The 144,179-nt window shown below is 45.1% G+C and overlaps 2 protein-coding genes across 4 annotated transcripts; both read left to right on the top strand.

Annotated features, from left to right (window-relative positions):
* Positions 1-35,107: 35,107 nt before the first annotated feature.
* On the top strand, positions 35,108-58,344 carry ARGLU1 (arginine and glutamate rich 1; the record flags this gene model as incomplete). Its single annotated transcript, XM_080689258.1, has 4 exons — positions 35,108-35,454; positions 43,816-44,041; positions 46,322-46,405; positions 58,180-58,344. The coding sequence occupies 4 exons, from the start codon at positions 35,108-35,110 to the stop codon at positions 58,342-58,344; spliced, it is 822 nt and encodes a 273-aa protein (XP_080545384.1).
* A 7,973-nt stretch (positions 58,345-66,317) lies between these two features.
* Positions 66,318-107,196, top strand: EFNB2 (ephrin B2; the record flags this gene model as incomplete). 3 transcript variants are annotated; one of them, XM_080719906.1, is made up of 5 exons in its annotated part: positions 66,318-66,439; positions 89,679-89,962; positions 104,524-104,616; positions 105,334-105,447; positions 106,808-107,196. In XM_080719906.1, 5 exons carry the CDS (start codon positions 66,318-66,320, stop codon positions 107,194-107,196), a joined length of 1,002 nt encoding a protein of 333 aa, XP_080576032.1. The 3 variants fall into 3 exon arrangements, with proteins under 3 accessions (XP_080576032.1, XP_080576033.1, XP_080576034.1); XM_080719907.1 differs by lacking the exon at positions 104,524-104,616; XM_080719908.1 differs by lacking the exon at positions 105,334-105,447.
* Between the last annotated feature and the right edge of the window lie 36,983 nt (positions 107,197-144,179).

The following is a 144,179-nucleotide window of genomic DNA, read 5'->3' as shown; positions in this document are numbered from 1 at the left end:
CTCATGAATTGTTCCAACCCCACTTATTGTCTGCCTACAAAGGGAGTCTGGATTTCAGTCATGGATTCTTGTTTCTTCACCAATTTGTTTGGCTTGACAGGCTGCAAGCTGAGTCAATGCCACCAGGCCCAAGTTCTCCTCTCCCCGCTGGCATGAGAATGTTGATGGCTTTTCCATACTTTTATCGGTGCATTATAGTCACACATCATAACGTGTTGGTAGCAAGCGTGATACACATGTACAGAGCACATGGCCGGCTTCCCCAGCTCCCTCTGCACTCCCCCTTCCCCATACACAACACTGAGGTTGGCCTTGGTATTATCACATACAGACATACATGATGTCAATGGAAGTGATTCCTTCATTAATAAAACACTTAAACACTCAAAAGAGCTTTCCTACAGAAAGCTTCCTGCCTTGGTTTTACAGACATTAGCAAAATGAGCATTCATTAAGAAATCAAAGAGTGTGTAATCTCTGCCAAGTGAACCCAGACAATCCTGGCCACTGGGCTCACTGGGGCAGAGCTGAGCTGAGCCTCGTGAAGGCTAAGATTTGAGTGTGCAGCTACTTCAACTTCTGGTACAATAAAGCCCTCACTCTAACCTAGATGCACTGATAACCACTCAGGGCTGCGTAAGATCACAGTAGACCCATGGTAGCAAGGCAGTTATCTGCGTAACATCCCGCAGCCAGAGAAAAGGGTGCTTCTGGACCCCAGGACTCAATCTTCTGTCTGGAAGGCCAGCAGGGAGCGTGTGCTGGCCAGATCGCCAGTGGAATCTTCTTGTTCTGGGCAGGATTCTCAACCTCTTGGTTGAGAGTGACTACCATACCAGCACCTACCTCAGGGGCCTGTGGGAAGACTTAACAAGCTACTCTTTACAGTGCAAGTGAAGAACGAACGCCCTGCAGACCCAGACCTGTTCTACTGCCATTCTCTGAAGAAGAATGTTCTTAAGGACTCACAAAATAGAAACATTAAGCAGCGATGCCAGAGAAGAGCTGGAGCGAAAGCTGCGCCCAGTTTGTAGCCCTCTCCCCTCCTCCTCTGCTCATTCCGTTCTCTCGCTTCCTGGTATCATGGAAATTAGCCCAGTCTATGCAGCTTGGTTTCCACCCTCTTTAGCAGACTCAGAGTTCAGCTTGCAGAGGTTTATTGAGAAAAGGAGAAGGAGCTGGTAATTGGCTCTAATGGCATCCGCCGCTCAGTGTGAAGGACTATAACCCAAGGTCACGTGGCACAGGGGAAGACACCCAGCCACATCCCTCTTCCTATCGCCACAGCTCACCCTTCCAAAGACCACCAGCACTCTCAAAAAATACAAGCATAACGCTAACATCACGCGTTTTTTTGTTTTTTAGTAAAGCCTGTTGTTGATTTGTCTACAAAGGGCAATCAGTGTGACCGATACTAATCTTACGGTATCCGCTTCATTTCCAATGCAATCAGATACAACAGGAATTGTTTCTGGCTTTCATCAATTTTATTTCTGGGTAGAAAAACGGGGGAAATACCTGCAAGGTTCTATGGCACACGTTATGAAATCCAATTTATATAGTTGTGATTTTTTCCTGTGTTTGCTATAATCAAAAGGACAACATCTCACAATTTCTGCCTGGACTATCTGTTGTGGTTGAAATAAAAGCTTAACATCCTCTGGGTAACACGTCCCTGTGTATACTATCTTTGCTGTTCCAGGAAGAGCTATTGCAACCCCACACCAATGGGCAATATGCCTGAGTCACCGCCAGGGGGAGCTAATGCCAACCTCAGTGACCCAGGGCTGCGGCGGGGGGGGGGGGGGGGGGGGGGGGTGAGAGAAGACACTGGACAAGGACCAGCAAGGAGAGGGGTCCTGTGGGACACTGGGGACATCTAGGGACTCAGCCATCAGTTTCTTCAGCTATATGATCACGTGGTCTGCTAAAGAAGCAATGGCCACCTGGTCAGGGTGATTACTCCTCAGAAATCCCCATTGTTGGGCTGAGGGTCTAGCTCAGTGGTAGGGCAGCTTTTAGCATGGTGAGGCCCTGGGTTCCAGGCCCAGCACTGAAAAGAAAGAAAAATCTCATCAGGCACCTGTGGCTTAGGGAAGGCGGAAGCAGACATTTTCCCTCAACTTTGCTATGTAACTTACTGATAACATCTTACATTTTGTTTTCCTAGTTAATATAGTCTCCTACAATAGCCTCACCAAGATGAAACAGGGGCCATGGCGGGGGTGGGGGCTTCTGGGCTGGTAGGAGGCAGGCCACACACAGTGCCAGCTGACCTAGCCCCAGTGGGCATCAGTATTGAGCCTCTTGGCTCAAACACTCACCAGCAGGTCTCCTCTTCTCTTGGAAGGCATGCCCCTGTCCACATTTCCCAAAAATTGTGGCAAAAGCCTCCATTGGTTTCAGAGCTGGTAAGAAAGAACCTGCTCAAACCGGCTGGGCTTTGTCACTCTGGCTCTGGAAGCAGTGTTGTTCCAGCACTTGGGGACACCATGAGCCCAGAGGAAGGAAGAGGGTGACACAGAAGGCCTGGCCCTCTGGGAATAGCCAGCCGCCCAGAAGAGGTGGGACATTGTGCAAAGTGTGAGTCCAGCGCAGCATAAAGCACGAGAGAAGCTGACACCACGCGTACTGGACTTCTCTCGTGCTGGGTAGCCTCCTCCGAGGCTAGGAGGGCAGGGCCCTTCTTTTAAGGTATGCATCTCGGGGGATGTGGTTTACTCATGGGAACAAGCTTTTCTCCCGAGATACTGCCTCCAGGGTTCTGCTCCCACTGCCTGCGCAGAGAGGACCTCGACTTATCACATTGCAATCACACCCTAAATCCTTCTGCATGAATTAAAGAGTTGTCTTTTAGAAAGCCTCCTCTTGAGGAGGTAAGAGGTATTGTGTTGCCCATGACACTCTGTCCAGACTCAGGGGAGGAGGGCAGTGTGGAAAGAGAACACAGCAGGAAGCCAGGGTCATGTGTGGCGTGTCCACAAGGAGACAGCTTGTGAGGCCGGGACTGGGGAGCGAAAGGGAGAGCCCGGGGTCCACGGCGTGTGAGAAGGAGGCAGGTGTGCACAAGTCAGCAGTGATGCACACAGGTGGAGAGTCCCGAGAGGGTACGCATACGTGCACAGGAGTATAAACCGGCGTGCCCCGTTGTGTCTCAGGGGTGGGGGCGGGGATTCTGCAGCTCAGGGGACAGGGATAATTAAAGCCTAGAGATGTGCTTCATTCTCCACCCACCACACAAGCCCAAAGCAACGTGTGGCAAAGAAGAAAACGCCCGAGAAGGCACACCCAGGGAGGTCGCCACAGAGCGAGAGGAGTGTAATGGGTGGCTCTGTCTGCGGTGGCGCCCTGCCAGACCCGCCCTCGTCCCCCCAGCTGCTGGCACTGTTGTGGCTCCGGATCTCTGCTGAGTCCCTCTCTGGGAACTGGGCTCAGCTGAAGAAAGCCACACTGCCACAGGTATGAAGTCTCCCTCGCGGGCACCCAGTCCAGGGACTGGCGGGGGAGGTGGATAAAGCAGCTCTGCCCCGTGCGTTCTGGAGGGACAGTTCTGAAAGGTAGCCCCAACCCTAACTCCCGATGAGATTGGCTGCGACAGAGATCAACCCCTCCTTCTGACCTTCTGACCATCACTCTTTGCTCTTTTGTGGGTTTAGGTGCCAGGGTCACGTTCCAGAAACTTCCTCATGCAAGTTTTAACTCCCAGTCTGGTCTCCAAAGAACCAGACCTAACACAGCTGGTCCCAGAGTGATTAGAGGAAAAGGATTCTTAAACTTAGTAGGGCTGCCTCTTCCCCTGACAGCTGGAAATGAAGAGCCATCGCGGGTCACCCTCACCCCTGCTGGGCAAGCGCTTCGTCAAAACTTTCACTGGTATCAGCCAGTCACAAAGTGAAGGGTCATATGTGGAAGCTAGGAGTAGCTGAGATAGCAGGGGGACTCCTGGTAATGGAGAACAAACTCCAGTGGAGCAGGGTGGTGGTCAAGGGGAAGGGAGCCAGGGGGGAGGATCACTGAAGGAATTATGTCCATTGACATTACATACACATGTGAGAAGACCGATGTAATCTCAATACCCTATATGAGGAAGGGGGAGGGGCGGGGAAGGGGGAGGAAAGCCCCCCAAGTACCGTGTGCATGGATGTCACTATCACTATGATTTACATTAAGGTGTGAGACTATAAAGAACCAGTAAGCCGGGCATGGTGGCGCACGCTTGAAATCCCCACGCTTGGGAGGCAGAGACAGGAGGATCACGCCAGTTCAAAGCCAGCCGCGCTGGCTTAGGAGACCCTGTTTCCAAAAATAAAATAGGTCTGGGAGTGTAGCCCGGAGGTAGAAGGGCTTCCAGGAACCCCAGTACCACAAAAAAAAAAAAAAAAAGGACCAGTAAACAGTAAAAGTATTTTTAAAATTTTTTTTCACTGGTGACCAAAATCAGGGGGATAGGTGGGAGACAATGCCCTGGTGCGTGCAATATCCCAGGCTTTTGAGAGATTTCAGAAAGGTACCAGTTATGAGAACAATGGGATTCGATGGCTCTTGCTGAGTCATTGATGCATTAGAGAAATACAATGTGAGGCTCAGGGCCATGAATCACCCATTGAAAGCAAAGTGTGAAGGGTAGAGAGCCTCTTTGCAGGTATCTAAAGAGACTCTTATCTCGCTTAGAGCAGGAAGTATCTAAGAGCTGGGGCCAGGGTTCAGGGCTTAATAATAATAGAACCCTCCAGAGAAACCTGGCTGCTCAGCCCTAGCAAATCTGCTCAAACAATGTCGACGAATGGGATCCTACAAACTTGATGAATGGGACCTTACAAACTGGACGTGGACAAAACACCAGAATCAATGCTCTCAACACTCTAAGATCCCATTTTGGGCCCTTGGACTCCAGAGGTGGCCTTGGTTCTCGAAGTGAGAGACATTGATCTCCAGTTGCTTGAACACAATGTTAAGATCTCTGCAATTGCGAGATAACGCCAGGTCCCCAAGGATCTCCGATACACCTCCTGCTCCCTCCTACCAGACCAGTAACTAGAGCTAGGTGAGGACAGCAGATGTCAAGGAAGGGTTGGATACACTGAGGAAAGAAATGGAGGCTACATCTATGGGGCGCAGAGCCAGCCCAAATGTACCAGCCAAGCCCAGACCACTGATGGGACTGTGTCCTGAGGGAGATGGGTCAAGGGGCCAAAATCCAAAGGTGGGTAGAGGTGAGTTTATTTATCTCAGAACAGTTTGCTGTAAGAGATGATCTGCTGCTTTCACAAAGACTCTGGAAGATGGTTTTATCACGTTGCTAAGATGACTCTTGGAACTTTGGAGAAAATTGTGGCCCACCCTAAGTAAGGTTCAAGTCCCATAACCGTTGTGATAGGTGATAGAAAGAGAGATAAAGTAAATATTGCCTGAGCCAGTTTTCCAGCCCAGAGCCCACTAATTAAAGGAGCAATCAGATCCCAACTAAGTAGATACAGTAGTGATTCTGAAAGTCTTTTGCCAAAAGGATCTGTGGTCATTTATTTAGGCAACCATACACTGGTAAAGCAGAACTCAAGGACTCAAGACTCGCAAGGGTCCCCTGTTGGAGAGACCAGGTAGTACATGGGGAGTTCAGGTCTGAATTACAGTGATGGACGGGGTTCATAAACCCACCCAGTGATCATTTTCCCATTTCCCAAATGTGCAATTGGAATGGGTGCACTTGGGAGTTGGCAGAGCACCCACGTTGGTGTGCAAGCCTCTAGGCTGAGAGCTATCGAATCGGAGAAAGCCAGGGGAAAAGTTTTGCAGCTGCTCCTTCCCGGCCAAGACAGTAAACTAAAAATATTACACCCCCATGGAAGTGGCTAAGATCGGTACCATCCTTAACTCCTAACGGTGTGTGGTAGCTGGGCCCAATTCCATTCTACTTCATATACCACTTTGGACACTACAAAAGTCAGACAGATGCTGGAGTATGACCAGGCACCATCCCCGTTTCAATCAAGTGATAACCCCAAATGTAAACACTGTACCGGAGATGGCATCTTTACAAAATCAGATTGAGGAGGACCAGAAACGGCTCCTATTTACGTGGAACGCGAAGCTACCTGCCCACAATCGTACCCAGGAGGGACCTGCACCATCTGAAAACACCGCAAAGCATCGCGCTGGCCCATACATCAGCGACATCATGTCAACCAGGGCAGAGCAAGAAGGACAAAGTACCTTCGAGACTCTCCAAAGAACCTGCACTTCAGAGCATTTGCCGTAAACTCACGAATCAGAGATCTTTCATGGTGGTGAAACTCTTGGAGAATCAGCAGCCTGGAGCAGCTGGGACATTTTTTTTTCCAGTGTTAAGGACAAATTTTTACTTCCTGCACTACCACAAAGAAGGAAGTATGGTGAGAGCCTCTTAATTGCTAAAGATGGTATAATCCACACCTGGGAAGTGTGTTCCCACCCACTTACTGAGTGGCATCAAAGGCTCCTGCTGCAGTGAAGTTCAGTTCAGAACACAGATGGACCACATCTGGTATGCGGTGTAATCGGTTCTGTGGTTATAAGCTGGCAGCTCTGCGGTGCTTGCCATCTCTATCGGGGGAGAAGACGCCATGGGGAGTTTATGACAAGCCTCAGTAGAACCGGGAGTGTGTCCTGAGAGTCCTGGACAGAGAGACTGTCCTAGCTGCAACGGGAATTTCATTCCATTTATAAAGCTGCTCTTAATGGGCCCAGGGCTTCTCCAGCACCCTGGGATGAATTGCTTATTATGAGCTGCATTCGCCTTCACCAAGTCGTAGGTCAGATCTCCCCGACTTTACTTCAAAGTAAGACGGGAGTGGTACATTTGGGGACAGTCAGGGGCAGGGCTAAAGGACATGGCCAGCTACAGAAAGAGGCGGCCCAGGCTCTGTGTTGTCAGTCGTAGTCGCGCTCTCCTTGTGTAGTGTCTCTTCCTTGGCTGACAGAGGAGGTCACCCGGTGACAGAGAAGAAAAGTCAAGCTCGGCGCATGCATGTGTTGCTCGGTACGGCGTACGAGCTACAGATGGGCTGCGCTGAATGCAGGTCCACTCAGGTAGACGCAAGAGAAACCATTAAAGGCGAATTCTCCCAATGGGCGGAGCTTGAATGTGCACCTCTTCATCTGTTCTGACTTTCTGGTGGAGGAAGTGATTCATGGAAGAATATCTGTGGGCTCATGGGGCAGTGCAAGGAGCTCAGCAGGTTGGTTCAAGACCTAGAAGAGAGGCTTAAAGACCAGAGACACATGAAAATCATCTGGATGACATATGGGCGTGTAGACAAAGTGAGAAGCTTTCCACTTCACACTTGAGACCCACAGGGTTGCTACCACTCAGAGAGACACTTGGCCTGGTGCTGAAATGACTGAGGGCTGACCTCAGCCATCCTCCCCTAGTGAGGGCTGACCTCAGCCGTCCTCCCCTAGTGAGGGCTGACCTCAGCCGTCCTCCCCTAGTGAGGGCTGACCTCAGCCGTCCTCCCCTAGTGAAGGCTGACCTCAGCCGTCCTCCCCTAGTGGCTACTCCAACTCTGGCACATCTGGGCATGGCCAGGGTGGCCATGGTGGCAGGGATAGAGACCGTACGTCGGTTCAAAGCACAGGTTCCCACTGTCTAGTATTCATACAGCCTCTGCTGCTGATTGTCCAACATCTAGAACCAAGCCTGAGCGCCAGGGTTTCACCATCCTCTAGAAGACCAATTAGCCCCCCTCCCCAAACACTGTAAGAGACAGGGCTGTGATTAGCGTCTCCATGGGGCCTCAGCACCACCATGCACAGGCTAACACAGGCTTTGGCCCACTCGCACTGACTTCTCACATGTACTGCCTCACACCAGGGTACTGCATCGCCTCAGGGAGGTGTGCAGCGGGCACTCAGCCGTGGTTTCTGTTGGTTCTTCACAAACAGAAGAGGACAGTCAGTTAAAAAGGCCTTTCGGAGTTGCAACTGCGATTCCAGCCAGAGATACTAGTCTGTGAGTGTCAGGTGCCACTCTAAGGGGGACAGGGTACACTGAAAGGCCACAGACACCTGGGCACCGGAACCCAGAGGCAGAGCGGTAGTTCCACTTATTGTCATTGTGAACTAAGCCCTTGAGAGCACCGCACTTCAAGAACTCTGCAGGTTTAGAGGCCTGGTTCCCCGAGGAGGGACACTTCCAACAGGGTCTTTGAAAAAGAGGCATTAAATTTAGACTATGGCTCCTGAATGGACACTTGGGTTTTCCTGTGCCATAAGCCGTTAGGCCAGGAAGTGAGTGGTTGTCTTGGCAGGAGAGTTGATCCCAACCATCAGGAGAGGGCATACCTGCTTTTACACAAGGGGGCAAAGAAGAAACCGCGTGGTACCCAAGTAATCCATTGGGATTACTGATGCTGCTCACATGAGCCATATGGAACGTTTATAAGTAGGTAAATACAGCAGCCACAACTTAAACATGCCATAAAGAGGGAGAAAGTTTAAGACATCAAATTACTGAAGATATTTGTTATATATACATTTATTACATTTATTATATATATCATTAGTTTTATAGGCTATAAAGAACTGCTATCTTTCTTTCAATAAGAAAAGACTAAGTACCAAAAATATGTAACTTGAATTTTACATAGATAAATAACCTAAATGGTCAGTGAACACATAAAATATATTTAACCAGCTCGGTGTGGTGGCCCACACCTGAAATCACAGTACTTAGGAGGCTTAAACAGGAGGTTCACAGTTTTAAGGCCAAACTTAGCAACTTAGCAAGGCCCTGTCTTATAATGAAAAATAAAATTAAAAGGCTGGGGGGTGTAGCTCAAAGATAGAATGACCCTGGGTTCAGTTTCTGGCATGAAAGGAAGGAAAAAAGGAAAGAGGGAAGGAAGGAAGAAAGGAAGGAAGGAAGGAAGGAAGGAAGGAAGGAAGGAAGGAAGGGAGAGGGAAAGATTTAATCTGATTAGCAGTATAGGAAATGCTACTTAAAACCACAATGAACTAGCATTTTATATTCAACAGTTGGAAAATTTTAAATGCCCAATGATATATGGTTGTTAAGTGTATGGGGCTGAATTGTGTTTAATATATATTAAATTATTTGAATCCACCCAGATTATTTATGCTTTTCTATAGTTAAAGAATCTTTGTGTTGATTTCTAGAGTTTTTTTCTTTTTTACTCAACATAAATAATGCCTCTGTGAATATTATTATACATATTTAATGTGCAAGAAATTCTCTAGGAGTTGAATTGTTGGATAAAAAGATCCTACATTTTACTCTAATTAGATATTATCCAGATCTACTTTAAAGTAATTCTGCACATTTACACTGTTGGAAGCTTTCTTTGGGTATGTTTATTGCTCCATACACTTAACAACCTTAATATTGTGTCTGGGGGTGTAGCTCAGAGGTAGAATGCCACCTGGGTTCAATCCCAAGCACCACGTGTGTACGCGCACACACACACACACACACACACACACACACACACATACACACATGTTGAAAAGTAATAAATACCTCAAAAATAGAGCAGACTCACAAGGGGTGCTCCGAGTGCTTCTCTGGTTTGTGCTCATGCATCTTGGCTGAAACCCTCTCACCTGGCGTCCAGCGGACCCAGGTCACTTTAACTGCTAATGAGGGGGAAAGCTGGACAGTTGGGTACTTGGGTGAGTCAGCACTGGAATACGGATGTAAACAGAGATTTCTCATAATTTACTATGGAGAGAAGAGGAACTGAAAGTTAAGGATGTTGGCAAAGGAGAAAAGAATTTAAATTTCAGAGTGATGACTAAGAGAGCGGCAGGATCAAAGACCTGGAGTCCTGGGGCAACCCAAGAATCGCTAATGCGAGGAATGTTGGCGCGTGCTCGAGCCTGCCAGCTAGACTGACTGGTGGTACAGGGACCCGGATGGAATGAACTCATTGCCCATGCTTGCTTGGTTTGTGCGGAGCTAGGAAGAGGTCGAGGGGAGCCGCCCTGGAGGAAGCACTCAGGGATCACGTGTCTAACACCCCCAGGGAGGCCGGAGAAGCTTGGCAGAAGGGTTTCCAAGAAGGCCAAGTCCAAACGTGGGCCTCGGGAGCAACCGTGGGGCTCATAGGGGAAGTGTGGAGAGCTACGGGCACCGGAAAGTCAATTCTAAACAGGAGTTGTGCTGAGATTGCCAGCAGGCATGTCCCGGCACTGGAATGGACTCGGAGGTGGAGCCTAAGAGACCCGGGCTGGGTAAACAAAGAGGAAGTGCACTCTGAGCAAGATGGGAATGGGGCTCGAGCCTGGAGTGCTCCGTGAACCTTAGCAGATGCCTGTCACCAAAAGTGCTGTCCTACATCAAGGTGCCGTGAAGGAACCTGTATCCACTTCAGGATCCTAACCCAGAAGAGGCAGGTTTGCCTAGAATGGATGATGGAGCTTCCATTCAGACTTGTGCACAAGGGAAGCATCCCAGTGAGTTGCTTAGTGAAAGGTCAGTGAGAAGAAAGGTCAGTGAGAACTTATAGCAACCCCCCCCCCCAAACATCCCAGGAACAGGAGACAATTCCTGATGAATCAAAATTCCCAGCACTGAGGAAAAGATGATCATACTTCATCCCCGTAAAGCCTTCAAATAATATAATTTGCATCTGGAAATGTTGAAATCTAGAAGCGATCGCAGGATCGCAGCTGTCTTACACATCTGACTGTGTGCCACATCTTGTCAGAGATGTTGGAGTCTTGTGTTGCTTCTGCTGAACAAGGGTTGCATGAGCTCTAGACACTGTTGATTGCTGGGCCCTGATCCAGTTGCTCTTTGAGGGATCTGTGCTGAAGTTGAGTGTGGACTCAGTGGCATCGGATTCTGCACGCTTCTGTGTTCTTCATGGGTAGGTAATTCTTCCCTAGCTCCTACTCACAAAATTACCCAGACTTTTACAAATAAAATTATAAAATTATAAAATTTTTTTTGATATGGGGGAGAGCAAATATAGAAAAACAAATTTATTTTCTACAAGGTTATCTCTACCTCTTCCTTTCAAAAAAAAAAAAAAAAAAAAACCCACCATCCACCATTCAGAGTTGTTTCTGTGTGTGTATGTGGTACAGAAACTCAGAGGCAGTCTACCTCTGAAATACACCCCCAGCCCATTTTATTATTTTTTTAAATTTTGCAACAGGATCTCACTAAGTTGCAGAGGGCCTCAGTAACTTGTCGAGATTGGTCTTGAACCTGCAACCTTCCTGTCTCAGCCTCCCAAATATACTGGGATTGCAAACATGTGCCAACACACTTGGCCCTTAGAGTTTGAAGAACATTTTCTCAGATATCTTTTTCTGTTTAGGTATACATAAATGATTTTTATCTAAAGTAAAATTTCTCTTCAAATATTACATATTTATTACATATATTGTCTTGCCACCTTTGTATTTGTTTTATCATATTTGTTTGCTTTGTTTTTAATTTATTTGCATATATGGTGCTGGGTATTGACCCAGGGGCACTCTAGCTCTAAGACACACACAGCTTTTTGTTGTTGTTGTGAAACAAGGTCTTGCTAAGTTGCTGAGGCTGGTTTCGAACTTGTGATCCACCTCATCCTCCCAAGTACTGGGATAACAGAGTATGCTGCCACATCTGTTTTATCCTTTCTTTGTATTTAAAAACACATGCAGGTATTATTTGTGTTGGTAAATATACAAGTGGTGGGATTACAGGAGTGAGCCACCACATCTGCTCAACGTTTTTGTCTATTTAAACATACATATGGGTGTTGTTTGTGTTGGTAAATACACACCTACATAATCATTCTTAATGGATGCCAAAAACATTGCAAATGTAAGATAATGTATTGAGCAAATCCCTGCTTTAGTCTGCTTAGGCATTGGTGATATTTATAATGCTTTACTATTTACAAAAGCATATGAGACCAAAATGTAAATGCCTATATATTTGTCGGCCTGCTTCCTTGTGGTGAATTTCCAGAAGTGTGGTTTCTGAGTTTCAAGGAATGCATTTTAAAAACTTTTGTGCCCTTTTCCAGATGCCAGGCAGGACTTTTTGTCTTTCTCCAAGCTGTGTGTGAAAGTGCTCATTTCCTTTGACCCTTGACCACGTTGGGTATTACCCTTTGCATGGTTTCCAACTTTTTTTCTCTCTCTTGATTTGTATGTTTTCGGTTGCTAGTGAGATGAAACATTTTTTCTAGAGCTTGAAAACATCAGATACTAAATAAGTAAAATGGATAAGGGTGGATAAGTAACGGGAGGTTGAATGTGGAAAGAAACAGGCTGAGTGTCGGGGGCTGGGGAAGTGGGGTTTTGGTCATCAAGAATCAGTAATAAATCACATGTGAGCAGGTCGGGAAGACACTGGAAATGAAGATGCTCTTTTGGACCAGGGCAAGACCAAGATGCTCAGAGGGCACTTGATGGAGATGCTCACAGTCAGCTCAACAGACAAGAGCTGGTATAATCCTAGCACTTGGGAGGATGAGACAAAGATCACAGGTTTGTAGCCAGTCTCAGCTACTTAGTGAAACCCTGTTTCAAAAATAAAAGACTAAAATATAGAGATGGGAGTGTAGCTGGGAGGTAGAATGTCTCTGGCTTCAATCCCCAGTACCACAAAAAGAAAAAAAGAGGAAAAGTTGAAATTCAGGAGTGAACTCGATTTCAGAGTCCTGAGCACACAAGCATGGGTAAAAATCATAGTTCAAGAGGAACACCAAGGAGGGGCAGGAGGAGAGGAGCAGCGAGCTGAGGAGATCAACAGTTAGCACGGAGAAGAAAGGTAAGACAATAGGTTGGCCTTCGAAGTCATTCAAACAGCAGACATGGGGCATAGGTGGGATTCAACAGTCTGCCCAGTGTATGGAGGATATGGACGCGGGCTGCTGGTACAACTTACTCCAAAAGTTTGGACTACTGTATATCAACTTCAGAGGCAAAAAAGAAAAAATAACATTTCATTGCTTAAGGATTCCTCATTTTTAGATGTTAACTTTGCTCACATCTTATTGAGATGAGTGGCAAAACTCTGAGGAGAGGGCATGAGGGGCACAGCAGCCTCGCCAGCCTGCAGCCTGGGGGCACTTAGTCCTCTTTACTAATTTATTTTGGCATTTATGGTGTGATAAAATAATAAAGCAGGTAAGGCAAACGTATGCCACCAAGAGAAAACAGGAAACTTCAGGAGAATATTAAATAGATGTATATTCCAAATGATGTATATCTTCTTTTCATTCTATCACACTGTCTCCTAGGTAAAATGTATTCAAAAAATAGTTGATGCACTTTATTAATTTTTCATTGCTGCCTTACCATGTCCCTCACCCTGGGAAACCCAGACACAACATGCATTTTTTTTTTTTTTTTTGCAATACTAGGGATGGAACCCAGGGACATTCTACCTCCAAACCACAACCACAACCCTATTTTTTATTTTAAAAAAGGGTCTCACTGAGTCACAAAAGGCCTCATTAAGTAGCTGAGGCTGTCCTCGAACTACGATCCTCCTGTCTCAACCTCCCAAATGCTGGTATTACAAGTGTACACCATCATCCCCGGCTAGCAGTACGTTTCTTCATAATGCTGGAGATTAAAAGTCTAAGATCAGAATGTCAGCAGATTTGGTTTCTTCGGGGTCCTGTCTCCTTGGCTCACAGACGGTCAGCCACCTGCTCCGTGTTTTCCCAGGCTCGTCTGTGTGTGTGTCTGAGCCCCAATCTCTTCTGTGAGGGACAGCAGTCATCTGGGAGCAGGGTTTAACCCTGGGATTCAACCTTTCTTCTTCAAAGACCTTGTCCCTAAGTGCAGTTCCATTCACAGACACTGGGGACTTAGACATAGGGGAAGTCAGGGCAGCCCCAAAACATATGCTGTGAGTTCCAAGAAACACTCTCAAGAAATTGGAACTAGAATGCTTCCACAGTACCAGCTAGAGAGCTTCACTGAGCCTTGGCAGTCAGCAGGGCATCCAAGGGCCAGAATCCCAGCAGGAAAGGTGGCACCCATAAGTGACAGCTGCAGAGTCTAATGAAGAGGCCATGAGAGGTGAGGTCAGAATTCACAGGCAGGAGCAGAGCCGCTATGCTCTGTGAAGGGGCGAGAAGCAAGTGGCTGTAGGGATCAGTGATCTTGCACCATGTTTGGGAGCTGCCTGGCCCAGCTCTGGTCTGTGGGAGGGAATCAAAGGAGGAACCCCCAGCCGGAAGGCAGCTAGCAAACAGGGAACCCTGAGGATGGACCCACACAGTCACCCTGTGTGGCTGGTCAGGTGGACAGGCAGGGTCAAGTCCCTAGGAGAGGCACGGTGGTGGAGGCTGGACTCCTGTGCATCTAGAGTTCCCTTGGAGGAACACGCCCAGGGACTGCAGCGCCCATGGTGGCTGAGTCTGGAGCCAGAGGACAGCCACCCAAGAGACTGCCTGAAGGGGCGTTTGGATCTCAGCAAAGCATGTTTGTGTGAAGTGGACCCTTGGGGCTCGGGTGCTGAGTAGAGTACCTGGGACAGTTAAGGACTCCCCAGGGAGCCTGTCTGAGTCTGGTGGCTGCTAAAGCAAACACTAAGGAGGGAGCTTGAAGCAAGAGCAAGGTATCCTCTGGCAGTTCTTGAGGCAGGAGTTCTGAAATCAAGGCACTGCGAGGGGCTCACAGCCTCTGAGGCGCTGGGGAAGGCTCCCTCCGGTCTCTTTTAGCATCCGCTAGCTCCAGGTGATCCTAGGCTGTGGACACAGTCTCCCCGTCTCTGCAACCACACCAGGTGGCCTCCTTCCTCCATCTGTCCACTCCCTCTGCCTCTCTCACACTGGCGAGCTGTTGAGGGTCCACCAGGATGATCCGGGAGGAACTTCTTTTTGCCCATAAGCAAATATTTACAGGTTCTGGGCATTAGAACATGGACATGTCTTTTAGGCTGACACCATTCAGCTCTGTGCAGAGACCCTCTGAAAATCCAGAGAGCATGCCAGAGAGAGAGAAAAAAAAGCTAAGTGCTGGCAAAGCCCAGCAAACACTAAGCTGGGATTCCAAAGCCAGTGAGAAATACCCAGCACCGTCCCCACTCCCTGCTCAGCCTCCCTAGAGAACGAAAGAGGAGGGGTAAAGGCTGTGCAGGTTGAGGAGCCCAGTGTCCATCTCACGACGACAGGGAGGTGGAGAGTCACAGACTGAAGGGGATGGGAGGCGTGTGGGATCCTGGAAGAGAGGACAAACACTGATTGAAAACCTGGAGAAATCCAAATAAAATCTGTGTTGTAGCTAACAGCGTGGCACATCGCTATCAGTACGGTTCCAGGGTGTTGGTTTTAGGGGAAATGAAGGAGGTGCCTGAACTCTGCATTCCATTCTGAAAGCTTCTCATAAATGTAAACTTACTTCAAAATAAAACTAGTAGAAGAAAAAAAGTCCACAGAGGTAAAGGGGAGACAAGGGGGAATGAAACTGACCAAATTATGTTATGTTTGTGTACAAATGTGTAGCAACGAATCCCCCAGATATGTGTAATCCTGAAACACCAATAAAAATATGATAAAAATTCACTGAGGACTGATGCATAAGAAAAAGAAAAGACCTATGAGTCCAGGTGTGGTGGTGCACGCTTGTAATCCCAGTGCTTGGGGGGCCGAGACGGGAGGATCGCATGTTCACCAGCCTCAGCTTCTTAGTGAGGCCCTCTGCAACTCAGTGAGACGCTTTTTCAAAACAAAGAATAAAAAAATAGAGCTGGGGGTGCAGCTCAGAGGTAGAACGCCCGTGGCTTCAAAGCTCAGTATTGCAAATAAATAAATAAATAAATAAATAAATAAATAAATAAATTCAATGAACAAGATGAGTTCTACTTGGACAGAAGGTCCATTTAGTTAGCATGGAACCTCCGAGGCCATAATGCTCCCTGCCAGTGGCGTGCAGGCTCGCCAGCCAGCAGAGATGTGGTGAGAGGCAGGGGAGAGTTCAGCTTGTGCTGCCAGCGAGAGCGCGGCAATGGTAATGTGCTCCACCTGGGCCCAGAGGAAGTCAACGGAGGAGGGAAAGAGCTCAAATAACATGAGACCCACATAGAAGGCTTCACCCCCAACCTGGCTAACACGTGCAGGGGCACGGGATGGGGTGGGAGGGAAACACGGCAAGTGATGAGCACGTGTACATCCGTATCACGTTGACCCTCACTATCCTGGATAATTACAATGCACTACCGAAAGTACAAAAAGAAAAAAAAAAGTAAAATTGTGGATAGCATATTTACATACAGTCCCAAGGTGAACTCCTTGCTCCCCTCAACTATTGAGTGCAGATCCCCGCCCCCACCTTCCTGACTCAACCAGCTTCCATTTTGCTTCCCTTTTCCGACGTCTAAGACTGCTCAGAACTCAGCTCCACATTTTCCCTTCTATTACTTCTGGTTTTGTGTTTATTGTTTACACCTTTTTGTTAAAATTACTTTTCCATCATTCTGTGTGTTTGGGGGAGGGTATGGAAATTGTTAATTACATGTTTGGATCCTCTGTGTTTAAATGAAAGTCCCTATAATAAGTTTTAATTGTGGAAAAATGGGAAAGGGAGTTGGATAACAGTCTTGATTAAATTTTGTTCCCTGTCATCTCCAAAAAAAAAGTTTTGCTTTTAATCCAATCCCTAAGTTTTTCAAAATAAATGCATGCGAGAGCATGCAGGACCACATTCGAATCCACAGGCACACTCGTGCACACACACCACAGAGATCCAGGGACCAACAAAGGAGGACAGCATAACATAAAGGATCTCATATTTTTGGCAGTGGGAGCCCCCAGTATGATACAGAACCAGTTTAAGCAAAAATGCTAATAACTTTCCCAGCAAATATAAGTGGACTCTCTATGCCTGGCGTTGCATCTCCAGCCAGTCACTCTCAGGAGGGACCACCTTTTACAAAGCAAGCCTAAGCAATGGACGGTCAGCTCCTTCAAAACGAGCTAGAGTCTTGCTCTAAATTCCAGAGAGTATCTGGTTTAGCTCTAGATTTCAGGCATTGTGCAGGTGAATCTCTAAAAGCAATATTCCCCATCACCGCCAGGCTCTCAGTGGACGAGAGGATGAACAAGAGGTTTCCAAAAGCTGCAGGTGCACCTGCTGCTGTTGGGATGCATGGTGCCTCTCTCCCTTACCACAAGCTCCATCCTGCTCTCCCCCTGCGGACCCACACCCATTCTTCAGTAGTAGAAACTGAGGGCCTGCCTGGGGTTGGTCTGAGTTGTGCTGCATGGAACTGACCTTAGCATTCTAAAAATATTTTTATGTGATATGAGTGAAGCAGAATTATATTGTTTATTTGTGTGTGTGTGTGTGTGTGTGTGTGTGTGTGTGTGTGTGTGTCTGTATGGTACTGGGGATTGAATCCAGGGGCATTCTACCGCTGAGCTACACCCCCCAGCCCTATACTTTATTTTCATCTTGAAACAAGGTTTCGCTAGATTAGTGAGAGTCTCACTACTGAGACTGTCCTCAAACCTGTGATCCTCCTGTCTTAGTCTCCCAAGTAGTGGGATTACAGGCATGCCTACCACACCTGGCTCAGAATCATAGTGTTTTAATGAATCCGTGCTTAGTTATAAGGTGAACATAAATTAATATTTATCTTCACTTCTTAGTGAAATGTCTGTTTTCACCTTTTGCCTACTGGGATGTTCACTCTTCTTACTGATTTATAATCTCTTTTTATTCAAAATCTGATAAGAAAAGGGCCTTTATAAGAAAAGGCCACATAAGAAAAATATGTGAGCTCAGGTAAGAAATGGCAGGACAAACAAAACATAACAAAAGAGAAAACCCCAGAGGAAGGAAGATACATTAGAAGGGGAACCAGGGCCAAGAGATGCTGTTGAAAAGATAGTAAGAATGCCAGGGGTAGAAATAAGATAATACGAGAAGCAGAAAGTAGAAATGAGAAGAACAGACAATTGAAATGATAATCAAGAGTTTACGAGGATTAGAGACAAGATGCAAAGTCCCAAAGAACGTAAGGGAAAACAATGGTTAGATCCTCCCACCTATACACTAACAGTAATAGCAGTAATGATGGAATAAAGGGCTATTTAAAACATCATGATGATGATGATGATGGTGATGATGATGATGATGGTGATGATGATGATGGTGGTGATGATGATGATGGTGGTGATGATGATGATGGTGATGATGATGATGATGATGGTGATGATGATGATGATGATGATGATGATGATGGTGGTGGTGGTGGTGATGATGATGGTGGTGATGATGATGATGGTGATGATGATGGTGGTGATGGTGGTGGTGGTGGTGATGATGATGGTGGTGATGAGCTCTCCCAAATGCTATGGTTGACCTGCATCCCCTGAGGTTCATGTGTTGCAAATGTATCAACATTGAGAGATGGGACTCAGAGCTCTCACAAATGAATGAATGTTTTATCTAAAAGATGCTTTGTAATTGAGGGAGTGGGATTCCGATAAAAAAGTAATAACTCTGGCATCCACCCTTTCTTAGTTCCCGTCTTTCTCCACTCTCTGTCTTGGACTTTCTAGCTTCCAGAACTGTAAGAAATAAATATCTGTTCTTTATTAATTACTCAGTCTCAGGTATTCTATTATAGCAGCACCAGGCAGACTAAGACACTGACAAAAACAGTACAAGATTTAAATGAAAAACATCATCTACTATGCCTGCGAAACTTCATTACTGACACACATCCTGGTAAAGTTACTGATTTACAACTTTAAGAAAGACTCCTTCGAGCACCTGGTAGGCAACCAAATCCACTGGCTTCAGTTTTCTTCACAGCCATATGCAAACCCAGATGAAGATGGAGCAGGAAGTCCAAGCTTATAACAAGGAGCAGCAGCAGCAATGAAACCTATGGCCCAAGACTTCATAGCCAGCCATGCTTTCAAACACAAAGGCTCCAGAGAGTGTGAGAATTTAGGCGCTCTAGGACTGGATGCCCAGGACATCTTCCAGGGGACTCGGAGTGCGTGAGCTCTAGCCACCAAAACCACAACAGGAGCGCTGGCTCTACCGTTAATGGAGACGGAGATCAAATGGAAGAATGAAAATGTCCCTTGTGCTGAGGAGGTAAAAACTGACAAACCTGGGGAGGGAGAGGGTGGCGCCGCCGGCTAAGCACTGCGGCCAGGGGATGATGTGCTAGGGGGCTGGGGCCAAGGAACAGGTGCATCTGACTACATTGCTTAGATGTCAATACTGAGAAATGCAGCACTATTGATTAAGATACGATTATACAAGAATTCGAGGGGGGAGATTCTGATGTCATCATCACCACCTTAAAAAACAGTGTAAGTATGTAATACTATATTTATAAAAGTAGCCAATAAAACTAAAATATACACTTCAAATATAAGGGCTGTATACAAAAAGCAAGGCAAAATAATAGAATGAAAGACTTTTTAAAATACCCTAAAAACGAAAATACAACATAAAATTATATGGTAATCACTAAATGGAAATAGGATTAAGTCATCTATTAAGAGAAAATGATCTTCATATCTGATTTTTGCAAAGCAAAATATAACTCTGGAGTATGCATAAGAAACACTCCCCAGAAAAATGATGTGGTTGGGTTGGAGATTTAAAAATGAGCAAAGTACAGGTAAGCAAACTGGTCATGAGGAAGCTATCCTGGTGGTGAAATGGGACTGAGTAGAATTCTGCCCAGAGCATCCCGTGTGACAGCATGACATGCTGACCCCGGCAGCCACGTTCACAAAGACAGTCCAGGAGACACAAGAAGACACAAACACAACCTCTAATTTGGTGGTGGTTGTTGTTGTTGTTTGTTGTTGTTGTTGTTGCAGTACCAGGAATGAAACCCAGGGGCATTCTACCTCCAAGTTACAACCCAGCCCTTTTTTTATTCTTTATTTTGAAACAGGGTATCACAGAGTTGCATAGGGCATCACTAAGTAGTAGCTGAGGCTGTCTGAGAACCGCACTCCTCCTGTCTCAGCCTCCCGAATGCTGGGATTACAAGGATGTGCCACGATGCCAGGCTGAGGAGAGATTTTAATTCACAAGAGGCCAATCTTGATATGAAAGAGCTCTTAGTAACTGAAAGAAAATAGAAATTAATTAAGAAGAACAGAAAGCACAGGCAAAGGGTAGAGACTGTTCATGGAAAAACCAAGGAGGATAGTGCTTAAACATATTTAAAAATAGACCAATGGGCTGAGAATGTGGCTCCGTGGTAGAGGGCTTGCCTAGCATACACAAGGCCCTGTGTTGGATTCCCAGCAGCCTTGCTCATAATAAGAAAAATAATTACTAACACATGCAAATGCCTTACTCATGAATGAGCTTAGCAAAAAAAAAAAAAACAAAAAAAACCAAAACAAACAAACAAAAAAAACCCAAGGTGGAAAGAATAGTGGGCAGGTGGGCTTCAGAGGAAGCCACACCATCTCATGGCTGGCAGGAGGGTGGAACGGTGCTCCAAAAGGAAGAGGCCAGGTCTGCCCATCCAGCTGCTATGCAAGGTTGTTGGTGAAGTATGATTCGCAGGTCCCAGCAGCTTAGACACACAGAAAGAACTTCCTTGACAAGATAAAAACAGATATGTACAGTTCACCTTGCAAAATTTAGTAAATAAAAAGCACATGTTTTTCTTTGCATAAGTATAAGCGTGCACCACCATGCCCAGCTTCTGCAAGTGATTTTTTAAATTCCTCCCACTGTGAGGTGGAGTTTAAGTCACCTCAAATCTGGGCCAGCTTTAGTGACATCACTGGTGACCAATGAAATGGAGCACAGCTTTAGTGACATCACTGGTGACCAATGGAATGGAACACAGCTTTAGTGACATCACTGGTGACCAACAGAATGGAGTGCTGCTTCTGAACTATGGGAAAGGAGCTTCTGCCTCATCCTCTGGGGTCGCTCACTTCTAGAGCCTGGAGTTACCACCAGGCCACCATGCTGCGGGGAAGCTGGGGCTCAAGAAGAAGCTACATGTCGGTGATACAAATGGCCACAGCTGAGGTTCATGCGGCAACCAGCATTGAGTGCCAGATGGGAGAAGGCACCTCCAGGAAATGCCAGGCACTGTGTCCCACTCACCTTTCTCCTTGACCGTCCTCAGCTGACCCCCAGGCACACCGTGAAGCTGTGATGAGCCATTTCCACTGTGACCAGTCTGAATCCTGGCCCCACAGCATGTGCCCGTGGAACTAAATGGCTGTTATGCCACTAAGTTTTAGGGTGACTTCTCATGTAGCAGCAGACACAGAAATGACATTTTTTCCCTCCTTCTGCTATAGGCTTCTAGATAGAGAGTAAAGAAGAAAAATTCCTCCCCAGTCTATTTCCTCTTTGCTCAAGGCCAACTAAAGCCAAAAGACTGTATTTGATTTGAAAAGAAAAGCAAAAGCAAACCTGGTTCTGAATTTTAAATTTCTCTAGCACAGACTCCTTGAGGAACAGATATAGGCCAAACTCAAGAGGAATTTTTTTTAAAATGTCATAGATTTCCAGAGGATAATCAACACTTGCTTAGCAGAATATTTCCCAAGCAAATAGCTAGGCAATTAATCACACATACTCAACATTCTTTTCTGTGGAGAATATTTTTTGTAAAAAAAAATACAAATATGAAAAATACTTTATGTACACACGATACACACACTTCCACAAGTATTTGAAAATGACAGTGAACGAGGTGATCCCTGCTCTAAAGGACAAGACAGCTGACTGACTTTCATCTTGTGAATGTTGCAGTTTCCAATCCTGAATGTTCCCAGGGGCCTATCTGTGAAAGTCTTGGCTTCCAGTTGACGCTATGTAGAGGTTGTGGAACCTATAAGAGGTGGTGTCCGGTCACCACTCTTACAGCCAGAATCTAAAGACCTGGCCACACACCTTAGAGGAAAGAAGATATCTTTCTCATGGCTCTGCATTCAGTCCATGTGAGGCCGGGGGATGCAGAACTCAGGGCATGAGGGTGAATGGAGAGAGGGAGAGCACATGGGTTGTGCTCCTCACAACATGGAGGCCAGAAGAAAGAGAAAGAGCAGGGGAGGGGAACTGTATATAACCCAAGGCCACACCCTGGGGACCCAGCCCAACCACACCCTACTGGCCCAGGCCACAACCCAGTTAAACCCATTACAATGATGTACCCACTGTGGGAATACAACCCTCCTGACTCAATCACTTCAGCTCCAAGTATTAACAATGAGCTCTTTAAGGGACATTTTATATCTAACTACAACATTCCATCCATGGCCCCCAAAGAGCCCATGCCTAGCTCAGAAAATGAAAACTGCATTTAGTCCTTTCTGAGAGTTCCCAGCATCACTCAAAAGTCCCAAAGTCCAAAGTCTGATCTCAGACTCAAGGTGAACTCTTGTGAGCTGCTGTAAAAGAAAATGAGGATCAAAATAAAAACCAGCTACATGCATCCAATATACAATGGTAAAGAGTGAACATCTGCATTCTCAAAGGGAAGAATGGGGCCATGAAAAGGAGGGATGGATCCAAAACCACACTGAAAGCTGGCAGGGCCAGCATTTGATCTTACAGCTCCACTCCTGGCAGCCCGGGCACATGGTGGTGCGATGGGCTCTCCAAGGGGCCGTGGCAGCCCTGCCCCTGAGCCTGGCTGCGTGCAGTGGGTGGTTTACTACCTCTTCCAGCCCAGCTCCATGGCTCACAGCCAGCAGCCTTTCCTGGTGATCACTCCTCATTGCTGGCATTTCTAAATATTGGGGGGGAGTGGATGTTGAACCCTTGGCTTCACCCTCACAGCTTCACAAACTGCCCCATCTGCACCTGCTTGCAAGGATTGTGACCCTGAAATACATTGCATGGCCCACCGGGCCTCCTTTGAAATCTGGAAAGAAGCCTCCATGGCCCAACATTTTTAGCAAAACCAGCATTTTGTAGGCTCTCAGATGGGCTGCCAACAGAACAGAAAAGGTAGTCATGCCCTCATCAATCATTGCTGCTGGGGCTTTTTAAATCACAGACCCTGAGCCCAATCCACCCAGGTGGTCCCTGACCTCAAGTCCATCCGGGCTGCCCCTGGCCTCAACTCCATTTACTACCTCCACCGTGGCCATTCTGGCCCCGCCTCCACCATGGCCACGACTTCCTCTCCCTTCAGCCATCTTCCTTCCTTCCTTCCGTGACATCAACTCTCTGGGCCCCGGCTTTACACATGCCTTTTCAGCCAAACCGCAAATCTGTAGTCTTCCAGCTTTACTTTCTGCTCCTGAGATTGGGTATATAGTTCCCTGAACGTGATTATCTATATTTATAATTCAGTTTAAAATTTTTACTGTTTAGATATTTTCTCCAACAGTTTATTCAGCACGTCATTTTTCAATTTGGCCTCACACAAAGTTTCAGAACATGGGCAAAATGTGGATAAGTTCTTTGCCAAAGTGGAACACATGCGGCCTCGACCCCATTTGCCTATGGAGTCCCCTTTGCCACCCACACTCTGCTGAGCACAGTCCCTACCATCCACCTTTCTAGCCACATTCTGGCCCTTCCAATTTCTTCTCACAAACAGTTCCAGAAGGTCACAATCCACATGGTCAGACTTAGATATACAGCAACCCCACCTCCTGTACCATTTTTTGTTCTGATCAGCATTCTCACCACCATAATCTCAAGACCTGATCAGATAACTTAGAGGAAAGAAAATTCTGAAACTGTAGTTTCAGAATCAGTCCATGTGAGGCTAGGAACTTCAGCTCTCAGGGCTTTGTGGCAGGAGGTATAAAGATGCAAGGCACATGGGCTGTGTTCCTCACTTTATGAAAGCCCGAAGCAAGAGAGATCAAGCAGGGGGAGGAAAAACCATACACAATCCCAAAGGCTGCACCCCTAGCGATCCACTCCCTCGAGCCACGCCCTTCGGTGGCCCAGGGCACAACCCAGATAAATTCATTACAATGGATTTACCCACTGCCGGGATTACAGTCTTTAAGACTCAACTACATCAGCTCCAAACACTAACAAATGAGCTCTTTAGGGGACATTTTATATCTCACTATAACAGGTGGAGACTCGTCAGAGGTCTCTAGGTCACTGGAACATGTCTGCCAAGGGGTTTTCTGGAACTCTGCCTCTTCCTCTTCCTCGTGTTGCTTCCTGACCATGAGGTGAGTTTGTGCTCTACTATGATGTGCTATTCACCTGGAGCAATGGAATCAACTGAAGAGGAACCACAACCTCTAAATTATGAGCCCCAAACAAACTTTTTCTCTGTATAAGTTGATTATCTCAAGTATTCATCATAGTAGCAGAAACTAACACAGTGCATGTTATTATTTTTCTTCTAATCACTCATAAGCAAGGTGAGATGAGGGCTTGCATTTCTTTGAAGTGTTTTGAGCTGCCCACAAAGCTTGCCTGATGACAATTTCTGTATGCATCTTTGTGCATATAGAAACAGAGGACCAGGGCATTGTGTTAAGTGGTTTTATTAGTTTCCTAGGGCTGCTATAACACATTACCTAAAACTTGGAGTCCTTAGACAGCAGAATTTTATTGTCTCAGTCACAGAGGCTAGAAATACTAAATCCAGATGTTGGCAGGGTCATGCTGTCTCTGGAGGCTCCAGGGGAAGCTCTTTCCTTGCTGTTCCCAGCTCTGGTGGTTGTCAACAGGCTTTACCATTCTAGGCTGCAGCTGCAGAACTTAAATTGTGGCCACCATCTTCACATGAACTATTTCATGTGTTTGTCTCTGTCTCCTTTCCTTTTTGTGGAAGGATACCCGTCACGTTGGAGAAGAACTCCCTGTGCCAAATAGCATGTTCACTGCTATGATCCAAAAGAGCCTGACCACACAACTTACAGGAAGAAAGATTTATTTGCTCATAGTTTTTGGAGATTTCTGAGTTTTAGTCCATTGTTAGGACAGGTCTGTGGAGCTCAGAGAATTGTGGTGAGAAGATAAAAGGAGAGTGCAAGGACTTCCTCTCACATCACAGAGGCTGAAAGCAAGAGAGAGCAGGGAGCCTGGCGTGGTGGTGGCACATGCCTGTAATCCCAGCATGTGGGACGCTGAGACAGGAGGACTGCAGGTAGGCAGCCAGCATTAGCAACCCTTCACAACTTAGCGAAACTGTTTCAAAATAAAAAAAATTAAAACAGGGCTGGGGGTGTAGGTCTTGGGGAACATTATAAATCCAAACTGTTACACTCCTCTGCTTCAGTATGACCTCATCTCGATTATATCAGAAAAGACCTTATTTCCATATAAAAGTGGTCACATGCAGGTAACAGGGGTTAGGAGTTCAATATCTCTTTTTGAGAGACAAAACTCAACTGTAGCAGTGTCCTAAACAAAGGCCTAAATTAAAACTTGCAGCCATGAGGAGACCATAATTATTCACAAGGCATTTCTTCTCTATGTCATGTGTAGCCTTAAAAGGTTAAATTTAAATACCAACTAGCTATGGTGTGTACAAAAGTCACTCTGGACTCCAGTCCAAGAGGACTTCTCTACAGTGTGGACTGATAGAGACAAGACCCTGGGGCAAGCAGCCCAAGCACCAAGCACCACCTGGTGAGAAATGGGACCCCTGAGCCAGAATTTGCATTTTAGTAGATCTCTAGACAATTTGGTGCACGTTAAAGTTTGAGCAGCACTTAGCATGACCCTTGGGGCATAATAATTTGCCAATAAATGTTAATCCTCTCTACTCATAAACACTATGAATTCACTTAAATAAAATGGCCAACTTCACTTTTAATTGAATAACTATGAACTGAAATGAAAATAAGAAGGAAGGAAAATACACCGTTCTAAAACTAACTTCCTCCTCCAAAAAGAAATTGACTAATCAACAACAGACAAGTAGCAAGACTCAAACTTCAGTTTTATTTAAGGAAAGATTGCTCAGATCATGTAAGGCAAAGAAATCCAGAGAGGCTATAACTTGGGTACATTTTATTTTTAAAGGGTTGTCTTACCTGAAAGAAATGGGTGAGTTCAGAGGTTATGAGTGTATAATTCTTTTAGGGAGTTAAATATATATAATACATATTTTTATGTGAAAAAAACAAAAAACAAAAGCAAGGCCTAAAAAATTATCTCTCCTCAGAACAAGAAAAACAAGTTGAGTAATCTGAAAATCAATGATTTTTTTCTAGATCTATCATAGTGTTGAAGTCAATGAATAAACTATCACCCTGAAAACCACAGAAACAGGAACAGGGAGAAGACCCTCCTTTCCACAAGGGACGCATTCCGTGGCCAGTGGATTCCTGAAACCGTGGACACTACTGAACCCTGAGTACACTGAGTCTTTTTTCCCATTCATACATACTTATGATAAGGTTTAATCTATAAATTAGGCACAATAACAGGTTAACAATAATAGCTAATAATAAGATAGAACAGTTATAATAACATACTGTACTAAAATTAGCAGCATCACTATTGAGCCTATTATGGGTTGGGTCTAGAATGTTTCCCCAAGGCCCATGTGTTGAAGGCAGGGTCCCGGCTGCTGCAAGGTTCAGAGTTAGAGCATGGCTTTAGGGGATGTGGCCTCGGGAACTCTATCTGTCCCTGGTCTCCTTCTCTCTCCCCTTCTGTTTCTGGCCACTGTGATGGGAGAGTGGCATCGCCCCACAAGCCTTGCTGCTGTGCCTTCTGCCTCGGAGTTGGCCAACTGTGGACTAAACCGCCACGCAGGGCAGTTCAGGCCACTCACAAAAGTGTGCACTTAAGAACTTTTTATTCTGGAATTTTCCATTTAATATTTTTGGATCGTGGGTGACCATGAGTAATGGAGAGTGCAGGAAGTGAAACCACAGGTGAGGAGGGACCACCATGTGGAGAAGACAGATGAGCTTCCGTGAGGCAGGAGCCATAGGAGCAAGCCACAGGTCAGAAGACTCAAATGAAACTTGTGATGAACCCCCAGAGGCTGAGGGCAGGTTAATTGAAAGTTAGGAGCTCCTAAGGGTCCAATTTAGGAGGGAAGCCACATGTGTGCCAGGACACCCCATGTCTGTGTCTTTATGGTGTGGAGGAAAGGAAAAAAAACTGCTGCTTTGCTAGGGTAAGGGGAAAGGTAGCCATTTTGAGATCCACCCAAGAGAACTCCCTACCACAAACAACCCAGCAAGAGAAAGAGCCACTGAGCCTCATCCCACTTGGGAGAAAGGAAATTACCCAACTCCAGCTCATCTAGCCTATTTGTCTTTCCTCAAGGGAGAAAAATAAATCCAAGAAACACCATGGAGGACACAGCCCAGTGGGAGAGGATCAATAAAGCACAAGGGCTGATTATGGGATTGTAGATGGATTCCCCACCTGCTACACCTCACCACAAAAGCAACAGGGATTACAGGTAAAAGAACTATGGACCAGACTCCATTCAAGAAAGAGCTTCTCGGCCACACACAGCAAGGCAGACCAAAACAGGGATTCAGAAGGATGCTGACGCTTGTGACACCATCGGCCACGGCACATTGTATACGCAGCCTACCTTCTAGCTTGGGAAGCATGAAATCGCACATCAGAGACCTAACTACCTCAGGTCCTGTTGCCCCGTACATCATGTTTGGCTTTTAACAAGAAATTGTAAGAGATCTCATAAAGGCAAAAAAAAAAAAAAAAAAAAAAAAAAAAATTAAAGACAAAGCAAGCATCAGAACCAGAGGTTTTAGAATCACCAAGAACTTCAAGTAACTGTGAATAAAACACTAAGGGCTCTAATAAAAAATGTGAACATGATGCATGACAGATGGGCAATGTATGCAGAGGATAGTGTATCCTAAGAAAAATAAAAACTCAAAAACAAGGGGAACCTTAGAAGTAAAAAAAAGTTCTTGCAATATTTCTGTAATTGAAGAAGGCCTTTGACATAGACTGAAAATGAGTTAACAGAAACTTTCCCAAACTGAAATGCAAAGGAGAAAAGAAATTTAAAAAGAAAGAAACAATATCCAACAACCGTGGAACAACTACAAAAGGCATAACACATGCTAATGGAATACCAGAAAGAGTATAGAGAGGAGGGAGCAAGAGAAACATTTAAAGTAATAATGGCTGATTTTTGAAAAAAATCAATAAAGTCAAACCACAGATTAAAGATATGCCAAGAATACCAAGCAGGATAATACCAAACCATCTACACCTAGGCCTGTACTCAAACGTCAGAAAATCCAAGACAAAGAGAAAAGCTTGTAGAAGCTGCTGAGGAGAGGCGCTTTCCATGTAAAGGAACAACAACAAAAAAGAATCACACTTGATTTCTAGTGAGTGGCCGGGGTAGCGAGAGGGTGGAGAGAAACAATCAAAGTTTTGAAAGAAAAAATGTACTAACAAAATTACCCAGCAAAATTTGCCATCAAAACTGATGGAGAAATACAGATTTTTCTCGGATAATACATCAGCGAGGTGATTTCTTACCGGTGGACCTGCCTTGTTAGAAATGTTGGGAGATGTTCTTCAAGAAGAAGGAAAAGGACATCTGTCAAAAGCTCAGATTTACATAAAGAAAAGAGAAACCCAGAGAAGGAATGAATGAGGACTGTCTTTAGAAGCCCATCCTGTTGATGGAGTTGAATGCCACCTGAGCCAGGTGTCCCTGGGAGCTGGGGGTGGGGGAGGAAAGCTCACTGAATATTGTGTGTATGCGTGTCTCTATTACGCTGGACTTCATCATGATCTATGATTATTATTAGTATTTGTGTATGTCAGAGGAATCCAGGGGCATTCTACCTCTGACCTACATCCCCAGCCCTATTTTTTAATATTAATTTTGATAGAGTCTCACTAAATTGCAGAGGGCCTCTAATTGAAGAGGGCCACTAATTGCTGAGGCTGTCTGAGAACCTGTGCTTCTCTTATCTCAACCTCCCAAATGCTGGGATTACAAGTATCTGCCGCCATTCCCCACATGGTGTATGATTATTATACAGCAAAAAGGATGGAAAATTTAAAAAGCAAGCCTCTTTTCCTAACTCTTTGAAATGTCACAGCCAGACGTCTCCTTATAGAACTAGTCTCTTCCCACACCCCATCCTTGGCCAAACCCTGAAATGATCAATTGGAAAAAGAGTCTCTTGCTGGGTGTGGTGGCGCACGCTTGTAATCCCAGCATTTGGGAGGCTGAAAATGGAGGATCCGGGTGCGCGGACAGCCTCAGCTACTTAGTGAGACGCTTTGCAACTCAGTGAGACCCTGTTTCAAAATAAAGAATTAAAAAATGGGCTGGGGGTGTAGCTCAGAGGTGGAATGCCTCTGGGTGCCATCCCCAGTACTGCAAAAAAGAAAAGAAAAGAAAGAATAGAGTCTCTCTAGCTGGGTGTGATGGTACACACCTATAATCCTATAATCCTAGGACTTAGGATCTGTAGGATCACAGATTTTAGGACAGCTTTAGCAAGTAGTGAGACTCTCATCAACTTAGCAAGATGTTGTTTCCAAATAAAAGTAGGGCTGGAGTGTAGAATGCTCCTAGGCTCAATCCCCAGTACCAAAAAAAAAAAAAAAAAAAGAAAAAAGAAAAAAGGAAGGAAGGAGAGGAAGAAAGAACAGAAAAAAATAGAGTAAAAAGAAAGAAAAGAACAGAAAAAGGGGAAAAGAGGAGAAGAGAGAAGAGTCTCTTACTAAATCCTCGTTTTGTCTTATGGACTGGGTCGCTATGAGGGCCCGCCAGCCTCACATGCCCCATCTTCCTGAGGTCAAGATCAGTCCTGGACATGTCCTGCCCAGTCTGACAAGTTTCTGGAAAGGACATCTTTTGCTTTTCGAAACACAGCAGCACCAGGATTTCTGCTGCCTTGTGTTGGAGACGTTCAAGAGAAACGACAGATCTCTGCATTAGTTGGGGCTGGGACTGCCCATAGGGCTTTTCTAGGTTAGGAGGTATTTCTGCTCCCTGAAGAAAGGATTTCCTTTTCGTCTATTAAGGGTCACTGGATTCTTTTTTCATAGAGGCATACGTTTATCTTAGCCTAGTGCAGCACAGGGTGTCCTGATTATTAGCTGCAGATGGAGTATCAGAGGATCATTTAGGGGTCATTTCTTAGGGGAAAAAGACTGGATGCTTGGTGCACAGCTGAACATTTTGAATGAAGCTGAAAGAGAGCTCTTGGAAGCTGGAGTTTTCCAGATTTTGTTGCCAGAACTGTGCTGCAAGCAGTTTACTCTGGCTGAATTTATATAATATTCTGCGATTTTGAATTCTGTATAAAACTGTCTTAAAAGAATCTGTGTTTTAAGGTTGCTAGGGGAAGCCAGACAACACATCCCACATTTATTTACTCACTCAGAATGTTCTGTTGAATGCTTCCCATGTGCCAGGTGCCAGGCTGACATGGGATGACAGCACTGAACAGATCAGGTGCCACCCCTCCCTCAGGGAGCTGGGTTCTTAGCAAGAGAGGGGTTTTTAAATAACTAGTTAACATTTCTTAGAAAAGTGCTGCCAAATAGACCAAGCTTCCTGTGGGCTAGGAGTCAGGTGAGGGTGGGAGACTGGAATGAACAGGGTCTCAGGAATGGAGAAAAGGAATGCTCAGGAAAAACGAAGGAGATGATGTTCTAAGAAACAATTAAAGGACTGATGGGCTAGAACAATTAAAAGACTTTTCTAAGAAACAAAAGACTGATGGGCTAGAACAATTAAAAGACTTTTCTAAGAAACAAAAGACTGATGGGTTAGAAACTCAGCTATGGAAGGACAGGGATCCTTTAGCCCACAGAGTTTGCCTACTCACTAGGTGTCGATATAAATTTCGAGGAATCAGCACCGCGTTTTCTATAAACTAGGTAGTCAGTATTTATGAATCGAAGAAATGACACTTCATGGACATGTTACCAGATACAACTCAAATTTTGAAAAGTGGGCAAAAAGGCTTTAGGATTCAAGAGTGAGTAAAAAGGATATATTCAGACATCCCCCTGGTATTTCTTACATTTGAGGATTGTTCTTTAGAATGGCATGGTCTTAAATGACCTGTTATTTATATTGTAATTATTAAAGGTGAATTTTCTTTGTAATAGTGTGGTCTTGAATTACCTTTTATTTATATTTGGTTATTGTAATTATTTAAAGATGAACACAGGAAACTTTCATTGGGAGAAGGGAAAGGAGGAAAAATGGCAACTGAAATCTCAAGAGTCTAAACACAAAACAAAGCAAATAAACCCCAAAGTGTGATAGGCTTTCATCAGTGTGACTAAAATGCCTGACATAAACAACTTAAATGGGGAAAGACTTATTTGAGTTCATGGTTTCAGTTTATGGTTGACTGGTTGCGTTGTTCGGGGCGTGAATTGAGGCAGAAGGAGATGGCAGAGGAAAGTTGCTCAGCTCATGGCAACTGGGAAGTAGGGAGAAGAGAGGCTGGGGACAAAGAATGGCCTTCTAGGACATGCCCCCGCAATCTATGCCCTCCTCCTAGGCCTCACCTATAGTTTCCATCCTTCTCCCAGTAATGTCATCAGCTCTGAAAAATGAATGGATTAATCCACCCAGGAGGACAAAGTCCTCATGATTCCAGCACTTCCCAAGAGCCCTGCTTCCAGACATTGCTGTACTGGGGACCAAACTATCAACACACGAGCCCTTGGAGAGACATTCCTGATTCAAACCATAAGAAAAACAAAACAAAAAACCCTCACCCTCAAAGTAAAAGTCACTCAAATCTTATTCATTCAGGTACATTCACTGTACATTCATTAAAGTTGGATGGTAACTCATAGAGTTACAGTGAATGCAAAACAGTTAAGATGCCTGGGATTTTGTTTGGGCAGCAAAAGAAAGTCAATATATAACTAAATATATAAGAAAACAAGAGAAGCTTGAAAGAAGGAGTATGAAATGTCAGGACTTTAATAATGACACTAGGAAATGCAGATTTGAAACACATATGCCACCCATTCCCTCCACAACATTCACAGAAATAATCCCTAGAAGTTTGAGGGTCTTGATCTTTTTTCTCCACCGGCAGCAAAAAGACATGGTCTGAGTCTAAGGCTCCATCAATTATCTTAAATCCAACCCCAGTGTATATGCAGCCTGCATAAAATAGTTCACAGCAACTTCAGAATGACTCTCAGCCTACGCCTCTTCTTGCAAAGTCCTCACATGGTTGCACAGGTGGACGGGATCCCCGCGGTCTCTTTCATGAGGGCACGGCTGTGCTTACAGCATACATGTCCCTTCAACATTCATGTGTTAGAACCTAATGCCCATATGTTGGCATTGAGAGGTGAAATGCGATGATTAAGTCAGAGGTGCTCTCTCCTCATGAATGGAGAGGTTAGTGCTCTCATGAAGGGTGAAGAGAGCATGCTAGTGGATCTGTGTTTGTCTTTTTCTCCCACTGTGCCTCCTACCATAGGATGACACAGTATTCAGTCCTCTCCTGAGACTGCATCAGAAAGACACATCATCTTGGAAGCAGAAAGAGAATGCTTAACACACATTATCTGCTGGCGACTTAATCTTGGACTTCACAGCCTCTGGCACTGTATAAAATGAAATTCTGTTGGTTATAAGCTACCTACGTTTTAGGGATTCTGACACAGCAGCTTCATTCGTCAGCTTTGGGTCACTGTGACCCAAACAACTTAAAAAAAAAAACAACACAGGTTTTCGGCTTGAGGTTTCAGTCCAGGATCTTTATCTTTGTGGTGTCTGGGCCGGTGGTAAGATGGAACATCATGGCAGGGGACACACAGCAGAGCAGAGGTGCTCACCAAGCAGAGTGAGAGAAAAGGGCTGGGGTACAGTATATCCTTCAAGGACGCCCTCACCCCATGACCTACTTTCTCCAACTCAACCCTACTTTCTGAGGTTTCCACTACCTTCCAACAGCCCATTAGGTTATGAATCCACAAATGGATTAATTCAATGCTGAGTCCAGAGCTCTCAGGATCCAATCGCCTCTCCAAAGCCCCCTCTCAACACTGGCTGTTATAATTAGAAATAAAATATCCTCTATAGAGCTCGGTGATTAATTTCAGGTTTGATAAGAGTGGAGTCTTAAGGTTTGTAATCCCAGAAGTGGATACATCTCTTGTAATGGATTTATCTGGGTGGAGATCCAGGCCAATAGGGTGTAGCTGGAGGTGGGTCCCTGGGGGTGTGGCCTTGGGAATTTTATGAAGGATCCACTTCTTGCTTCTGGCTTCCATGAAGTGAACTCAGCCTCCTCCAGTACTTTCCTTCTCCACTCCCTGAGATCCACAGTCCCCAGTTTCACATGGACTGAGCCCAAACTCATAAGAAATCTGTCAGATATTTAGATTACAGGTGATGGATACAATGGTGCATTGGAGACCTTCAATACATGGGCTTTTGAGGAACATATACATTTCAAACCATAACACGACCCAAACAGACTAAAGTGTTAGTTGCCTTTATGTTTTCTCCATTATCCACAATCATATGGTGTTCTTCTGTATAAAACACAAACTTATTTAAACAGTTTTAACATGAATATCCCCAAGTGAACTTGGGACTCTCATGGGAATTGCACTAGTTTTGTAATTTGAGGCGGGAAGAATGGCATATTTATGATATTGACTACTCACCCAAGAAAATAGATTGTGTTTTCCATTTACTCAGCCTTATTCTGCCTTTTAGGCAAGGTTTGCTATAAAGATTTTGTAATTTGATAAAGTTTATTCCTATTGTATGCATTTTGTTGCCATTGTGTAGAATATCTTATATTATTTCACTTTTACTAGGTTATTCCTTATTCAAAAGGTTTCTGATTTTCCTTCTGCTTTCCTGTCTCGGGTGGAGTCTTTTACTGAATTAGGTTTTAACATGGAGTCCCCAGATTTTCAGTTTCCTATCATCTGCAAATAATGATGCCTCTTGTTTGGGGGAGGGGCAGACAGTGACACAGCATGTTGTGTGTCACACACAGCCCACTGAGCCCACACACAGCCCACAGAGGGGCTGGGGTTTTCTTGGCCAGGACACAGTGGGGCTTACTAGTTATGTGCAGGGTCTGTGCACCACCTACCCAGGTACACATCCCTGCCGGGTCATTTACTAGCTTTGTGATTATAGGCAACGTGTTTAACCTCTCTGGACTCCAGGGTCCTCGTCTATAAATGGGGACAACAATATTACCTAATCCTAGTATGTTGTGAGTGTAAGATTAAATGAAAGCGGGTGTGCCCCATTAGCATAGAGACACGCCGATAAGTTACGAGAGGCTTTATTCGTGGGGGGTCAACCCCCAGCCCCCGCGTGGCCGTGGGGCCGGTGGCCGGCGGGAGAGTGCCTCCCTCCCTCTCCCGGTCCTCTCTGAACTCTCTCCTCCGGGGTGGGAGGCCTGGTCCCGGAATCGCAGGCTCCACCTCCTAGCTCTCGGCCCTGCCCCCACTTTACAGTGAGAATTACGAATTAGTTAATAAAGAAAATAATGCCGGGCAGATTGATATTTCCCTAAAACCAAATTGTATCTAATTTGGGAGGGGGGGCACAAACTTGAAGAGGGAAACACCTCAACGGTCATTCTTGTACATACCCACACTTACCAAGGCCAACGAGTGTCCAGCACAGGAGGCTGGAGAGGGAGTGGGGTGTGTGTGTGTCCCTATCAAACCTGAACGACCTCAAGACGTACAAATAGAATGCAGCAGTAAAATAAAACTGCATTAAATTCCTTCTCTCTGGCGTAGGCATTTTGCTTGAAAACAAAAAACTACACTCAAGAAAAGATAGCTCTCTCTTTCGGGTCTCTGGCTACCATCGGGCGCAGCCGAAGGAGCCGAGCGCAGAGCAGGAGACGGCGGAAGGAGCCGAGCGCGGGGCGGGGGCCGGCGGAAGGAGCCGAGCGCAGAGCAGGAGCCGGCGGAAGTAGCCCGCGGCCGTCGCTCCTCCGCCGGGGGCGGGGCTCACGCTCGGCACGCTCCGCGCAGGGCATTGTGGGAAGGGCGGCCGGTGCAGCCGCAGCTGCCATCTTTGGGCCTCCGTGCGCTGCGGCCTTCTGGTCGGAGGCGGCCTTCGCGGCGGCTGAGGACCTCGGCGAGCGGCAGCAGGGCCGCCGGCGGCCAGCGTCCCGTCCTCGGGCCTCCGCGGGAGGGCCAGGCGGCGTCCCCGGGCCGAGGCGCCGGCGCGTGCGGGCCGAGTCGAGCGGGAGCCCGAGCGCCGCCCGCCAGGATGGGCCGGTCCCGGAGCCGGAGCTCGTCCCGCTCCAAGCACACCAAGAGCAGCAAGCACAACAAGAAGCGCAGCCGGTCGCGCTCGCGCTCGCGGGACAAGGAGCGCGTGCGCAAACGCTCCAAGTCCCGGGAGAGTAAACGCAACCGGCGGCGGGAGTCGCGGTCCCGCTCGCGCTCCACCAACACGGCGGTGTCCCGGCGCGAGCGGGACCGGGAGCGCGCCTCGTCCCCGCCCGACCGCATCGACATCTTCGGGCGCACGGTGAGCAAGCGCAGCAGCCTGGACGAGAAGCAGAAGCGCGAGGAGGAGGAGAAGAAAGCCGAGTTCGAGCGGCAGCGAAAGATGTGAGCGCCGGGGGGATGGAGAGGGGTGCGGGGATGGGGGATGTGTGCCGCAGCGTGGGCTCGGGGGGTGGGAGTCCTATGGGGGAGGATGGGATGGGGAGATGGGTGAGGGAGAGTGGGCTTGCGGGGATGGGGAGATGCGGGACGGGGAGTGGGGGCTCGAAGAGGAGGAAGCTGGGTGCGGGAGAGCGCGGCGATCCCGGAGATGGCGGGAGAAGAACTCCAGAACCAGCCCGAGAGGTGTGGCGCGAAAGACCCACGAGGTGGCTGCGGAGGAAGACCGCGGGGCTCCAGCAGGAAAGGCTTAGCGATTTTGGCGCGAGACCGGGGAGAGTCCCGGAAGTAGGGGTGGCGAGCGAGCGAGCGAGGTCGGAGCGCTGCGCCGGCGCGAGAGGCGGGACTGAGCTGGCCCCGAAGCGTGGATGCTGCGCGCGCGCTAGCCCACTTGCAGAAGCAGGGAGAGGAATTAGCCCCTGGGATTCGGATTGCAGCTGGCCAGAAGCCGCCTTCCGTTGAAGTTTAAATTGAAAACTGGCCTCAAAGACACTTTCGGTGGGCCACCAAAAGAAGATAGTTTTACTTTAGTCTGCCTCTGTTGTTAAAGATGTGGCTGACTCTTTCCTTTCTTAGGGCCTTTATCCCCGCCCCCTCCCTTTGAGATGTAAAGACAAAAGAAAATTACAAATCTTTAGGGTACTCTAGAATGCCTTTGGCCCCTGAATTCACGTGTGTACCCAGCTTTCCAAATACTGCCTGCCCCTTTTATATTTTACTCTTGCTTTATATTCTAGCAATTATGTGCGAGCCTGTCATTTTCCCCCACTGTAGTGTGCGTGTTTAGAAAGCGTTAGAATATTTGGTATGTACGTAGGAAAAATCAGTTTACAGTAAGACCCTCATTTGGAATTCTGTTTGTGTACAGTCAAAGTCACCTCTCAGGTGTCCTTGGATATGAGAGTAGATGTGAACAACCCAAATTGAATGAACTTTTGGTTTTGAAATGTAGAGCCTTGAGCCGGGCGTGGTGGCGCATGCTTGTAATCCCAGCGCTTGGGAGGCTGAGACAGGAGGATCGCAGGTTCGAAGCCAGCCTCAGCTACTTAGTGAGACCCTGTTTCCAGATAAAGTATAAAATAGGTCTAGAAGTATAGCCCGGAGGTAGAAAGCCTCTTCCACCCCCAGTACCATAAAAATAAATAAATAAATAATAATAATAATAATAATAATAATAAAAACAAAGAAATGTAGAGCTTTGCCTGGCAGAAAGGTGCACACCTGTAATCCCAGCCACTAAGGAGGCTGGAGCAAAAGGATCTGGAAGTTGATGGCAGCCCAGCAACATTTCAAACCCCCCCCCCCAACAACAACAAAAGGATAGAACGTTAATATTATTTTCTTAAAAGATTATGGTATTTTGGGGGGGACATTCAATTCTCAAAAGCACATGGAAAAGTAGAATTAAGAGATAATGCTAACTCGTTTATTTGTACGTCCTTCAGTGAATATCAAGAAAGTGCTCTTGAGGCAGGATCATTGATGAAATTATGATTTCCTTGAAAGGACTTTATGTGTATGGAATTGTCCAAGGTATATTTTACTCTGCCTGGGTGTGTAGTTTGTAGATTTTCTAGCAGACCTTGTTTTCAGAAGCAAAATTACTAAAAGTAGGGGACTAAAGCATAGCTACTGTTTTGCTGTCAGCATTCCTTTAAAACAAGTGCAGCTCTTAAACATTTTCTCCCCTTTGAACTGTCATACCCAAGCAAGGGTCTTTGTAGACCCTTAGCTGCAAAGATACAGTTCTCAACTATCAATAGGAAATGTGAAAAATTAGCTGAAACATCTCTGAGATGAGTTTTTTTTTCCCATGTGAAAACAAAGGAGACTTCTAAAGAGTTAATTTGCCTTTCACTGAAAAGTCAAGACTTGGAAAAGTGAAAGGAAACTTGATGTGCAGAGAATAATTAGACGCATTTAGCAGTCTATAGTGGATGACAGAGGAGAAATCCAGGGTTGAAATGATGGCAGAGAGCAGCTGTGCGGTTCTAGGTTGAAACAGACTGCCTTTAGTGTGTAGGAGGGGAAAGGGGGAACGGGTAATGGCCACCTAAACACAATTCCTGTGTGCCACAGACACTGCTTAATACCGTCTAATGCCTGGCCTTAGAATAATGCATTAGAAAGCACTGGAAAGACGCGCTTGTTAGGAATGGGCGTGGAGCAGTTGTCTACAAATCCCTGTTGGTTAGTGTGGTCATGTAACTAGTATTTTATTGATCATTTAGCAAGAGTCAGACATTGTGCTAGATGCTGCTAACAAAGGTGATTGGCTTCTTCTGAGAGCTTGATCTAGCTTAAAGACAGACAACAGATGGATGACAACATAGTTCACTGATAATTATGTGACTGCTAAAGAATATGCTGGGTAGGTTTAGATGTCCTGAAGAACGAGTGGATATTTTTGAACTACAAAAGAGCCTCCTTCTCCCACCATTGCCAAAATAAAAAGTATGAAAGGAAATGGTCTCGAAGTGAGATAATGAGATGTTGTTGGCTCAACATGAAGTTTATAACTACTAAAGTGATAGAAGGATGAAAGGTAATAGAGGCTGGAAATCATTGGAGGGTTCTTGTGTGTCCTAATGTAGAGCTTTGATTTCATCCTAGAAATAGGAAAGATTTTGAGCAGCTAAATGGCATCGTACCCTCACTCCTTTGTGTGTGGGGGAGCTACTGGGAATTGCGCTCAGGGGCACTCTACCTCGAGCTGCAACCCCAGCCCTGTTTCATATATATTGTTTTGAAACATGGTCTCACCAGGTCGCTAAGAGTCTCACTACTTGTTGAGGTTGTCCTAGAACCTGTGATCCTCCTGTCTTAGTCTCCCAAGTTCTAGAATTCCAGCTGTGCACCTCCAAGCCTGGCTTCCCACCCTTTTTAAGATCTTTGACTGAGTCTGGTGTGATGGTACACACCTATAATACCAGTACTTGGAGATTGAGAGGAAGATCACAAGTTTGAGGTCAGCCTCAGCAACTTAGTGAGACCCTTGGTAACTTAGACTCTATTTCAGAGTAAAGAAGAGAAAGGGCTGGGGATGAAAGTCAAAGGTAGAATGCTTCTGGGCTCAATCTCCAACCCCAAAATAAAGAAAACAACAAAAAGATCACTGATAGTTGGATAGGATGCAAATGAAGTCAAGAGATAGATACGGGAAGTTGAGGCGAGAATAGTAAAGGCAGTTGTTACTTGTTTAAGTAACATTTGGAGCTTGTCAAATTGTTTATACCACATAAGGGCAAGGAAGCATTAATGTTGGCTCTCATGTTTAAAATGTGACTATTACAAATCACCCAGCAAATGCTTACTGTGGTGTGTCTGCTGAGGGCTGAAAAGTCAGAAACGTGAGTACTGATGAAGGAAGGTGGGTGCTACTTTTGGGTGTTCTGAGCTTATCTAAGTTGCTTCTGTGGGACTGAAACCTAGGGAGATGGGGTTTTCATGTGAAACCCTGAGGATGCCTGGAATAACCCAGGGAGAGCCTGAAGAGGGAAAAGCACGTGGTTTCAGGGACTGAACGGACCTTAGGGAATGTATTTGCGGTGTTTTTTTTTTTTTTTTTTTTTTTTTTTATTTGCCATGGTGGAAGCAGAGGAGAAACTAGAAGAATATTTAGTGTCGAGAAACAGTAAAGTTAGAGCCATTTTTTGGGTTTAAGCATTCAGGAAGTCTGGTACCATTGGAGACAAGATTGCTTTGCCATTTGTAATTCAGAGTGAGGCCTTCAATAAATTGCCTCTGAACTTGTTTTCTTGTCTCTGTGGCGGAGATACTTGTCTTGCTTATTGTGAAGATTGGAGAAGTTGTATTTCATACATAATGCTTGGCATATAAGGGTCTTTATAATATTATTAACAAACCTACATGCCATCAGAGAGCCTGCTGAGTTTAAGATGTGAATTTATGAGTTACAGTCTTGATTCAATAAAAGGTAGACCTTTAGGTTGTTTTTTTGATAGCTAATTCAAGATTAAAATTAAATTTGGAGCTGTCTCCAGTCTGTGTGTCCAGCCATTCTCTGCGATTCCCTCTCTTGACTACAGGTATTAACATTTATTTTCTTGCCCTGTTTCTGAGATGACTATTTGCATGTTATATTAACTGGAAAAACTGAACAGCTAAGAATTACTTGGAGCAAATCAGGAAAATATTAATGGTCTAGTAACTTTATCTTTTCCTATATAGGCTTGAATATTGTTAGTATTTAACTGTGTGACAAATTAATAGCCTTCTAAATTAAGAGAGAAACTTCTCTGAGATGTACTTAGTGATTTTTAGAAGACTTTGTGAAGAGCTCATTGTAAGGGCAAAGAACTTGTAATCAGATTTAGTATGTGGAATTATACATTTTGGGAGGCTAGTGCTTTGAGACAGCACAAAGGCCTAGCTATTGATAAGAACTTTTATAGGTTTTTTTATTTCTAACTAGTCATTTTGGTAGTTACTTGTGAATATCTTTGCCAGTCACGATTGTCCTGGAGAAACAGTGTAGGGCAGTACAGTACTTCTAAGATCATTAGCTGTGAAGTGTTCCAAGGTTCCTAGTCACACATTGACTGTGTTGAATCCAGAAACTCAAACTCCTCAGATTCAGCTTCCTCATTAAAAATTAGGGCATCAGTGCCCACCTCTTAGGAATACATGTGCCACTGAAATGCTTTCACGGTGTATAAAGCTCTTGGAATGGTATTTAGTACCTATTAGTACTAAGTACTGTTGGCTAATAACTGTACGTCACTTCCTAGAAGTGAGCCCTTGGGATTGGGTTCCCACAATTTAAAGACGTCTTAAAATAATAGTGTCACTTGCTCTATATTAAGTCACACTCTGATTTAATAGTTCTGAAGTGCTGTGTCTTTCACATTTTAATACTTAATGTTTTTAAGTTGATTATGAGTAGTCTTAAAATCCTGAAGAATGAAAGACATGACGCTACCATTTCCATTGAATAACACTTGAAGATTTTTATTGAACCCTGTTAACAGTAGCACAGATTTTTGGTAACAAGAATTGAGTGGAAAAGTCTGAGAAAGGATGACAGCCTGGTGTGTTGTTGCACGCCTGTAATACCAGTACTTGAGATGGGAGGGTCACAAGTTCAAGGCCAGCCTCACCAACTCAGAGTACAAAGGACTGGGGATGAAGCTTGGAGGTAGAAAGCCCCCAATTCACCAATCACTAGTGCCCCCAAAAAGGTGGTGGGTGAGGTGACAGTGCCCATATCAAGTGTTTCAGGGACCAGACACTAAAGTGTTTTGGTTGCCCTCCCCTTCAAGAAAGTTCTAATGCCTCATGGGAGTAAGCCTATAACAGTGGTTCTGTCATTGATTATGGTGATCAAATTGTGGTGATAATAAAGTAAAGGTGAACTTATGCTTAATTCATATATATATAATATATATATCATATATATATATATATATATATATATATATATATATATATATGTATCTATGTATGCCTGTTGGTTTTCTGGATTAAGTGTGTGGGATAAGGTGGTATTGTGCTTTAAATGTTTAAACACTGGTTCTAAAAATAGATGGTAATTTTTTTTCCTGAATTCTGAAGTAGTATATTTAGTTCTACCAAAAATAACAGCAAAAAAAGTACCTTCTTGAAGTACTCGTTTGGGAACAGTTTGGCTGGGTGCCCTTACCTTGCTGTCCTTTGCTTAGGGACCCATCAGCCAGGCTTCATTTAAGGCAGTCAGGGTGGGATGCCCTGCAGGCCCTCCAGGAACAAAGGGAGATAAGCAGCCTGTGAGAAACTGCAGGGGTCCCTTTCACACCCTCCCTCCCTGCCTGGGACTTCCCCTTGCCCTCCCTTTGGGCTATAAAACCCTGTGCTGTGGTTCAGTTTGACTCCGGGTCAGCGTAGCAGCTCCACGTCTGCTCCCCTGTCCTCTGGCCCTGAGAGTGGTGGGATCAGGTGGGAGTGGAAGTGCAGGGAGCAGGCATCATTGCTGATTTGGGGTTTGCTGTAAGTAATAAACTGAAATTTCTTGGTGTGTTTTCTAATGGATTTACTATATGGAAATGCCCGGTTAGTGTCTGTGCTATTGCTCAGAGATGGTGTGACTGCCTGACCAAAACCCTGAATGTATCTCAGGCCTCTCCCACTTTTAATAAATGCCTAGTTGGAAGCTTTTCTACTGGTGAGCTAACCTAGAGCCTTATATTTTCCTTCCTTTCCACTTTGCATAGAAAGTTTTAATTGAACTTTTACATTGCCTTTCTTTTGAGTAATACTGTTTCCCTTAACATTGGTAATTAAGAGTTGCCGCATACTGTGCTTTAAAGTTTCTTTTTAGCTTCTCTACATTTACTGGTTTCATAAGAATCAACTAGCAAAAGTATGTGGGTATATGTGCATATTTTTAAATATGCCAAGATTGTACACTCGGAAGTAGACTATTATTGCGCTTCTGTACCCATTGTTATGTTCAGCATTTGGCGTCTTTGGTCATTTCATATATTTCTTCCTTCTCTTTGTATAAAATAGGGAGGCATTTCATATTGAGTATCATTTAATTTCCATTGAATTGAAGTCACTTTTTAAAATGCTTCTTGTGATTCGTCTTTAACACAGTGGAGAGCATTGGCTCTTTATTGTAGCTACCCTAATCCTGTAGTTAGTTGGAAGCTAAGAAAAGTAGCATGGTAAGTCTAGGACTTTCATATGCATTTTTTGAAATTTAGTTCTGGGAAGTTTTTTTTTTTTTTAAGCAAATAAAAGAATCTTCAGAGTTGACTTTTCAAATATACAGGACCTTAAGAGAAAGTAAACTCTCTAGAACCTGCTGTCTTTTTGATAGATGTAGAGGATAAATGTAGAAAGTAAAAATGAATCAGAAATTTGAATATACATTGGTATTAGGGTGGCATCACTATGAATGAGTAACTAGTTGATGTAAACTCTTGGGTGGGAATTGAATCACCCTTAAGAATAGAATTGAGTCGAAGTGGATTGAGGTATTTAAAGGTCACAAAGAAACTAGAAAGTCTGTACTAAACGTATGAATTGAACGGCTGTCTCATACATATGTATGTCAAATGAGTCGTCAGTAGGTATAAAAGTTGCTGGTTTTATTTAGTTTGGTGGGTTGTGAGACAGTTGAAGCATTAGTGAGTTGTCTTTTTAGTATTTAGATGTATTTCAAGACCCTCAGAATTTATCCATTCAGCACAAATATTCTCTCAGTATGCTGTTCAATAGAAATATGTGAGCAAAATAATTCAGTATAAAATGTTCCAGCATCTGGTTATAAAGAAACCAGTAGAATGAATTTCAGTTTAGTCTCAATTAAAAATACTTGCGATCTTATGTTTTTCTTAGAACTAATATTTGGTTCAGACTAGCCACGTGACTAGTGGATATCATTAGTATAAAATGTATAGGATTTCCAAGATAGTGCCTTGATAAACATCGGTATGTTTAAGACAGGATTTTGAGTGACTAAGTTGCTTTATAGTATTAAAATTATTAACACAGTATTATGCTTTATTAGGCTTTGATAAGAAAGTATATTTCCACCTTTTTACTTTCCTATCTCCAAAAGAGCTTTTAACTGAAAATTAGTTAGCAAAAGAAAGAAATGCTCAGTTAGAAGATAGAAAGTTCAGAACCTAATTTGGTCAGTATTTTGCATTACAGTTACATAGTGTTCACAATGCTATTACTTCATTCTTCCAGTCTTTTTATTCCATCTTATGTTTAAGGGGAAAGGACAAATGAATTTAACTAGTGTGAATTGCCAGGCACTTAGTGAATTCTCCTGAGTTTCTGTAGATTAACCCTTAGACTGAGTTGATTGGCCAGTGAGCAAATACATGTATCTTAACAGCTTGTCTTTGTTATAAAGTTGGTAACAAAAGTAGAATTCCTATTTCAGGTTTACAGTTCCTAAATGGAAACCTGTGAGTTAGGCTCTTTGTATATACCCTTGTTTCTGTATTTAAAATGTTAAGGGGGCCGGGCGTGGTGGCGCATGCTTGTAATCCCAGTGCTTGGGAGGTGGAGACAGGAGGATCATGCAGATTCGAAGCCAGCCGCGCTGGCTTAAGAGACCCTGTTTCCAAAAATATAAAGTATAAAATAGGTCTGGCAGTGTAGCCCAGAGGTAGAAGGGCTTCTAGGAACGCCAGTGTGAGGAGGTTTTATATTTATTTGAATTTCTGTATTAACACCAGGATATAATATTTAAAACCAGGCTCAGTGATTTAGTGTACTTGATGCTAGTGTTTTAATTTTTAGGTTTTAAAAATATTTTCAAAGTAAATTTTTTTCTACTTTGTTTGCCAGTCGACAGCAGGAAATAGAAGAAAAGCTCATCGAGGAAGAAACGGCACGAAGAGTAGAAGAGTTGGTGGCCAAAAGGGTAGAGGAAGAATTGGAGAAAAGGAAGGATGAGATTGAGCGCGAAGTTCTCCGGAGGGTGGAAGAGGCCAAGCGCATCATGGAAAAGCAGTTGCTCGAAGAACTCGAGCGACAGAGACAAGCTGAGCTTGCCGCACAGAAGGCTAGAGAGGTAACGCTCGGTCGTTTGGAAAGTAGAGACAGTCCATGGCAAAACTTTCAGTCGGTGTGCCTCCTGCTCAGTTCAGAAAGAGATGGAATACAGACTATCTAATTCCTTTCTCATCTAAACTTACATTGCTGCTAATTTTTTTAGCCTATTCAGAAGCGCTTGACTGATACTTAAAGTTACTTTCATAAAACTCATTCAAGGATACTTTTTAATTTACCAGAACTGGCTTACATATTTGAGAAGTGTTTGAAACTTTTGCCATGGCTGCAGGACTTAATTCTTTCTGGGAGGGTGGGAGAGCCAGGGAGTGGTAAAGGGAAAAGGTTCAAAATCCACCTGTGGTCGTATATTCTTTTCTGTTTATCACTCTTATCAACCAGACTGTGAGAGGCTTTTGCCTGCAGTCAGATTACAAAGAGCAGGGCCTAACTGAGCGACAGCACCTGCTTTTGATAAATAGGATTTCTTACTCATCTCTTTTCCTCTCTCATCCCCCACCTTCTCCCCCAAATCCTGCTTCAACACAGTGGACTAATTCTAGCATTCTGATCATAAGGCCCTCCATTTTCCTAATGTGTTTCAAGGAATCTTTTTAGGAAAAATGTCCAGAATATTCATCCACTTTTTTTAGAAACTACTAACAACTCCTTTTTTTCTCTAGAGAGTTATGAAGGAACAGGTTGTCCTTGTCTGGAGTCAAGCTAAACACATGATTTGTTTTATCAGCAGCTGGAGCAGAAGTTGAAAATGTCTTTCTGTGAGACAGTAATTTGCTACTGAAGCTTTATGGCTTGTTTGCATGATTACTCCAGGATTCCAAAACTCGGTGAAAGTCACTGGGACTCTCAAGGCCAATTATTTGAGAGCACTGAGTGTCCATCAACGTAGTTTGTGTATTGGCTATGAATCCTATCGGTGTGATATAGAAAATCTTAGAGTCAATTCTTGAACCTGAAATATTTTACTTAAAATACTTGACTTATGGTAATTTTTCATGCTGGCATTATTGTGGACAAGTTGACTTAGTGTTAAATCTCTTTGCTTTCCAGTAAGCTTAGCTGGTAAAATGCATTTTCCCTTGTCCTGTTTTTAACTAGATAAACCTGTCTATATTTACAGTGGATTTCCCAGTCTATGGAATTGAATGTATGCAATTTTTATTTATGTTGGTGCTTTTGAATAATGAAGATATGTTGGAGTAATTGTGCTGTCTTGTAGCGAGTTATTAATCATAGTAAGATTTTTTTCTCTTCATTTGCTTTTTGTTTCATATTAACAATTTTTTTTTTAACACGGACACAACCCTTGACAAGTCTTTTCAAATTTTAAAATTATTTGACTATGTATGCTGTGATCTGAACACTGCCCAAATCATCCAGCAGTCTTCATACAGTTTGCATTATAAAATTTCATTAAATTCTCCAAGCAAAAGTAAACTACAGAATTTTACTTCCTAACCATGCATCCCCTGGATTCCTGAATTTGAGTTCAGACTGTAGATGACAGTATAAGCTGCCTTTAGAAATTGTCGACATCTGAATGTTAAGTCCATTTTCCCCATGGAAGAAGCCCTTAGTTCCATGAAGTATGGATTACCATTTGTATTTTTCACTAACAGTAAATGTATTTTTCTTATTAATTGTTTGCCTTAGGAATGATGAATTACATTTTTTTGTTCCTTCTTACCATAAACATCTGCATTCCTCAGCTCAGCCTTCCTTGTATGTTGTTTCTTTATAAATGGTTGAGCTGCTGATGCAGGTATTGCCAAGCTAACAGTACAAATCATTTTAAAGAGGAAGCTGGCGCGTATGGCAGCCGAGGAGCACACTCTGCAGGACACTGGACAAGACAGTAAATATTCAACTTTTAATGCTGATTAAAGGAGTATAGGTAAAGAATACGTAGGTATACATAATTGGTGAGACAAATATTCACTTTATTTATATTTTATATATTATTTTTTTAATTTGGTAAATACTATCCAGTTTTGTAGTTGTCCTTGTTGATTTGTGTGATATTAAAATGTTAGTAATAATTGCCAGGAAACTATCATTAGGGAGGGTTTAGTCGGTTGCTGTTTGGACTGGGAGGGATGATTTAAATTTAGTGCTAGAAACCAATTTTAGTGGCTGCACAGTTTATCATTTGTCAGACAGAAGGTAGCTATAAAGCTACCTTGTAAATAGATCAAAAAAAGTTCAGAGGAAGATTAGTAAATATTATACATAAAAATAAACATTTTGTTTTTCTAATATCTTAACATGTCCTCCCCTTTAGGAGGAAGAACGTGCAAAACGTGAGGAGCTAGAACGAATACTGGAAGAGAATAACCGAAAAATCGCAGAAGCACAAGCCAAACTGGTACGGAGAGGGCGCGTGCAGGGGTGGTCGTGGCTTGGGGTTTCTTTCAGGTTATGTGAGTAATTTTGCATTTTATAAATTGATTTTGGGGCGTGGCTATTTTCAGGGCTACTTTAAAGACATTGGGTTCAAGGCAAAAATAGGGCTAGTTGAATGGGTTTTTACTTCTGATTCAATTCAGAGAGGTTTTTTTTTGTGTGTGTGTGGTGGTACTGGGGATTGAACCCAGGGGCATTATACTTCCCAGCTATACCTCCAGCCCTATTTTTTATTTTAAAACAAGGTCTCACTAAGTTGCAGAGGCCCTACTAAGTATCTGAGGCTGGCTGTGAAGCTGTGATTCCCCCAGTCTCAGCCTACCAAGTACTGGGATTACAAGTGTGCGCCACAATGCCCAGCGAGAATAAGCCTAAGCTTATTCACAGTTCTCTATACCTAAAAAATTAACAGCAAAATTGTGGAGTTATTTACACTCATTTGTGTATAGCACTTTACTTTGCATTAATTGCCTGGGGGACACTTTCAGTCCAAACCATAAGAGATAATATATTTGAGCAAGTATACTGGAGTAATAAATTCTATTTTCTATTCCTAGTCTACAGATACAGAGACTTAAGTAATTACATGTTAGAAATGTAAAGGTCATAAAGAACAAGTTTTAAAGTGTAATAAACCGAGCTGGGTTTGGTGGTGCACATTTGTATTCCCAGCATTCAGGAGGCTGAGGCAGGAACCCAGGTTCTAAGCTGGCCTCAGCTACTTAGTGAGGCCCTCTGCAAATTAGTAAGACCCTGTTTCAAAAATAAATAATAGCTGGGCATAGTGGCGCACACTTGTAATCCCCACACTTGGGAGGCTGAGACAGGAGGACCGCACAGGTTCGAAGCTAGCCTCAGCTACTTAGTGAAGATCTCAATAACTTAGTGAGACCCTGTTTCCAAATATAATATAAAATAGGTCTGGGAGTATTTCCTGGAGGTAGAAAGCCTCTGGGCTCTACCCCCAGTACCACGAAAAAAAACCCCAAAAAACAAAACAACCATATTAAATAAATAATAAAAAGCTGAGTGTGGGTGGCGCATGCTTGTAATCCTAGGATTTGGAAGACAGATGGGATTGCAATTTGCAGACAGCCTCAGTTACTTAGGCCCTTTGCTACTCAGTGAGACCCTGTTTCAAAATAAAGAATAAAGACTAGGGCTCAGGGTATAGCTCGAAGGTAGAATGCCCCTGGGTTCCATGTCCAGTACTGCAAAATAAATACATAAATAAATAATAAAAAATAGGGATGGGGGTGTAGCTCATAGGTAGAATGGCCCTGGATTATTCTTGTTTTCTACTTGTATGTTGGGTATGGCTTGCACACTGTTGCTAGCCTGTGGGTCACACTTAGCACTAGCACTGTTGTGTAGTGTCTGGATTTAGGTGTGACCCGATAGAGACTAGGGAGTGACGCTGTTGCTGATAATTCTCTAAAATGCAGTGAAAGGCGGCACTAGGGGAAAGAGGCTTGAACTTAAGAAAGTTGGTTAGAACTTGACAGCGCATTTAACTGTTTTGAGTGAAGTTAGAGACACGGAATTGTTTTTGGTGAAGGAGCTTTTCCTTTGGTTCTGTTGCTTGTCATGCTGGCAGGGTAAATAGACTGTCTTTTGTGTAAGACGAGACACAAATTGTTAATATAAAAAGGTGATGGCAAGGTATTCATTTAACTTTTCTGATTATATTTTTCCTTTTCCATTTTGAGTGCTGCTCTCTAATCTTATACAAGCTTATTAGGAAATATGACGTAAAATACATTGAGAATCCCATCAGCATTTGGTGTTGGTGAAAGGAATATAATCGTACGCTGTGTACATTAAAGGACTTCACTGGGTAGCTCAGTGGCTGTGTGTTACCTGGTGGGACTGAGTTGTGCTTGCTTCGTGACTTGGTGAATACACCAGCGTGGGCAGTCCATTGTTCTGTGTGCTTCCATAAATCAAAGGGAAGCAAGAGTCGGGACTCTAGAAAGTGATGGAGGAGGAAGAGTGGCCGGTGGTAACTGCTCACTGAAGTCTATATTGAGAAATGCAATTTGATGAGAAGTAAACAACATTAGTTTTTTTTTTTTTTAATAAGTTATTGTATGTATTGTGGCAGGAAAGCCAACTTCATGAAAAATTAGCTAAAAATAGGGGATGTTTGCTAAGTGTTCTAGGTGATGGGAGGTAATTGAACTGCTTGCTCTGGGGTGGCCTGGACACCTTCCTAGAAGAGATGCCCCTGGAGCTGGGCCTTGTGGACAGTTAGATCAAGTTAGGAGGCAGACAAGAGGGGGCATGAAGCAGGACGAGGCCATTCAGAGAGAATGAAAAAAATCAAGAGTGGATGGAATGGGATCTCTTGGGAGAGTGGTACAAGTGGTAATGGTGTGGTAGATCGTGGATGTAGTGGCGCACCAAACTGAATGTGCTAAGAAGTTTGTCTCTAAAGCAGTGTGAAATGAGATTTTGAAAACAGATTAGAGAAAGGGCCCTACAAGGGTAGAGACTAATTACCTGTCAACACTGGCAACCAGTTTCTAATTAAAATGCAGGTAGACATAAAGAGGTTTCATACATAAGTACTGTGAAAAGTAGCTACTCTAATTCCTGAAAGTATTCCTAATCTGGATTAGGAAACAGATCTCTCCCACTTTTTGTTTTTTTCTAATATCAGATTCCAAATTGAAAAAGCTTTTGGGTTTCTTGAAGTACTCTGTGTTGATCAGGGCATAAAGAAAGCCCTTGACACGATAACCCTAGGAATTAAAATAGGAATAACAATTTTAGAAAGTAACAACAAATGGGTAAAAACCAAAATCTTAAAATTGATTCTACTTTTAAGAATTCATTTCATGAATTTAAATCTCATAAAAACAAGTTTATACACAATGATTTTTCCCAGACTATTTAAAATAGTTAAAATTTTCTCTGTTCAACATAAATTACAGTAATGCAGTGGATTTTTCTGTATTTAAAAAGTATTTGATAATACAAAGGAAATACAAAATAGAAAATGGCCAGATACAAACTTATATCTATAATATCCTAATATTTTGGAAACCGTATATTTATATATTTTAAGACAGAAGCCAAAGTGCCAAGAATAGTTATTCTTATTGTAGTCCTGAGTGTAACTTTATACTTGTATCTAGTTTCTATATATTCTACAAGTAATGTAAATCATTTTTATGATCACATAAAAATAATTAGTCAGAAGAGTAAATTTAAGTTCTGAAAAGTTTTTGGTTGGCTCATGTGAAAAAAGTTTTAAAATTGGACCAAATAATGACTGTAATGTTTAGTCATATGGGCTCATTCATGTATGAAAATCATCAGCAAGAGCTCTGTAGTCCACAGGTAGTTTTTACTCATTTTAATTCCACACTGTGTATCAAGATACTTGTCTCGGCATGGTGGCGCACATTTGTAATCCCAGCAATTAGGAGGCTTGGGTTCGCTGACAGCCCTCAGCTACTTAGGCCCTTTGCAACTCAGTAAGACCCTGTTTCAAAATAAAGAATAAAGCCGGGCTTGGCGGCGCACGCTTGCAATCCCTGAGCTTGGGAGGCGGAGACAGGAGGATCGTGCAGGTTTGAAGCCAGCCGCGCTGGCTTAAGAGACCCTGTTTCCAAATAAAAAAATATAAAATTGGTCTGGGAGTGTAGCCCGGAGGTAGAAGGGCCTCCAGGAACCCAGTACCACCAAAAATAATAAAATAAAATAAATAAAGAATAAAAAAATATGACTGTGGGTATAGCTCAGAGGTAGAATGCCCCTGGGTTTCATCCCCAGTACCTCAGAAAAATAAAAGTACTTGTCTCTGCATAAGAAACTATAAAGTACTGAGTAGTACACAGTTGATTTGTAAAACCAAGTAATAATACCAATGCGGCTGGCTTGCAGGCTGGCTTCTAGTACTTGATTATATTGGGAACGCACAGCTATCTTGCTGGAAAGTAGGTAATACGATAGACAATTGAAGTTGTTTTAAAGTAGCATTTACAATTTTTTGAAGTCTCTCATGATATGCTTGGGGAAAACTCAAATATTTTGAAATGTATGTGAATCTTCTACTTCAAAGGGGAAACAGACTTTTAAGAAGATGGTTGATGTTCCTGTGGAATAAAATGCTGTTGTGAGAGATTGTATCAGAACAACCTAAAACTACCCCTGGAGGTAGAACATTAAAGTATGGACCCTGGCTACTTAATCTGCATGTAAACACCTAAACTAAGAGTCAGACTGGCAGGTTTAGTTATAAGTAGCATGCTGGTTAGTGCAAGGATAAATGAATTGTGATAGGTGGGCATTCTTTGAAGTTTTAAAATAAATGCAAATTACAGGTCTTCGATTTATAGATAGCTTTAATAGCAAGTTTGCTTTCTTCTGACCCCTTGCCAAGTTCATTGTGCTCACCACTTTGTACCTCCCCTGTTTAAGAGGGGGACACATAATGTTTGAAAGGTGATGATACATCCACATACTTAAGTATTAAATAAACCAAAGTGGATATTGCAGTTGACAGACAGCTGAGAAGGGTTCTTAGAAAAGTAGAAGCAAAGAGTTTTTTAATTCATGTGCGCTGTAGGCTGGAAAATGCCCCTTCTCTAAAGAACGATACATACCGTAATTTCTAGAATTGGTGAAGGTTTACCTTACAAGTTGTGGGGATGGGAATTCTTTCCTGTGATTGAATATCTTGAGATGGGGGTTTCTCACGGATTAGTTGGTGGATCCTCAATGCCATCACATGTCTTGTAGAGCGAGGCAGAGGGGGATTTGACCACAGCACAGTCAGGGAAGTACGAACAGGGGGACTTGGAGATGGGGTGAGGTGGACTGAGGCCAAGGATCCTGGCACCAGCAGAAGCTGGCGAGGCAAGCAGGAGACTCACTCGGCCTGTGGACACATTAACCCGAGTCTAGCAATACTGACTTCAGACTTCCGGCCTCCAGAACAAATGTGCGCTGAAAATGTAGGTGTGGTTTTGGAATTACATAGAAGCTGGAAGGATTCTGGGCAGAGGATGGAAAGCACACACATCGCTTTAAAAAGACTTGGCAGGAGTATGGGCTTCAAAGGCACTCCTCGGAGGGACATGGAAGCCTGTGAGGAGCTGCCATTGGAAACCAAGGGAAAGAAGTTTTTTTTTTTTTTTTTTGTAGTGATAGAAAACTTGTTGAACTGTGTCTTGTTGTGAGTAGATGACGGCTATTATTTTATATTAATATGCAGCACTGAGGATCAAACCCGGACGTCCTTCTGTTGTTGCCCTTATCCCTTATTTCCCCTTAATTTTACTTTGATACAGGTTCTTGCCAAATTAATTGCCCAGGCTAGCCTCAGATTTGTGATTCTCCTGTCTTAGCCTCCCAGTTGCTGAGATTACGTGTGTGTGCACTTAGCTGGCAGAATTTATAAGGATGATTCTAAGTGTTGAAGGTTCTGCCTGGCTTCTTGCTGCTCATAGTGAAGTAAGTAGCAAGAGGAGATTGAAGAGCAAACTAAGTTTAAAAGAAACCAGAACTTAATGTTTGGGGAAACCCTAGTCTATCAAGATTGTGAGCACTTGCTGGAAAGGAGGTCAAGGCTGTGCTAGACTAGCTCTTGCTGGTGCTGAAGACACCACTTCTGTGACTTGCAAGTTTCCTCACCAGAAGTCAGGCATGGATGAGATCCCCCAGGACAATTGGAGGCCCTATGCCTAAAGGTGTGGCGTACAATGGAGACTGCTCTGCTTTGAATGTCTGCTCTCAAGGCGAAATTGAGAGCTCATTGCCCTGGGGTAGGTGGGACCTCTAGGTCACAGCACCATTCTTATGAATGGATTAGTGCTGATTATGGAAAGGCTTGAGCCAGTGACTTTTATCTCTTGATCTCCCCTGTGTTACACCAATGTTCTCTGGCTGCATGATTCCTTTCACCATGTTATGATACAGCAAAAAGGACCTCACCAGATGCTAGGTGATAGACATCCTGGACCCTAGAACTGAGAATGATTCCTCTTACAGTTTGCCCAGTCTATAGTATTCTGATTTAACAATAGGAAATGGATGAAGACACCACAAAGTTTCTGAGGATACTGTTAGGACCACTATCAACTAGGACTTGAAAGAAACAGAAGGAAGAGACATCAGGAAGGAATGCTGTCAGACTTCCAAAATAATCCACACATTCAGAAAATGGTGATGGGAAGATTGGAGGATATTGGCCTTGAAGGTTGGAGAGATGTGTCCATAAGCCAAGAGGCCCTGGCAGCCATCAGAACCTGGAAGAAACAGGAAACAGATTCTGGCCTTTGCAGGGAGCATGTCCCTGCCAATAGCTTAGTTTTGCTCCCAGGATATAGCTTTTGGACTTTTGGCTCCACCATACATTTCTGTTTCAAGCCATCCAGTTTGTGATTTTTTTTTTTTTTATAGCAGCCTCAGGAAATGAACATGGTTGTAAAGAGAACAGAACATTTTATAGTAGAATGAGCATATATGAGTTGAAACAGCACAGTACTTAGGATCGCTAATAGTAGTATATTTTAAGAGATGGAAAAATATGACACCAGATATGTTTCATTTTTAATTGAGTTTGAAATAAAGTGGTAAGAAAGTGTCAGGTAAGGATTTTCCGTCAGTATGACGGGCTTGTTCCTTGATTATTAAGATAAAAAGGTGATTTATGACTTTATGCTAATTTTAAGTAGCAATAAGGTATTAGTGTGTTGACATTTTAGGACAAACTGGAAACAAGAAACCACTTTGAATCAAACTAGTCAGAAGATGAGGGCTTGTATCCATAACTAGTACTTAGAAACCTTAGAAGAATCGATGGACTTGGTGAGTGATTGGGTATATAGACAGCAAAAATGGGTTAGAAAGACTGTTGTAGGAAGGAGAGAAGACCCTCATGCTAAATATATATATCGATTCCCAATGAGCTAACATCAAGGGATCGCTTGGAATTTAAGTAAAACTTAAGCATACAAAATGAAGTGAACAACCAAGGCAAAAATCTGGACCCCACGGAAGCAGAATTTAGGATACTGACGTTAAAAGAGCCACATCTTCAAAGTACTGCTTTTTGTGGAACCTTAGAACATGAAGTAGAAAGAAGACTGAAGGCGCACATTTCTTTTGGCAGCACTATAGCACAGTGTTTGGAGTCCCGAGGCAGTGTCCTGTGCTCAGTGCCCCAGTGCTCAGTGCCCCTCTGCGCAGTGCTCCTGTGCTCAGTGTCCTGTGCTCAGTGCTAAGTGCCCCCTGTGCAGTGCCCTTGTGCTCAGCGTCCTGTGCTCAGTGCCCCAGTGCTAAGTGCCCCCTGTGCAGTGCCCTTGTGCTCAGCGTCCTGTGCTCAGTGCCCCAGTGTTAAGTGCCCCCTGTGCAGTGCCCTTGTGCTCAGCATCCTGTGCTCAGTGCCCCTGTGCAGTGTCTCGTGCTCAATGCTCCTGAGTTCAGTGTCCTGTGCTCAGTGTTCCTGTGCTCAGTGTCCTGTGTGCAGTGCCCTTGTGCTCAGTGTCCTGTGCTCAGTGCCTCTGTGCGCAGTGTCTCATGCTCAGTGCTCCTGTGCTCAGTGCCCCTGTGCGCAGTGTCTCGTGCTCAGTGCTCCTGTGTTCGGTGTCCTGTGCTCAGTGTTCCTGTGCTCAGTGTCCTGTGTGCAGTGCCCCTGTGCTCAGTGTCGCGTGCTCAGTGCTCCTGTGCTTAGTACCCTGTGTTCAGTGCCCCACACCCCTCTGTACTCAGCATTTTCATGAAGTCATTGCCATTACTTTAAATGGCATCTCTGATGACATTATCCAAAGTTTGTATTTCAAATGCAGTTTAAGATTGTGAAAGTAACAAAAAGGGAATTAAAATGGATTGGGAACAAAGGGATAGAAGGAGTGTGTGGTATGAACTTTTAAAAATACGGTAGCAAATGATATCCCATAAGGATAAATTTGGAATATTGTGTAACCTAAGGAGGTCTACTATTAGCATTATTAAATTGCCACAGAGGTGAAAGGGACCCTTGTGCCTTACTTTTCTGGGTTAATATTTTTTTTAACTTCATGGATGATGAGTGACTTGGAAAAATTTATTCACGCGAATTTCTAAGGGTAGGAACTAATCACATCTAATTTTTAACATTTTTTATTCATTGTTTATCTAAAGTACATTGATATAAATTATCAAGGAATCAAAATGACAAATGGCTGAGATCAGGATTTGTGTTTTAGAAGGTTTAAAATGCCACAAGCTCACTTTTTTTTTTTTTTTTTTTTTTTTTTTTTTTGCGGTACTGGGGATTGAACCCAGGGGCATTGTACCTTCAAGCTATCCCCCCAGCCCTATTTGTTATTCTTTATTTTGAAATACCGTCTCACTGAGTAGCTGAGGCCAGCTGTGATCTGCGGTCCTTGCTCTGAGGTCTCAGCCTCCCAAGCTCGGGTTCCTAGTGTGGGGCGCCACCGCCGGCTGGGTGAACTGGTGAACAGTGAGGGTCCTGTCCTGGCTTGCTGCTGCCTCCGTCACGGCATACCATAATCACTCCCGATAACAAGTACTTTCATCTTTGAATTTTTTGCATTTTATAATTTTTTTGTATAATTTTCAAGCAGTGACTAGAGTTTGGTATCTTTGTCTGCTAAAGGGACATGCTAAAGGACCATTTTGATTAAATATAGGCAGTATAAGATAGAAAATGCTAAAGAAGTTTACTAATATAAGTAGACTTTGGGTAAAGGCGATGTGGGGAGGGATAGCTGGAAGGAGTTCTGTGGCTGTGATGGTCCACCCTCTTGTGCGTGTTCTTCCTGGTCACTCTCAGAGGTGAGTGGCCCGCGGAGGCCAGGCATAATGTCCAGGACAACCGTGACAGTGTAGTGGGTACGTGTGCGCTTGCGCCTCGATCTCTAAGAGAGCCGCCATGATCCTTGGGCACACTGACTAAGTACCGTTCCTCCCCCATGTGAGTACTGATTTCTGTATGAGCGAAACCAAAGAAGGGAGAAGGTTAGTGGAGATTTTCTGACAAGTAAAATAAATCAGAATGGACCAAGTTAGAGGGAGGCTAGGGTTTGGAAAAGTACATAGTGAGTAAGGTGTGGAGTTATATTAGATTTACAGAGGGATGGACAGGAAACCACAGGAAGTAAGTATGTATGCATGTGTGTATTATGGTACTCAGGATGGAGCCCCGGGACATTCTACCTTTGAGCCACACTCCCCAGCCTGCCTATGTACGTATGTATGTATGCATGTATGTATGTACTGGGAATTGAACCCAGGAACATTTACCTTCAATCTACATCCCCAGCCTTAATTTTTTTAATTTCCATTTTTATTTTGAAACAGGGTCTTGCTAATTTGATGAGTCTCACTGCTTGCTGAGACTGTCTTTGAACCTGCTGTCCTCCTGTCCCAGTCCCCCAAGGACTGAGATGTTAAGTGTGTGCTACCACACCTGGCTAGGAGACCAATTTTTAACATGGTGGATAACCACCATGTTTAAATGAGATGACTTAGTCTTCTGTGTGATGAGTCTTATTTGTTAAGGAGTGTAATGCTGTAATGTAACAGAATGCAAATATTTTTATGTAAAGGCAGAATATTGCCGGCTGGATTTTTAAAAAGCATTACATTATTAAGTACATCTAATTAGTGCTATATTATGAGCACCGGGGATTAACTCTTGTCAAGCTGTATGGTCCCAGAGAAATTAAAGCTGTCCCTTGACATTATTCATAACTGTCTCTTGTTTGTGGACCTACATGTAAAGAGACCTGGTTCTTCAAAGTCTAAAGGTAACTTCAGTGCAGTGTAATTTGTATTTTCTGTTTATGAAGGAAGTTACTTTACTTTAGAATTTTTGTTTTTAATCTTTTGATTAGGTAATATCTCATAGTTTAGGATTTTTTAGGGGGAAAATAACCAGTTTCTCTACATTTTCCCCCATCTTCCCACTTCCCATCGGCATTCCCAAAAGGTGTATTCAGTTATGGTTTTATGTTTCCAGTGTTCTTAAAATGCATGTTCAGGCAGATATAAACATATAATACTTTTATTCTCCTCTTATTGCACAGAGGTAGCACACTGCCCACAAGCTGTTTGGTAGTTTGCTTTTACCCTTCAATGGCATATCTTAGAGACTTCAAAGTATTGGGACTTAAAACATTGTTTTTAAGGAAAATATTTGGTGACTAATTTTATCAGAGGAAGAAGGAAGAGGCAAAGAGAAAGCTGTAGAATTTTGGTTAGCAAGGTTGACTTATTTTAAGAATGGGATACAGGAATTTAAATCTGGAGCATGTTGAATTTTGAGAATATATTGGATTCCCAAGGGGGATGTCCATTAGCCAGCTGTAAATATAGCTAGGAAAACTGTGAGAGGGATTGTCAGCGCTCTTTTGGGCTATCTATTCTCCTGCTCACCTGCTCAAGACCTATGAGCTCAGCCTGATCTTCACTGTCTCTAATCTTACTTGATGACAGTGAATCTGATCCATCATTTATCTTCTGTTTTCCAGTCTGCTCCATACTGTCTTAAACTTAACTCTTTGCTTACATATTTACAAGATATTCCCTTTTACTTGTGTGGTACTGGGAATTGAATCCAGGTGCATTCTACCTCAGAGCTACACTTCCAAACCTGTTTTATTTATTTTTATTTTGAAGCAGAGTCTCAGTAAGTTGCAGAAAGCTTCACTAAATTGCTGAGGCTGGTTGAGAACCTGTAATCCCGTCTCAGCTTCCCAAATACTGGGATCACAAGGGTATGCCACCTCACCACCCCTACCTTAGGGAGACCCTGTTTAAAAGAAAAAAAAAAGGTTCAGCCAGGCATGGTGGTGCAAGCTTGTAATCCCAGCATTCGGGAGGATATCCCCAGTAGGATATTTTTTCGTAATTTTCATATTTCTTTATTATAAATATAATTATTGGTAGATAACATAGGTTTGTTCCTTGTAATTGATAAGCTATTATTTGGTGCATTGAAGAAATAGATCATAGGTAAAAGAATAAAATTCTTGCCAACCTCAAAAGATGATTTGTAGAAATTCTTTTTTGTGTGTATGGGGAAATACTGGGGAGTTCTACCAGTAAACCATACCTCCAGCCGTATCTTGATTGATTCGTTGATTGATTTTTTTGGTCCTAGGGATTGGTCCCTGGGGCACTCTACCCTTTTTTATGTTGAAACAGGGTCTTGCTAAGTTGCTGAGGCTAGGTCTGAACCTGTGATCCTCCTGTCTCAGCCTCTCCAGTACTGGGAGTTACATACTTGTGACATTGTGACAGCTTAGGAGTTTCTTTTCATTTTTAGACTAATGTCATTTTTAAAGTCACTTACTTTGGTTCATGAAAATGAGATTCAGAAATGAAGGCATACACCGGGCATGGTGGTGCACGCTTGTAATCCTAGCATTTGGGAGACTGAGACAAGAGGATCTTGGTTTGAAGACAGCTTCAGCTACTTCTTAGTAAGGCCCTCTGCAACTCAGTGAGACACTCTAAAAATAGGGCTGGGGGTACCGTTTGACGGTAGAGTGCCCCTGGGTTCCATTCCCGGTACCTCAAAAATAAAAAAAAGGAAGTAATAGAGTTTAATTTTTTCAGCTTTTTCTCCTCTACCACTTTGCAACTTTGGGCACAATTTGTGAAACATGCTATATTATGTTCATAAGTTGATTGTACTTTGTCACCTGATAACCAAAATATTATGACTAGAAGATATGGCAGTTATAGAAAGTTAAACTTTTTACTTCTAATTTCCAGGCTGAAGAACAGTTGAGAATTGTTGAAGAACAAAGAAAGATTCATGAGGAAAGGATGAAACTAGAACAAGAACGACAACGTCAACAAAAAGAAGAACAAAAAATTATCCTGGGCAAGGGGAAGTCCAGGCCCAAACTGTCCTTCTCATTAAAAACCCAGGACTGAGTTGCAGACTCTGAACTTTTTACAAAGAAAATGGAAAGACTTTGTATGGTAGCTTCATGTTGAAGTGGTTTTTTGTTTTGTTTTTGTTTTTTCTTTTTTCTTCTTCTTTTTTTTTTAATTTGGAAAATCTGGAAAGTTAGCTTGTTCTAATAGGGGCTATGCTCTGTAATCCTTTTTATTTTTCCCCCTCTTAACTTCCATTAAGTCAAATCCTTATCAGATCATTGCTATTCTCTAAAAAGTGATGTATTTTTCACTCATTTGGATTCTGTATCAGTGGTCTGAGGAAGAGCAGATCACTTTGTAATTGTAGATGGTCTGATAAGGTTTTTACTGACCCACTGACTTCAGAGTTATACTCTGCTTACTACGTCATAATGCTGGTTTTTACTGACTTTTTGTTTTTTTATATATTTATAAAAAAAGAAAAAGTTGGTGATTGCATTGGAAAACTCCCAGGGTATTACTGGACCTGTGTGGTGTATTGTCAAATCAGTGTCCTTGTGATACTGTTGGTCTTGATGTTCCTGATAACAGGTAAGGAAACAGATGGTCAACTCTGAAACAAAACATATATTTACATATACATATATATACAGTTCAGTTTTGTCTCTGTTCAATTTGTTTTTATCTCATTGACAAAATCAAACCAGCATTCCCCATTGTGTAAATACATGATTTTGCTGAATAAAGTAAAGTCTTAAATTCATATGTTTAAGCAATTTTTTTTAAAGTTCTGTTAAGTCTTAAAGAGCGTGGTTTACTTTTTGATGGTCAATTTAGAAATCTTAGAACTATGCTATCTTTTCTCTCCTTTATACTTTGAACATAGGGTTTATATGTACATTAAGTATACTTGTGAATTACTATTTAATGGCTATTTTTACAAATATTTACTTAATGCTGATAGACCAATTATTACATCAAGTATTACCTTTAAAAGGACTAGCAACACCTAGAAAGATTTAAATCCTTAAACCTGTGCCTCTGTTTTAGGAAACAAGTATTACCACAAATTACAGTTAATAAAAACTAGAAAAATGCACTTAAAATTTATGGAATATTGAAACATTTTCAAAGAGGGCCATCAGAAAGAACTTAAGCTTTTGTACATTCAAAAAAGGCTAAGGTAGTAAATTCATCCTTGCATGTTATTTTTGAGACAAACACAAACTTTACATGGATTGTCTATTAGTTTTGATTTTGGGGGGGACGTTTTGGGGTTTTTTTTTTTTGCATGTGGAATCTTATGGATGATTCTTAAATTTAATACACTAGAATCTGCCTCATTTATCTTCACATATGTTTTAAGTTTACTGGTATTAAAATGTTTATTCAAGAATAGGATATGGATTTAAAAATGCTACCTGAGATGCATAATGTGTCATAGTAGAGAAAATGCTTCCCAATATTTTTGAGACAGTTTGATCATTCTTTAAGATTGAAAACATAAATTAATGAGATGACTAAATGGTAGATTATTTTATAGTGTGTGCATGCTAAGAAAAATGCCATTGCTTTAGTTAGTTTTGAGCTCGTCAATGAGTTTTAATTGTGGTAAGGAATAAATCAGTTAAATTTCTCTAAAGATAGAATTTTCAGTAGGCATGAACTGTAGTGAGAACTTTTAATAAACATGATACCTATTACTATAAAACATTCACTTTATTTCCCTAAAAATAGGTTGCCTGTGAATCCTCTTAAGTAGAGGCTACCTGTAATTATTTCATGTTTCTTATACTTTATTTTTTTAAATGTACTTTTTTTTCAATTCAGATTCATTGTTCCTAAGTTGTATATTCAAGTTTTTGGAAATGTTTATTTAAAAATTGTTTTTGCTATACTAGTGTTTAAAACATTGTATCTAAAGAAAGTAGCCTGGACTTGAAATATTTGAAATTAGCTTATGTGTGCCTTTTAATTTTTTAAGTTTCTTACTGCCACATGTGGTCTGAAATATAGTAAGTTGCTTTATGACATATTGCAGTATCTGTTTGCTCTGGAGACTCCTGAGAGACGCAGTTGTGTGCTTGGTAACCATCTACCCACTGTGCTTTGCCAGGCTGCAGGAAGGAGGATGTCATTGTTAGTACTATACACCCAATCTTTTCTGTACTACAACAATGTAGTAATTTGTTTTCCTTTGTTTCTGCTGCCTTTGTGTACATATTATAAAGGTAGTTCAGATGTTCCCTAATTTATTAAATATGCCTTTCGTTCACAATTTGTTTTCCTAGGTTATTCTCAATGCATTATAGAATGAACTAATGAACTATTTTTATTACAGTATTCAAAACATGTAGTTCTTGCCATTTATATTGTGGAGTTTGCAGAATTATTGATTGTATAAACTAAACCTTTAAATTAGCTTGTTGTGAGGACTCGTTCATGCTTCAAATAGGGGAAGGGGCTTATATTTTAAGACTTAGTTTCCCTTAAGAGGTAGCCAATTACATGGTTACTCTCTATTGTACTAGTATATGTCAGCTTTTTTTTTAATTGCCACTTTAAGTATTTTCAATGGTTTTAATTTTATGTAATAAAATAAACATAGAATCCTTGAGTAGTTCAATTCTATCATTTCTAGTTCCCATATTTTTTTGTATTAAAGTTCTATTTAGTCACTTAAAAATCTCCCTAAACTATTACTCTTAGCTAAACTTGGATTTTGAGTGTCTTCGTGTTCTGCCCCTTTAGACCCAGAGAAATTTGTTTTTTTTCACTACTGGCCATGAGAAATGCTATAGACAGGCTAATTTTGAGTCTCCTCATTCACTCCAGGAAAGTCTTGTGACCATTCTACTGGAGGTTTTAATAATTATCAAAGACCTAGAGGGGCTCTCTTACAAGTCTAGGATAGGCATCAAAGCCCCTTTGTTGAACTGCCATTTAACAGTGGTCTTGACTCCTTCACTGGATAACCTTTTGTTATTTGTAGTTTTGGAAATACTGTTCATTTAGAGGTAAGTTCTCCATGATGGTGGGGGCCTCGTGGCACAGCACTCTAGATTTGCATTTCTAATACACTTGCACTGTACATCGTATACCCGGTTGCCATTGCTGGCTTATGAGTGGATTGTATTGACTAATATCTTGTATTTACAGTTCCTAGTAAAGGATTTGGAACTAGGAAGCAGTGGAAGAGGAGTGGGGAGTCCTGACTGAACTCTGTGTGTGTGTGTGTGTGTGTGTGTGTGTGTGTGTGTGTGTGTGTGAACTTCCCATTGTCCCTCAGTGTTTCCTTGGAACTTTGATTTTGTAAATAGATGCTTGCTTTTATTTTTATTATCATTTTATTGTTTGTGAAATTTTATTATTTTTATTATTTATTATTTGGACATATTACAATTAGTAATATGTCCATTGGTAAATCATTGAATTTGCAAATTAAACAGTTAACTGGAAGTTGGATTTGAAAAGATTACTCTGTTCCTGAGCCTCCAGTGGTTGATGAGAAGGAGGTTGTGGTAACATTCCCATTTTTATACTTTAAACTTTCTTGAGCCAATGAAGAGTATATTAATACCTGAGCTCTAGCAGTTTTACGATCACATCCAGAGCTGTGGGTATGTATACTCATTCAGTGTGTGCCACTGTGGATGGAACCTTGGGGTATTTAGATTCTGAGCTACTCTTCCAGACCCATTTTATGTTCTATTTTGAGACAGGATCTTGCTAAGTTGCTGAGGCTGGTTTTGAACCTGCCTACCTTCTCACCCTCAAGTGCTGGGGTTGCAGGTGTGTGCCACCACTCTTACCTATGTGTTTTTAGCAATGCCAGCATATTTCCTAAGATTGGGACAACTGCTGCGTACCACCTTCAGTCTAGGTTGCAATAAAAAGCGTTCACTATGCATTTGGATGGTCCTTGTGTAAGCTATGAAAGCGGAGTATGTGGTGGGTAAAATGAGGAGCCACGGAATATGGTTGCAGTTGGTTCTAAGTGCTGAGAAGCCTTGTAAAGAGACGGAGCTTAGTGTGCACACCTGTAACCCCAGTACTCGGAGGCTGAGACAGGAGGGTCAGTGTTCAAGAGCAGCTTGTGGTAACTTACAGAGATCCTGTTTCAAAGTAAAAAGGGATGGGGATGTAGCTCAGAGGGAATAGGCGCCTGGGCTCAATCCCCAGGGCCACAGAAAAATGAGTGGTGTGGGGGTGGGTGGAAAAGTTAAGGACCCAGGGTGGGAAATAGCAAATAACTACCGTCTGTAATTTCCTTTATGTATTTATAACTATCCTTTGCCCTTTAATTTCCATGCCAGGTATGTATCAAGTCAATTCATAAAATGGGAATGCTGCTTAGGATGGAAGTGCTAAGTACTGTTTGAAGCATGGCCAGCGTAGCCTGCTCCATTCTCCACCACACTGCTGAAGTCAGTTTGGAGGGATGAAAGAGATCTTGGCTACTTCTTCAAGCTTTTTGGTTTGCAAATAATGAAATAAAAGTTTATGCCAGATGTCCAAGCTAGTTGGAGCTATACCTGTATCCAAGGGTGCTGTGTGTGCATTGGTTATGCTGGTGACTTGGGTGAACTAGTAGAAAATTGGGAATTTTGCTTCCACAATATATTTCAAGTCTGTGAGATGAGATTTGTCATGATACTTCTTAGAGAAAAAAAGAATTTTCCTAAGATCGAATTTCTTGCTAAAGATAAATAAGGCTCTAATATAAGATGCCCATTTTGTGATAACATTTTAACAGTAAAAACATGTGTATGGCAATTTTTAAAAAGGATTTAACTCTAGAAAGATCTCTGTAAATTGGAAAAAAAATTGATTTGATGCAAGAGTTCTAAAAACTTGAGTGACTTATATGAAACAATTCCCAAAACAAAGGCGCACCTTCAGAAGCTTGACCGTCACAGAGAAGCTTCATCGCTGAAACTGCTCTTTAAGTTCAGCCATTATTTTGCAATATTACAGTTTAGGTATGATGTCTTTTTGAAGTATGTCAGAATTGCTGCAATATTGTAAAAAGAACAGATAAGTTCTAAAAACTAAAATTTAGGAATTCAAAGGGGCAGGCACATTAGTAAAGTACGTTTTCTAGGGCAAAATCTGTTGTGCTCTTTAAAGCAAATTACACAACTGCTGTGTACACTTACTGAACTTTCTATTAACGTAATTGACTTTTTGAAACTTCCAATTCTTTATTATACTTTTAAAAATTTAACTCCAGGAAACCAGTGACTTCCTCTGCTGAAATAAAATCTTGTATTTTGGCCAGGGGTTAAGTCCATTCTGGTAAAATTACAAACTGTCAGAAGCAACCAAGAATTTAATTGTAAGATGAAGTCCAATTACAAAGGTATCGCACTTGATGAAGATTTTTGGCTTGGCTTGCTTATGAGTCTCTTGGTCTTTATATGTGCCAGGATGACGTTTTTGGCTGGCATGGTGCAAGCACGGTAATAAATACAAGTAGCTTGAGGTGGTGCTTTCAGTTGTCAAAATCACTTAAACAGAAGTGGACCATTGACATTTCAAAATTGTTTGCAATTTTGATGCTTTACACTTAGCTTCTACAGCAAATTCATATTTACTGAGATGGTAGAAATACATGTCTTTACACTTTAAAAATTACATAAAGGAATTTTTCTGAAAGATTTTTTTCACTAAATATACACATAATACTTTTTTAAAATGGGAGCAGTTTTTAAATATTTACAATGTCCTCAAGGTGAAATACTTTGGATGTCAGAATATCTAATTTACTGAAAAGGGTATTTTTGGAAGTTGGGTTATTTTCAGACAATGCAAATTTCCTTTATTTCCTCTAGTTTACTTGGAGAGAGGATGTGGGAGCAAAGAGGTCACAGCTTAAGTTTCACAGTGTACGTGTTGCTGAATATGAGCAATACAGAGATACCCAGTTCTTTTAAAGGATCACGGGGCTAACTTTATTAGATTTAAATTAATTCCTTAAGTGATTTCCCAAAGCACTAAAGTCCGTACCCTTGTGCAGTTCATCCGGTAACCCCTCCCCTCCTGGCCCGTTAGTCTTCCCTGAGAATTTGCCACTAGGTACAAACCATACCATCGTTGAATCTTAAAAACTATTTCCTCACGTTGGCGGCATATTTAAAACTATCTCAAGGTTTTATCTCGGATTTGTTGGAAGAATGAGTATATCCAGTACTTAGTACGTGTTACTGTGTCTGTCTGAACTAGTCAACTTAAGATACTTGGGAGTAAGGCACCTTGGAAATCTCCAGAAAAAGATGAGTAAATGAAAAAACTAGCAAGTAACTAAAGGGCTTCTACCTTACATGTTTAAGTTTAGCTTAGTGGGAAATCTGGTTCAAGATACACGATTTGTTGGGAGTATTGTCTGGTTACTACTCTGGAAAATATCTGGCATGGACAGCACTTAAAAACAAAACCGGAGGGCATACGACATATTTAATTTTTGTCAAACTACGAACTGTACATTTGTGCCGTGCCTACACCTTGTCCTCCCCGCTTTGGGGCGTGTTAGAAGATCCAGTTTTGGACTTGGATTCGCAGAATGCCGGACCCTGGGGAGGCGAGCGGGTGCGCCGAGGAGCCGAGGAGCACGGCCGGGCGCTAGTGGGCGCTGTGGGTCCGTGGAAGGCGGCGGAGTGAAGGGCCCCGGCGCGTCCCCGCGGCTGGGCTCCTGGACGCCAGGGCTCGGCCTCCGCACCGCACCGCACCGCACGCGGCGTCCGCCCCACGCCCCTGGCGTCCCGCGGGCGCGGGTCTGCGTGCCCGGCGGCCGGGGCGCGGGGGGCGCGGGCCAGACGGCCGGCCCGGGCTGCCGATCGCGCGTCCCCGCCCCGGGCTAGGTCGGGCCCGCGCTGGGCACCGAGGTCCCCGAGCGCCGGGAGGGAGCGGGGAGGTCGAGGCGAGCGCGTGCGGGCAGTGCGCCCCGCGCAGACCCGGACGTCTGCTTTTAGGTCGAATCCCAAAGCCTGCGCCCTGCCCTCCGAGGGCACAAGGGAGAGCTTCGCCCTCTACATTTTCCGTAGAAGTTGGAACACTTGCCAGGAACGCAGCGACTCGGGCCGGACGCGGGTACAGGTAGCCCTGGTGGCCGCCCGCCGCCGCCCGCGCGCCATCCCGGCGTGTCCCGGCACCCCGGAGGCCCGCCCGCCGCTCGGGGAGCGGGGCGCACCCCCGCGGCAGCTCCGGGGCGCGGTGGGCTCGGCGGCGCTCCGCTCCGGCCGGGGGCGGGGCTCACCTGTCAGCTGGCGCCCCGCCGGGGGGCGCCCAATGCCGAGCAGGGGTAGCGGACGGACGGGCGGCTGGCCCAATCAGAGCGCGGCTCCCGCGCGGCGGGCCAATGGGCTGCGCGCCGTGGGGCGGGGCCCCGCGTTTATAGCGCTCTGACAGCGCGCGGGCCGCGCTGACTCTCCTCGGCGGGGACCGCGGCGCCGGCGGAGCGAGGATCCGCGCACCGAGCCGGTCCCGGCGCCCTCCCCGCACACAAAGGCCCGCGCGAGTCGGCGCCCGCGGCGCGGACCAAGAGCCCTCCTGCCTGCCCCGCGGCCGGGCGCTCAGGGCACCGAGGAGCTCCCGCGCGCCCGCGGGCGCCCTTCTCCGCTCCGCGCCCCGGGACATGGAGCCGCGCCGACGCGGCGCCCCTGCGCTCGGGCCGCTGCCCGCTCCCCTGGATCTATAGTCCGCGGCCCCGTCGGACGCCGCCCGCCGCCCGCGCCGCGTCGTCTCGCCGCCCCGGGCCTTTGTCCCGGCCCGCGCGCTCTCCTCGCCGCGCCGGCCCGGCACCCTGGAGCCGCACGGGGGCCGGCCGTCCCGACTGCGTCCGGCGCGGCGCCCCGGAGCCCCGAGCCCGCCGCGCCGCCGCGCCCCGCGCGAGCCCGCCCGCCCCGCGCCCTGAGGCCCGAGGGCGCGCACCTGGCCTCGGCCGCCGCCGCCGCCGCCCCGAGCACCGGCGCCGACCCGCGCCCGTCCCTCCGCGTCGCCGAGCGCGCAGAGCTGGGAGCGGCTTGGCCATGGCCGCGAGGAGGGACTCCGTGTGGAAGTACTGCTGGGGAGTTTTGATGGTTTTATGCAGAACTGCGATGTCCAGATCGATAGTTTTAGAGCCAATCTATTGGAATTCCTCCAACTCCAAGTAAGTGGCGTCCGCGACCCCGCGATCCCCGCCGCCCGGGCCGGCGGAGCTCCGCGCCCGGGTCTGCAGCCCCGGCTCCGTCCCCGCCCCCCCGCACCTCGCACTCGGTGGGGACGCGCCGCCTCCGCGGGCGGCTGGCGTGGCCGTCCGAGGTGTCCGAGGGCGACACCTGGCCCTCGCTCCCTCCCGAGCCCGAGAAGCGGCCCCGGCAGGGCCGGCGGGCTCCGGGCGCGGGCGGAGATGCTGCGCCGCCCGAGGCAGGGCGCGGGCCGGGCCCCGCCGGCGGGTGGGCGGCGGCGGCGGCGGGCCGGGGCCCGGGGCGCACGCTCGGGGACCCGAGCCCGGTCACCGTGCCGCCCGCGGCGCCCGGATGGCGTGCGCTTCGGCGCCCGGCACCGGCGAGGGCCACCCGGGGCTCGCTGGCTCGCTCGGGAGAACTCGGTGGCGAGCCCTCCGCTCCCCGCCCGCCCGGGCCATGGGCCTTCGGGTTCTCCCCGAGCGCCCGCAGCACCTCGGCCTCTCCCCGCCCCAAACTCTGCGCAGCCCTGAGAGCCGGCTTGATTTTAGAGGCGCCTTCCGTAAGAGCTAGGGCCCCCAGAGCCCTGGCCGCTCTCGGAGCCTTCGCCCTTGGGGGGCCTGGGAGGAATGGGGTCCCTTGGACCCCATTCCATTTTATCTCACGGCGCAGCGGGGGAAGCCAGGCCGCTGGAGAGTAACTTTCAGTCCGGGCTACCAGGGCGCATGCATCATTTAGAAACGGCAATCCATCCCTTAACATGTATGGCCATACTGGGAGTCATCCGTGCACCCAGAACGGCCTATTGCCTCATTCTCGGCTTATGTTCCGAACCACAGCCCAAAGGGGCTGTATAGCATCTTGGAATTTTGGCCTTGGGAAACTTGGGGCAAGTGCGGAGACGTCGGCCGGGCTCCGGAGTCAGCGTTCGCCATCAGGAGCACACTCGGTGGCCTAATTGAAGTTGAGCACGCGCTGCGTGGATGTAGGAGGGTTGACTTAGAAATTACACCTTTCTTAACGAATTGCATCCACTGCCTCAACTGTGATATATTTCAAACTTACCGACATATTAACTCAAAACACCTGCCCCCTCCCCTTAACAAGCGAAAGACGTCATTTTGAATGGATTTAAACAGGAACTCTTGCTTGGTGCACGGCGGCGCTTGGAGACACTGCTCGCCTTTAAAGTTACGGGACGCAGCCCCCACGCGCGCAGGTGATTATCTGAGGAATTTTTTTTAAGGTCAGGTAGGTGCTGTCCCGGCGGCGGCGTCTCCGCCGCGTCGCGAGGCGCCAGGTGGTGCGCGGGGCGCCGCCTACAGAGGTCACTCTTCCCTGCGAGATGCTCGCGGCCGGCCGCGCCCCTCCCCCAGGCTGCGGCTTCCGCGCCTCACTTTCACTGCCCGCTTCTTTGGGGCTGCTTACCCCCACCCCCGCCGACTTCATATTTTTATTTAAATCGAGTGGAAAGAATTTCTCGCCAACCCTTCTGCGTTTAGCGCTTCGCATATGTATCTTTTCGATTTCATTAACCATTAGTTGTGCGTTTCTGGGGGAGGAGGAGGAATACCTACTTGTTTTTTTGGGGGGGCAGAGCAATTCTTTCCGCCGAAGGTTCACACAGTAAGATTTTCTTTTCGTCACATACTGGGGCAGAAGGATGGCGGTTTCACTCGGCATTCTGAAGGCTGAGATGAGTATTTTTCCGAGCCGCAGTCACGGATTAGACCTGCGAGGGGCCTGCATTTTGGAAAAGCCCGCCTTGCTCTGTTGCCGGCTTTGTGTTGGGGTGATTGTTCTGTGTTGAGCATTAAGATTTCTTTTTAAATTCTCCTGATAATGGCTCCACTGAGGGGCTGGATGATGCGTCTCTGGAAAAGATCTCCTTCTGGAAAGTATGCAGCCGAGTGCTAGCTTGGGAGATGCGAAAGACTTCTTCCTGGGGCAATGCTATGAAAACCTTTCTTCTGAGTTTGAGACTGAATACAACCCGAGCTGGTGCCAGGAGCTTGCTTCACTTGGGGAAGTTGAGTATTTATTTCCAGGGGAAAGTTTCAGTCAGTAAATACGGTGTGGCGGAAGGTGATCCAATGCATGGAAGTTTCACATCACTTTGGAGGAACGGGGAACAGTGGGACAATTCATTTGCAAGGAAGCAAGCGTCAGTAATTAGATTTCTTTCACTGGAGGTGAGCTTTTTTAGCAGGTGGTCGACGTAGGGAGCCCCCGGCAGCTGTTTGCATACAGGGTCCAGAAAGTCCTTTGTCAACTCCCGGTTTCCATAACTACTTTAATAACATTGTCTGTGCTTCCACCCCGAGAGTTTCTGTAATAATCCGGAGTTCTGTGTGCTGAAACCTCAGTGGCCACTCCGAGTCACAGCGCGCCCATAGGTTCTGATGCCCCTTAGGTCTTTGAAGCTTTTTTTTTTTTTTTAATTCAGAAGAGAACAGCAAAGCCTAGCTTCCATTTTGAATCAACATTTCAATAGAACTTTTCCCTCTGCCCCAAGCATGATATTTTGCCAAAATAAAATAGTTGGATATTAAAAAAAAGACGATTTCAGCGTAGGGTGAACAAATCTGATGGAATTCTAGAATAAATGACATTGAGTTTCTGGAAAATCTCAGCCGAGCATTCATTTCTTCTAACGTTGTCATTCTCTATGCATCACGTACTAGTTAATTGGCAAAGCATTTTGCTTTTCACATGTAATTTTTGTCTACACAATACTGAATTCCTGATATTGATTACTTGATAGAAAAAGAATGGCTGGAAAATATCCAGATAACCTCTAATACGTGGACCTCACCCGAGTCAGGCTCTGAATAAATACAGACCTGTCAGATTGATAAAATAAACTACAATGGGTAGTGCTGTTTAAACAGCCCATTCAATAACATACACGCCGGCCTGCCTTCCATTGTGTCTGAAATTCTTATTTTTGTAGGTAAACAAATGCACATTCAGCACCAATTGAATGGCCCCTTGAACTATGCTCCAGAGTTTGCGTTTGGGTTAATCTTGTCGGTTTTAATATAGACAGAAAAAAAGCACAAAGCACCAGGGGTGGAATTGTTAGTGCGCTCACATCCACACTCCCCGCATCTTGTCAGGATGATAAACTGTAGGTAATGGACTGTCGTCGTTCCACAGGACGACTGAGCCGGGCAGAGCACAAAGGCCGAGTGAAGCGGCCGTCTCGCAACAAGCTGGCTAGCCTTCTTTTTCAGATGAGAATTTATTTGAGAATCGTGTGTCTCGGGACTGCACTTCTTAACCCCAACAATTACAGCTTCAAGTCTCAGAAATCGGAGCTGGAGGTTAAGATGATTGGTTAAGCACTTGGTTCTAAATCTTCCACAAAGCCTAGCTGTTGACACTTGTCCTACTGATACAAAGAAATGCAAATGACTCCAGCATTCCTCACCCTGCTGAGTCAGAAGCTAAAGTGTGAAGACAGGTGAATCACCCAGAGACCACCTAAAACTAAGCTACCCACTGGAATGGTTTCTCCATAGTCAGCTGGAGAACAGTTGGGATGTTTATATTAATTATCTTAAGCCTCTTATCGGTACACTTACTGAGGCGAGTCCCTTGGTTGGTGGATCAGCATGGTAACTGCCTCAGACAGACATTGTCATTGGAGCAACCAAGTCCTGGCCATCCTGTCTCCCACTGAAATACTTCAGGTTGCTCCCGGGGGCTTCAAATGCCACTTCCAGGGGCAGAGTGTGTCCACCCGATGGGAAAGCGCTGGCGAGATCTCAGTACGACTGCCGTGGTGCGTCATAAGGATGGGAGTGGCAGGGAGAAGGAAATAGAGTGTAGACCCTAATGAAAAAAATTTAGGAAAGACATTTCCTTAACATCTTATAAAAACTTTATTCTTAAAACCTTTCATTGTAAATTAGACAAAAAGAAGCACTCTTAAAGGGAAGGTGATTAAAATGGCCCTCATGTCTTGCTTAATCTCTGCCTCCTTTGGCTGCTGACATAAAGAACCTGTTTTTCAGGTCACTTATTATACATCTACATAGATTTGCTTATGAGCTCACCCTTTGTGTTGTGGAGTAGAGCCTTAAAGACGAGTGTTCAACTGTTTAAAATATTTTGATTAAAATATGCAGAACCCATAGAACTATAAGCTTGTGGTCAGGAATTAGCTCTTTCAGGCAAGGGCCACCCCCCTCTTTTTAAGGGGGGAATTAGAATGGGGCTGGGGGAGGAACAAGAACGGCAAAGAAGGAGGGGTAGCAAGTGGGACATGTTCCGAACAGCTTGGAAAAACTCCTGTGGCTTCATTGTCTCTATAAAGCCAAAGAATACAAAGACATAAGCAATTCAGCCCTTCTCCCATGATGGAAAATGTAAACCGTTGACATGGCTCCCCTGTTTAACTTGTTTAATTCTCATTTTAAATTCAGCACTATACTAGCCGTGTGAACTCTGAAGATTTCTTTAGTAATCCATTTTGTAGTTCCGAATCAAAAACAAAGTGAAAGGGTCTGACACAATTTGCTTTTATTTTTAGGCAAATCAACCCTGGTCATAGTTAATAAGGGGATTACAACCCAGACTGGGTCTTTACAGATGTAATGTAAATCAAGGGCAGAGCATAAAGAAACTGATCCCTTTTGATTGAAGTATGGTAAAAAGGCATAGAGAAACTAGCAGCAGTAATCTGATTGTATGGCAATAAAACCACCATTTTCTGTCTTTCAGATAAAAATAATGTGGTAAATCCATGCAGTTCATAAGATGTAAAGGCAGATAAAGGAGGGAGCCATGGCAACATATAGATTAGCTTGATGTTAGAAATGACGCGTCCCTGAAAGGGGCGCAGAGGCGAAGGCCCTTGCTCCAGGCTGTGGGTATTATGTGAGAACCACACAGACTTGGAAACTGGGATTAGAAAGTATGAAAGCTCCACTTGTGGTCTGCCGTGGCTGCAGCAGCAAAGAAAAGCTGCTCAGTTCTTGCTCATTGGTGGAGGATAATATGGCAAAGGTGGGTTGCATTGACTGCCTTTTTTATAGAGTGAGATGGAGGCTGATTAAAACTTCAGATCACCGCAGTCCTGAGGGCCTGGAAGCTTTTCCTTCTTAACTCCTGGCCTGGCAGTGGCAGCCATCCTGTAGGATTAACTGCACCTCGCGGTCGGTCGTCCCGGTTGGCCCTTCATCTCTTTGGGCTTCAGGCAGGGACCTGCTGGGCCTCAACAGAGACCGGAGAGGATGGGTAGGGCTGGGGTTATCTGAAAAGAAAACAGAGGCCTTTTGATTCCAGCCATCTCTCAGGGCTGCGCTGCCTGAGAGGAGCCTCGGAAACTTGACACATTGTCAAGTTCTGTGAGTTTTGTCTTTCCTTAAAGAAATGGGTTATAAAATTGTAAAAAAAAAAAAAAAAAAAAAAGTGATTTTAGCTTTAGTTAAAATGAATTCATCCAATCTGTCAAAACTAGTGGGCTTTATTGAGATAATACTTTACTCATAAATGTGAGTTGTAACCTTTGAGTTGGATGAGATGGACTCCCTCAGTGTCAATTACAGGATTATAAAAATGATGATGCTACCTGCTTTAAAGTGAAAAACAAAAAAGCCACACCTCCACGCTGTTGACTCTCATTGCCCTGAGCAGCCTTGCCAGCTGGGCTTTTGTTTTTGCTTCTACGCTTTCCACTTTAGTCATTAAACAGAATAAACCATGGAGTCCTCGACTGGGTCACATGCCGTTACATCCGCAATTGGGGCAAGCCAGAAAGGGGAGAGTTTCTCTGTTACCTCCCATATGGCTTTACAGAAAGAAAAGTCTCAGCACTTCTTCAGGAACTTAAAAACATTGAAAATACTGATGGCTACACACGCTTCAAGTGCCTTACTTGATGGAGTGGATCTTGGGTGTGTTTTATAAAGGGCTGTTTGTTTAAGAGCAGCATGAGGACTTCTAGACTCCTGTTGCTGTAGAATCTGATGAAGGCTTGTCATTTAATACCAACTATTCTACTTCGGACCCATTTTGTTGACTTTGTTAATTCTGACAGCTGACTTGATCTAATGTTTTGGGCTGTAGATACACTATGTGTACCTCTATCTCACTGTACCTACTCTGTCTCTGTCTGTCTGACTGTCTCTCTCTGTATATATAGTATCTCTATTTTTTCTCTCTGTAGATACATTGTATGTATATCCCTATTTCAGGACTAGAAATTACTAGAGATGTTAACAAGTAGCTTTCATAGACTAAAAAGTCTTGAAATTCTTGTGCACGGTTCCCCCATACTCAGCCTGCTACTTCACTTTCCTTTCTTAGTTCGGTGATGTGCATCAAAAGGTCCATTTCCTTCCTCTAGATTCATCAAAGAGCAGGGACATCCCTACTTTACAAGCTGGTCACATGCTGGCACCTTGCATTCTCCATTGGACAATGATTGCTAATGGCCCATTCAACTAAAGTATTTGCTTGTTAACAGGGAACAGAGCATGATAAATGTCCAGCAAGCTTGCAGCCTCCTTCAGCTTTTCAGACACAGACTGGTGCATATTTATGGCAGGCAAATGACAAAAGAAGAGGCTGAATTGCACTGGCCTCAGCTTTCTCTGAGAAACAGGGTTAAAGTGATTAAAGGTGGTGCGGGAAAGCCTGGCCACTTGTTTACTAACGGCCTCCAACGTTAGCTCTGCGCGGGCCTGTGGGAGCATATTCCTCAAGCGTGACGCTTATGAATGGTTAGTCCCGCAAACTGGCCAAAAGAGTGGGCGATCAGCTAAGAAGGCAGTTCTCTGTGCGCGCAGAGTGCAGGTGAACTGTTTCTGTGGCTCCAGCAGAGAATCGGCAGTGGCTTTATAACTATTAAAATATTTTCCTTTTCACGTATACATTCAAATATATAATTCTAGTCCAGAGCATTCTGTGGCTTTCTGGTAAGTGCATACTTGCTGATTTCAAATAATAATAAAATAATAATACTGAGCAGAGTAGGAAAGAGCTCCATTAAAAAAAAATGGAGTTGTTTTTGCCTGGAGTAATTCTCTAAGCAAAATATGAAGAAGGAGTTGGCAGTTGAGAACTTGCATGCTGCATCTGTAAAGCACGAGTGGCAAGCCTTCAAACTAGTCAGCAGGGGCATGTTCAGAGTGTGGCGAACGAGCCACCGTGTTCTGCCATACTTGGGAAAGCATCCTTTTCTTCCATGCTATAAATGGCTTCTATCTAGAATGATGAAACGACTCGGTTTATTTTCTCCACTTACATTCAGTTGCATTTCATTTTAGTTACAGTATTTGTATGGCTCTTCCAAAGCTAGCAAAGTCCCTGCTGCTTTTTGTGCGTCTCATCCCAGAATAAGTTTGAGGGCTATGCAGATTTCTTTGAAAGCAGTGGGGGCCTGGCATCCATGTCGGAGGAAGTGGGCACTTCTGTGGCCGGTCTGAAGCTTCAGCTTGCTTGGTGGGTGTGCTGTTGGGCACAGGTCGATACTGTGTGTGGGACTACCGCAGCTCCCCTGTGTGCGCGTCACAGGAGCTGTGACCTGCACCACCGGAGCGTCTTTCAGACACCTTCTTGCTTTCGCTCTAGCACAGCTGAGGAAGCTGAGCCACCCACAGGATGGTTGGGCCACCTGAGAAGTCTGCATTTTAGTCCTTACTCTTTTCTCCACTCAGGCTGGCTTTGTGTGTTCCAGGAACTTTTGTCCTGAATGGGAATCACTCCGTGTGTGTATGTGACAGGGTAAATCCCATTCATGTTCATCTCAGAGTATATCTAGCTACAGAAGTTGGAAAGTATCACTCTACTTAGCCACCAGAACTTTATTTTGGGTACATTTTAGACTAAAACTCTTGTAGGCTTTGAGTCTCCCATCCCCTTTCTGTGGAAAATCAGACCGTCATTATAAAGGAGCATACAGTAAAATGCAAGATTTCCTCAAGTTGTCTTGTTCTCTTCTTCATGATGTAGATCAAATGTTATGTCTTTGTCTTTCCCCTCCGGTCCCAGGACTCCCCATAGTTAAATACCTCAAGTGCAGAAAGACCAGTGTACACTGCAGGTCCCAGTTCATACATCTACATCACTCTGCCTTCCTGAAAGTCAGGGACAGACATGGCTCCGTTTCCGCTGACTTCGGGTAAGCATTCCAGGTGTGGGCAGACCCAGGGCAGGTCTGTGCTGATGGCTGCCCAATCTTACCCTAGTCGGTCATATGCTAGTGGAGATATGTTTTCCAGACCCATGGCTGAGCTTTAGGGTGCCCGAATCACCTCCAGGGCTTGTGAAAACAGGCCTGCTTCAGGGTCCTGATTCCTGAGATCCAGAGCAAAGCTGGGACATTTACATTGCTAGCCTTCACCAAGGGGATGCAAGGGCTGCTGACCTGCTGGAAGACTGCACGTGGTGACCTGGGCCCTGGCTCAGCCTCTTTGGGAAGAGCATCTCAACACTGGGTCACCCTACTTTTCAGAGCTGTTTGGGTATCTCTGAGGAAATCTGGTCTCTGCCTTCCTGCCCCTGACCCCTTTCTTACTGTAGGAGGCATAAGGGAGCTTGACCACAGATAGCGGCTAATTCACTGATTTATTCAACAAGCATTGCTTAACTGTGAGGCCCATTCCGAGGCTCTGACAATGCAGGCAGGACTATTTCTACCCTTGACATTTGAGTTCTAAGGCTAGCAGAGGGAGACCCGGGGGGAGTGGGCACACTCGTGCTAGGGTGCTATGACCTCACCTGCAGGAAAACATGGCAGCAGGCAAGGCCGCTTGGGTTGGAGCAGGGTGGGGCTGAAGGAAGCAGCCAGGGGAGGAGAGACCTCCCGAAAGACAGCCATATCTCTAAGCAGAGTCACAGTGGGCTGCTGAAATTAAAAAAAAAAAAAAGTAAGCAAGCCAGAGGGATAGTGTTTCAGCTCAGGGTAGAGTGTGTCTGTAACTCTCCGCCTATAAACGGGCTCCATTATTTTGTCCCTTTGGCCATAGAACAAAAGACAGATCCTGCCAATGGGACGCGGGGACCTGGTGGGATGGCTAACTCATTGATCTCAGCTACCTGTTAACGTGAGGACCGGCAGTGCCTGCTGCTTCTCAGTGGAGAGTAACAGTGAGCGGGTTAAACAGCTCAGTGTAGCAGGGGCAGCACAGCAACGCTCTTTCCACCTCCACGAGGGCGCCTGCTTTGGAATTCGCCCGCGTGAGCCAGCCCAGCGCCTCTGAGTACCTGCGTCACCTGGACAGCATGCTCCGCGTGGCTCAGCTGGCCCACCTCCCAAATAGGGTTAATGATCGTGCAGCCTAACGGAGTGGTCCAGTTGTGGTCAGGGCTAAGAGCCTAGCTCTGTGTCTGGTACAATGAACTGATAAATGTCTGCAGTTACTAATAAAAATTAATCGAATATCCACTGTGTACTTTATTATGGTTTAATTTGCCTTCCACAAACAGAGGAAAAAATGCAAATACTCCTTTGAACAAAGACTGTAACGTAGCACTTTCACCTTTTAAACTCTGTTATATTTTATTGTTTACCTGCCAAACTTCGACTGATTCTTCAAGACTTTCTGTACTTTTACTTTCTTGTCTATTACCAAGGACATTCTCTCCTCGCTTCCCCTCCCTTGTGCTTTCTTAGGGCATTTGTCAGTAACCCTGGACACTCTCACTTAGCTATTCAGCTATACACTGAGAACTGGGCCTGTGGGTCCATCTCAGTTATTCTAGTAAAGGACACAGCAAGAAATGGGGTCATTGAGTGAATACATGATGCATGGCAAGTGTAGCCTTTTTTGGCATCAACATCACATGATACTTCTCACTTCGAACCTCCTTCCTTGGTGGAGGTTGTTTTCTGTATCAGCAGTGTTACACGCACTTGTATGTGCCAGCTGCTATTCTAACTGCTGGACAAATACTCGTTCATCTTTCAGAGCATCCTCACCAGCAGAGTGTTCTCATCACCTCTTTAATACCAACACGGAGCTGGGCCTGGCACAGGAATGTAATCCCAATAACTTGGGGAGCTGAGACAGAAGGATAAACAAGAGGGGTGGGTGTGGGTACAGCTCCGAGTTAGAATGTCCCTGAGTTCTATCCCAGTAACCCCCCTACAAATACCAATGAAGAAACGGAGGGCTCTGGTACTAGCATCCCTTCTCTTAGTTCTCTGCCTCTTCTGGTCATACTATTGCAGTCAGTGGTTGTTGGGTAACTAAGCAAGGTTTTGCTCAAAGTAATACATACTAGTTGGATATTAATCCCAGTACCACACACACACACACACACACACACACACACACACACGGGCCATGACTCTCCACTGCTCATGTTGACTCGGGGTCACTTTCTTCTCCTGGCCACGCCATTTGGAACAGGTTCTTTGACATAACCAGGTTATGCCCACTGGAAACAGAATCATCACCGCTCATTTACAGGATGACTCGGCAGTTTTGCAGTGTGTAACACTGATGCTTTTATTGAGTATTATTCCTTTGACTATATGGCATCTTCCTTTAGAGCTTCCTTTTAAATCACTGGTCAGTTCTTGCTGTGAGGAGAGGTCAGCTTTTGGGGGTGAGCAGCAGTGGGGTAGCTGCTGAGGATGTGTCAAGCTAAGGAGATAGTGTGACATCTTTTTCAGAGTCTAGTCACAATTAAATGCCATTTTATTTTGGATTTTGGGATGCATGCCAGCTTCCAGCTTGTCAGAGCTGAGAAGACTCAAATCAAGTCCAGGCCCATTTCTACAGCAAACTGGGAGTCTGGCTTCTTGCCTGTGGATTCATTCAGTACAGCCCATCTGGCTTTTGATGTTCTGCGAGTTTGGAGCAGTTTGTTTAAGGAAGCCAGGCGGTGGATATCGGGGGCCTGGCGTTCTCTCCGGAGCTGGGCATCTTGGTTTGCATTTACACCCTCCTCATCTGCTCCCCCGCCAGCCAGAGGTCTCCAGCAACCAGACCATCACTCCCTCCCCAGCCCAGGGCCCCTGGCATCCTCGTCCCTCTGTGTCGATTCCCTGCAGTGTCGATCACAGGCAACCTGTTTAACGCTAGTGTTTAATTTCTGGGGTGTTGTTGTAGTTTGGCCCAGGTAATTTCAGGCTGCGTGCGTTGCCTGAGCAGGAAATAAATCTGTTGTCTGCTGAGCTACAGGGAGGCCCCATTTACTTTTTCCTAAGATTATCATTTGGGGGAAGTCTGCAGGAAGACAGGAGCCCAGTCCAGTTTCCTTCTTCTGGTGTTAGTAGTCTCATAGCTTGCTTTGTTTCTCTTTGCTGTCTTCTTCTCCAACTTGGTGGTCTGCGGCAAAGCCAGGAAGTGTGAGGAAGAGACGTCTTGGCACACACCCACAGCAGACCTGTGCCTGCCCCTCCTCCAGAGCCCAGGAAGGAGGAAGTACCTGGCAGGCGCCATCTGGAGGCTTGTAAAGCCTTATAAACTGTTGGGCTTATTGTACTTGCCTGGCAAGGAGAATCCCTTCTCATGGAGAGAAAGAACTGAGCGCTCTATCTCCTCTTTGGCCTGATTCACTCACTCACTCCTTCTGTGGAACAGGTGCCTGCTGAGCACCCCAACTGTTTGGGGGGTAAGGGTCAGTGGGGGATGGCAGGTCTGCTGTGAGATGCTCAGAGCCCTTCTCCGGACAGAAGGACATCTCATCTTCATGCGACATGGGTGAGATGTTTTTCTAAACAGACAGAATTCTCTGAAATTAAATTAAAAAAAAAAGAAAAAAGCAAGCAAGATGGTGGGAAGACATTGACAGAAATGGTGCCCCAGCCCAGATCCCTGGTGGTGTTGCTGAACTGTCATCCTGTGTCTTCTGATGTCTATAATGCCAAGCCTTCCCTGTCTGATTTACCTGCGGCTTTCCTCTCTGTGACTTTTCCCACCCAGATAAATGAGCAAATGGACTTGGGCGCTGATATCTAAAACAAAAGCGAATCAGCCGGAAAGGCCATTCGAAGGTCTGTCTCTGTGCGTGCCATTTTCCCCTGTGGTTCCTCACCTATAAATAACACAGTGCCACCTTCCTTTATAGACTCTTGCTTCAAGTATGGCTGGGAACAAGACTGTACAGGTGCAAACAAATTACAGTTGGGAAAGAAGCCTGCAGTGTCCCTTGTCTTTGCGGTTATGAAATTCTAGTAGTTTCAATCATGGAGTCACATGGTCATGGAGCCAGCAGGTCACTCCACTCCACAGCTCTCCAGGGTACCTCCTGGCATCCCAGCCTCACTCTGAAACCCCTACATTTCTCCTTCTCTAGCTACAGAATTCATGGAGAATTTTTCTTATGGAGGGGGATGGTTTCGGTGCAGGGAGGTTACTAGATCAATTAGATGAATAAGACTTGAGGTAGGTTGTTGGTTTTTGTTTTTAATTCAGAGCAGAGGTTTAACTAGTCTCCTGAGTTGTGAAAAGACAGCAGTGATATCTGTCCATCACACACATGAGGTTTGACTTGGGTGACTAATTCATAAGCAGAATATGTATTTTCACTTCGGCTTGTTATAGGTGTGCCTGTCTCTGAATCACAGGCCTTTATGACCGTGAAAATCATAGTGTGGATAAAAAAGTGTAATAAATACTGTGTTATCTTACTGCAAAAAAAAATGTTTAAACTCTGAGAATGTTATCTTTGAGTGTCTGAAAATAAAATTTACTTTAGCCACCAGTGTTTTGAGCATGATATCACAAATCAAAAAACAAGATTAACATCAAAAGGAGTCGGGTTTCATTCAATTGTGCAGCACTGTAGGCTGTGAAATTTAATATTATGTTGACTCCTTGGTAATTGTAGAATGAGAGAGGGAAATGGGTAAGTTTAAATAAAAGTATCTACCGCGGCACCCACGGGCCCTGTGGAGTGTGAGCTGAGGTCACTGGGCTACCAATGAGCCCTCCCGCTCTGTCATGACAGACGGGATTTTGATGAATAAAACTTTCCTTCGGCTGGTAGTTGAGTTCCTTTTCCCAAGTGTGCGCCCAGATGAAGAGGCGAGAGGCCTCTCCTGGGATTGCTGCTGAACTGGTTGGTGCGCCCTTGGCCTCACGGGCATTTGAATTTCTGTGCTTCTCATCTTTCTTTTCTTGAAAAGGCTTTGCTCGTGGTTGGTGTGAAGTGTGAAATGTACACCCTGCTCCTCGCCCTCACATTTATAACACATTAATGCTCCCCAATTGTTACGGCCTGCTTTGGGGCCCCTTTTCTTGTCCTTGAATAAATCAGGCTCACGTTGCAGATGATATTTGTTTTAGAAAACTGAAAGAAGGGCACCTGTGAAAACAGGCGATTGTTCCAACACACATGCACATTTGAAATAAAGCAGAAAATGTCGATTAAAGCCTCCAATTACTACCTTATTTCTTGAAGCCACTGAGAAGATAGTGGTGTGCTTGCTGGAAGGTTCAAGGTAATTATTTGTTACTCTGAGCAGGGGAGTCTGGTAACCTAGGTGTGTGTGAATGTGACACCCTACAGCTACACCACACTCTTTCTCTGGTTTCAGAATCTGTCTGTATAGAAACTTGTTCTGATGTTAAAGTGCAAAAGGGGGCAGTAAAGTGCTATCCACAAAAAAGGGAAAAACTGTTTTCCCAAGTATTTCCTATGGAAGAGATTACCTGTGTCTTTCTTGGGCTCTACTTTACTTATTCGTTTTATAACAAAACTTCTGTTTGGGGCATTTCTAGAATATCTTACTAAACTATAGCGGCACTGTAGCATTAGAGGAGGCCACGCAAGGCTCAGTAGCCTGGCATCGAGTTTCCATATCCATGGCGCAGTCGCTCCTCATGAGTGTCCCTGATCTCCAGCCGGCCAAGGGAGCCGCGGGTCTCCAGGGTAAGCGGCTCCCGCTGCAGGTAGAGTGGAAGGACGGAAGTGCACGGTGGGCTTGAGGGCCAAGGCCGGCCTTCTCCAGGTGGGGGGACTGGGAGGACCCACCATCGCAGCTGAGCTGCAGCGTATCCTCGTTCAGGATTTCAGACTAACCAGTCTACACATTGGCTTTTCTTCTGTCCTGTAGTCTTTGACACTCAAAGTAAAACTGAAAACATTTTATGGACAAAGTATGCTTTCCAAAGTATGGCAGATTCAAATTGTACTTAGAACTCTGACTTGGGAGTAAGCCTAGTACATTGTACAGTCTGGGGTTTGCTAACGGCCTGGAGGAGCCTATTTGGAAAGTTAGATTGAGGTTCCTTGAGATGCCAGTCAGCTTCCAGATCAGGGCAGTTCAGTGTTTGAGTGTAAATTGCATCTCTCTCTTATTTTTTCATTTATCTGAATAAACAAGTTGTATGTTATTCCAGCTTTTGTGGATTCAGGAACTGATTTATTACATAGGCCACAGTTCAGACTATGATAATTATTTGCTATCTAAGGAATTGCTTCAAAAAAGTTAAAAAGTCTAAGTGTTGAATATTTTAAACACTTCTTTTAAAAATCAGTTATGAGCCGGGCATGGTAGCGCCTACTTTTAATCCCCGCACCTAGGAGGCTGAGACAGGACGATCGCACAGGTTCGAAGCCAGCCTCAGCTACTTAGTGAGGCTCTCGGCAACTTAGTGAGACCCTGTTTCCAAATGAAATATAAAATAGGTCTGGGAGGATAGCCCGGAGGTAGAAAGCCCCTGGGTTCCACCCCCAGTACCCAAAAAAGAAAAAAAAGAAAAATCGGTTATGAAAGCTAGTAGTTCAAAAAGATGATGCAATTTGTGTTTTGAAGTATACATTAAAAAGTAATGTTCCAATCTGCTCACAAAAGTTTTGAAGGCTAAGAGTTTTGAAAATCACCGAGTGCTAAACATCCCTCTCAGCTTTGCAGCCAGGACCTTAAAGCAGCCCAGACAGAGGTTCGATGTGTGACCATCTGCATGGGTTGGTCTGTGTGTAGGTAGCAGAATGGCATATCACGTGTTTTATATATTTTGTCTTGTTTTTTTCCTTTTTTATATTTTTCTTTCTTTTGTGGTACTAGGGATTGAATACAGGACATTCTTCCTTTGAGTTACACCCCGATCTCTCTTTTATGTTTCTGTTTTGAAACGGGTCTCACTGGGTTGTTGAGGGTCTCACTAAGTTGCTGAGGCTGTTCTCCAACCTGCACCACTCCTGTGTGTGCCTCCCAGGTGCTGTGATTACAGGCAGGTGCCACCATGCTCAGCCGTGTGCCTATTTCCAACTGAAATAATCTGCATACCCACGGTGCTCTGCAGTGATCATATTCTGTCACGCATTGCCTAACAACAGGGACACGTTCTGAAAACAGGTTGCTGGGTAATTCCATCATGCGAGCATCTTAGCGTGTGCTTACTCAAACCAAAACACTGCGATGTCAGCGGGTGATACAAATGATGTGGGACCACCATCATGGATTTCGTCCCGACATTGATGGAAATGTCTTTACAAAGTGCTTGACTATACTCCAATGATGTCATTTTGAAATGAAGGGGAAAATGATATTCATTTTCCTTGGAATAGAATACATATTGAGATATGAGTCTCTCTTGCTTGGCATTTTGCTCCAGGGAGAAGCTTCCTGTGTGGGTCTCCTGGTCCTGCCTCCCCTACCACTGACTCATTTGCATATGCGCCAACACGTGTGGCAGCATTGGCGGGTCCTGTTACATGAGTAACATTTGAGTAATGTGGCCCTCTTTCTCGGGTGCTTGATACCTGCCCTGATGGTGAAATTCATGAACTGTTTTATCTAAGTGGGGTTTCCCATGTGTGGTGTTAGCAGAGTCTCTGAACCTGAGCTGATACTGTAGCGAGAAGCCCTTACCCAGCTTTTCTGGGAATTCCTTTTGTGTCTGTGTGGCATGGCTGTAGCCCACCCAGTTCTTTGTTTGGATGCAGAAACTGGTCATTCCTGTATGGATTTCTTTCTTCTCTGGATGATATTTTGCATACGACAGCTCACATTAACGCACTCGTTTGTGTGGTGACTGGCATATGTTTGGTCACTTACCTCCATGATGCCCTCAATTTTTATGGAGAACCACCAGCTCATTTCTTCTTCTTGAGTATTTTTGTAAAGTACAGTAGCATCAAGTGGCCACTCAGCAACTAGGGTATTCTTCTTGGTTAAACCATGGGCTTTGGCCAAACACGAGGTCCTGGGGTGTCTATACTGAGGTGCATTGGTGCGGTGGGAAACGTGCTAGAAGGGGCAGGAGGAGAGATGACCCGTGAATGTGGCATGTCTGGTGGTGCAGCTCTCCCTACCCATCCCATCTATAGGCTTCCCACACATCCTCCTATGGCATTGACTGAGGTTCAGAAATAGACCCAGCAGCCGCTGCCTGTGTCTGACTCCCGGGACCCTTCAGAGCTGTTTAGCACAATACTGGTCAGCAAAAGGACCCAGATTTGATATCACAACGCCAGATGGTCTGGCTGTCCACAAAAGTCACTCGTTTCGGCCCCTGAACATCAAGTGGCTAGTTAATGCTTTCAGTGTTTTAAACCAGCCTGGGTTCAATGGGGGTTAAAACATTCTGCTCTGTTCCTCATTAATTCTGCTATGTTCTAGTCTATTAACATTAAAGAATATCATGTCTCATAATGGCAATAAAAGTTTTTACAATTAGGAGTATGAAGTTGAAATGCCTAATAATTATTAGAGATCTAATTTAGATTACTAAATATTAATGTCTAATTTAGATTATTAGATTTATCATCCAAAGTATTCCCCATGGAAGTATTAGAGTCTATTTTGGCAAATAACTTTTAAAAACTTGAGTTAAATTTGATAGGTAACTCCGCGGTTAAAAATAGATTTGAATGTCATATCGTTTTACTCCAGGCATGTTAGCTTTGGAAACTGTACTCGAGAGTTTCCATTTTTTCCACATTCTATTGTCTCCCTATCTAACTCAAAGTCATGCCATCTATTGTCTTGCTTGGAAACGATTCATTGGGAAAAACCATAGGAGTTGCCTATTTCTGCACAGTGCGCTCCACTGGCTCCCTAGGGGGCTCCCCGGGAAAGTGCTTAACCCGGGAAGTGGTGCTGGGATCCCCCGGAAGAGAGAAGCACATTTCTCCCTCCAGCAAGATGGCAGGGTGCCTGTGCTGACTGGTAGAGCCAGACTGGGAGAGGGACCAGCCTGGCTCTGTTCTCTCACTTATCTAGACTGTGGATCACTGTTGGTGTCTCAGTTTGGGATTAAAAATTTGTAGATTTTATTAAATGGCACTTCTCTCTGACCACTCTTGTTTCAGCAAGGTTTAATAACCCATACTATGGGTTATAACAAACAAACAAACAAAAACCCAGCACAGTAGAAAATTCCCATAGTTATAACCCATACTATGGAGATATATATATATATATATCTCCATAGTATGGTTATAACCCATACTATGGGTTATAACCATACTATGGGTTTTAACTATGGGAGTTTTCCACTGTGCTGGTTTTTTGTTTGTTTGTTTGTTTGTTTGTTTGTTTGTCAGTTACAGGATGAATCTTAACCTCAGCACATGAAAAGAAGTCTGTATTTGGCCTCCACCATGGATAGTCCTGCAGTAACTTAAAATTAGCCAGTCGTCATCACCATAATTTTTCTTAACACTTTCAACATCAACATATGGAAAGTATATTATCAAATACAGCAGACTACTCAAGGCATAGTTGTGCACGTAGTCTGACTTATTAAGGTCTCCAAGCAAGCTCAAGATAATAAAGTCCAAACATAAAACCCTCTGGCTTCAAAAACAGCCCTATGCGTTCTGGCTGGATTATAACATATAAGCACTCATTGTGTTCCATTTTATAAAATATTATTAACAAAAACTCCATTTGCTTTTTACATATATTAGGCTATTTGCATGAACTATCTGGAGTCCATTTGCAACATCACATGTAAAACACAGATTCCTTGCGGTCAGCCTATTTCTTCTTCACCATTCTGTTCTTGGCCTCAGATGAGTCCTGCAGGAGAAGCCTCTGGACTGGGGGCCCAGCCAGCGGGTGCTGGGCTCGCAGCCTGGCTTCCCACAGCTCTCCAGGGCTGCCACCGCCTGCATTGGCTTTCTCTGATTTTCCTTAGCCTCGTGGCTTATCTATGAAAAAGCTTGATTTAGAAAAACATGTGTTTCACAAAAGCAGATTTGGACTTTAATGCAATGCAGTGAGAACTGAAAAATGTGCAGGGAAAGGGGATTTTCCTGTGTGTTTCATGGGGCTCCATGTTCCCCACCCCATTCTACGTGGTAGGACTGTGTGCTGCTCAGATGGAGGTCACGGGGTTTGTGGCACAGGGACCAGGTTTTAGCCACCAGTGTGTGCTCAGAGGCTGCATGTTTCTGTGATGGACGGCTTTGGAAGGGGCTAATTGCCTTGTATTTTAAATAGTGAGGGATTGTAAAAGGCTGTTGATATACACAAACCCTTCCAGAAAGACAGGGTCAGCAATCGTGCCTGGAACGACAGCATATGGAAACCGCGTCCGGCTCCTCCGACCCCCTGCCCCCAACTCAGATGGTTCTGTCTTCCGAATTCCTGCCATGCCTGTGCTCTGAAAATAGTCCAGGGCACTTAATTCGACTTAAATGTGTGTATATGTTCCCTTCCATTTGCTCACCCATAGTTTTTTCCCCAATGAATACCTTATCGAGCATGCTGTATGTCAGCTCCTTGGGATTTAGTATTGAATCAGATGCACTAGGGACCCGCCTGCCCTCTGCGGCTAGATCATGCCTTCCTGACAATCTGGGTCTGCTCTATGCCCTCACTTGGGCGTCTGGCGTAAGATAAGTCGCCTGGGTTGGCAGGCTCATTCCACTCTGGTTTTGCTGCCTTAGGCGGTGTGTGGGTCCGGGGGTAGGGGGGGGCGGTGTCTACAGTCCACTGTATCCATAGGAAAGCGGTGTGAGGGTCCTGGGAGGTGTCTGCAGTCCACTGCATCCATAGGAAGGCAGTGTGAGGGTCCTGGGAGGTGTCTGCAGCCCACTGCGGCCATAGGAAGGTGGTGTGAGGGTCCTGGGAGGTGTCTACAGTCTACTACATCCATAGGAAGGCAGTGTGTGGGTCCTGGGAGGTGTCTGCAATCCACTACATCCATAGGAAGGTGGTGTGAGGGTCCTGGGAGGTGTCTGCAGCCCACTGCGTCCATAGGAAGGCAGTGTGTGGGTCCTAGGAGGTGTCTGCAGTCTACTGCATCCATAGGAAGGTGGTGTGAGGGTCCTGGGAGGTGTCTGCCGTCCACTACATCCATAGGAAGATGGTGTGAGGGTCCTGGGAGGTGTTTGCAGTCTACTGCATCCATAGGAAGGCAGTGTGAGGGTCCTGGGAGGTGTCTGCATTACACTGAGTCCATAGGAAGGCAGTGTGAGGGTCCTGGGAGGTGTCTGCAGTCCACTGCGTCCATAGGAAGGTGGTTTGAGGGTCCTGGGAGGTGTCTGCAGTCCACTGCATCCAAAGGAAGGCAGCGCATCCCGAACAGGCGCAGGAGACCTGCACAGTGTGCTCTGGGCCCAGCTGCACTCTGTCTACTCAGAAACCAGTCTACACCAGGAGTGACTGATGTGCCAGCTCTTCACAGATAGGCTGAAAATAGAACCTCTCTACCACTCAATGCTTCAGTCCTTTGCTATGGATTGAAATAAGGAGTTGTTGTTGTTGTTGTTGTTTTCAAATAAACTCTTGAAACAGTTACTTTTTTAGGGAAAAAAGATGAAATTCCTGCCTTGCATTTTGCCACAATGGATTTCAAAAGTTAAATTTACATTTTTTGAAGCATTAGGAATTGTGAGTTTTGCCAGAGCTTAATTTTTATGAGCATATCAAATATGCTTAGTAAGATTTGCTTTTGTGTTGATACAAGCTTTCATGTTGAGCCTCTGTCCCACAGTCACCCAGCTTCCTCCTCTCTGGCTATGATAGGTCTTTAACAAAGTTACACTGCACACACCGAATTAAGACTTTGGATCAAGGAAGTATGGCTTGTTTGCAAAATGAGTCAAAAGTCTCATTAAAGCTGGGCTTGGTGGCCCACACCTATAATCCCGGTACTTGGGAGGCTGAGACAGGAGGGTTGCATGTTCAAAGTCAGCCTTAGCAATTTAGGGAGGCTCTCATCAACTTAGCAAGGGCCAAAATAATGTTTCAAAATAAAAAGGGCCGGGAGCGTAGATTAGAGGTAGAATTTCCCCAGGTTCAATCCCCAGGACCAAAAAAGACTCATGAAAATATCTGTTACTGTGCTGGGTGTGGTGGTACACACCTGTAAATCCCAGTTCTTGGGAGGCTGAGACCGGAGAATCAGGTTTGAGGGCAGCCTCAGCACCTTAGCAATACCCTCAGCAATGTAGTGAAACTTTGTTTCAAAATTTAAAAAAATTAAAATAGAGCTGGGGTCTGGGGGTTCAATCCCTAGTACATATGTGGGTTGGGGGTTTAAGCCCTAGTACATGTGTGGGTTGGGCCTTCAAGCCCTAGTACACATGTGGGTGTATTATTATGCATATATTTACATGACTTGCACCTTCTAAAAATCTCGTCTAACCTGCCGAGCCCCGTGAAGCCACACCAGCCCACGCGCGGTGTGTTCTTGACCCAGCGCCATCATGGCTGGAGCTGTGACCTGGACCTGGTATGTGGCGAGAGTCGTGAAGAGTGCTTTTCCTGGGCAGGAGGAAAGCTCCAGGGACAGAGAAAAATCCCCCAGAAGGGAACAGGGTCTTGGCAGCATTTTGAATGAAGAATGAGTTTCCCAAGCCACAGTCAGCCGGGCATGTGCTATGGGAGAGCGCTACACCTGTGCAGATGTGCACTTGGGAGGGGTGAAACGTGTTCCTCAAGGAACCGAGAGATGGAGGAGAATGTGGGTTCGTCTAGCTGGGGAAGGATCCTGACCTCCAAGACCTGGGAAGCCCTCAGGGAGGTTGGTAAGAGGTGAAAGTTGATTGCCCCGAAGAGCAGAGCTTTGTTGAGAGTAGGCACAGGTGTCTGGGCCACAGCCTTTAGCCATTTAGGAATGCTCGTGCTAACACGACCTAATTCTCATGTGGAGTCCCCTGGTGCCAGCTAGGAAGGAGCTGATTTAGAATACAAAGTGTTTGGAGCAGGATGGGAACCCCCAGGCAGGAATTAGCCCCTGGTTTTTGTAAGCAATAGAGATTTCCTAAAAAGGCCAGGAAGGTGAGCAAGTTGATGCCTGTGGAATTTAGTTTGTGTCTACTGCCAGGCATCGTGGCCCTGCTTGTTAACCACAGGGCATGTCAGAATCACTGCAGGTGTTTGGGGGCTTTAAAAATGGTAAAATAAATAAATAAACAAACAAACAAAACCTGGGTGTGGTGGCAGATGCCTGTAATCCCAGTACTTGGGAGGCTGAGAGAGAAGGATTGCAGTTTTGAGGCCAGCTTTGGCATCTTCATTAGACACTATTTCAAAATAAAAAAATAAAAAAGGGATGGAGGTGTAGATCAGAAATAGAATACCCCTGAGTTCAATCACCAGTGCCACACACACATACACACACACTTGAAAAAATTTGATGGTGAAAAGCCTTACCCACAGACATTCTCATCCAGTCCTTTGGGATGGACTGAGTTGAGTTTTATCCACAAGGTAGGTACATCTGCCGGAGAGAACATTCTGGAACTCCTGGGGTTGTGCCTTAGTCCCCTGGGGCTGGACCTCAGAATTGTCCTCCAAAGAACTGGAGAAATGGCCAGAAGGCGAAAGTGGCTCACATAGCGATGATCTCCATCTGTCAGAAGCTCTAAAGAACTCCTCAGTCATGTACACATGGATGTCTTGAATTTGTCTTCATTATCAGATGTAATCATTTTGAATTCTGCTTCCCAAAGACTTCATCTTAGATGATTCCCATTCACCACTTTTTTTGAATGAATGAATGAATGAATGAATGAATGTCATACCGGGTCAAGTTAAAAAGTGCAGTGGGGACAGCCCCCTCCTTGGGGTTGTACATGAACACATTCCCAAGACGGAGCCGTAGACCACCGTGAGCAGCATGCTTTTCTCCTATCATAAGAAGTATTGGTTTTAAATATAAAGCTACAATATGATTTGTTATGCTTTGTGCTGTTGTGTAGCGGCCGTGGTGTACTCTTCAGGAAAGGAATACCTTTATTAGCACAAATAGTAAACTGCTGCTTCGTATGGATTTGAACTCTGAGGGACGCATCATCGGCTCTCTCTCAACAGTGCTTTCTGGCTCCCAGTAATCATGGCCGGTGGGCTTCTCTGGTTAACACCGCCTCCGATTGGAAGGATTCAGGGGCAGGCTTTGTTCTCGGGCTTTAATATTTTAATGAGCCCGCAGGCTTGGCCTTTCTGGAGCGCCAGGGATTTCTGCGTGTTTTTAGTGTTAGCCCTTGTAGAAGGATGTTCATTACGGAGCTCTTGTTTCATTTTCTCAGAGAAACTCCCCATTAGGAAAGATCTCTCAACAGCATGGCGAGCCAGAAAGGGGAGGAGGGAGGCGTTCAGGGGATAGTGTATCAGTCGTCTCAGTTCTAAAGATTTGCTTCTAAGAATTCATCGGAGCAAATACGTCTCTAAGTGTGGGGGGTTCGTAGAGCAAGGAGAGTCGGTGTTGTCCTTGCAAGTAGAGGACTCTTCATTTTGCAGCTGAATCAATATTACGACTAATTATTTCTGGTTATCTTTTATGGGTTTGTAAGACATTTCTTTTGTTCGGTGCAATAAAACCCCCATTGTTTGATCAGTGACTGACTAATTATGATAAGTAATTTGAAACATTCCTGATGAAACTTGTCTGTTAATTAACATCCACAGCAAATGGAAACTAACAGGACAACAGAGTCTTAGTGCATCCACTGTTCCCCGGAGTTGATGAAATTTCTCTGTGGCATGCCCAATAAACTGGAATTGCCAATGGTTAAAAAAACAACCAACAGGTGGGAAGGTCTGACTCACAGTGGAGGAAAAGTTATGGTGGGGTTACACAAAGACGTACTGAAAACTTACAGCGAATGTCAACAGGCTGCCTGGTCCTGCTGCTGGGGGGAAGGAGTGCGGGCTCTTTTGTTTTGTTTTTGTTTTATTAATTTCAAAACACGTTTGTCCCGTGGTAGTCTCCACCAGGAGACTTCTGGTATATAAAAGTGTGGACGTGCACAGGTTGTTTGGGCTGACTGGGGACCATTGGCGGTGCCTGCTTTATGGTAACGCTCATTAAGACTGTTCTGTTCTATCAACTCAGGGGCTTTTCTTTTGTATTTTAGATTTCTACCTGGACAAGGACTGGTACTATACCCACAGATAGGAGACAAATTGGATATTATTTGCCCCAAAGTGGACTCTAAAACTGTTGGCCAGTATGAATATTATAAAGTTTATATGGTTGATAAAGACCAAGCAGACAGATGTACCATTAAGAAGGAGAACACCCCCCTGCTCAACTGCGCCAGACCAGACCAAGACGTGAAGTTTACCATCAAGTTTCAAGAATTCAGCCCTAACCTCTGGGGTCTAGAATTTCAGAAGAATAAAGATTACTACATTATATGTAAGTATAATTCTATTCCTTTATTTCAGAGAGATTAGGATAAACTAAAATAGGTTTGTATCGATTTTTGTTTTCTTAAAATTATTGTGGAAAACCATTTGGTGAGAATCGTTGCTGAACAGTTATCCAGTTTTATTCAGGGAAACCTTAAGTGAGTTTTGGACCTCATAATATCAGTATTAATTAAATATAATTACCCAAGGGGCGGGGAAACAAGTCCTGGGATTCTCACAATATTGGAATAAGTGGATTATATGATTATATTCAGCCCCTCTACCCAGAAAGCCATTGTTAAGGACGTTGGTGGGATTTCGATAGGTGAATTTGTGCAACGCCTTTGCTCCTTCCTCATCCATCCATCTGTGCTCACTCATTCATTCAGGGTCTGTGCTGTTCTGTGACTGTGCATGGGTGTCAGGGACTCAGCAGAGAGCGAGAGGGCCCCATAGTACACGCCCTTCAGGAAGCCGTCAACCCAGAGACGACACAGTTCACAGGTGCAAAGGAGAGGGTTCTAGATAAGCACCGTAGCACGATTATATGAGATCATATTAAAATCAGATCTAAGCCAGAACTGGTTGTGCATGCCTATAATCCCAGTACTTGGGAGGCTGAGACAGGAGGATCGCAGGTTCGAGACCAGCCTCGGCAACTTAGCAAGACTGTTTCAACATAAAAAATAAAAATGGCTGGGTGTATGTAGCTTGAGGGTAAAAATGCTCCTGGGGTCAATCTTCAGTATATATATAAAAAAAGAATTAGAAAAATAAGGCAACTTATTTACTTATTTGTAATTTCTCACTAAATCACTCTCCTCCCTTCTGTATACAATAACACTAGTTTCACACTTCACTGTCAGGACTAGATGGTACATAGCCATTGGCTCGTATCTGAAGTGAACTCTCAGGATACTAAGTTCCAAAGTGCACCCTGAGCCCACGCTCACTGCGAGCCAGCACCAGGCCAGGACCGTTACAGGGCCTGGACTATGTCAGACTGAAGTCTGGGAGACTGGAATATTGACTCTGATGTTTTACTTTAATGTTAAACTCTTAACTGGGTCAGATTATCCATTTATTTCCATAAACTTCAGCCTTCCCTGAGCTGCTGCTGTCTGCTGCCTCCGCTCCCTTACTGCTTGGCTATCAGATTAAAGGTCGGGCTCTCTCCATCTCTGAGCTGCTCTTTAGATCACAGAACCAATAATTCATCGAGTATTTATCTAGTGCTCCATAATATGTAGGTTTTACTACATTAGTAATTAAAAGAAAGGTGGTCATGGATGCCTAATTATCTGGTCTGTTGCTAGAAAATGCCACAGAGACTGAAACCTGTTTTTGCAGCCAGCTTGCTACATAGAGAGCAGCTCTTTCTAAGAATAAGTAACAAAGAAAATGAGAAAGTAGTAAATTGTGTATTTAATGGAATAATTATCATTAAATGAAAATAAAAGCATTCCAAGATGAAACAAGGCAGATGGAGTGGTAAAGTATACAAAAGAATAGGGGAATCTTTGAAAATAAAATAATGATAAGGTAAAATAAGTGGAAACTTTGGAAGACTAAGGGTGTTTCTTTTTTCATAGTGTATTTAAGGAAAAACAGTAAAGTCTTGTTTAGTGAATGCTAATGTCTTACATGAATGAAGATGACTCCTGTGGATTCATAAAGAAAATCTTCTTTACTGCCCCTATGGGGTGGAGAAAGAAGGTGAGGGATTAAGAACCAGAGTAGACAGACTAGAGAAGAGACGTTCCCATGGTGGTAAATTGTGTCCCAAGTCCATGGCCGCAGCCCAAGTCTACATATTGGCTCTCCCAGGGAGGGATGCCAACAGACCCAAACCGTCTTTCCCCTTACTTTAACTTATGACTTCATAAAGATGGCTTTGTAAGTTCTAAGTTTCCACTGAGTACAAGTGGATGTCAGTAAACACTAAAGGCTTAACCTTTAGTGTAAAAAAAAAATGCAAGAAATGCAAATCAATAAATGGTTTACCAACATCTCTTTGCTTAATATAGGGAGCATTTAATAAGTAGTTTTTGTCAATGCGTGAGAGATTTGTATGTAGAAGCATAGTTTAATTTGTAATTATAATAATCTATATAATAATGGCATCTCTTATTTTTCTTTCCTTGGAAACTTGTTTCGCCACATTAACAGGTTCATTATAGGTAGCTAAGCTACTTTGTCCTCTCGAGCTCTGCTTAAAACCATGACTTACAGCGCCAGTCGCATGGCGTGCGCTAAAATAAAACACGTAACATTGAGGATCTCAGACTTGAAGAGAGTAGGGCTTTCTGAATGCTGCCTGTTGAGAGACTTTCCCAGGACTGGTAGAGGGCCTGGTAGCGTAGCCCTCAGCTGAAATAGACAGGGTCTTCCCTAACTCCTGAGGGTTTTTATTGGACATGTGGGGCTAGCAGATTTAGAGGCATCATGCTTTTGAATTTTAAAGGTACTAGTTTTTAACTGAGCTGTATTTTTAAACCTCCTGAATATCCACTAAGTTCCCTTAAGAAATGACTTGACAAAATGATATGCATCCTCATTAATTCTTCTCATAGATCATTATTTGCTTTGACATGTGGCAAAATGATATATATGGGTTTTCTTCATGTTTAGAATTGACTTTGTCAAATGACCTATTTCAGTAATTAGCCTTGGGCATAATTTGTATGATAAAATCTCCTAATCATTAAATGATCCAAAGATGGTGATGTTGTGACCACTGGTCTGAAAAGCCCCAGTTCTTCATTTCATCCAGAGCCTTAATTGCCTGGAAAAGAGTCAGTAATTTACATGAGCTGCATTTATTTTTATCATGTCTCTGAAATGGGTTAAGTGTTTATGAAATGAGCTTATGTTCTGGCCTAGCTATGAAGGAACCTCTTGTTGGATGGAGTAAGCGCTCCTTTAACACTGGGAAAGCATCCTATGTGCCTAACCTTCGGCCGCAAAGTTTCCTTAAGAACTCCTGTGCTGGCTTTACAATTTCTTCTTCAAGGTGACAACCCAGAGCTGAATGAATCAGCAGGTTTGGTGTGTTGACCTTTGCAACACCGTCCAGATGTAGGTGCAGTGGGTTGCTTATCCGACCTTAGCCTGGAACCTTGCAAAATACCCACAGAGAGCTTTTCATCATACTACAGGATTGTGTGAGTCAGAGATGGATGAGAAATGAATGTCCCTGTGTTAATACTTTGTAGGTGAACAGTGGCCACAACAAAGCTGAGGATAAAATAATATTCATAGAGCATCTCCTGATTTTGTTTTATGTAGCCTTTGTATGATTTTACCGTGAATCCATAGCCAAGACATGGTCCTGTGGCATTGTCTAAAAATCCTCATTTCTAAAGGCTGGTGAAAAGCTGTTCTGTACGACGTGTAAGTCTGCAGAGCTCCCTCTTGAGTCAGCATTCACTTTCCGGTCTTCTTTGATAAACACTGAGTCTGGAGGAGCTGTGGAGGAGCTACTACTGTTCTTTAGGCCTCTCATTGACTTAATTGCCCAAAGTTATTTTTTGTTTTGTATATTCATTAAGAGCATGCACAAGTGGAATGCTCTGCAGACATCCTTGTTATTTTTTAAGGCATATATTCCACTTCTGAGCGAAATCAAAAAATAAAGCAAAATGCTTGCACAAATGAAACAGTATTCTTAAAAACAATAACGGAACAGCAGTTTCTATTCCTTTTATGGGTGGAGTATATGCATTCATGAATGTTCTCTTCTGCCTCTTTTGTTGTTTTTGACTTGTTTCTGGGGGATATGTGGGGCAAGCGACACCAGCCTATACTGGATATACTGTAATCTCTTTCCCCAGGAAACAGTTGTGGGAGCTTCTGAATGTCCTTTGAAGTATCTTATAGAAAGTATAAGGATGCCTGACATCTCTGAAGTGATGATGCACTTTATTTGATGAATTATTTATGCATGGTAAATGTAGCAGAACCACACTCCCCTCATTTAGTCTACCAGGCTTAGTGCTGCAGCAGTATCGTCCTGCCACTTCTTCCTGGGGGCGAGGATGTATGTTTGCTGCCTTGCACATACTTGTCAAGTTCAAGCGCTGACACTCATTTTTATTTTTCCTCATAATAATTCTTTTTGTAATGGAGCGTTCATCAGAATCTTGCCAGAGACTGTACAGTAGAGTGCTAAGAAGGTGAATTCATGTGCCACGTACACAGATTAGCACAGGCGCTGAGAGGCTGGGGTCTGGCAGCCCTGAGCTCTTCACCAAGAGACGAACCTGTTATTCTGCCTCATTCTCTTCATCTGTAACACGGGATGAAGACACACCTGCGTACCGAGTTGGCTGAGTGTGTCAGGAGCTTGCTTCCATGTGAGGCACCAACTAAGGACATAAGAATAAACTTTTCAGCAGGGAGAGGGAGTGAGGCTGATGAGGCTGAAGACGGAAGGAGACCCTGCCTCTAGCCCTGAGCTCTAGCACCTGGGGGAGATGGTTGTGAAAAGCATCCCTGACTTGAAGTCCACTCATAAAATGAAGCTGCCGAGAGTTTACAAGTTTCAGTAATGCCACGCAACCTAATTATAAGATCTTCCCTCTTTGTCTTCTCTGAGTGTTATTAAAGTTCTTTTGTCCTTGGGGTTCCTTTACCAAGAAGCATGCATTTATGTATCTCTTTGTTCCTGGAATTGCCCAAGCTTGTTAACAGGTCATTCATCAGACCCGGAAGAGACAGACAGGGAGGAGTCCTCAGATACATAGAATCGTGCTCCCACTACCATTTCGCCAGCCACGCAGAACTCTTTCCCAGTGACACAAAGGAAATACTGTATTTTTATTGATAACTTCAGCAGCATCCTAACGCAGTATATTCTTTCAGAGAACAAAATGTGCTGGAGTTGACCTACCACGGAGAGGAGCTGGGGACGCACATGAGTCCATTAGTTTGATAATTAGAAGTGTTGTTTCTGTCATGTGTAGCATAATGTGAACTCCTTTTGTGGCCAGATGGGAAGCCCCTCCTAGATATATCATGCAGGCTCCTTGTTGAATTTGATATGAAGAAATAAAGCAATAAAGTCTCAGCTTCTGCTTAGCTTGAGATTATGCTGAGAAACCTCTGGCTCCCAGGTCTGATGGAGTCAGGACCGCTGGGTATTTGTCCCAGATGGATCAGAGGTTGGCAGAGGATCAGGCTATTGTCATGGAAACTTTGTTCACACTCAGTGGCATCACCTAGGTAATAGTGACAGCTAGACAGACATAGTCCTGTGAGTACCATTCCTTAATCCCAAGTAGCCGTGAAAGATGAGGTGGCCGTGATTCTCAAGTGATGAAGAATTGTCAAGGAAGCAGAAAAATTTGACTAAAAGCCACAGCTGCAAATTAGATACAAGAGCAAAAGAAAAGTGAAGGACATTGCTTAGGGGAAAAGAAAGGATTATTTAGGAGTTGCTCAGAATAAAAGTGCGTGTTTTATTTCATAAAAAGCATCTTAATATCTCTAGCCTCAGTATTTATAGCTTTTTAAAGGTTCACTTAGATTTTAAATAATTAAACAATACTGGAGACCTAGTGCAAGCATAAAAGAGGGCAAGTTTTTTTCTTAACAGACTTTAAATATTCATCATGAAGATAAAAATTTAAAGCAAAATAAAACACTTTAAAAAAATAGCCAAGAGGCATAGATGGACATAGCATTACAAAGATTGCTTTGAGAAGGCTGACTTATATAGTTTTCATGAGTCATACATTTGTTCCTGAAATTCTAAAATCTCAGTCTGGTGTTTGATCACTTGGGGAGTGTGTGGCCTTCACATCCTCTTCTCTCCCTTTTATGTCTAGAAACAGGTGACAGAGCAACGTGTACTGCTGTGAGGAAGCAGGAACCGAGAGTGCATGAGTTCTTTAATACAGTTCACATGGCCACGGAATGCTGGGGCTGGAATTGAGCCCTTAGACCAGCACTGAGGTGTGCAGCAGTGCCTCCTGGCGCACGCACAGGCAGCCGTAGTGCAGGTGGCATAGACGCACACTGGCACCTGCCCAGAGATGCGTAAGCCCACGCAGAGCCTAGTACTGCATGTGCTGCCATGGTAAAGGTAGTCGGCCAGCGCATGGCACATACGCAGAGTGGGCGCAACGCAGGCACAGATGACATGTGTGGCCGTAAGGATAGATACTAACACACCTAGCACATACGTAGCAACCGTGAAGAACATACACGTACGTGTATCACAAACATGGCAATTGTGAGGAAGCTCGCACGGTACAAATGGTGAGCTCTCTCCTTGTGTCACACGTGTTGGTCCTAATGCCCTGTCAAACACTGTGCACACGTAACCCACTGTAGTCCTATGGTTGGACTAAGAGAATCCTAAGAGAATCCTGTAGGTCAGCTGGGCGCAGAGGCCTGGAGTCCTAGCTACTCAGGAGACTGAGGCAGGAGAATCCCTTGAGCCCAAGAGCTGGGGGCCAGCTCGGTCAACAGAGCAAAACCCTGTCTCAGAAACAAAACAAAAACCTACAGGGTAGTAAGAAACAAGGAAGGGCCATAGAGAAAAGGTGGCCCATGAGAGCAATGGGTTAGATATTCTGAATTCTCTTTTTAAATCTGTTCTGTTTCTTCAATAAAATTATGCTATTTTGTGTTTTCAAGACATTAGCAAGTACTTTGAGCCCCTCATAAGAAAGTTGCTAAGTAGAAAAGTTATTAAAAATGAGAATCGGCCAAATAGAGGCAGTAAGACACATGAAACTTCTTTAGCCAAGTACAGGGCTGCAGCTTGGTTGGCTGGACAGATGGATAGATGGGCCCGAACTTGGACAGAAGCATAATGGGTTCTCTTACTGGGGAGCCAGGCTGTATGCCGCTAAAGGACAGTTCCGCTTCACAGTGGCTTTTGGCATTCGCGAAGTAGCCCAGTGTTGTTGATCCTGGTGTGGAATCAGGAGATGAAGGTATTCTTTTATTGAAGTAAACATGTGGAAAATTGCCCTGGATTCTTAGAGCATAGAACATGTCCGTGGATGGAAGAAGGTTCATGCATAGGGCAAATTTAGACGAGGCCACTTTACTGGAGTTATTGCTGGTCTCTGAATGGTCAGAGCAAATAGCCATGTCCGTCTACACTATTCTGCCACGAGGGTGACACATCTCCCCATCTGCAGTGTAGGCTCTAAGCTGTCAGCAGACATTAATTCAGCCACTGGTGAAGTCCCACTACCTAGGGAGGAGGCCTGCCTCAGACGGATGCTTTCCCCTCAGCGCTGCTCGACTCGCAATTACTGGGTCATTAATATCATCACATGCGATTAGCGGCAGGAGAATGCCTAGAGGGCTCGGATGCGCCCTCCCCACCCCGCCTGTGGACTTTTTACTTTGACCCTTTCTTAGCTAGACATTCCCATACCTCTGCAAAGATATTTTAATGATTAAGACTGTTAAACACTGGAGAGTGGGCAATGGATAATGGACTATAAATAATTTACCAGAACACTTGGTGCTTCATGGTTTGGAATATTTTCACTAGATACCATCACTGTCTCTTGACCAGGGAGTTTGATTTTTAAAAATTTGGATTCTTTGGAAGGCTGAGACAAGAGGCTCGTGCTTTTCCAGGCAGCCTCAGCAACTACTTTGTGAGGCCCTTTGCAACTCAGTGAGACCCTGTTTAAAAAAAAAAAAAAAAGAATCGAAAATAGGGCTGGGAGTGTAGTTCGGAGGTAGAAGGCCCCTGGGTTCCCTCCCCAGTACCACACACACACACACACACACACACACACACACACACACACACACACAAATAATAAATAAATTAATTAACTAAATTAAAAAATAAAAATTTGGATTCTTAAGCTGAACTAATAAGGACAATAGAGAATTATGTTTTATCTTTAGAACGATTACATCATGTTTCTTTTAATGTGAGTTTAGTCATTATTATTGAAATGGTCATCTGGTCATTTATTTTTAAAACACAATTCCTCTTTCTGAGTAGGTTTTGGTCTGTATTAAGATTGACTCTCCTATGTAAAGGTAACCATTATTTTACAGTTGACTAAAATGTCCTCACTATTATTAACTTTATCTAAATCACCGTGGCAATAAGAAAATCCTTTGAAGTGTTCAAGATAAAAAGCTTTTTTTATGAAATCATGTTGACTTTTTTTCTTTTACTTAATGAGAAATTCTACCTGCATAATAAATCATCATAATTTCAGCAATAAAATCTTAGGCCTGGAGACCACTGTTTTCCCTCCGCAGAATACATTAAAAATCAAGTCACTAAGTTAGTTGAAGCAATATTCTGAGGGAAAATAAAGCACTTTCTAAATAATCTCAAAGTACTGTTTGAATAATAAAGAGGGGTACAGCCTTATTGCCAACACGTTTGATCTGAGGAAAGTGTGAAGGTAATGGATTGATGTCCAGGGCTCAGCTTGAGCATCCTGAATCTGGAATCGGAAATTTAAAATGCTCTGAAATCAGAAAGTTTTTGAGTGCTGACCTAAGTCCGTGCAAATGTTCCCAAGTCCAAAATTCCAAAAGCAGAAAAAACAAATCCTCTAAACTATGAAATTCTTCTGGGCCCAAGCATTTCAGATGAGGGTACTCAGCCCTGATTTCTTTTCTTGATACCTACCCCCTGTGCACACACACAACACTCATGCACACTTGTTTAAACATAAGCTCACAGGCCTTCAATGCTTTTTCTTGTGTCTTGTTTTACTCTGAGTATAGGTAGCCAGTAACTTTTGAGGACTTTCTTATCAAACATAACTGGTTCTTAGCATCTTTGATAATCCTTTTTACTTAATTTGTGTCCAGTTTTTTAATGTTTAAAGGGTTTTATGAGTTAGCTCTGATACAGTGTCTCCTGCTGTAGGTGGTGTACTTGTAACTCTGTCCTGTGGCGATGACCCTCCAAGGGCCCGGCCTCCTTCCCGGCCAGGCCCATCTACCCTCTTAGCACCAGCACGCTCACGCTTGCCCCACCTCTTCCCAAATGAACGCAGCCTAGTAACTAACTAAAATCATGCACATGCATGTGCAAACAAGAGCAGCTTACCAAAAACTTTTCAAGGTTGTTACATAAAAAAAACCAACAACTTCCATTTCTGACCTGTCATTGGAATATCATTGTTCACAGTGGGTACTTGCAGTCAAGGAGATAAAATTAAACCATTTTATTTCAAGAATGTTCATTATTGGTCGTATCCCTAGTCATTGTATAAAACCAGAAAAAAGAGAAGGAAGGTCTAAATTGTGACTCTATCTTAGAATTCTCTTTTTTCACGTCATTCTGTGTAGTGGAGAAACTAATTAATCGTGTTGTATCAAAGTCACTGGGGCTAAGTCAGTTATTACTACTTTAAGCATGATCTGCTGCTTTAAAATTTCAAAACACAACCACAGCGAAGTGTAGCTGGGTGAGAAATTCACACGCCCTACCTTGCTGCTCGTTTACAGTGTTAGTGGCGAACCATCCCTCCACTCACAGGGTAGTGTCAGCCAGGTGTCAGTGGGCTCTCAGCAAGGAGAGGGGTTTCTTTTTTTCTTTTTGTAAATATGAGTCTCTTTGGGGGAATATTTTTATTTTTGCTTTTATTCCTTCACATGAAGCCATTTTAAAAAGTATATCATAACACTTTTGCTCTAAGATAAAGCAAGTTTGTTGTTACGGGATGAAATGTTATGTGATTCAAAGTAATGCTGAACTCTTTTGATAGGAAGCCAAAGAACTCACAATGATGTTTTGACCACCCTTGGAAAATCAAAACTATGTATTTCAAATTTCTTTCACAGTAAAGCCATACAGAAAAATGAAGAGTTTGGAAGGGTGAATTTTTCTTTTGGCACATAGTACAGATGTTTACTTTAAATGTTTTGCTAATTAACTTTTTTAAAGTAGGCATTTATTTTTGGCACATTATTATTTTCATGTTCAAGAGTCTTCTCCTTCTGAGAGGTAGTATCTTAAAGGATAATCATGCCACTCAGGAAATGAAACTACATTCATTTGTGTTCTAGGATTTGAATGCCTATTTCCACAGTCCATATTCAGAATTCACATGACATATTTTGATATGAATTGATCCCAGGACAAATAAATAGATCTCAGTGTCCTGGATTGTATATTGACATTAAGTAATTACATTTTTATGTCTCTGTGTTTTTCAACTTATTTAACTCATTCTTTTCTTCTTTTATACTCAAAGACTTGGTAGCTTTGTTAGAAGAAAATAGTTTAGTTTTGTGTTTCTTACAGGATTATGTTTTGTTTTTTGGTGTGTGGGTTTTGTTGTTGTTGTTGGTGGTTTTTTTTTTTGTTTGTTTGTTTGTTTGTTTTTTTTTTTTTAGTTTCTCAGTTTGCCAGATAATAGGCTTAGGCTTCTGGTTTTTCTAAAGTCTGTGTTTGGCTTAAGGAGACTGGTGTGTAGGAGCTTCCTGAAATGCCATTGGGTGTGTGTGTGTGTGGGGGGGGGGTGTCATCAAATGTTGTTGGTTCTGTGATCAAGCCAGAGTGAATAGGTCAAGTTCAGCTTTTTAAGGACAAAGGTGATCCTTACTACTCTGTGGTTTTCCTGACTCTCAGCTTTATCAGTTCTTTCTCTCTGCGGCAGACTCATTTAATGACATCGATATAAATATTTACTTTCAAGTGTCCATCAATCTATGGCCTTTCCATGACCCCGGGCCAGTAAGTTACATCTTAGAATAGTTAGATAGGTCTTCCATAGTATTAAACTATTTTGAGGTCTCATTCTTCCCATAAGAACCTAAAACTTGTCCTGCACGGTGTTGCTGGTATCCTATAGGATGTCTTGGGTTGCCCTCATTCTTCATCAACTTGTGAAGGAGATTCATGTAGGGACCGAATCCAGCAGTCTGATTCTCCATTGACTAGCAAGCCCTCTCGGCCTGGTAGACTCCAGCCAGTGAGCTCCCGAGCTCCGGCTCCTGGGGAGCAGAGCCGTGAGGACTGACGCCATCGTGCAGCACTGCTTCCCCTCCAGGGGAGGCTCTCAGAAGCACAGCACTGCTTCCCCTCCAGGGGAGGCTCTCAGAAGCACAGCCGGGAATATCCTTGTCGATGTCACTGCGTCACTACCCTCTGGTGTCTGTCTCCCTCCTCCCTCCTCCCTCCCTCTCTCCTCAGATAGCTAACCTTGCTCTTCTCTGTTCCTGGTGCTCCTCTTATTGGTTGCAGCACTTTTAGGCCCTACGAACTCATTTTTGCTGAGCAGTGATCCCTGCCCACTGGAAGCCAGGCCCTGGGGGACAATGAAATGATCTCTGGATACTCGCCCCATGTACTTAGACCCCCGAAGCACAAGCTTTTAAAAGCAGCTGTAAAGTGCCCAGGTATCTATTTTCCAACTAGATGGAGAAACTTCTAATAATTTTTAATTTTATAAAGTCTATTTCCTCCCCCCACTCTCAGCCAAGAAAAAAAAAAATCTGGGCACTAAAAGCTTAGGTATAACAATGTTGTTTTTTTCTCAATGATTAAATGCAGTTTTATCTATCTAGCAATACTATGAGGGTGGCTGCATTAGATAATGCTGGTAGAAAGATACAAAGAAAAGCTAAGGATAATGAGGTAACACTTTATTTTTACTCTTCCTCTAAGTTGAAAATTCCCAGGACATTGAAATGAACAATAAAAATAATTGTGGGCCGGGCGTGGTGGCGCACGCCTGTAATCCCCGCGCTTGGGAGGCGGAGACAGGAGGATCCCGCTGGTTCGGAGCCAGCCTCGCTGGCTTAAGAGACCCTGTTTCCAAATAAAAAGTATAAAATAGGTCTGGGAGTGAGGCCCATTGGTAGAAGGGCTTCCAGGAACCCCAGTACCACACACACACACACAAAATAAATAATAATAATAATAATTGCAAAATTGTCTCCTGAAATGGAAATAGATTTTATTCCCAAGCACTAGCGATTTTATTGTTATTTTTTCAAAATCATCCCCTAAGCCTTTTACAGCTCCTGGGTGCCTGGCTGACGCTGGAGAACTCAGAATGTTAATCTTGTGGTTGTATTTCAGAGTTTACTGACAGGAAAGAAGCACACTCACGATAAAACACTTGGGCCATGTCCTGACCAGGTGGAGGCAGGGACTTCAGGGTCGGGAGTGTGCTCTCTGAGGAGGGCTGAATAAGGATCAGGGAAGCCAGTTCTCACTACGGGAAATTGTCTGTCTATTGAATGTAAAACTGAGTTAATTTTGAATTACTCAGACTCACTGTAGGGATTACCTTCTAAGTGTCAGTTGGTACTAATTTCTGAAGCAGGGTTTTTGTAACAACCTAAATCATCTTGAACTTGTGGCCACAGTCTTTCGTGGTGAAACGTGGAACAGTTATTTTTAGGTACAGCCCGTTTTAAGCAGCCAGGCATCCCAGATGCTATTTTAGCATCAGTAATGAATTTCCTCAATATCTTCCAGTGACTTCTGTTGACTTAAAGGAAAAAGGAGCCGAGTTTGGAATGTGGGGGAAACTTTCCTCCCTCACAGTCCTCTCTGCTCACTCCTGCTCCTTCCAGCCCTCCTCAACACACAGTACCTTTGGCAATAAAAAGTTAGTTATTTGACTTTGAGTTTGTTGTGCTTTTACACGGAGGCGCATTTGTGTGTGTGAATTTAAAAACAATGTGATTCTATTTTAATTACATCAGCTAAGCATTTGAAATCGTTAGCCACATAGGTCAGTTTCTTCACTTTTTTTCTATATGAAGACATAGCCTAATTTTTGAAAAATAAAACAAGAAAAGTAAACAAGTAACTGAAGATTATAGCACTGCTCTGAAACTGTCCGGCAATAGTGTTGCTCAGAGGAATCCACAGTCTGAAAACTTATGGAAGAAAAGATACTTTGAAATTTAACCACTTATCTCCCCTTTCGGGCAAGGGGAGAGAAGGTTGAGAAATGGGGAAGAGGGGTTGATCCACAGAAGCACACAGTTTTTAAGTGTTTATTCTCACTTATCTGCCAAAGATTTTCCTCACAAATCTACAAGCAGATACTGTCTACTTCTTACCAGCCCCCCAAAACATTATTGTGTCAACTCTTGTCTCTTTTTCCCAGGCAAAACTTCTGTGTCAACAGTAGCAGAAGAATGAGAGGGAATTGTGAGCCTGAAATGTTAGCAAGCTCTCAGATAAGCAAAGAGATAGTTACATGGAAGTAGCAGCCTTTGTTCTTAAGGGACACCATGAAATACAAGTTGGTAATGTAGGAACACACAGAGAAGTACATATAAGCACCTTATTTTTCAGTTAGGTAATTATCCACGGACTATGTCTTTCTGCTATAAGTGCATTTATAACCTGTTTGCTGACTAACAGTTTGGAAAACTAAAGAGCCTGGTTATAAGCATGTCTTTGGGGCATATTTTTATCAGAACACCCATCCCTTTTTCAGTCCCTGAGAGTAGTGTTGGCAGACTTTAATCAAAGGAGGGGATGATTTAATTTGCAGCAGGTTATATGAAACACTTCCACCCCGTGGCCCTTGAACTTTGAGGGAATGCCGTGTCCAGCACACTCCACCTTACCTTACCTCCTGGAACTGGGACTGTAATTGAAAGCCTGCTTCTCATTAGAGTGGCTGGCGGCCTATCTCTTTGCAGCTTCAGTTACAAAGCTATTCAGAGAACTCGCTGGCCTAAAGAGACAGACAGTAATATGTTCAAGTGGAGCACAGTCTGTTAAAAAAAAAAAAATAGCAAAACCGGTAGAAGGGCTCTGTCCTTCCTCCTGCCCCTTCTGCCCTTCTAGTTGGTGAACAAGAGGCGAGGAGCTATTGAAAGTCCTCACCTTATCGGCAGGGTTGCCGCAGAGCAGGCAGAGTGGGGTTGCATGTGTTCACCCTCTCTCCAGCCAGAGTTTTCCTGCAACAGGTGGCTGGGTCAAAGAGGTTGACCGAGGTGGTACTGGCAATAATAACATGCACATCCTTTCTGGTTTACACGGTGATAGAGGGGCAGAAGTCAGACTTTGAAGACCTGAAGTCTAGTGGAGGAAGTCTAGTGTAGTTCTTCAGCACATTTAAGGCTGGATAAAAGAAGAGAAGGTTGGGAAGGCTCCCTTCTAGTGTTTGCAGAACTTGGATGCTTGACAAACAGAGCATCAGGCTAATTGTTCTTGAAGCAGGAAATCTGTAGTAGAGGAAGCAGGTGTCGTGAGATGATTACCACGTTTCAAAATTACCGTATTAACTCTTTCTCTCTTTCAAGTTTGGCCCCAGAGTCAGTAGCCATTCTGGGAAGTGCTGGGCCTCTTATCTGTAGACTAACACTGCAGCAGTAGTGTGTGAGGAAGAAGAGTGTGCCTCAGGACCCTTGGAGCCAGGAAGCATACGCACAGCAGCGTCTCCAGTACCCATTTTCCTTTTCTTTTCCTTTTTCTTTTTTCTTTTCGGCTTTTAGCATCCCATACTTTTAGCAAACTTGTGACTGAGAGTGAATTCTTATTTTTCAAATTGTTTTCAGACATTTCATGTTCATGTAAACTTGGCTTATTGATTTCCTGATTTTTCTTTATTTTTTTGTTTTGTCCATTTTATTTTTAATCAGCTACATCAAATGGGTCTTTGGAGGGCCTGGATAACCAGGAGGGAGGGGTGTGCCAGACAAGAGCCATGAAGATCCTCATGAAAGTTGGACAAGGTAAAGACCATCTGCTGCTTCGGGAAGCCACTGGGATCCGGTGCAGCCCCCAGCTAGCGTGGCGCCAGTGCGGCCCCTCGCCTTCAGCCCTCCTCTCCTTAGTGCTGAAAGCAGATGCTGCTCTGCACCTCGAGCCATGACAGATTTCCTCAAGCCCTTGTAATAAGCTTCTCTTACTGGAGATCTCTCTAAAAGTTAAGGTCAGCCGGGCAGAATGTCTGTTGTCATACATATGCGTATGTCTTTTTAAAAAAGCAAAACACCTTTTGATTTCAAAAATCAAAATGTCCAGAACGTAAACTATATCTCTGCTGTTTTGCTCATTACCAAATCTTGACTACCGAGGAGTCGTGTTCCCTGTGCCTTTTCACGTAGAGATAACCTGTTGTGCAGAAAGAAAGAATGATTCTCCTAATTAGAAATTGGTATAGTAGTCAATCAACTCGCTAAGTTAAATTGGAATGTCATCTGCGATGCTTTGCCTGCCAAATGCAAGAATCCCTATAGTTTCCACAGATGGCCTCACAATCTAAACCTCTGAAATAACTAGTATAACCGTTGTGTTTTAAAAGGAAGATTATATTCTTGTATTTCACAGTGCTTTGCATAAAGAATCTTCTGTTCATTGCTATTCATGCCTCTTGAGATATATGTGCAGCGTCTAAGGCTAGATCTCCTCAGATGTCTGCTGTAATTGATCCTTTGTTTCTCACATAGATGCCAGTTCTGCTGGATCAGCCAGGAATAATGATCCAACAAGACGTCCAGAACTAGAACCTGGCACCAATGGAAGGAGTTCAACAACGAGTCCCTTTGTAAAACCAAATCCAGGTACAGCAGTGTGGTCCGTGTGCACGTGGGTCTGTGAGGTGGAGCAGAGTCCAAGGACTTCTCCACCGGCCAGATTAAGTGGGAGTTAGAGACGCCCGTCAGCCTCCGCTCTCAGCCCGTCATTATTCATCACGCTCAGTGAGACACAGTAGCTCGTTCCCATGGAAGTCTTAAATTCAGAAGAGTAGAATTTATCAGATGCAAGTGCTGGTTATGAGTATGACTCTTTCAAACTACACTTCTCATTGGCTGACTCTTTACCAAGCTCATTGTCAACTAGCTTAGAGCTGATGGTAATGTATATATAATTAATGTTCCAATCCTTCATCTAATTATGTCTAATCCACCAAGAGCCTCACTGATCCTCTTCTGAGTTTTCGGTGGTAACGTTGTAAAATACTGCATAACGCTACGCTTTTCAGTTGGCTACCGTGAATTTTTTTCACATCTCCTGTGTGAAATGAAATATTACCGGGATGCCTGACCCAAGTTCAGAATACCAGATAACACTGGCTGACCTTGAGCGTCACTCTCTTCGGTCTTGGAACAAGTAACCGTGTGCTGGTTGCCGTGCTAATGACTGTCTCACGTAGTAGCGGGTGAGCAGACGTCACCGTTTTGTATTAGCGATCCGCGCGCTTGGTGAGTGGCTGTGCAGATTTAGCATCTGCAGCCAGGTTCCTTCTCTTTCCAAGAGTCAAGGAGGGAAGTTGTTATTTCTAACTTTCAGTGACAAGATGTGTCAAATGCTTGTGACAAACTGATAAATGGATAACATAATGATGCCAGGCAATTTTTTAGTGCTTAACATTTGGGTTGGCAGTCTGTTCAAGCGCGAGAGTGTCTGCTGCCTTCCAAATATATTTTAAGTGTAAATCAAATAATACAAACGAGTTACGGGCTGAACCTTCTCCCAGGCCCGTCACTCCTTTGACGTTCACGGCTGTTCTGCCAGTAGGCAGGGCTCCTCTGTGGAAGGCAGGCTGTTGGAAGGTGCAGAGGAAGCAGTTTTCCATAGGGGAGGGGAAGAGCCAGGCGGGAAGGCTGAGCGCTGCCCTGGAGAGCAGGCTGCCCTGTGCTCTTGCCCCAGGCAAGTTGAAAGGCTAGACCAAGGCCTGGCGCCATGGCTGCCAGTGGTTGGGGACGGCTTCCAAGTCCCACCTGGAGCCATGTTTCCTCTCCTGCCCACGGCTGATGTCTGCCTTTGCATTTAGCTATTAAGCCAAGTAACTAACTGCTCACGGATGCCAGGCTGCCAGGAAAGGGGCTGGCCTCGCTTACTTGCTGGAGGTTGTGAGGGTCCTCGCGGAGGTCAGCCCGGCAGGGCAGTCACATCTCTCTTCTCGCTCGGTGTCCCCAGGTTCCAGCACAGCCGGCAACAGCGCCGGACACTCGGGGAACAACATCCTCGGTTCCGAAGTGGCCTTATTCGCAGGGATTGCTTCAGGGTGCATCATCTTCATCGTCATCATCATCACGCTGGTGGTCCTCCTGCTCAAGTACCGCCGGCGGCACCGCAAGCACTCGCCGCAGCACACCACCACGCTGTCGCTCAGCACGCTGGCGACGCCCAAGCGCAGCGGGAACAACAATGGCTCGGAGCCCAGTGACATTATCATCCCGCTAAGGACCGCGGACAGCGTCTTCTGCCCGCACTACGAGAAGGTGAGCGGGGACTATGGGCACCCCGTGTACATCGTGCAGGAGATGCCCCCCCAGAGCCCCGCCAACATTTACTACAAGGTCTGAGGCCCGCCGGTACCTTCGCCCAGGACAGGGCGGCCGCCCCGTGTCCGCGGTCACTGACTCAGCCCAGCAGGGGGAACCGGCTCGCAGGAGAGCCCGGAGCGAGCGGGACAGCTTTCTAGTCTGTAGCATTTCGGCCTGGGCGACCGCAGAACCTCCCTGCAAGCTGGAAGACTGTGCGTGGGAGATGCCGTGCGGACTGCGTGGCGGTGCGTGGACAAGGCTCGAGCACCCGCCCCAGGAGGCCGCGGCCCGCCAGGCCCTCCGCCGGCGCACTGGACTCTGCCACTCGGACCTAGGGCTGAGTAAGGTCTTCAGAGATCTCTAGCGTCTAGTCCTCACTGTCTCACTCTGCAGCACCGCACCTGACACCCCTCACCTCCATCCCGCATCACTCATGGACACTGTGGCCCGAGCCACCACCCTGGCTGGGGTGGGAGGCGGCCCCTGCAGAAGCCTGCTTGCTGGGAGGGCCCCAGCCTGAGCCCAGGAAGGCTGGGAGCTGGGGAAGGGGCTGAGAAAGGCTCTGGCTGCTGGTGCCTGGAGGGGAAGGGAGAGAGAAAAACCATTAGGCCCCGGCACCTGAGTTTTGCTAAGACTGAAGCAAGCAGGAGACACCGCCTGCAGCGGGTCGCGGTGTGCGGGGGGTGTTCACTGTTACAAAGGCAGTGTGCAGGAACACCACGGCCCTCTCCTTGGGGGAACAGAGGGGCTTGTTGGGGAAGGAAGGCCGAGCAGAAGGAGAGGGTAGGCTGCTGGCGACACCGCCAGCAGGACTGCGGTACTGGCAATAAGACGTACAGCTCGGGCTGTAGGAGAGACCGTCTGCTTCGGGTGATGTTTTAAGCAGACTCAGCTGCTATACTTATCGCATTTTATTAAACACAGGGAAAGCATCTAGGAGAAAAGCAGAGAGCCAAATCTGACCTAGAAGTTGAAAAGCCAAAGGTCCAACGGGCTGTGATTCCATCACCATTGACATTGTTAAAGAATTCTCATATTTGAAGGGTAGGTCAGACTCCCGCCCCCTAAATGCCCGCCCGCACCCTGTTGAGCCTTACACACTCTGTTTATGGCGGGCCCTCCACACTGCAGGGCAGGGAGGTGCTGGGGAGTGCCGGGCCCAAGCACATATGGCAAGCCTCAGAGTCCTGAAGAGTCCTGAAGAGTGAATTATTGATGTCGGGGGGAAGGAAGATTAGGACGTATTTATAATAGGTATATAGAACACGAGGGATATAAAGTGAAAGATTTTTTACTAATATATATTTTAAGATTGCACACAGAACACGCCAGAAGATGTGAAGCTCACTTGCGGCAGTGACGCAGTCCCACTACCCGATGCTTCCCAGAGTACAGATTTAAAAATTGGACAGCGCCTTCTGGGAAAAACAAGCCCACTCCAAAAATATCACTAATGAGAGTAAATAAAAAATAACCGAGGCCTCTGAAGGCATATCACGGAGCCGTAGACTAGGAAATACGAGCCCCAAACACCAGGAAATCGATGTGAGTGCATCGTCTACTTAACAATGGCATGATGTTCCGGCATTCATTTTCCGTGTTGGGTTCTCTCTTGCCTCGTGGGCTGAAGTGTTCTCTGGAGTCCGCAGGTCACTGAGGGCAGCGCAGCCGAGTCCTGCTGCGGCTCCCTCCCGGCCTCCCGCCCCACCCTCCCAGAAACCAGAAGAGTAAACAGGAAACCTACTTTTTATGTGCTATGCAAAATAGACATCCTTAACAGAGTCCTGTTACTATGGTAACGCTTTGCTTTCTGAATTGGGAAGAAAAAAAAGAAAGGAAAATGTAGCGACAGCATTTGAAGGTTCTCAAAACCTCCAATGAGAACCTGCAAAAATGAGTTGTCACAGAAATTATTATTCCCCATCTCCCGCACCTGAAAATGATGTTGGTCCAAAGTGCGTGTGTGTGTGTGTGTGTGTGTGTGTGTGTGTGTGTGTGTGTGGATATGTGGTATACATGTGTACATATATGTATAATATATATCTCCAATATATATTATATATATCTATATCATAGTTCTGTGGAGGGTTGCCATGGTGACCAGCCACAGTCGTATGTAATTCTTCCCATCACCCCAACCTCTCCTTTCTGTGCATTCATACAAGATTTTCTCGGAAGCCATCAAAAGTTACTTGTAGGATGGGGGAGAGGGGCGAGGAGGGGGAAAAAATGGGAAACGGTCTGATTTTCATGAAATCAAGTGTATGTATCATCGGTTGGCCACGTTCTGGTTCTATGCTAAACTGTGAAAAATCAGATGAATTGATGAAGAGTTACCTGCAACCAATTGAGAAGTGTTCTGTGCGTCTGTTTTGTGTCTGGTGCAGAAAATGACAATCTACCAACTGCCCCCTTGTTTGGAGTTGGTCCTGCTTTGGAAGTTACTGTAAAGGCCTTGCTTGTGCTGTCATCCCTAGTCACCGACTTCGGGATTTGCACCATCTTGTTTAAGTGAAGATGCTGTAAATAGGTTCAGATTTTACTGTCTATGGATTCGGGGTGTTACAGTAGCCTTATTCACCTTTTTAATAAAAAAACACATGAAAACAAGACAGAAATGGTTTTTCTTACCCAGATTGTGTACATAGAGCAATGTTGGTTTTTTATAAAGTCTAAGCAAGATGTTTTGTATAAAATCTGAATTTTGCAATGTATTTAGCTACAGCTTGTTTAACGGCAGTGTCCTTCCCCTTTGCACTGTAATGAGGAAAAAAATGGTATAAAAGGTTGCCAAATTGCTGCATATTTGTGCCGTAATTATGTACCATGAATATTTATTTAAAATTTTGTTGTCCAATTTGTAAGTAACACAGTATTATGCTTGAGTTATAAATATTTTTTTCTTTCTTTGTTTTATTTTAATAGCCTGTCATAGGTTTTAAATCTGCTTTAGTTCCACATTGCAATTAGCCCCCAGAAAATGAGACCCGTGAAGTCACATTCCACGTCTGTTTCAAACTGAATTTGTTCTTAAAAAAATAAAATATTTTTTTCCTATGGAAAAAGTGCCTTCCAAGTATTTTCCTTTCCTTTTCTTCCTTTTTTTTTTAAAATCTGTTTAGTTTTTGTTTCTTTTTTGTTCCTTATTTTGATTTACCTGCTTCTACTCTATTTCTCCAACATTATAATTATCTGGAGACTTCTACCCATGGACAGTTTTGTGCCCACTTCTCAAATGAGGACACGCACAAAATGTGAATGAAGTTTTGTCGTCCTAGTCATCCCGGGCAGGAAGAGACGAGAGTATTCTGAACAGTGAGAATGGTCACCTACCCAGTTAGCTGGGCGAGAAGGAAGGAAGTGTGCTCTCATCTTACCCTTAACTGCAGACTGATTTTGTTTCTATTTAAGCAAAGCGCTTATACTCAGTGGCTTCATTTTTATTTACAAAAAATTCCCAAGGGAAAGGAAAAAGCCCAATGTTCTGTATAAAAATGTACCTTGATGAAAATAACCTTTTGCGATGCTGGAGAGAGGAGCCCCAGGGCCAGCAGTGAGATTAAGCAGGAGTTCAGAGACCTCCTTTCTGGGGACAGTGGCTGTGTGTGTGCCTGGAGGGCTGGAGGCATTTTTCAGGCCTCCCTCTGGTGTCCTGGGGTCTTACTCATCACACTCCCGGGGGGCATCAAGCAATCAAGCACAGGAAGTTCCTCCCACCACCCTCATGGAGAACCTCACCATCCGCCCCAGGTCTGAGTGTCCCATATGCTGAGATCTCTCTCCGCCTTAATCACAGTTAATCCTTACCAGGGGAGCGAGCTGTTTTAGGTAGGGAGGATTACCAAAGATTGCTGAAGTTAGGAAGCCAGCCTGACTTCCCAGGCCGGAGAACCTTGCCCGAGACAAGAACCTGCGGGTGGAAGGAGCCTTGTTACAAATCCCCCAGGCGATTCTAAAGAAAGGCTGCTCCAGGACCCAGGTATCCAGCAGCCCCGGTACCACCTGGGCTGAAGAAATGCTTTCCATGACAAATACAGAAATAAACTCCCCAAGGCCCACGGTCGGAGCTGACGCTCGAAGAGCAGTGTCCATCTCAGCGTTCCATTCCCCTGCACCTAACTGCCCCTCAGTTGTAGATACAAGTTTAGGGCCGCAGTCGACAGCCACGTCACCGAGCACAGCGCGCCATCCTAAGCCCCATGAGCCCTCAGGTTCAACGGGTGGAAGAACACTGATAAGTAAAATAAATTAAATGCGAGTAAAATAAAAATAATGTGCATACGGCGGAGTGTGAAAAACACGAGAGAGGTCCGGTACACATGGCATGTAAAGTTTTAATGGCACGGCTCTCCCGGGGATCAGGGCAAGGCACCGTGGGGCCCGCGCGCCTGTCCGAAGCTTGAGGACGCGGGCTCTCCTTTTCAAGGTATGCATCTCGCGAGAGGAGGGTTTACTCGCGGGAATGCCCAATTCTCGCGGGGGTTTCAGCCCCTCCCTTGCCCTGCAGAGGTCATGTGACACAAAGTCACATGAGTGCAGGACCCAACTTAACATTCCGGCCTTTTGATGGTAGGGATAATGGATGACGTTGGACCCTCTAGCTTCTTCCTGCTGTCAAGGGGCGTCGTCAGGGGCCCCAGGCCGGGAGGAGTCGGGAGTCCAGTCCCCCAGAAGGGGTTGCAGGTGGGTGCATAGCTGCAGTGCGAATTGGAGGTTACCCTGGACAGCTTAGTGATGTGCGCTTGAGGAGGCTTGAACAGGCAAGGGCTATTAAAGAAAAAAACAAATCATGAGATTGAGCAGGCGACCAAAAAGGAGACTGGCTTACTCAGTACCTGGAGAGCTACCCTGAGCTGGCAAAGAGGATGGAGGTTGAGGGATCCAGGAGCCATCAGTCTTCAGCCAGGCTGAGTAGGGCCAGCGGCGGGGCCTGGTCTGGAAAGGTGCTCCCCCTGTGTTGAGGCACCTGGGGCTCATCCTTTTCCAAGGGCACTGTTCCAGTGGCCCTCCTGGCCGCACGCCGGGCACAGTCTGATTGGTGGGCGTGGCTTCGCCCCACTTCAGGCAGGCTCCTGGAGGTAGTCGTCATTGCAGTCCTCCACACCTAGGTGGCGCTCCAGAGGGCTGAGCCGCCACCGCCAGCCAAAGGGCAGCTACCAGGGATCTGCTTTTTGGCAAAGTCAAGAGTGTACGCTCCATCTCTGCCTGTTTCTCTCTGGAATTAAAACTTAGATGCCATGTTAAGGTTCTGTCAGCTGCGACGGACCTATACTCACAAAGAGCACGTCCCGAGACGGGTGTCCAGCAAGAATGGCAACGCGGACTCCGCACGGGCAGACAGAGAGTGTCGCCCCAGCCCCGGCCTGTCGTTTCCCGCAGCACCTAGGGCGCGCCCGAGCGGGCCACCCAGCAAAATTGCAGTCTGGCGCAGGCCAAGATGGTGACTGTGACATCACCAGGCAGTGACTACGCGCCATCACAAAATGGCAGCTGGCGGGAAAATAAATGGAAGCTGATGGGGGAGAGCATTTGGAGGGATACCAGACCGCTTATAAAAGTTCCTAACTATTCCTGGGCCACCGCAACCTATTTTCCAACTCGTATCAAGGCAGACAGGCTCTCAGGGCATCTGCTAGTATAAAGGTTCGACTCCCCATAATTGGTTCGCGGGCGGAAACGAAGAACAGGAAATGGGCGTCCCCGATTTCCCTGCTCAATCGTTCGGAAACAGAGGTTAAGAGATAGGGAAGAACGTCTTCATTCCTTCTCAAAACCGGAGGATGACCTGGTCATCCGCAGGGTAGTCCCAGTGGACTGGGGGACAATGGGTCACCAAGCGCTTGGATTTTTGGGTCCCAGTGGACCGGAAGACCCAAGTCCGGAACCCGCTAAGCAAGGGAAGGAGGCAGTTTACCGGAGTGAAGTGTTGCCAGCCAGCGCTGGCTGCGACAGAAGCGCTGAGAAGCTGCTGGGAGCGTGGTGGAGCTGGGGCGCGTGGATGCCGGTGGCTGGTGTGGACGGCACTGGCGGCTGGCACAGGCAGGATCAGTGGGGGTGTGCAGGCAGCATGGCTTGCCGGGCCCGCGGCGTGGAGACAAAATGGCTTCCAGGCACACGCCAGACGCTGAGGCTGGGCCCCGAGGAGCACCGCCAGTGAGCCTGGCTCGGGGCGGGTGGGGCAAACCGGCCAGAGGTCCCGGCGGTGACCGGAGAACCAAGCTGGAACGGTGCTTTAGGAGGTCCAAGCGGCAGGCAGAGGTCCTGGCCCGCGCAGGCGGTTGGCAGGCAGAGCAAGTGCCAAGCTGCCTGGCTCGGGCCAGAAAGATGGCCGCCAACTCCTAGGATTGGTTAGGAGTAGAAAGTGGGAGGGATTAAAGATTGTGAGGCCTCCAGTGAGGCCATGAGGTGGGAGGGGTTAAGGATGGCGAGGCCTCCAGTGAGGCCATGAGGTGGGAGATGGCGAGGCCTCCAGTGAGGCCATGAGGTGGGAGGGGTTAAGGATGGCGAGGCCTCCAGTGAGGCCATGAGGTGGGAGGGGTTAAGGATGGCGAGGCCTCCAGTGAGGCCATGAGGTGGGAGGGGTTAAAGATGGCGAGGCCTCCAGTGAGGCCATGAGGTGGGAGGGGTTAAGGATGGCGAGGCCTCCAGTGAAGCCATGAGGTGGGAGGGGTTAAGGATGGCGAGGCCTCCAGTGAGGCCATGAGGTGGGAGGGGTTAAGGATGGCGAGGCCTCCAGTGAGGCCATGAGGTGGGAGGGGTTAAAGATGGTGGGGCCAAGATGGCGGCCCCCCAGTGATTCCACGTGTCCAAGATGGCGGGCCAAAGCTGGCGACCCCCCCCCCCCAGTAATTCCATGTGGGTGCTTACCGGAATGGCCAGGCCCAGGCAGCAGGGGTGGGCAGGCACAGGGTGAAGGGCGCCAGGGCGCGAGTCTGAGTGGAGGAACCAGCTGGAGCGCGGGCTGGACTTGGCGGGCTGGGGGCTGTTTAGCAGAGTGGCGGCCACCTAGATGGAGGAGGCAGGCGGCCCCGGCAGGCGGGTCTAAGCAACGCCAGGCGCGGAGAAGACATAGGCGCGCCGTGTGGTGCAGTCCGCGGGCGGCGCGGTCCCATTCCAGCGGCGGGCAGCGTGGGCAGGCGGGAACGGCGGTTTTAGGAGGTCCAAGCGGCAGGCAGGAGCAGAGCAGGTGCCAGCATCACCCAAGGAGCCTGGCTCCGGGCGGGTGGAACTGGCAGCCTGGCGGCCGGCGGAGCCTGCACGCCCCGGCAGTGGTGGCTGCGGCCGCAGTGGCAGTGGAAGATTGCCATCGGCGCTCCAGAAGAGAGCACGTGGGCAGGAAAAGATGGCCACTGGCTCTCAGCAGAGCGCAGGGCTGGAATGATGGCCGCAGACTCTCAGCAGAGTGCGGGGCCGAAAAGATGGCCGCGAGCTCTCAGCAGAGCTCGGGGCTGGAAAAATGGCCACTGGCTCTCAGCAGAGCTCGGGGCCGAAAAGATGGCCGCGAGCTCTCAGCAGAGCTCGTGGCTGGAAAGATGGCTGCGGACTCTCAGCAGAGCCCGGGGCGGGAAGAAGGCCGCCGGCTCTCCCGGAGAGCGCGGGGCTGGGGAAGAAGGCTTACGGTCCGGGCAGGCACGGGGCGGCAGCGGCGGCAGTGGTGGGAGCAACGCCTGCAAGTGGAGCGCTGGTGTGGGACCTCACAGTCGAGCTGCTGGCAGGTCGGAGAGTCCGGGGTTCAAAAAGAGAGTAAAAATAAAAAGAGAAAACAGGGAAAAAAAAGGAAAAAAATGGGGAGGGACCCAAGAGTTCTCCCGGTTCGGCACCAAATGATAAGTAAAATAAAAAATTAAATGCGAGTAAAATAAAAATAATGTGCATACAGCGGAGTGTGAAAAACACGAGAGAGGTCCGGTACACATGGCATGTAAAGTTTTAATGGCACGGCTCTCCCGGGGGTCAGGGCGAGGCACCGTGGGGCCCGCGCGCCTGTCCGAAGCTTGAGGACGCGGGCTCTCCTTTTCAAGGTATGCATCTCGCGAGAGGAGGGTTTACTCACGGGAACGCCCAATTCTCGCGGGGGTTTCAGCCCCTCCCTTGCCCTGCAGAGGTCATGTGACACAAAGTCACATGAGTGCAGGACCCAACTTAACAAACACCAAGGCAAGGACTGCATTCTCCATGTTTACTTTGTGGTCTGTGTCATGATGTACATTTCCAGGTAGACCGTGTCATCGTGCCTGCTTGTTCTGAGACCATCTTTTCTGTATTAAGTCAGACAAGTTCAGTAAAGGGGGAGATGAGATGTGTCTGCCTGTTGCTCTTTTCAAGCCAGGGAGAAGAAATCAAGTCTGCAGAAGCTCCTGGTAGAGGTGGTGTAAGCAGATGCTCTTGTTTCTGTGAGGACCTTGCCTTGCGGCCTCGGCCAGGGACCCCCAGCCATGGGCTCTCCAATTCAGCCTTCCTGTGGCTGCTTTGCTTTTTGGCAAAAGAAGAGAAAAGAAAAAGAAGAAATGTAAGAAATGTAAAACCAAAAGTACTCAAACATGGGTGGAGGTTCACAGTGGAAAGGAGAAAAATTATCAGTAAAATATCCCTCACCGGGTGACTGCTCTCCAGCTTGCTGTGAGGGTCTGGACTCAACCAAAAGAAGATCTGACAATTTAAAAAACAAATACAAGCCGGGCGTGGTGGCGATGCTTATAATCCCTGAGTTTGGGAGGCGGAGACAGGCGGATGGCACAGGTTTGAAGCCAGCCATGCTGGCTCAAGAGACCCTGTTTCCAAAAAAAAAAAAAAAAAGTATAAAATAGGTTTGGGAGTGTAGCCTGGAAGTAGAAGGTTTTCCAGGAACCCCAGTACCACCAAATAAATAAATAAATAAACAAATAAATAAATAAATAAAATAATAATAATAATAACAACAACAACAAATACAAGCCGGGTGTGGTGATACACACTTGGAATCCCAGTACTTAGAAGGTTGAGACAGGAAGACTGTGCAGGTTTGAAGCCAGCCTCAGCTACCTAGTGAGCCTCTCAGCAACTTAGTGAGACCCTGTTTCCAAATAAAAATAAGTTTGGGGGTGTAGCCCAGAGGTAGAAAGCCCCTGGGTTCCATCCCCAGTACCAAAAAAAAAAAAAAAAAAACAAAAAAAAACAAAAACAAAAACCCACAAGCCAGGCATAGTGATGCACATTTGGAATCCCAGCATTTGCATTTAGGAGGCTGAGACAGGAAGATCTCAGTTAGTGGCCAGCCTCAGCTACTTAGGCCCTTTGCAACTCAGTGAGACCCTGCTTCAAAAAAGAATAAAAAATTAACTAGGAGTGTAGCTTAGAGGTAGAATGCCCCTGGGTTCCATCCCTAGTACTAAGAAAGTAAGAGAGAAAGAGAGAGAGAAAGAAAGAAAGAAAGAAATACAAAATACTCATAAAATCCAGAATAATATAAAAAATTACTTTCCTGATATATGTTAGACAAGACAGGTGCCCATTTTGTCTGGGTTGCCAATAGGTCTCCGGGTGGCTCAAAGGAGACAAAATTGCTATCGCAGGTGCAAAGACTCAGTGGGAGAGTCTGCTGCTTTCTGTTTGTGTTTGATTTGATTGGCTTTGACATTTTGCTTGTTATATTTGCATATAGCTTACTTGAAGGCAAAATTTTAGTGTTATAATGAAAAGCATTTCCTGTCCCTACTCTGAGGAGAGAAACATTCATCAGTGACTTAGGGAGGGGAGGGATGTTAAGATATTCTATTTATTTTACTAAGATGTAGCAAGCCAAGTACGTGAATCAATTTTTAGTGATTGACCTGTGCTTCAAAAGCTAAAGATACATTCAGCTTGAGATGTTATACTTTGATAAATTGATTGTTGGAATCTCTTAAAAATAGTCTATCATATGAAGTCAATGTTATTTTTAAAAAGCAACTATTGCCCTCTTTAAAAAAAATCCCCAGGTATATAAATATATAACATGAGGACAAAGCTACTAAAAACAAGAACACAGTCTATCATGCATCATACATAGCTAAATCAATGTTTTTAAAGAGTAAAAAAAGGGAGATCTGGCTTCCAGCTCCATTCAGGCTCAACAGGCCTTTCAGCAAAGCATTTTACGTTCTGGACCTCAACACCTATAAACTGGGACGAATAGAATCTGAAATATCGAAGGTCACCGTTGTTTGTTTGTTTGTTTGTTTGTTTATAGGGTTTCAAGCAAAACCACCAGCAACTTCCCATAAACAAAAGTAACTGACACGAGGTCCTGTGTCCAGGAGTCCTAGGAGCCAAGCTCTGAGAAGCACCAGGGTGGATCTAGGTCAGGCCCTGCCCCTCTCTGCTGCTCTGACTATGTGGCCACGACCTCTAGCTGGGACTCAGAGCTCTGCCATGCTCCACGCTCAATAGAATCGAAATCCAAAAAGACCCAGTACTTGGGAAGCTGGGATGGATTGAAGGTTCAAGGACAGCTCCAGAAACATAGTAAGACTCGGCAACATAAAATAAAATAGGGTTGGTGGTGTAGCTTGGAGGTAAAATGCCTCTGGTTTCAATTTCTAGTAACACACACACACACACACACACACTCACAAACACACACACACAGAAAAGTCTAAAAGATCATAACTAACAGTTGACGTGTTGTTTGAGTTGGGAGCAGAGTCCTGCACTTTCAACCCGTCTTCTGTAACTGTCAAGTATAATCTCCTCATTTAAGCACATTTTCAGGTCCCTGCAGGCAGGACCCCAGCACAGTCACACAGTCCTCACTCCGATCCACCAGGGCCCTGAGGGCTGGGCACGGTGGCAGGCGGCAGTGGGGTCCACTTCCACTGGCTAACTTGGTCCAAGTCCACTTCTTCCTCAAAGACTTGAGATTAGTTTGTGGCGTGTTTAATTCTTGTCCTGTTGGTATCTGGAACACATCCTTATCCCTCCTTTATTATTTATGGTCTGTTTCTGTTGTCTGCGGAGGAAGACTGTGTAGCTGTAAAACATCTTTTAGTTGATAAGGAAGCTACTATTTTCTGTCATTCCTGCTTAATAAAGAGATTGGAGGGGTTGTGTGTGTTGTTAAAGGCATAAGAATGCTTTATCTTAAAAAAAGTCTGGGATATGCACACAATGGAATTCTATGCCATAAAGAACAAAATTAAATCATCTGCAGGAAAATAGATAAATGGATCTGGATGGAGAACATTGTTAAGTGACGTTGCCAGTCACAGAAAGTTAAGAGAGGGCACCAATAAAAATGTATTAAAAAAAAAAGAAAGTGAAGGGAGGGTCATACACTTTCTCTTATATGAGGAAGCTAGGGAGAAATTGGGATAATAAGAGGGACTCCTGAAAAAGGAGGAGAAACCCCAGTGGCGTGGTGGAAGGGGTTTAGGGGTAGGGAGAGAAAATCGATGAAGGACACACTTCTATTGATGTTATGTTCATATGTAAAATTCTCAGTGCCAGTCTCAGTATCACGTCCAGGTGGGGAGGAGGCTAAGGGGAAACTGACCAAGTGCTGTGTGCATGTATGTTCCTCCCACTCGGAACTTCGTTATGATGTGAGATTATAACGCACCAATAAGAGTATATTAAAAAGGAAATCTGAGAATAGTAGGAGAGGTAAATATCACCCAAGAAAGTTACTTCAAATCAACTGGAATCTTCAGCTAAATGCTACAAAATGCCTATAAACTTCTGTCATTTTTGTACACAGGCTTCATTCATGCAACATTAAAAGAAGACGAGAAGGGGGAAAAAGTGGTAGAAATTAATGTCTATCTATAGGAGGATTCATCAAGCAAAGAAAGAAGAATCAGTGCTAAAAGAAGAGCTCCAACTTGGTCTATCTTCAATCTGGGTCCCTAAGAATAGTATATGGTTTCTCTGTGCTTTATCAAATGAGTAACTGGCCTAGTATTCAAGATGTCCACAAATGTGAGACAGGTTTCCTTGAGCATAACTCCACATTTCAACATGGTTGGTGTAGCGTAGCTTCCTTCAATGAAGTCTGGCCTGACTCTGAGCACACGCAAAACCTGGGAGTCTGAGACAGACGGCCCCCCAGCTGCTCTTCAGCTTGGACCAGCCATCTAGCACTAATGTACCTGCTTGTGGGCACTTTCTGAGACTTCCTAAGGCGTACTTCAGTCCCATGCATCTTGTCTTGAAAAAAGCCCAGGCATCATTCTGAGCTTGAAAACAAACAAACAAACAAACAAACAAACAACACTTGTAGGTTCGTGGAGAGCAATGGCAGTCAGGCAGAGACGGCCCTGGTTTCAGCATCGTCAGCGCCCAGCCTTTAGTAAGCCTGGCCCAAGACTCTAGAAAGGAGCCCACCCAAGCAGCTCCTTGCTTTCCTAAAATTTCAGAAGCTTCTGTACAGCAAACACACACACACACACACACACACACACACACACACACACGTCTGTTATACAAGGTGCACCCAGTTAGCCCCTTGTTAAATACCAGGCAGTGTACAAAATATGGATGATTACAACATCTAAGACAGGTATGGTCTTACTGGGGTGTCCACAGCCCAGCCAGCAATTCAAAAACTTCCCTGAATACAGTTAAGCATCTCAGCTGCTTGTATAAGGGAAAGTAAGAAGGCCAATAACCACTCTATGTTTGTATTCTTTGAGCATCTTTTTAAAAATGTATTTGTCTCCCAGTGGCCTTCTTTTCATCCACCTAGGCCTTTGGTTTCTGCGGTTGGATTTCTTGCCTTCTGAATCTTTCATTACAGATATGCCAACTGGCTGGTTAGGAGGCTAAATTTAGTATAACTGTTCTGTTCTTCCAAACTCTTAGGAGTTTGCCTTAAGTGCCTGCCTCTGGCCTTAAAGGGCAAATCACAAAGTTTCCAATTGGTTTCCAGCCCACATTACAATGTGTCTGTATATTTGAAAGACTGTTTCTTGGCTATAATTGGTAGTTTTCTAGTAGCTGTTCTGAGGAAAGAATTGCAGAGAGCTTTATGTCTGCTCACAGTAGTGAGCACAGAGCCCGAAAACAGCCAGGGAGAAAAGGAACTCTGAGCATCTGGGATGTTTGCCAAAGTGACCTCCAAGCTCCGCTCTCTGCAGCAGGAGCATCGCAGCCTGCGGACACAGGCTCCCACTGCCCAAGCCCACGCCATGCGGTGAGCTCCCGTCCTTGCAAAGGGGGAGGGAGAGATAAGGTTCTCCTAACCAGCTCCTTAAATATTTCAGATAAAAGTAATGACACTTTAATCAGACTTGAACCTACCCAAGTTTTTCTCTCCACGCTGCAAGCAGGAGAGGACCAGACCATGTCCTTTTCTAGGAGCACTGGGTCAGGAGTTCAAGGTGTGTGCAGCAGTCACATGGCAGGTTATAAAAGTTCCTGCCTATGTGGGAGAAGCCCAGTCACCGTCTCCAAAGGGGAAACTACTGGGGACCTTGCAAAACTATGGAAAACATGTACCTTGTTTATCTGTTCTCCTAAGCTTCCCATGCTTCACTGCAGACACAAGGATTTTCCTGCAGGGAGTTACGGGAAAGGTGGAAATGCCAGGAGTTTGTGTACAGCACAGAGTGTAGAACTCATAAATCCTCCTGGTGGGCTGTGATGGCAAACCGCACAGGGAGCGCAGCCTGCCTCCAGGGAGGGAGCGGCAGGAGCCTCCTTTGACCAAGACTCACCACCACCTCAAGGACAGAGAGTCGAATAAAGTTACATGCCTTTTTATCCCCGAGTCCACTCTTTTTAAGAGTCCCATTTTGCCAACTTTAAGAAAAGATTCCAGAAAAATGTTTGAAATATGGCAATAGAATTTCCTAAGCAGCACCGCCAGCCGGGCAGGTATGGTGGTGGCGACAGAGATGATGTATTGGAGGAGTCCGGCCACGCTTTATAAGGCTGCCCGGCTTTTTATAGCGCCGAGCAGAAATCCTTTTGAACTCTCTCCCACAGACGCAGCGCTGCCATGTTTCTTGGCTGCAGATGTTGATGTCTGAGTCCTGACGATGGAATATGGCTGTTTCTAAACTCTCCATCAACACTAAGCGGGGACACTGGAAGCCGGCGAGGCTCACTCTTGCTTGTCCTTTGGTTTTATTTTTCCGAGCATTTTACTTTGAAAAATTTCTGATGGACTGAAAAGTTCAAAGATGCATCGAGGAACCCTAAGGTATCTTCATCAAGGGTCAGCCTTTTCACGTATGTAGATGCCTTCTGTGTTCCTGTGTAAGCTAATGACTGCACCTATATGTGTATAGATGTTGTTTCTGCCTGCTTTTATGTTGCTGTGGCCAAAGTACCTGACACAACGCTGAGTAGAAACAGTTTTTGGAGGCTCATGTTTTTGAAGGTATGGTCCATGGTTGGCTCACTCCATTGGCATGGTGTGGGGCAGGGAACAGCATTTCCTTTCATGGCTGCTGGAAAGAAGAGAGAGACAGACAGGAATTGACTAGGGGCAGACCTATCTAGTCTTCAAGGCCACGCCCTTGGTGACCTACCTTTGCCAGCCATAACCCCAGCTGCCTAAATCACCACCCATAAATCCATTCAAATTTATTAATCCTTCTGTGGATGGATTCGCTGATGAGCTTAGAGTCCTAATTCAGTCATTTCACCTCTGAACATTTTAGCTCTTTGCCAACCCATGAGCTTTTCTGAGGAATATTTCTCTATCCAAACCATAAGAGATGCAGACGTATTTTATACACACAGAGTTCTTTGGCAGAAGTATTTACAGACCTAAAGATACTCCTCGTATCTCTGCATAGAAGGAGAAGGAGTCTTCATGTATGAGCACAATGCCATTAACAATCCTGGGAACTCCTGGGAACCTTCATAAGCATTTTATAATATACAATAAATAATCTAGTTGATTACATCTATCTTACTAGTTCTTAAAGATTTGGGATAAAAATAATAATGTACTTGTATTTTTCTCTTGCTCTCTCTCTGTGTATATATATACATACATATATATGTATATTTCCTAACAGATATATATATATATTTTACATAAATACATAAGTATATATATATGCATGTATGTATGTATATATATACATATATATATATTTCCTTTCTTCCCCCTCTTCCATCCCTCAAAGTAAGCATCATAAGCAGTCTCATAATTTCTTAAAAAAAAGTAGTGTATGAGCCAGGCGTGGTGGCGCACACTTGTAATCCCTGCGCTTGGGAGGCTGAGACAGGAGAATCACGCAGGTTCGAAGCCAGCCTCAGCTACTTAGTGAGGCTCTCAGCAACTTAATGAGACCCTGTTTCCAAATAAAATAGAAACTTGGTCTGGGAGTATAGCCTGGAGGTAGAAAGCCTCTGGGTTCCACCTCCAGTACCACAAAAAAAAAAAAAAAAAAAAAAAAAAAGTATGTCCAGGCTTGGTGACGCACACTTGTAATCCCCGTGCTTGGGAGGCAGAGACAGGAGGATTGTGCAGGTTCAAAGCCAGCTGCGCTGGCTTAAGAGACCCTGTTTCCAAATAAAAAAAGCATAAAATAGGTCTGGGAGTGTAGCCCGGAGGTAGAAGGGTTTCCAGGAACCCCAGTACCACCAAAAAAAAAAAAAAAAAAAAATGTGCACACTTGCATATAAATGCAGTACTTTTAAGAAATGATCACTATAGAAATCCCACTGTGCCCAATGTGTATGCCTTTTTTGGTAAATAACACAGTTGAAGATATTTCCTCATTGATACATTTAGATCTACTTAAAAACATGCCACAATTTCTTTTCTTTTCTTTTTTTTGGGGGGGGGTGTAGTATAAGTGATTGAACTCAAAGGCATTCTACCTTCAAGTTACACCCCAACCCGATTTTATTTCTTATTTGGAAACGGTCTCGCTAGACTGATGAGAGTCGCACTACTTCGTGAGCTCTCCTCGAACCTGCGGTCCTCCTGTCTCAACCTCCCAGGTACTGGATTATAGGTGTGCGCCACCACACCCGACTCACAGACTCACAATTTCTTTCAATCATCACATACTCGTAGAATTTGGCTTCTAAGTCCCCACACCAGACCCAGGCGCATCTCTCCACTGGTGGCAGAGACTGTGGTACCTATCAGAATGTTTAGATGCTCCCCACTTCTCGGTCACTTGCGGGAAGCTTGAGGGCTGGAGGCTGTGACTGGAAGGCGTGGGAGAGCCTCGACAGCAGCCATGGGTGCTTCTCATTCCCTGCTCTCCTGCCGCAGAGGGAAGCTGTGCTGAAGTGCCACTACCGGGCTGTCGCCAGTATCCCCTGGTGCTTCTCCGAGGGCGTGTGGTTCGCCTGCACTCCTGAGGGAGCGTGCGGAGTGGAGCCTCCCTCCAACCAGGCCGTTTTCCTCTTTGCATGAGAAGTAAAATGAATAAACCAGAGGAAACGGGGGACTGTTTTACCTTAGCATAAGCCTCTCTGCTTTATACGCGTTGGACATCCTGAGGTACTTTCCCAAGGAAACCCTGCATAAATCCTCAGGGGGTGGATGCCCTTTGGGCCTTTGGGGAGATGCTCGGGGACTGCCTGCCAATGTCCAGTCCTCTCTCTTTCTGGACTTAAACGCATCCTCTGTGCTGTGGTCAGTTGCCTGCCTTCGTTAATTCGTTCCATTCTGTATCCCATGGTGTAGTTTGACATCTACAAGAGGCAAACGGAATGGGAAAGCTGATCGCCAAAAGGAGCTTTGTTTTTGTGTGTTGCTGTTCTTGAAGTACTGCCTCCATTTAGGTAACAGTTGGGAAACACTATCTGCCCAGTTGGTGCCAGCCCTTAGGATTCAAAAGAAACCATCTCCTTAAAACCATGTCAAATATCCTGGAACCCCCACCTCTCTGTTTTGTTCTTTATGTTTCATGGCTTATCCCAGTCAAAATTTTCACAGCTATAATCTAAAGACTGGACCACATAACGTAGAGGAAGGATCTATTTATTTATTTTTGAGGTACTAGAGATGGACCCCAGGGATATTATACCTCTGAGTTACACCCCCAGCCCCACCTCTGTTTTTTATTTTTTATTTTGAAGCAGGGTCTCACTGAGTTGCAAAAGACCTCACTAAGTAGTAGCTGAGCTTGTCTGCGAACCACTATCCTCTTGTCTCAGCCTCTCAAATGCTGGGATTACAAGTGTGCGCCACTACGCCCAGGAAGGATTTATTATTTTGTAGTGTAGGATTCAGTTTTGTGAGCGTGGGGACCATGAATCTCAAAGCATAGCAATGGAAGACAGAGAGAGGAAGAGGGAGAGTCTGTGGGCTGAGCTCCTTATGTTATGGAGGAGAGAGAGAGAGAGTGTGTCAGTCCATGGGCTGTGTTCCTCACATTATGGAGGAGAGGGGGGAAGGGGGGAGAGGGAGAGAGACAGAGAGAGGGAGAGTCCATGGGCTGTGTTCCTCACATTATGGAAAAGAGAGAGAGAGAGAGAGAGAGAGAGAGAGAGAGAGAGAGAGAGAGAGAGAGAGAGAGAGAGAAGAGCTTTCAGGGGAGGAGGAACCATATATAATTCCCAGGGTCCCACCCTAGGGATCCACCTTCTCCAGCCTGCTGGCCCAGCCAGCACCCAGATAAATCCATTACAATAAATTTACCCACTGCTGGGATTATAATCCTCAAGACTCAATGACATTATCTCCAAACATTACTAAATAATAATATAACTATAGCAAAGCTCACTCATTAATGCATTTGGTACAAATACCAGAGTCGACACCTGTGAGTGCCTAAGTCTGTGAGCCCGAGCTGTGGGCCTGAGGTTGTACTGCAGACTTGTATTTTTGCTTCCAATAAAGAAGATGCCTAAGTATACGTCACTTCATTGTCGTCTGTTACCTTGCTGACAGAAAACTGAGTATTCAGGATGTAATAGAAATTTCATCTAGGGAAATTTTGACACTAACTTATGGTTTCATGTACTTAATGACTTCTTTCTCTGTTTGGACTATTTGCACATGGACTGAGACCAAGTCCCAGTAAGAGGATATGTTGATAGTAATATGGAAAAGTCAAGGCACATGCACTTTACTTATTCCACACAAATCCATCGAGTATCTATCTCCCCAAGTCTCTCTCCATTTGCCTAAAATTGTGCCCGAGGCTGCAAAGGAGATGCAGAAGGCTCACAAGATAAAACTGCTAGGATGTAGTCATTATGGCCTGCTGTGGGACTATTAGTTTCCTAAGAGGAACATGCTTTTTGGGAAAATAAATGTTCTTTATCAAGAAAAATACAATTTTAAGAAAATAAATCACTGCTTTGTGAATTACGACTGTCTGCTAATGCAGTTCTGTAAGCTCAGGTACTTACTTTAAAATAGAGCTTCCCGGACCTGAAGCCAGAGGCTCAGCCCTCTAGGACTGGGTGTGACCAGATACTCTTTTCCCAGCAGTCATGGAAAATGGCTGGAATAAAAATGACCCATGACAGCTCAGAGTATTTTTCTTTTATGGGTCTATATCCTTTGATAAGGCTCAGTCTGTCCAATTAAAGATTTTAGGCTCTCTTAACAGAATTTCAGTTACCTGATATGCAGGAATGAGAATATGATACTTGTGTTTGAAAATACACTTTTGTTTCTTTTGCAATAATTGAGATACACAACTGAAACATGGATGTTAGACTCCTTAGATCCTACTGCATGCACCATGACTCAATTTTTTTTTTTTTTTTTTTTTTTTTGGTGGTACTGGGGATGGAACCCAGAGGCTTTCTACCTCCGGGCTATACTCCCAGACCTTTTTTATGATTTATTTGGAAACAGGGTCTCACTAAGTTGCTGAAAGCCTCACTAAGTAGCTGAGGCTGGCTTTGAACCTGTGCGATCCTCCTGTCTCAGCCTCCCAAGCGCGGGGATTACAAGTGTGCGCCACCACGCCCGGCTACCATGACTCAATTTGTAAAGGGTAAAACCTGACTAACTCTCAACCATCCATCGATAGACAACGGTCTACTCTCCAAGGCCTGCCTCTTCAGTGCCCCTGTGGGGTTTGCTTGTCTGCCTGTGAATAGCCATCAAGCCAACAGATCCAGTCTTTAAACACAAGGATGGGCAAAGGAGCAACTCTCGGAAGAATGGTGACGCTGTTTTGAATGTGTGCAGCGCACCTCCGCCGCATCCATTCTGCAGGCCTCCTGGGGGCCGTCTGAGTTTCTGAGGCTCGTGCCCCTCCCTGCTGGTCTCTTCATCCATCACCACCCTGCAAAGTTTGCTTTGGCCAGAACCACACCCAAAGAGCTCCTTCTGTTTTCTATGTCTGTTTCTCCATCCCAAATTTTAACTGTCCAATCTGATGAACCATTTCGAAAGGTTAGAAGGCTCGGCGCAGGAAACACATGGTTTATTTAACTGGGGCCTTCTGAAGACCGATTGCCCCTGTTTTTCTTGTTTTTTTCCCAATAAAATGTCAGCTCATAGACAGTCAATGCAGAAATACTTTTTGGCAACGAAAGCTTCCCTGTAACATTCAAAGCATGTCTTCCCTGTCCAGATGCCCGGCCGGCTTTGGCTGTGCTTCCCAAGAACAGGAAGGATACGCATAATTTGTTTTTCTTTTCTCCCTTCCTCTTTTTTCACACCATGAGCATTCTCAATTTTTTTTTTCTTATAGAAGTTGAGAAACTAGGCGAGGCTTTTAATTATGTCAGCAAACACATGCAATCAATAGCCAGTGCTGATTACCAGAAGGAGAGACAATGGCATGCGCGTGTTTTCTTTGAGGCTCTCTGCTTTTCTTTCTTGCCAGTTTCCACACGGAGGGAAACAGCTCAGAGGGTTTGTGCTCTGTGGGCCGGAGCTGCAGGAGGCTTTCATAGAGCATTATGAAAACACATTAGGAGAAGATCCTGTTGCAAGGAAGAGCAGCCTCGCCGGCCGGGACGTCTCCCCCTGGGCTAGGAATCCAGTGGTATGCGGCTCTCTGGGATGCGGAGCGGCTCTGCCTCTTCTGCATTCTGCACTCGGCAAGAGCTGCAAGGATGAGCCTTCCTGTTCAGTCCAAGCCCTGCTGTGTGGGTATGGGAAGGGGCTCTTTCAAGCCCACGGTTGCAGAAGGACCTTCATAGGAGACGTCCAAAGTGCTTTCATTGGAGATGGATCCGATGGGCGCCCCGTTCTGTCCCTACTCGCTATGAGCTCTCAAGGAAGCTACTTGACCTCTTGGAATCTCAGTTTCTTCATCAAGGAAAAGAGCTCTATTAATACCCACTCTGAAGGGCTGGCGTGAAGATTAGTGGAAACTGTGCTTCAAGGGTACTAGAAGATAATAGGTACTCAGTAACGATCTTTGAGCAGCAAGTCTGTATTTCAAATAGCTGATGTTAAGACCTGGCTTTATAAAGGGCCTTACTCCTGAACACAAGTAATAATGCACTGCTGATATATGTTTACCTCTATACAGCTATTCTAAAATATACTTTTATTGGTACGCTGTAATTAAACATCATAATGAGACTCAGAGTGATAGAATTGTACATGCATGCAGCAGTTGGTGTGTTTCTGCTAATCATCTTTTAAGGGACATGCAAACATTAATGTTAACAATATTAGATTATCTACATAGCTTCTTTTGATATCTCTAAATGAAGGGGGAACCATTCTCATTTTTTTCCTAGAGTAAGGAAAGAACTAACATACTTTGCGCCTGACTGCTCTACGCATATTAGTTAACCAGCACCAAAAGATACTTCATATCGAAGTGCCAACAATTCAGACCCAAAGGAAGATCTTGTTTTCCTGGAACACTGTCCCTACACCAGTATTCCACATTTGCTAGCTGCTGCCAGAGAGAAGGAACTTTCCAAGTGCAGGTAAGAGCCAGGGTGCGCACAGCAGCCATCAGAGTCTAGAAGAACTGGGATATTGATGAGGGCTGCTGGCCATGCCCACAGCAGCGCTGTTCTCAGGGCTTGGTGGAAAACCTGACCACCTTCACTGTGAGCTCAGTAGGTGGATAAACGCTTTTCCGGGAATCAGGGATAGTAGCAGCACGTGCCTCAAATGGTGTTGTAGGACTCAAATGAGGAAATGGATACAAAAGATATTTCACAGCCGGACGTGGTGGTGCACGCTTATAATCCCAGTAGCTCGGAGGCTGAGACCGGAGGATCGCGGTTCATGGACAGCCTCAGTTACTTAGTGAGGCCCTCTGCAACTTAGTGAAAACTAGTTTCAAAATAAAGAATAAAAAAATAAAGCTAGGGGTGTAGCTTGGAGGAAGAATGCCCCTGGGTTCCATCCCTAGTATGGCCAAAAAAAAAAAAAAAAAAAAAAAGAAAAGAAAGAAAAAGAAAGATATTTCATGAGGTTCCCATTCTGAGTTCTAAGAGCACAGTAAAGAAGGTGCTAATTAAATGTAAGAAGTTGTTATTGAGAAGGTGAGAGTGAAGACTCCCAGAGGATGTGTGATATAACCAAGGAGAAAACATCCCCCCAGCCTTAATTTCGGATGGGTGGTACATTACATTTTTAGGGAAAACGTGACCAGTAAATGGTACTGTGGCCAAGAGTATAACTCTTTCATATCTCCCAGCCTGATAATAACAAGCAATTTCCTTGGACATTTTCTGCCAGTGAGTCATGCTTCCAAATTCTATGATAAATAGGTAACAAAAACACACAGTCATGGAGCGATTTGTACAGAGCGCTGGGGTTGGAGGCTAGCTGTGTACCTGCTGGGTCCAGCGCAGCCGGAGAAGAATCTGAGTCCAGGAAAAGTATCAGAGTCAGATTTTGCAACATGAGACTGGAGCAAAGGGGCTTAGCAGCCAGCAGTTGCTTGTATTTCTTAATGTAGATGCGTGCTGATTAAGAATGTGTCGAGTTGCATGCACACACATTTAAGGTACAGGTGCTATGTCCTGCCTTAGTCAGCCTTTCATGCTTGTGCCAAATACATGACATAAACAACCTAAAGGCAGCAGGCTTTATATAACTCTTGGTTTCAGAGCATGACTGCCTGGCTCCAAGGCAGAAACATCAAGGTGAAAGGTGTGTGGAGGAGAGATGTTCGGCTCATACCATCCAGGAAGCAGAAACAGACAAGAAGGGGCTAGAAGAATACCCTCCCAGGGCATGCCTCTGTGACCTGTTTTCTTTAACTCTGCCCGACAGCCCACAGTTCCCACCGCCTCCCACACCTCCCAGCAGTCCACTCAGCTCTCAAGGGATTAATCCACTGATGAGGTCCAAGTCCTCGTGGCCCAACCACTTCCTGAAAGCCCCACCTCTGCACTCTGCCGTGTTGGGGACAAAGCCTTCATTCAGCACGCGAGTCTGGGGGACACTTTACATTTAAAGCATAACACATCTTAAACATTTCTTTGAAGAAATTGTTAAATAATTTTATTATTTACTATTCTGTTCAAATTATGTGCAATATTTAGCTTTTTTTTGAGACAAGGTTTTACCATATTGCCCAGACTGGCCTCAGACGAGTAGCTGGGATTAAAAGCATGTACCACCACACCTGGCTATGTTTAATGTTAATATTACATACTGTATGTCATATGAAGACATCCCATAGTACTCCATGACTATGTAAAATTTTTTAATGTATCAGTTAAAAGTTAAAGTCTGGTCAATTTGAATTTAAAACATATCTACATACATCCAAAGCAAAGCCCCTCAAATTGAAGAAATGTTCATCGATACGCAAATACACTGGCTCGTCCAGGCCCACGAAAAATACAGGAATGGGAATGGCTTTGCAGCCGGGCGCGGTGGCGCACGCTCGTAATCCCAGCATTCGGGAGGCTGACACCAGAGGATCATGGTTTGCGGCCAGCCTCAGCTACTTAGTGAGGCCCTCTGCAACTTAGTGAGACCCTGTTTCAAAATAAAAAATAAAAAATAAGGCAGGGGCTGTAGCTTGGAGGTCAAATGCCCCTGGGTTCCATCTCCAGACCTGCAAAAAAAAAAAAAAAAAAAAAAAAAAGGCTTTGCCAGTCACCAAGAGGATTTCACATCTTGGAAAAAGTGGGCAAGATGCCCTACTTACAACCCACAAGACACCGAGACAGGCCCTCTGTCGGGGCCACCACCCCGGAGATGACCTGCACCAGTCCTGTCCGGTTTTCAGGTTAGTGAAAGCCATATTCTGGGGAAAATGCCATGCAGCTCCCTTTGGGAGGGGGACCACTGGGAAGGTCAGGGAGGCTTGGATGCCACGGCAGCGCCTGTGTGATGGCTGTCACAAGAAGTCGGGCTGCATGGAGGCGCCATTACTCGGGTCTGTGTTTAAGTCACGCCATGAAGATAATATGCCTTTCTTACTCTCACCATGAAAGAACCGACAGATAGCTGTCATTGTGTTTCAGAGGAGACAGGAGAGGGTAACTTAGCTCAGATAGGGATAAGCGACCAGTTACAAATTCTCAGACAGGGTCTGGTTAACTCAGCAAGAGCCCAGACCCGTACAGCCCCAGGCCTGGACCAATGCAGGCTGAGAACCGTGTTTATAGATTTCTCTCGATTGAGACCAGTTAAATTTAGACAGTCACCTTGTGCACCTGCATATGGCATGTGCACACATGTGCACACACACAGGGTATAATCAAAACAAAAGCTTCGGGAAACATTTGTAATTATCTATATAATAGAATATTATATTTAGTATACTTTTTCATATTAAGGACTGCTACACTAAGGGGAATTTTAAGATACTTAAAAGGCAAATGAAGCCGGGTGTGATGGTGCATGCTTATAATCCCAGCATTTAGGAGGCAGACACCCAAGGATTGTGGTTCGCAGACAGCCTCAGCTACTTAGTGAGGCCCTTTGCAACTCAGTGAGACCCTGTTTCAAAAACAAAGAACAAAAAATAGGACTGGGGGATAGCTCAGAGGTAGAGTGCCCCTGGGTTCCATCCCAGTAACACACACACACACACACACACACACACACACACACACACACAATTAAAATAAAATGAGCTCAGTGTGGTGTCTCACACCTATGATCCTAGTTAGTTGGGAGGCTGAGACAGGAGGATAGAAGGTTTGAGGCTAGTCTCAATAACTTAGTGAAAACCTTGGAAACTTAGTGAGACCCTGTTTCAAAATTTAAAAATAAGATATGGCAGGGAGTGTGGCTCAGCATTAGAATGCTTTTGGAATCCATCTTCAGTACTACTAATAACAACAATAATAATAATTCATAAATTAGACATAGTTGGCAGGGAATAGGCACCCCCGCCTTTCAGGGCTCTGCTCTTGGAGGTGAACGAGGCCAAGTCATCTATAAGCATGAATAGCATTCTTTACTGGGAGAGTCCTGGAGAGGTTCTTGTTAGTTTGTTTTGATTGTTCTCATGATAGATAAGATTTTATCTGGGCCCAGATCAACCACCTAGCAATTCTGGGGGTAGGGCTTAAAAGGTACTTCTCAAAATGGAACTTACCAACGCCCAGAACATTCTTCCGTGTCTCCCAAGACCCGCTCAGATCCTGTCATCCTTCACTTAAACAGAGTAAAAACAAAACCCAAAGTGTATTGACCCATCAGGCAAACAGAAATGTATTGTCTATGTGTTTGGACTTTCACAAAAGAAAGAGAGTCTGTATTTGTGTATAGAATCTGGAGCTTTGGTCTCCACTTAACAACGGGGATATGGGGAGGGCTCACTTTAATCTTAAAATAGCACCGAGGAAGGTACCACTACCAGTGTCACGAAGATGTATGGGGAGGGGCCAGGAAGGGGCCGGAGGGAAGCCACCAAGTATGCATGTCTCCATCGCTCAGAACCTTGTTGTGATGTGTCATTAAAGGGTACCAAGCAAGTATATATCCAGGACGAGCAGTACTCTTCTTTGAGTGAGCTGTCTTTCAGCTTTGAATTCTTCAGTCTATTAGCAAAACGAGGACTCACCAGCACTCAACAATGTCATCAACATCACAGCTCTTGAGGCCAGGTCCTGCCCCTCCGAGAGGCAGCTCCTTCTCATGCCTACTTATTAATCCAGTGGCTAAGCCGCTGCCTCCAGCAACTTAAGGGAAGACTCTCAGTGGGAGGTAAACTGAGGCCTCTGTTTGGGCCATGGCGGAACTGTGGACTCTTCTACTGCCCCCTCCCCAGGTCCAGCTTCCACTCTGTCATGAAGATGAATAATTTGTCATTCAGGTGACATCTCAGCAGTGAAAGAACCCATGACATTGGGGCACAGCGGTGCAGGCCTGTACTCTAAGTCCTTGGGAGGCTGAAACGGGGGATCCCAGGCTTGTGGCTGGTGCCTTAACTCTGTGGGACCATACTTCAAACTACAAAGGGCTGGGGGTGTAGCTTAGAGGTAGAATGCCCCGGGGTTCAATCTCAGTGCCATACACACAAAGAAATAAAAAAAGAAAGGAAAAGAGAGAAAAGAAGAAAGGAAGAGAGAAGAAGGAGGAGAAGAGGAGGAAAAGGAGGAAAGAGAGAACAAAAGAAGGAAGGAAGGGGAAAGCAGAGAAAGAAACACGCATGTCCTGTCTCTGGCTATTCCCCAGCTGAGCTGCCTCCTGCAGGCAGACCTCCTCACAGGAGTTCATCTCTGTGCCCACTTGCATTTCCAGAGGCGCCTGGGAATTCTGCCCCACACCTGCAGGAAAATGCTCTTTTTTTGCGATGGAGTCCTGCGGGTTGCCTGCACCTCCATTGTGGCCAAGGTGCTTCGGGCCGGGCTGAGGTTTTTATGGCGAAGGTAAACCTGAATAGGTAGAAATGGAAATCCAGGAAGAATCCTGGCTGAAGTTTTAGGGTATTTTTGCTACTACTACTACCAAGTACTACTACCAAGTACTACTACTACCTAGTACTACTACTACTACTGCTACCAAGAAGTAGCACAATTTGCTACTACTTGGTAGTCAAAAATGTCTCTCAATTTGGAATTCAAACCACAAACATGGTAGTTTCAGACGTGGCCAGGGAAGACTCCAGCGCCTGTGTCTAAGATTGCAACATGGCGTGAGGAGCTTATAGAAAAGTCAGGTGTTAACACCTCCTCGATGCTCCTGCAGCGTTCCAACTATTCCCAAAGGCAGAGGTTTGGGGGACAGCTGGCGCGGGACCCCTGTTGCCCAGTTCTTTTCTCTGAATTGTTTTTGTTCCTTGCCCCTGTTAACTGCTGCCTCTTTCTCGCAGATTTGGCTGTGTGGCCCTGTCTGATGGCGGCCCCCGTGCCAGTTGGCAGGGCGGCCATCTGGCCAGAGCGGAGAGCTAATTGAAAGGCGTCCATTACCCAGGGCCACCGCTGCTCTGCGGAATGGCGGGTGCGTTGACGCGCTGACAATGTTATCAGCCAAGGCTGCGGGCCCAGATTGGTGAACCGGGGCCAGGCCCAGCCTCATCCTCACATTGGCAAGGGAGGCCTGGCGTTTGCCGCCGTGCTAGGAGGCTGGCGTGCGATCGTGGCTGCTGAAAACACGACGGTTTCCATTCACGATCCAATTCTGATCGCTTCCCGGGTCAAGCCAAACACTTTGATGGCAGTCGCTCCCTTTCTAGGGAACGCTGGGCTGGGCACTGGGCTTGTCGACTTGGATAACTTGGGGGAAAGTTAAAAGTTCTCTGTGTATTCCTCATCGGCCTCTGGTTCTTTTTTGACTTCTAAAAGAACAGCTTTCAAAGGCCCCTCAAAGGGAAGGCTTTACGGGAGCCTCCCCTGCAGAGGGGGATGCCCGGCCAGCAAAGGGCAGGTCAGAGGGGTTACTGGGGATAATGGAATTTCAGAAACACCGCAAAGGAGCTGTCAGGTCTGGACACGCTGAGAGGGGAATGAAGCGCGGCTCCCCACAATCCCGTGTCCGGGAGTAATGAAATGATGAGTCTATTTCACACAATGGGGCTGTCAAGAAAAATAGTGTCGCTGCAGAGGAGCTTTGGAAAGCCCTCCGCAGTGCCCTGCAAAGTATCAATTTTCAGGTGCTACGTGGTAATTAAAGTTAGCAAGTTGTAGGAAAGCATTCAGTGAAATTAGATCCTGTCAGAAGGAGCAGAAGGGGGGGGGGGATCGAGGGCTCTTTCCCAGGGATGGAACCTTCCGGCCAGTAGATATTTACAGTGCTCGAGGATGCTCTCAGGCTGAACCGGGAAATATATTTTTCATGATCAAAAATATTCTCCTTGGCCAGGCGTGGTGACACATCCCTGTAATCCCCGCGCTTGGGAGGCGGAGACAGGAGGATCGCGCAGGTTCAAAGCCAGCCGCACTGTTTATTCCTGTTTCCAAATTTTAAAAAAGTATAAAAAATAGGTCTGGGAGTGTAGCCCAGAGGTAGAAGGGTTTCCAGGAACCCCAGTACCACAAAAAAAAAAAAAAAAAAAAAATCTCTTTGGAGAGAAGGATCTGTTTAATACTCACAAAATTAGTTCATTGTGGTAAAAAAAAAACCCACCTATTTTTTCTTTTTAGTGTTTAAAAGTTTTTTTTTTCCATGTGAACCAATATGCTTCTTTTGTTTACAAATTAAGTCATAGAAGCCAGGTGTGGTAATGCAAGTCTATAATCCCAGTACTTGGGAGGCTGAGACAGGAGGATTGTAGGTTTGAGACCAGCCTCAGCACCTTAGCCTTCAGTAACTTAGCAAGATGCTGTTTAAAAAAAATTTTTTTAACGGGCTGGAGGTAGAACACCTCTGTGTTCAATTTCCAGTTCAAAACAAAAGCCAAGGATTAAATTCCACAGCCAGGCATAATGGCACACCTCACAATCCCAGTGGCTGGGAGGCTGAGAGGAAGAGCACAGATCTGAGGACAGTGCACAGTAACTTAGCAAGACTCTGGTTCAAAAAAAAAAAAAAATACATTTGGGCTGAGAGTATATAGCTCTGCGGTAAAACGTCCCTGGGTTGAATCTGCAATGACTCAAGAAAAGAAGAATTAATTCATAAAATCTGTAGTGAGTCACAGTAAGCGCACCTCTTCCGCATGTTTTGCTGAGCTTGCCGTGGAGTTCAGGACTGTTGGAAGCAGTATCGAAATGAGTATGGCTGACCCTTACTTTTTATCTGGTACAATTATTCCTACCCAATTGCATGAGTTGATTCTTACTTTATTTTTCTTGTTTTTTATTTTATTTTATTTTTTTTTGGTGGTACTGGGGTTCCTGGAAGCCCTTCTACCTCCGGGCTACTCTCCCAGACCTATTTTATATTTTTTTATTTGGAAACAGGGTCTCTTAAGCCAGTGCGGCTGGCTTTGAACCTGCGCGATCCTCCTGCCTCCGCCTCCCAAGCATGGGGATTACAAGCGTGCGCTGCCACGCCCGGCCTATTTTTCTTGTTTTGATCATTTTATTGTGGCCTTATTTCTCCTCGATATTTGTTTCAGAAAATAGTTGGAAATGGGCCGAGGAAACCAACCACGACAGTAATTGCATATTAATCAACTGCTAGACTCCGCCTGTGCTGCTCCTGCAGGGAGGTGAGGGCAGGGCAGCTGGGGGGGACCCTGGTGACAGGGAGGGCGTTTGTTTAATCAAAGTGCCGGAGAAGAGCGATGAAAGCCGGAGGCAGGAGGGGAGCTGAGATCAGCGTGTCAGAGAAGGTGGGCATGCATCAAGCTGGGACGACAGGGGAAGGCGTAAACAGAGATTAGCCCCGAGAGCAGTGGCGGAGGACTTGAGGAAATGCAGTGGGGGTCCAGGTGCAGGCAGGTGACGCTGGGAGCTAAATCTTCCAAGGTTAGGCATCCGGCGGATACTTCTTTTAGGCAGACTATAGTTTATCTCATGGGTGGACAGCAGGGCAGTCCTTCGAGGAGCCAAACATCTGCAGGACATCCTTATGATGACCCCTCAGTGTCTGGAGGGATGTGCAAGGGGCTGGGTGGCCACGTGCACATTCTCCATGTGAGCAGGAGGACCGGTGCTCCGTGCAGCCAGCCTCCTTCTGGAAGCGCCGGTAACTCCCCCCACGCAGGACAGGGATGCCTGCAGTTTTTCTGAGTCTGAAGTTCCTTTTGAATATTTCAATGTATTATATGTTGCCTCCAATTAGAAAATGCACAGACCCCAACTAAAGATAACAACAGAAATAAAATGTCCATGGACTGTATATGGACCTTCGGCCACAGGTTTGCAATCTCTACATTTTAGAACTCAAAGAACACCAATTCCCAGTCTGGTCCCCATCCCTGTTGGACCTTAGACAAGGGCATCGGGGACCCTCACCCCTCACCTGGGGCCTTCGCCTTCTCCTCAATTCTACTTATCTTTACCATGCTTGGGTTTTATTTGCAACAGGAGGCACCTTTTCATATGCTTATATCCAGTTTCCCCAAGTGTATTTTAAGGCCTGGGAAGATGGGCTCTGTGGTTTATGTTTTTTGAGTCTCCCTTTCATACGCCACTATCACTAACACATTATGAAAGCTTCACAAGTATTTACTGCTTAATGGGCACCTGATTAAATTTCCAGACTGCACCGAGCTATTCATTCTCGTTTTCTTTGTACTTTATCTTCTCTTACTGTATGGTACCAGGACTCATAATTTTGAACAAATGGCCTATGTAATTTTTCAATGCTTCCAATTTCTCAGGTTCTAATTAGGTTATTTTCTTAAGTAACTCCAAGCTGTACATCCTGATCTTTTTTTTATTTACCTCTTTATTTATTTATTTATTTATTGGGGGGGCTACCGGGTATTGAACCCAGGGACATTCTATCTCTGAACTATATACCCCCAGCCATTTTTACTTTTTAGTTTGAAGCAGATTCTCAATAAGTTGCTGAGTGTCTTAAGTGGTCTCTAGAAGTTAGTACATTTTCTACCTAGAATTGAGACACCATTTTTTAAGTGTGTGTGTGTGTGTGTGTATTTGGTACTGGGGATTGAACCAGAGGAGAGTTACCTTGAAGCTACACCCTCACCCTCTTTTTTATTTTGAAGCAAACTCTCAGGAAGTTGATGAGAGTTTTGCTAAGCTGCTTAGGCTGGTGCTGAACCTGCAATCCTTCTGTCTCAGCTTCCTGAGTACCACCACGCCTGGCAGGATTTATAGCTCTTTATTTTGTCAAATACAGTACCAGAAGAAGTAACCAACAATATTGCTATTTACTAGCTTAATTATTTTATAGAGGAACATGTTTTAGAACTAAAAGTCAAAAATAAAATGACATAGTGTTAGTGAAAAATACTCTGTCATCACTGCTTCTGTCCATCCTGAAAACGTGCGTATCAGTTAGGATAAGAAAGGTTACACTGCAACAACAAATAACCACACCATCTAGGTGCATTTCAACAACAAAAGCTCATGTTTCATTCCTGCTTCAGGTTCCTCTGGGGTTGACCGAATCTCTGGTTCATGCTGCTTTCACTCTGAGACCTGCACAGAAATGTCCTCACTCTGGAAAACTGCTTAGCAGAGGTGCTTGAGAGACATGGCGAGACAGGCTGGCCCTTAAAACATCTGTTAGAAATGACACATCATTTCCTATTCCTGTTTCATTTCCAATGTTCATAGGGGCAGAGATACACAGTTCATCCCCAGTGACTGTTAAGAGGGTCCTAAAGGGAGGGCCATCAGAGTATTTGACAAATCTAAAGCAACCACCATTCTTCTAACTTAGTGAGGCCTTCCCTTAGTCCGATTCATCATTCATAAAACTGCTAAACTGTCAGGCAACCACAATGTTTGGTCAACTTAATGGCCAACTCCTTTTGTTGGGAACCTCCAAAAAATATTTGCTGGAATCACAGATGAGTTCAGTATCTTTAAGGACCACATTGGTGATTGTTCTTATGTTTCTCTTCTGAGGCATAGGTCCTTAGACAAATCCTTGCTATTATGAAACATAGACAAAGGTATGCACTGCGGCACAGTGAGTGTATGGAAAACACGCGTGTGTTGGTATCGTGGAATTACAATATGATAACTGTTAAAATGATGGAACGAGATGTACAGTCATACGGTAAAGTGGAGGGGAATAAGACGAAAGTGTCACCATGAAGATATGAAAAACACACTTTGAGCTCTAAGCAGCAAAATGCAGAATTACACAGTGCAGTACAACAGAATGTAGGCAAACTTTAAAAAGCAGCAATATATAAGTGTGTATGTGTGTAATATGTAATATGGTCAGAAAATATTGCATTAAATTACATTAAATTCCCATAATGATTGTCTCTGAGCAGTAGGGAATGAGACAACAGATAGGAAAAAAAAAAGGAGCAGCTTACTTTGTTAAAAGTGTTATATAGGTTTTCTTAAAGAAATTGAAAACAACAAATATTGTCATAGGCTGACTCTGGGTAGGAGCTTTACAGGTTACTGTTTAGTTAGCTTCTAGACTTCCTCATAGTTTTTCTTTTCCCATCCCAGCGTACAAAGCCAAGCATCATATCTTCAGATGTACCACTTTTTTTTTTTTTTTTTTGGTGGTACTGGGGGTGGAACCCAGAGGCTTTGTACCTCCGGGCTATACTCCCAGACCTTTTTTATATTTTATTTGGAAACAGGGTCTCACTAAGTTGCTGAGAGCCTTACTAAGTAGCTGAGGCTGGCTTTGAACCCGTGCAATCCTCCTGTCTCAGCCTCCCAAGCGCGGGGATTACAAGCGTGCGTCACCACGCCCGGCCAGATGTCCCACTTTTTTGGCACAATGTTTTCCCTCCGCATTACCTCCTGTACCTGAAGTCTTTTCAAAGTAGACGGTCAGCTTTTCTTACTATTCCAGCTGCTTGTCTGGGATCATCTGTGCACCGTATTTGCTATTCAGAACGCATCTCCGCTTTCTTTCCCACTGCCTGAAACTTGAGCTTCGACCATGGTTGGGGCTGGCAAACGCCCGGTGTGACCTCATCTCTCCGTGGAAATTATTTCTCATTCTCAAATTGCATGCAGTTTACCTCCAACTAAGGCTACCTTTAGGGACAAAAGTGGCATACATCAAGAGTTGTCAGATACATTTATCTGAGGCCCACGTAAAGAAATGATTTAATTCCCCTCTCCCCATCACACTTCCAAACATGTAAATGATACACCACTTTCCCTTCCTTCCCACCAAGTGCACGGTCCAGGAAGATGCTGGGACTCCGGCCAAGAACATGAAGCTTCTTCAGTGTGTTCGTGTAGGTAGGCTGAGGGATGCAGGAGGATTGGAATGAAGGCTTACGTGCAACTCACTACTTTAATAAAAATCACCATTTCTCTCCTGATACTGAGGTTGGTCAATAAAACTCTGCTTTTGACAAATCTCTGGGTTTCCTTTTCAATCTCGGTTCTGCAGTGCAAGATGGAACGCCACCTGATGCTCCACTTTTTCCCGCCTCATAACTGACTCTTAGCAGCACACCACCCCATTAAAGTCGGCTTTTCAACCTTTTGGCTTTGGCATTACTATCGAAACCCCGCAGGTAGCAACTTAAGCCTCACAGCGAGAATGCAGAGGGGGGAAAGAATATCATAAAGACCCTTCCTCCATATCTTGGCTAGCCATGGAGGGAAAATGAGTTAGAAATGTGAGCTGCTGGGCAAATTCCAAATCATTCTTCCCCTTTTCCAACAACCAGCAAACTTGTCTGCAGCGGCCCAGCTGTCTCCTGCCAGGCCACACCTTGGACAAGCACTGGGTGTCGTGACCGGTGCCGAGTCCGTACTGCCTGGTGCTGGGCTTCTGCCATCGAGTCCTGGTGCAAAGCGTCGTGTTCAAGCTGATGACTTTGGCTGGTTCTTCTAGAACTTCAGATTTCTAGATCTGACCCCCCAGCCTTTTCAGCTCATGGTCCCAAAGGCACCTCTAATCCAGGAAGGCGAAAGTCACTGTATCACCTTGACCACCCAGCAACAGAAAGTCCAGTGAAACCTACAAAACCTGCCTTCACTTGGCACGTTGTCTCTCTCTGGTCAGTCTCACACACTGGTGGTTTTTCTCTCCCTTTCTGCTCCATGCGAGCAAACATGCGAGGATTTTACTTCCTGAAGTACTGTTTCCTCCCCTGGTGCTCCAGGTCTTCCTCAGGGGAACTGCCTCCCCCCAAGCACGCCGGTAACCATGGTGATATAATTAAACCTCAAATCTGCTCACAGCACACGCTCCTCCCAGGGTCCCCACTGACTAGAGGCTAACGTGCGTGGCTGTTAAGATGTCATGAAAATCCCCAGAGCTTCCACTTTTGTTAAAACACTACCCTTTCCAGAAAGTCTCCCCAACCTTCTGTGCTGGGGTGTGGCTGCTCTTTTTTATCCTCATTTTTGCTTTTGACTCCTTCAAGCAAAAACTCTCCAAACATTTTTCTATCTTCTGCATGGCTATGTCCAGTGGTCAGTGCTATTTTTTCTTGTGTTGAATTCTCTGCACATTCTAGTTGGGTGCCCAACCTCTCCTTCTTGAAACAGCTTCTGCCTTTGGTTCTAAAAAAAATCTTACTTTTCTGGTTTTCTTTTTACTTAAATGTTTTATTTTCCCAGTGCTGGGGTTGGAAGCTGGGGCCTCACACACACTAGGTCAGTGCTAACTACTGAGCCACACCCTGGTTCCTACTGCAATCTTCATTACCTTCCAGTCCTGTCTGCTGGCTCGAGTCTTCGCTCAAACACTGAGCATGGGGAGTGTCCCATGATCTGGTCAGAGATACTCCTCTCTACTTATACTCCTTTGCTCTAGAAGGTCTCATTTTCTCTGCTGACTTAAAAAAAAAAATCAGTGTTATGATCTTCAGCTGAGATCTATAAGCTTATTCCTCACTGACACATGAACCCATTTGGTTTCTCTATGGGCTGATATTTATGCTTATTTGTCTATATAGATAATAATCTACAGTGCCCAGTCACCTAAGCAAACCTTAATGTACCTGCTGCCTTGAAGTGTTTGTTAGATGGGGTTAATATCTATGGCCAATTGACTTCACGTAAAGTAGACACTCAGTGTTGTGGGTGGCCTCCCCCAATCGCTTTAATAGTAAACACAGGTTTCCAGGAGATGGACAGATTCTGCCTCAAGACCATACTGGCCCACGGGGTACTGCCTCCTGTCAGGCTACTGAGATGGCCTCCTCAAGTCCTTTCTTCTTCCAGTCTCGCTCCATAGCAACCCCTCCCCAGCTCAGCAGCTCACTCGAGTGACCCCCGAGAAGGCAGAGCAGTTCACTTTGCTGTTGAACTCTTCCCATGATGTTTAGAAAATTTAACTGTCAAATTCTTGCCCTCCAAGGCCTTCACTGTTCTGTGTCTGACCAGTGCCCTATGATCACTGATTCTTTCTCTTTTCTCTCCTTCCCTCTACTGCAGCCCCTTCTGATCCTGCCCGGCTCATTCCCACTGAAGGGCTGTGGCCTTGTTTTGGCTTCTGCCCAGAACACTCTTCCTTGAAACGTCAACTGGCCATTTCCCTCTTGCCACTGAAGCCCATTCAAGTTCCGCCTCTGCTATGGTTTCATCTTCCTGTCCTCACAAGCTCAGGTGTTTGCTGAAGGCTTGTTTTCCAGCCCGTGGCGTTGCCACTGGGAAGTGGGGCCTAGGTGGACAGAGTAGATGGCTGCGAGCATGACCTTGGGAGTTGTCTCATCCTTGGCTACTTCCTCTCGCTTTCTGCTTCCCAACTGCCATGAGCTCTGAGCTGAGTAGCTGTCCTCGGCCCTGACCTGCCACGTTCTGCCTTACCTCAGGCCCAGAGCAATGGACACAGTCCACCACAGACTGAAACCTCTGCAACTATGAGCCTAAAAAATCTTTCCTCCTCTAATTCCTGTCAGGTATTTTTTTCCACAGTGATGAACAGCTGACTACTACAACCCCCTTAGAAGTACCTACGTCCCAGGCCCTGTTGATGGAATCCTCCAACACCCACTTCCTGCTTCCAGAGTCCAGTGGAGAGTGGATCTGTCAGCCTCACTGGGGTCCGGGGCTGGTGGGGGTGTGACAGTGGGCACAAGATCTCTGGGGTGTCTCCAGGGAGTCGGACATCACAGTGGCCTCCCTGACCCTTCCTCTCTGCCTTAACCTTTGGCAGCTGGTCCTCTCGTAGACAACTCATATCTAGGAATCAATGAATGAATTAAATTCAGGGAGGATCATCGTACTTTCCCATAGGAGCCCTGTTCTATCTCTGAGCAGTGAAAACAGATTGAAACAAAATAAAACAAAAATTTAAAAGCCTACTGGTGTTTACGGTTGGCTCCTTCCGAGGCAATGAGCTATTTCCACTTTGAAGAGCTATATGCTATTTGTTCCCTCCTCCCCACTCAACCACTCAAAACCTGCTCACGGCTTATGCATTGGGATCCTCTCTGTCTTCAGCCATTTGTCGTCCAAGTACCCAGCAGCATCACAGAATTCCAGAACTCCAAGATGCAGCCGGGGCCAGCATTCCAAGCTCACACTAACTTAATCACAACGTAATAACAGCCAGGGAGCGCCCTCCTCTAGACCTTGCCTGGGCTTCCAAGCCCGAGGGCCTTCAGAGACGGAGGCCTAAATGGCCTCATTAGAGACAATTATGTTGTACTCAGTCTTTCAGTTTCTCATACCTTTTAAAAAATCCTGCTAGGTTTTGTTCATACTTTTTCTTTAAAGACACAGAGCATGTTTTATCCCTTAATTTTCCTGTTTGTTAAGGCTGAAAAACAACTGATACCAGATAAATTTCCCCTTCAGGGTACTAGTTGTGATGTTAGAACAAGGTGCCCTGATGACTTGTCAGTGAGGGGCACCAAGACCGTGGGCAAAACAGAGAGAAAGAAGGAGAGGGAGGGGGAGAGAGAGAGAGAAGGAGAGAGAGAAGGAGAGAGAGGGGGGAGGGAGAGAGTGAGAGAGAGAAGGAGAGGAAGAGAGGGAGAGAGAGAGAAAGAGAGAGAAGGAGAGGGAGAGGGAAGGAGAGAGAAGAAGAGAGAGAAGGAAAGAAAGAGAGGGAGGGAGAGAGAAAGAGAGAGAAGGAGAGAGAGGAGAGAGAGGGAGGGAGAGAGAGAAAGAGAAAGAAGGAGAGAGAAGGAGAGAGAGAATGAGAGAGAGAAGGAGGGAGAGAAGGAGAGAGAGAGGGAGGGAGAGAGAGAAGGAGAGAGAAGGAGAGAGAGTGAGGGAGAAAGAGAGGAGAGAGAGAGGGAGAGAGAGAAGGACAGAGAGAGGGAGGGAGAGAGAAGGAGAGAAGGAGAGAGAGTGAGGGAGGGAGAGATAGAGAGAGAAGGAGAGAGAGAGAGAGAAGGAGAGAGAGAGAAGAGAGACCAATCTTCTACTTGACTTTTCTCCAGACCCTTTCCTCCATCTGAATTCTCAGCTGATAAATCATAATGTGTCTAAGCCCCCCACAGCCAGCGTCTGTTTTGAATGGAGGTCTGCATCATGCCGTCGACCCAGTGCTATAGGAGGACTGTCCCTAAAGCTACGCGCACTTACCTGGGCTTGCCCGTGGACCATGGACTTGTGAGTCCAACGGAAAGGAATCGGAGCATTACTCCATTTGGATGCTAGGTGCTAGAGGGAGCTTTGGATACCTGCCTCATGATGAGAGCTCGAGCAGCGGTCAGTCAGCATGAGTAGCTGGCTCTGTTCTGAACACCTCCCCCAGCTTCCTGCCGCGGAACCTGTCATTTTGCCACAAGGCTTCACACCACTGGGCCAAACCACTCAGTTTCTAAAATGTTAAGACGACTGAATGTTAAATGATATCCCCAGAAACATGGAGCTGACATTCGGGAAATGAGCACTTTCGCAAGACATACAGTTTGTTGACGTAAGTCAAGATGTTGAGACTTACTTCCCTTTCTTCTTGTTTGCGAGCACCAATGGAAGAAATGAATGTTACACTGCACTGAATCGTCCTCCCGTGCTTGTGGCTACCGCTGCCACACCTGAGCTGCTGTGCCGCTGTTCGGAGATAGCTTTGTCATAGGAATGGTTCTGAAGCGGAGTCACTTCTAATACGGCAGTCTGTGCTTGGGTTGAACAGTGTCCTCCAATAGGAGGTCCAAATGATGATCGCTGGTACCCGTGAGTGTGACCATGTTTGGAAATGGGGTCTTTGCCGATGTCTCCGAGATAAGGTCAGGATGTTAAGGTGAGTGCCAATGCAGTATGATTGGTGTCCTTTGTACAAGGAGAACATGCCAGGTGAAGACGGGGACCCGGGAGAACCC

Source organism: Muscardinus avellanarius (genome assembly GCF_963383645.1).
Source record: "Muscardinus avellanarius genome assembly, chromosome: 2".
Taxonomy (NCBI): domain Eukaryota; kingdom Metazoa; phylum Chordata; class Mammalia; order Rodentia; family Gliridae; genus Muscardinus; species Muscardinus avellanarius.
This window is presented reverse-complemented; position numbering and strand designations above follow the sequence as displayed.